Source organism: Pseudopipra pipra, chromosome 2 (genome assembly GCF_036250125.1).
Source record: "Pseudopipra pipra isolate bDixPip1 chromosome 2, bDixPip1.hap1, whole genome shotgun sequence".
Lineage (NCBI taxonomy): Eukaryota > Metazoa > Chordata > Aves > Passeriformes > Pipridae > Pseudopipra > Pseudopipra pipra.
Genome location: NC_087550.1, coordinates 24989158 through 25131484, shown reverse-complemented (window position 1 = coordinate 25131484; position 142327 = coordinate 24989158). Strand labels below are relative to the sequence as shown.

General features: G+C 45.0%; 1 protein-coding gene across 1 annotated transcript; it reads left to right on the top strand.

Annotated features, from left to right (window-relative positions):
* Positions 1–33100: 33100 nt before the first annotated feature.
* On the top strand, positions 33101–135237 carry IGSF11 (immunoglobulin superfamily member 11). Its single transcript, XM_064644409.1, has 7 exons — positions 33101–33336; positions 127642–127805; positions 128983–129190; positions 129971–130126; positions 131148–131270; positions 131502–131652; positions 132402–135237. The coding sequence occupies exons 1-7, from the start codon at positions 33264–33266 to the stop codon at positions 132850–132852; spliced, it is 1326 nt and encodes a 441-aa protein (XP_064500479.1). The 5' UTR covers positions 33101–33263; the 3' UTR covers positions 132853–135237.
* Positions 135238–142327: the final 7090 nt, after the last annotated feature.

Genomic DNA, 142327 nt, shown 5'->3' with positions numbered 1-142327 from the left:
CCCAAACAGGCTGCGAGGAAGAGGCCTGGGGTCCTTGGTGAGACATCTCTGTGCATCCATGTGCTGACTGGTGACTCTGCATGGGTCATGTGGTTGCCCTGCACATTGGTTCCTTACCCGTGTGGTGGGGTAGTTGCTCTGCCCTCTGTCCAGAGGGTTTTTGAGAAAGTAACCACATTGCAGCCTGGGAGGAAAGCAGGCGTAAGTGCAACAGAGTGGAGAAAACCAGCTCCCGCATGAGGTAGAGAGGGCTGGGATGCAAGGGGAAGAGAGGTGGCTGAGGCTGCTGGCTTACACCCGGACTGCTCCTGCATCAGCAGCCTTTGATGTGGGTCCGTTTTGGACAGCGACGTTGAGGAGGAGACTGCACCCAGGTGTTTGCATTTGTACGGGTGGCTCTGAGTGTTTGTGTGCAGACACCGTGCCAGAGCATATTGGCAAATCCAGCTCTTCCCTCATTACAGCCTCCTGCTCGGGCTCTGCCCGCATTTCCCAGCAGAGAGCAGCAGAGCCTCGTAGCTGCTCGCAGGGGCTCCGGGTGCCTCATCCTCCAAAGACCTTCTGGCAGCGCTTGCCTCCACAAAGCACAGCAGTAAACCTTCGCTGAGCTCGCAGGCACATGTCAAACTTGTCAAGAGAATTGGTGTGGGCAAACAGAAAACACATGCTCTCAGTCTCAAAGATTCAGCACTTTCCTGAAAACCAAGGTGTTCGTGAAGTCAGAGAAACCTTTCTTGGGGAGATGTTCTCCGGATTGTCTTCGTGCTCGGTGCCAGAAGGGAGTGCCTCAAGTATGGCTTCAGAAGGTGGGGAGATACCTGTAGCAGATTAAGCAAACCTCTTTCATAGATGACTGGCACAGATTAGGTAACCCCTTGAGGTCTTCTTCAGCTCAATCTTAGGCAGTGCAGGAAAGAAACATGTTGCTAGCTTCTATGTTTGTAAATATTTGCTTTGTGAACCTGCTAAGCCTACCTTAGTTTTAACCCTTTCTGTTAAAAATAAATTTGCAGCTGACTCTTTCTTGTTTCCTCACTTTATAGTGTTACCATGAATGTTAGTGGTGATAGGGATGAATGAAAAAAAATGTGAGATACTGTTTCTTTGCCAAGGTGGCAAAACTAATTAATCTGTGTCTAATTTAGACAACATTCTCAAGAAAAACAAGACTTCATTCCCAGTTTGGAAATTTACCTGCTGTTCCCATGGCATTTACATAAGCCAAATTTGGGATTATACTGGAAGCTCCTCAGCAGCATTAACCAGGTCAGGAATTCTGTCTTTCCTTAATTGTCCCATTCTAATTCCTGAAACTATTATGATTTTATACTTTTCTCTTGGGAAATAATCACAGACCTTCTTGGAGGCCCAGTCCTTGTAATGGAGAAGGTTTCAGTTAGATCCCACCTTCACGTGGCACCAGAGGGAGAGGATGCTGTGTTCTGACTGAAGTCCACAGTGAATGTTCATCCTTCATCCAATCCTCTCCCCATCAGCTTTGAAACCCCTGAAGGAAGGAAGAGTCCAGGTGTGATGTTCACCTGAGCAAGTGGTGCCTGTGAAGGATGCTGGGGATAAGGACAGTAGCTGAGTAGTGGGAAGACTCAAGTTTGCCATTTTGCTCCACCTTGTGAATGCTGCCTTATTACTGTGCTCCCCTCTGCTGTGAACCCATCTCTTCTATTGGAACAGGGAGGCAGGCATGGTGCGGAACAGGATTTTGGAAGGCAAATGTGTCATGCAGTGACAGGAAGACCCTGGATAACCCTGTCAGTAGGTCCCTCTTGAAGAAGCTGTAATCTGCAGATGGCTGTGGGTGGCTTTCTGCATTCCTCAAAGCCTTTTGTGGCCAGAGTATCCCCTCCATCCTCACTTACCCACACCTCCTCATTTGGCCCATATGCCAAGCTGATTTAAAATGTGATGCAGACCACCTAAGCCCTGGGGTTGCTCAGTTGGCCTCCACAGTCTCCTGCCACTCTCCCTAGGTAGGATCTGTCCTTCTTTGTTGATGCAAATGATGCTTTGTCTTCTGAATCATAGCTGTACATGGGAAAGGTGCAATTAGCTGCTGCAAGGAGCTGGGCCCGTCTGCCTTCCCTTGTTTAACAGAGGCTTTAATTAAAGACCCCCTGATGCTAGAAAGGCACATTAATTATTCATCTGAAAACATTTACATAGAGTCCCCCGTTTCCCTTCTTCAATAAATTATCAACTTCATGTCTCCATAATTCATCGAAATGACTAAAAATACATTGTCTCAGCCTCCATCACCTCCCTTTTCACTTTGGCTTTGTCTGTTCCAACTGTGATGGGTTCAGTATTTTAATGTGAAGGTCTCCTACTGCTCTTAAGTAAAAAGGGAGGATGGCAGAAAAGGAGAGAGGGAGAGTGAAAGATTTGTCCCTGGATAGGAGTCATGCATACGGCAGTAATTTTTATTTTTTTCTTTCCCACACAACTGGCATGATCCTGAGATTTGAAGAAGCTCTTTGACTATTTCTAATGAGGAAAAATCCACTGAGAGCAGGAGAAAAGATGTTTCCAGGGGCTGAGGAGGCCTGGGTTTAGATGATTTCTATGCTCAGATGTAGACAGCCTGTGTAATCCTTAGCCCAGCAGTTAATCTCCCTGGGTCGCCTCTGTACCTCACCTGTAGACCAGGCCAGCAGTTCCCTATCTGCCTGGTAGAGAAATGCTGCTTTACTAATTATAAGCTGATCCAGTACAGGTGTTTGAAAGAGGAAAAGAACAGAGAAGCTTAGGCAGAGAGAGAAGTTCTGCAGCAATTCCCGACAAAGATGTCACTGTGGGCACAACTGAGGGAAAATTCACTGCAAATAGTTTTTTCCATCACATTTCACTTAGTGACAAAGTGAACCATCACATAAGAGAGGAAAAAAATCAGTCCTCTGAGGGCTTTTTTACATGGAGAGTTAAGACAAATTAATGTGAGGTGTGAGTTAAAGCGCAGAAGTCTAAGTGCATTAAACCGCTGTGTGAGGGCTCTGATATAGAAGGAAAATGGCCTTGGTTCACTATGGTGACAATTAGACAAAAGCAAAGCAAGGTCACTTTATCCCAAAATATCTACACAGGGCTTAACATACTGTTAATTCATGTGTGCTCATTTCATATCTTTGGTAATTACCCTTAACTTTCATAGTGTCCTAATCTGCAGGGCTTGGACAAATGTACACTCCACCTGACTCTGAATAACTACTGCTCTCTGCAAAACCAGGAGCAGTCTTGATGCCTACAGAAGTCAGACCTGATGTGCTCTCCTGGGGGCAGAGGAAGCCAGATGCTACAAAGGTGTGGTCTTCTAAGATGGTGTGTGGAAGGGAGCAGTATGGATACCGGCAACCTTCTTGGGATGTGGTCAAAGAGGGCATTAGAGAACTAACCAGGAAAAGAGGGCGCTGACTCCAGAGAAGTTGGCCCACTTACCTTTAAAGATACGGGTTCAGTGTTTTTGGAAGGAAACATAAACGTTTCTATTTTTGGACCTATGCACACACAGGATATGTGTGTCTCCGAATCTGAGACTAAAAATGGGATGGAACTGATTACAAAGAGAGTGATACACTTGTCTGAAGATTAACTCTGTTGAGTTCTGTGTTTTTTTCCTTTCCTTTGCCCTTGTTGCTGTTTTAGATGGGCTGTCTTAGCTCAGCAGTGAATAGCATGGTGACAAAACCCCTGTCCAGGATGTGTCTAAACCTTGGGCGCTGAAGTCTTGGAGCCGAGAGACTAGAAAAAGCCCCTCTCACATCCAATACTTTGATTAAATTTACTAAGATATAAATATCATCTATTGCTTGTCAATTAAATTATAGTTCAGACTACATTACTAAGGGATCTGCATTAACACTCTTCTGGATATAAGAGAAACTCATCTTTGCAGGCATTAGTTAAAAGCTACCATCCTTCTCTTCCATCTAAGCAAATTGGATTAAAATTTTCTGTGTTGAAGTTTTTTAGCACTTACACTGTCTATGGAGACCTCTTAAATATTGTCCAGGCTATGGCTCCCCTCCAAATATTTGCAAGTATCAGGCTTTGGATACCTCACTCACAATCCAGCACTTGCTGTTAAATTTGAATCTGCCTTAACATGCTTTGAAGTAATAATCAGTGCTGTGTCTCCTGAGGGATAGGACAATATGTAATTGGCTTAAACAGAAGGAAGATCTCGTTAGACATTAAGAAGCCTTTACTAATGGTACAGTAATTAAGCACAGGAATAAATGGCTAGGGGCCTTCTGCCTGTAGAGAAGTTTGGATCTTGTCTTCTCCCACAAGGAAAGAAGAAATCATTCTTTGCAGTTCCTTTCAACTTTGTTTTCTATGATTCTGCATATGTCCGCAAAGTTTTCTTGTCAAAAGAGGCAATAGCAGCATTTTCATTGCCACTGCATTGTCATTGAAAATGCTACCCCATCAGTGCCCCAATGGAAGAACAGACTGAAATAACACAATGCCAAAGACAGCATCCTTTCTTTCCAAGCTGGCAGGAGCAAACCATTTTGGAAGGTGATGTACATCTCCCATAACCCATGCTCCAGCTTCCTTGGTTGAGCCAAATTGTCTTCCCAGCTTGTCAAATGGGAGAAGTGTTAACACTGTAATTAGAAACATTAAAGCAATCAAAATGAGCATACAGGCATAATTAAGGCACTATTGGTTTATGTCCCCTGCAGGCATTCTTTTAGAATAAATGACTTTTTGGTTTAATTTAAGCCTCTTCCAAAACATCACTAAAACAAAGGGGGAAAGGAATTTGTATCCATATATTCACCAGTAAAACTACTAAGTTTTCAATCTCATAACCTAGTTTGCACTGGTAAAATTTTCCTGCAATGACAAAATCTAGGGGATATTACTGAATAAAGAGCTTAGCTTTAAAAGAATAAGTTGGATCTGGACAACAAGAATCAAAGAGGAGAAGGAGAGACTTCCCTGGCTCTGGATCAAGCCCTTCATAAAAGAGGAATTAGCTCTGCTGTGGCAGTGTCTGACATGATGTTATGAAAGTGCCATTTTTCCATGTGAAGAAAAGGTACGCAGAATGAATAACAAGGCTGGAAGAGTGTTTTCCAACTTGGGTGAAAAAAGAAGAGATGAAGATCAGGAGCATCTAGTGAGTATGGAGGAGTTGCAACTCTTCTGCCCCTCTGTAAGACTTGGAGTAGTGTTGCACTATGAAAGAGGTTGAGCCCTACTCATAGTGCTCACTGGGTTAAGCCTTGCAGAAGTCGATGCTCAGCTCCGGCTTTCTGAGGCTGAACGGTCTGCCGAAATTAGCCACAGCGTGTCTGATGGAGAAATATGGGCTCAGCACCATGTGTGCATGTATACGTGGGGTGCTTTGAGTGGTGACAAAGAAGCACACTTGCCATCCATTAAAAAAGTGCTGCCTCTTGGTTCCTCATTCTGCCAGAGGAATGCTTTTCCTTGTGAGCTTGGTAGTTGTAACGGCCAATTAAGCCTAAGGAAAGGTGCTCAGGGTTACCCACGGGTCCAGGCAGAGTTGTCATACAGTGGCTTAGCAAAGAGTAAGTATATGCACATCCAGATGCGTGCATATCTTTTGATCTGACCGCCTTCAGATCAGGAAGGATGAAATGCTGGAGAACTGGCAGATGGACTTTATTTCAGGTTGACATTAACATTCCCACTGGTGGGAGGTCACAGTGTCTATTGAGTATTCCTGATGGTCTGGGAAGAATCTTTGAACTTGACCATCTCTACAGGGACTTGACCCTACAATATTTTCTCAGAAATGTCTTCCTCGTGTCCAGTCTTCCCTGCTTTACTGAACTTAGGGTCTTTGGTTTCTTATCTGATGAGGTCCCACACAAACCCTCAATCTGGCTGATATAGGTGATAAATGTAACAGAGCCAGCTAATGGGAGGACATGGCCAGTTCCTTTGAGGACCTGCCTTCCCAACAGGGTTAACAAGGCCTCTGTTAGCACCATAGAGTCACTGTCCCACTCATGGCTATTCCAGACTCCACAGACAGCTCCACAGTTGTCATCTCCAACCACTGGCACCTGGACTTAGCTGTTCTGAACTGCAGGCTGAACTCATCACGTATGTTCCTTCACTCAGGTAACATGACAAGCAACAGGTACTGTGGGATGCTGCTGCAGCTTCCTGATCCTAACACTGCCCTCACAGGTACAAAGTGCCTTCCATCAGGATCTGAGTATCCCTGTGCTGGACAGATGAGAAGGGATGAGCAGCATAAGCCACAGATGTAAATAAAAGATGCTGACTCCAAGTTTTCATTGTAGTTCTTCATACTAAAAATGAGTCATGGTAAGAGTCAATGGGTGTACCCTCCCTCCCCAAAACTGACTCAGAAAGAGGTTTGAGAATGCAAGGGTAATTTTTGGCTCATATTCGAGTGTGCCCATGAAGATGAGAACTGTGGAAAACACATCTGGTTTTGCTACCTTTAGCTCTGGCTAGGACCTGCAGCCATAGAGTGACTGGAGCGAGCAGCTATCTTATCCTAAATCCTTGTCCTGTTAGCGAGGCTGCTAACAGTTGCTTGGCTTAGGTTGACAGGCTTAGGACTGCTGCAGTTTCTAAACAGGTAAGGAAGCGCAGGAACTGGAGGATCTCCTGCAGCTCCTCTGCGGAGGGGCGCAAACACCACTCCTCTACCTCACTTTTTCCCCCCATCCCCACTGGGTGTTGCCACAGCTACGTGCCATCTGTACAGAACAGACTGACGGCCCTTTCCCTTGCCCTACCGCAGAGGCAAGGGGCTGGCAACTGGCTGTGACAGACGTGCAAAAGGACAAGGTGAACGTCACAGGCAGCACCAAGAAAATCCATCCGAAACCCTGCTCCATATGGAGAAGCACAGTTCCAGCTGTTCAGCCTTCAGCCAGAGTAAGCTGGCTCTGAAGCTGCTGCTACCCTGGCTGTAATGCTAGGCAAGCACAGCCCCATCAGAGCTGGTGAACAGGGGAAAAGCAGCGGGGGTATCAACATCACACTGGTACAAGGAATCTCGTGATGCTATTGCTCCCCATGATTATACTGTTAACAGCCATGCAGGGTGGAGTTTAATGAGCAAAGGTAGATGAGAAAAGGAAAACAACTGAGACAAATGATGTTTAAATGTGATGGCTCATTAAACAAAAGCTCTCTGCCATGTTTCTTTCCTTCGTAGCAACAAAAGGGACAATGGCCATAAGTAAGAGGCAACCCACTGACAACAGGAAGGATTTATAGAAAGTAACACACTTAATTTAGCAGCTCCAGCACAAATGAGCAGAGATATTTTGCATCAAGTAACTCAAGTGAAGGGTTTTGCAATGTCTTTGCTTGAGGCAGAGAGCTCTTTTCTGCACAAACCTTAGAGCATCTCACTCTTTGAATATCAAGGACCAGTCCTGCTTTTGTGCATATCTGGACTCCTGTTGTCTCCAGCAGATGTTTTAGAATGCAGAAGTTGGTGCAGTGTGGGCTGAGGGTCTCATACTAATGCATCCACCATCTTGTCTGGCCTGGCCTAATGATGCCTGCCTGTGGGGCTTTGATCCTGATGAGATACTATAGTTTTTCCTGAACTGTAGGCCTTAACAGATTTTGAGAAGTTATCCTAATCAATCCCCCTCCAAAAGGCAGGAACAGCTTCACAATGTCCTTCCTGCCAGCTGTATAACCTCTTCCCAAAGCATCTGAGTAGTAGAGGCTTTGCACCCCCCAAACTGAGCAACTATTCCAATGTTTAATTGTTGTTATCCCCCTTGTCAGTATATTGCCCTATTCAATCAGGATATGGAGGACAGATTATTTCCTCCCTCTTTGCCAAAGCCTTAGTGTGGATTTTGTAGTAGACTGCCTTTCAGTTTTCCAACAACACGCAAGAAAAGATCTCCGTAATGTTCAGCTGTCTTACAAGCCAAATGACTACTCTGCATTCATATAAATCATGGAATTTTGTGTGATTTTCTGTCTGAAAAAAGGATGCTATCTATCATACAGAAGTTTCTATTGTGTTATTTATGAGATTCATGAAGGCAATAGTCTTCAGACATGAAATACGTGATCTCCTATGAGCACCAACCAGTAAGCTCTTGAGCTGAGAAGTTGTCCCTGCAATTCAGCAAGACTGGAGGATGAGGCCTGGAACTTCTTTGCCAGTTCAGAATATGTCAGGAATGAGAAAGACTGAGTACACGGTTACTTCTGATGTTAGGACATCTCTGATATTAGGACATCTTGGGTAGCAAGAGAATGATATCTTTACTGCTCTTTTCTTATTCTCTGTATGGGCAATTTAGCCTTATCAGAGATTACATTGTCCAGTACTGGAAAATTTAATCATTTGGATGCTGTAGAAAGTATGCTGCTAGCTCTCTCCATAATTAAAAAAAAACTTAGAAGCAGATGCAGAGAGATGAAATTTAAACACCTTATACATTGGCCTTTTTGAAGGTCACGTGCCAAGGAACTAACACAGATTCTAGTATTCCTGTTGAGATGGTGGTGCACAACAGCAGTGGTTTTGTTGGATGTGTTCTGCACATGACTGCGCTGACATCGAAAACCACAGTAAAACAGATAACTTTGTTCTGACTGATCTAACAGAAGGTCTTTTGTCTCCCAAATATCATTTGATCCAAGAGGGATTGAACTGATTTGAAAGCAGCTTTCATCAACACCCTCACTGTTCCAAGTGAGAAGCTTGCACCGCTGGAACTGCCTATTCACAAATCTCACAGGAGGACAGCCAGCAAAATACAGTGTCCATACGGAAAGTGCTTATTGGTTAAGAGGTGGCACCTTTGTGGACAAGAGGAATGCTGCTGAGGCAATTTATCTACAGTGAGGAGTTTAAATACTCAGTTCTCACTTCTGTACCACTGCATCTCCTGTTTCATGGATGTCAAAATGTTGCAGATGAGCAACATCTCATTTTGTACATAGAAATCAATGGTCTGATTGATTGCCCTCAGACTGATTTTTGCTCAAAATTGCTGAAGCCCCATTACCTGGATGACATGAGTCAGAGAAATTAAAGTCTCACTGATTATGATGTTATAAAGCAACCTGAGTCTGCAAAAGAATAACCTACATTTTGACATCAGGGCATGTTGTGTTTGCAGTTGACACTTTGAAGGCAGATACTTAATGTTAGTCAGAGCAATCTACAAGAAAAACAGAACACAATGATAAGGCAAGGCCAATTGGGCATGCAGTGACTGTAGCATGTTTCGCCTTAGAATCTGGCAGTGAGTGAATTTCCAAAATTTATTACTGACAGCAAGATTTACATCCAACTGCATTGCTTATGTGTGGGTATGTGGAAAGGTATGATATTGCAGTCAGCAGAGATCCAGTCAATGCATGCAGTGTAGTTTGGAGAGTTGTGCTGCTCTTGCTGAAGCAGACACAGCTGATCAGCTGAATGGCTCTCCAGAGCCTGCAGCCTGCATTGACTTGTTTTCTGTTGACTGTGAGTAGATGTTTGGACCCAAGTTCACGTGTAGATACCCACACTGCAGACAACCACATCTCACACTGGCTGTAAGTACATACAGTTTGTCTCAGTCCTGAGCTGCAAATCTCGCCTTGGTGTGCACCATGTCAGTCAATAACAATATCAAGATGGTTGCCAAAACATAATCTTCAACTCCCTGGGAATATCAGCTTAGTATTTAAGACTGGTCCTTCCACTTAATTTCACACTATAGGGATGTAGAAAGTTTTTGGGAACTAAGACTTGAATGGGAATGTCTTCTTCACAACATATTCAGTCTCAGAAGTCAAGAATATATAAATGTGTATATATATATGTATATGTATATATACATAAATGTATTATGTATGTATATATATAAATGTCTTTCTCTTAAACCTTTCACCCATTGTGTCTATCTTATAAATGACTTCTTCTCATGACTTTGCTCTGATGGATTTCCTAGAGCTTTCTTTGTTCTTTCCAGGTGGCCTCTCTCCAGTTTCACATCTACTGATGTCCACATTTTCTTCCTATATCTATTGAAGGCAGTAACCACTATATCTGTTCCAAAACAACTCCCCATGGACAGACCCAGGGGACTTCTGATGACAAACAACAATTTGATGTTCATACACATTATGCTGACATGTAAACCCATTGAGGATGGCCAGAGCAAATGGGACCTGACTGTCTTCATAAATTTCCTTAAGTGCCTGGTGGGAGGCAGAACATGCTCTTGCCAATGACCTCTGAGACTGCAGGATAAAATTAACCTAAAGCATTTAAAAAGCAACAAGAGGGGAAGGATGTATTTTATGTCAATTCAGTCAAAAAGTCCTCAGAATTAGTTGCCTGAAGTGTTTGGGAAAGCTGGCGGAGTATAATAGCACAGAGACTATTTTCTTGCTTCTCAGCAAAGACAGCATTAATCGTCTGGGCTTAATATAGCCTTCCACATGCCAACTGGGTGCAAAATTATGGCTGGTATTAGAAAACCACTTACCATGTGGACAGGCTTAAAGTGCAATAAGCTGTGGGGCGTGGTGCAGATGGAGTATGCCTAAGGACAAACAGTGACCTTGAGAATTGTATGCCGTGTCTCTGGAGATATAGTGCCTCTTCATCATGAACCCTGACAGAGATGGAGCTCTTCATCAGCTGTGGGGCAAGGAAGGACTTAGATTTGAAGTCAGGCTTGAATTTCTCAATCCAGGTATATGTAGAGATGTCTGAACACAAGAGATTTACTGGAATTGGTTGTATACACTGTTATAATAACTATATTCATAATACATAGGCCACTATGCATCAGGAGTGTGTCAGAGAAAAAATTCGCAGCTCTGGATGTTTGCAAGAACACCATGTATAGAAAAAAACCACTGACCACCAAGCTTTCTCCATCCTCTTCTATACCTAGCCTGGCTTGACTGGAATATTTTCTGTCAAATAGCTATGCTTATTTTGACAAAAAGGGACCAGAAATATGGCTGAATATCTCATCTGAGAGTTTGTCTTAGCACTTGAAGAATGCAGATTATATCAAACAAGGTCAAACCCTTTAACACTCTGTATTGTAACATCTGTACAACACAGCTTAGAGATTGTTGTTCTGGTATTACTACCTAGTGATGTGGGCTCAATGGCATAGCGCTTATATAATACCCTCTTTTTTTTTTTTTCTGAATTGTGTCTCAATCCTGTTTTTATCCCAGTAGATTTTCTCAAAAGTTATTAATAAACAATTTTAACTAATAAATTACAAGTTTTGCTGTGCATTCTTTGTCATTCTGTCTGTAGTTGCCCTCCTTTGTTATGCAGCAATCTCTCTTGGTGGCCTGTGATGAGAGGATTAATTTTGAGAGCATAATAATAAATACACTATCGTCGAAGTCTTTTGGACAAATGTAAATCTTTGCTAAAATTAGAAGACATTCAGCCAAGCATTTCTGCGACTATCCAGACCCTGACATACAACAACATCACACAGAGTGAGTTGAGCAGAAAGCTGATTCATGGATCCGGATTTTTGGTAATCAACCAACACTAGTATTTAGGTAATTATGTCTGTACATGTTGTTATGACATCTGTCTTACATGTAGTGCTACTTACAGAGACAGTTTCTTTTTATACTAAAATATACCTTTCCTGACTTAAAAAATTATGATAATTGTGGGAATTTCTCTTATTACTGAGCCACCTGCTGCTTGGTGAAAGTGACAGAGTGTGTGAAGTAATGTGTGAAGTAATGCTGAACTGAAAACACAGACTATCTACTGCTCCTCATCCGACTGCTGGAAGTGTGAAGGGCATGGTGGCAGGGCTGGAATTTAAAGAGGAAACTAAAAAGAAGAAAGGGAGGTGAGAATATTCCAGTATTTCCAACTGTCATCTTCTGGTGTTAGTGACCATGATGACTGCCACTCAGATCCACTAAGCTGAGGGGCTGATCCATCTCTTGCTTTCCAGCTGGAAAAGGGACCCCTGGGGAATGGCTGGATACTGTGCCACTGCTTGGCTATTGCAGCCATCTGGAGGTGTGAGCATCCTTTACCACTGCACACACTGGTGCAAACCCCTCTCCTGGCCACAGTAAGGAATGGAGAGCTGACTTCACAGGAAGCAGCTACTGTGCCCTTGTGTTGTCATTATCAGGTGTGTTGGTTGCCAATTATATTGGGGATCCGCTTTCCTTCCCAGCCTGAAGGTGGGAAGCATAGCTGTGCTCCTCACTGGTGGGCCACCATTTGGGCTGTGAATGGAGGGTCAGCCTTGTCTCCAGACCACAGACACACATTGATCTCTGACCCTCTCATAAGCAGTCTTCCAATAAACTCTGTCCCGTGTTCAGATCTGGGGAGAAGTAGCCTTAATTGCCTACCAGACCTCCAATGTTCACCTTGCAAAATCTACTGGGGTCTGTCTGAAGGGCTAAATAACAAGGTGCAAAGTGCTTGCTCTGAGGCTGGAGTGCTGTAGCTGTGCTGGTGTTCCTCTGACAGTTCAAGGCTGCTCACTGTGCTCCTGCTGGAAGATGCCTCAGCATTCCTGCTTCCTTTTCCCTTTTCCCTTCCACCCCCATGGCAGAAAAGAGTCCTTGGCTTTTAGGTGGGGGCAGGTCACGGCAGATGTGTGTTCTCCTTTGAGACTTGCCCACTGCTTGGCTTAATTAATCCTGACACATTGCAGTTGCTGTTACAGAAGAAATGTCAAGAGAAATTAGACCAGCTGGTAGCATGAAAACTGGGGAAGTGCGGTGCCTCACTTTCCTGGACAAATTTGATTTGCTTTCTTGGCAGGGGCTGTGGGGGACTGGATGGCTGAGCAGAAGAGGCTGAGCTGCGTCACCCACTTTTTCCACAATCCCCTTGCACTGAGATCCACCAAGGGGACAGCAAGGAACTATTCCCCAAACAAGCCAAGCAGGAGCTCAAACCAGCAGCAACTGGCATGGCTGGGCTTTCGTGAGAGCTGGGACAGCCCTGGGATTTGGCTGTGAGGAGCTCTGGGGCTTTGTTGAGCTCTTCAGGGAGCAGAGAAGCACTACTGCTTCTTTATCTTCTTTTATTCTATCTATGAGCACCTTTAGCAGCTGTTTCTCACCATTTCCTTCACCTTTATATCTATTGACTTGAATGTTTTCATATACTGATCAATTTTGTGGGATTTATCAGCAGCTGTCATGCTTTTTTTTTCCTTCAAGCAAGCAACCTTCATATTTTGATGTTCCATTAGACCATCACATCTGAGCTCTTTCCTTTCTGCAGTGATCTGATTTAATAAAAAGAAAAGCTAGTCTAATAATACACAGTGCAGCTGCACAATGTGGCTGCATTGTAAATGTGTATTTCCCCCTATATGAACATCTTCTCTGTGCTCTCCTGTGGCACATCAGCTTGTAAATCTCCAGATACCACGGGCCTGGAATAGAATTGCACTTGCAGAGAACTGACTTTGACACTTAAATATCACCCAAAGTTCAGGAGCATTTTTTGTGTTGTCTTGGGATGCAAGCAACTACAATTTCATTTTTGCTTGATGATTGGTAAAAAGAATCTCTTTGTTCTACCAGACTGGCACTTACTTGCCGAAGGGATGTTACTCATCTTTAAATATTGAGAACAAGACCTTGCCATAGCATGGTGTCTCTAGCTTGAGAAACTCAGAATTAAGTTTGGCTTCTAGTAGTGTAAAAGGAATATATTTCTCCTGTTTTGGTCACACAGATTGCATATCCTGTTGCAGGTGTTGGAGCTCTCAATCCTAATTTCTGAGCTGGATTTCTACACTGATTTCAGTGTAGGAGTGCTTCTCCGGGATTCCTCCAGGGAGCAGATCATGAGCTACACTGCACCAAGAAGCAAAGAGACCAGGGATTCAGAGAGGAGAATGGAGAGGAGGAAAAAGAAGGATGGTTTTGTGAGGGCCATGCCACTCCACAAGGGACAAAGGCCCATCTGCAGCAGAGGTTTTCATAGCTGTGATGAAAGTAGTTGCTCTGCACTGCCAGGCTCTTTGCACTGCATCAGCAAGCTCCAGGATCGGGGTTGGTCTAAGCACAGGGCTACCAAAGGTTATAGGAGGCAGCAAGACAATCATGGTCTCTTGCCCACTATACCTATTTGTGCAAAAGAAAGATGGGCTGTTGTTGGCCAGTGGCAGCCCTTCTAATCTGCAGCAATTGCACACAAGTGCACACAGGGCCCCTTGGTGCTCCCATAGTGAGCTCCATCTTGTGTGTCAGAGTATTTACCATGCAAGCAGGTGAGATGCAGAAATCATGGGACTCAGAGCTGTCTCAGGGCTTCTCAGTCATGTCAGCAAGATTGCTTCAGGGTTAAAGGACTGAGACTAGACCAGGACTTTCAGGAAGACCTGCCATTGCTGTACTGTTGGAAGCATTCATCTTCTCTTGCCTTGAATGTGGACGAGTCCATATCCTTAAGGATGTGGACTTAAGCACAGCAGTAGCCAGCCTGGGTCAGTGACTTGGCTTAGGTGAAGCAGGCAGTGGGGTCACTGTCCTGTACTTTGCACTCCTTGGTCCAGCTTACTTGGCTCAGGAGCCAGGCACTGCACCTGATGGAAGCCCTCCTCCTTCCTGCCCCTGCTGTTAGGTTGGGCACAGCAGGTGGCAGGGCTGCAAGTGGTGTGGGCTGTCATGGCATCCAAACAGGTTTTGGTTGGAGTGTGATGACAGGTAAGGAAAGGCATCTGTACTGATGGAAAGAATGGCTGTCCCAGCTCACTGGCACTGCTGCCCTGTTGGGAGTTGCCAGCCCTGCACAATCTGCCTGGGAAGCTGAGCAATTTTCCCTCCTTCATCCGAGTTGTACAGAATCCTCAAGCTTAGGTCACATCAACCATTTTGATGGCTTCAACCAATCTGTTTTTTTGTTCCATGGCTCGGATTTGGAAGATTCCTGGGAACTGGTCTCCCAGCAGTGCTGTGTAGGTTCTATCCTTGCAGAGGGAGGGAGAGGAAGCTGAGGTACATCTGCTTTTCCACTGGCATGGCTGAACCTGAGGGAAGGCATCTCTCGATCGCCTGAGGCCTTTCTCACTCACAACCTTACCCTGGGTTAGTTAAAGCAGCACAATCCTCTCCTTGAGCTCTCTCATGTCAGTATAAAACTGTTTTACATCTGCTTTTTAATTCATAATTTCCTTGCAGATTTAACTTGGATCATCATAAGCTTTTCTCAATCCTATAGAGTGCGAGAGAAGGTGGGGAGAGGGGACACCTTCAACTAAATGCATGTTATACCAGCACAATTTTATGGGTGGGCAAGCTCTGAGCAACGTGACTAAGGCATGTGAATGTTCACAGCCATTAAAGTCAAAATGAATACAGTGGGTGTCCTAATAGTTTCAAACAGTGAACATAGTAGCAGGAACTGCTGTCAGTGTCCATGAAAAAAGAAAGACAAAGTTCATTCAAAGAAATAAAAAAGTATATTCACTCTGCATTATTCACCAACCACAGCTTCTCCTCAGGGAAACCAAACTGTTAATGGCTGGAACAGGGGAAAGCAAAGCAAAAAGTGGAAAAGAAATGGAAACCAAGCATTTTTTCATATTTTACATTTTGGGGCTAGACTATTAAATGCATTTGCTCAGGGTGGAAGGATATGATGTCTGTGAGATGTGGAACCCTTAGGCAGGAACAGTGATACAGAGAGATACCCCCGAGACTTTTCACTTTGAAAGGTGCTCTAAGGATGGCTTTTCACTGGACCTCCTCGAAGGAAGGAGAGAGCCCCCCACCCTTCACTGTAGGTCTGCAAGGTAGTATAGGAATGGAAGGACTAGTACCTGGCTGGGTCTGGAGGGAAGACCTGCTGTTGGTTCTCCTGTCCTTTTACTTATGCACTTGAATAAACCACTGGAAGTTAGCTATCATTAGTGTCTCAACAAATAAAAATGTTTGGGGACCAGCTCCTTTGGGCACTTTAGTAAACCTGGACCTTATTAGACATCTTCCAGAAAGTCAGCAAAGTCCATGCAGATTTGCTTCAATGTTATTAATTTACAAGGGCTACTCAATTAGACGAGTCCACTAACTTGTAAAACTTTACTTATTTACACTGTTTCTTGGAGACGGATTTTCTCAAAGCGTGATGATGATAAGCTTAGGCATTACAAATCCTCTTGCTGCTTTTGTCAACAGGCAGCCTGAGAGCATTAATCAGAGAGAAGCACGCTACCCAGCAGTGGCTTCGCTCCAGCTCCCCTCCGCTTCCCTGCTGCTGCGTACGGCCCTGTGAGGCACCAGCTTCACTCCAAGTGTGGAGGAGCTCTGCGCACTGGCATTATTTTTTAGCAGGGCTGGATACCCCATTTGAAAGGCAGCAGCAAATCAGGATGTTTCTTATGACCCCTTTTTGGGTAGCAGGCAGGACAAGGCTCTCTTTGCCTCAAAAGCGAAGCACTCTCCCTAAAGTGAGCATTTCAGCTCAAGGCAATTTTCTCACACCATACACATCTCCACTCCATGAAGCTTCATCAGAGCAAGATGCAGGGTACACTTGGGCTTCAAAGTGTGCTCTGAATCACTGTCCAGACAAGTGAAAATTGCAGTTCAACTTACTCCTGTAGAGAAGGGAAATGGGAGCGCAGGATGAGGAGGACTGGGAGTGTTATAACCTCCAAGCCCTCCAGATCACCTTTAGAGGTGTCCCAAATGCTCCTTGTTTGTCTAAGAACCTCCAAGTGATTTCAGTCCAAGCCAATTATGCAGCTCTGTGTTATTCACAGATGTGGTAGGTAAATGCTGCTACTCCTCCTGGGAGGTGCTGGTATATGTTATTGGTATGAGGCAATTGGCACAATTTCTGCCCTGCCCGAGCCTGGGGTGTTATTTTTCCATGTGTCACTGCTGCAAGTGAGATTTATCAAAGATGAGTTCCTCATAGTGAGATTTTGCTCTGGGCACTTGGTGAATCCTCATCTGCATGGTGTGCAGACATTAGTTGTGCATGAAGTGTGAAGTTTCCACTGACCTGGTGTCAGAGACTGAAACGGTTAATGATTTATGCATTCTAAGAGACCTCTACTTTCTGATGGGCAACTAGGCCCATCCCCTCTCCTCCAGTGCAGAAGATGTCAAGCCCGGAAAAGGCGGGAAGAGCCGAGTTCACCACGCCTTCCACATGAACTCCGCGCCAAAAAGGGGGACACCACCCTATGAAAACAACTCCTCGCCTTGGGGGAGGTGCAAAGGATATAGATATTGACTGGTGACTTTGGGGGTTTGGGGGATATCTTTTCTTCTTCTCCCCCCACCGCCTGCGGATCAAGACCATTGCTTTTTACATCGCTGGATCCAGTGGGAGGTGACTATATACGTTTTCACCACTCATCTTTTCTTTTTTCTTGCTCTCCCTTACTCTTACCCTGTCTTTCTCTCCCCTATGCATTTTTCTCCTCCCCTGAAAGGTTCGCCTTGTTGTATGACAGCACCCAAAATGCTAGCATACCTGTTGATACAAAATTGTTAAAATAAACCTTGTCAATATGTTTTCAGACACCGATTATTTAGTGTCGTTTCACTTTAATCCACCTCAAGGGAATTATTGATAAAACCTGGGCTACCTCCCCCCCTTTTTCCTGGGGTGGGTCATAACACCTGGGACAAGTCATTCCTCCTTGATAGATTCACTGAGATGGTGCTGGGGAAGGTGAACCAATGGACTAGCTGGTGTTGGCAAGAAAACCACTGTCTTGGGCAGTGAAGAAAAAAAAAGGGTAGCATCCATCTGCCCGAACAAGCAGATATTAGACACATAGGTAGTTTGACACAGGTTGTGTAGAAGAGAATTATTGCATGTGTTGACCCTTTGCCCAGTGTCTGCCTGTCTGGCTACTCGGACTTCTTTATGTGTTATTCAGAGAATTATGCTGTGTATTGACATTTGCCTTCTTTGAAAGCTGCAGGGAGAGGATAACCCGCTGCTTTCTTACATGGAAAATGCCAATAATGAAATTGGATACAGTGGATTCTTCCTTCACTAAGAGCTCCATGGTTTCACAAGCATGTCATAAGCATGTTGGTAGCCTTTGCTGCTGTGAATGGGTTTGCTTCTTGAAGTAAATTGATTTCCCCTCCAAGTCAACGTAAAAGCAAAGTTTTTCAGCTCTGACTATTCCTCAGGTGCTTGTGCAAAATCTAATATATGTGCTAATGTGCATGCAAGGATGTTGCTAGGAAACTTGTGAGAGCTAAATGAGGAAATGCTGTTAATAGAGACAAGCGACAGGGCCTCAAAAGTCTTCCCTTGCAGTCCTGCTGATGGTCATTATTTAAACAGTGTCAACTGTGACATTGGGTTGGGTCATACGCTGATGTCAGTGGGTCTGCTTAAACAGCAGGGGAAAAAAAATGGAAAAGAAAGACTTGACTCTTGTGATGGGGTTTTGATGTGCTTCCATCCTAGATAAGTTTTACTACACTATCTTCTTCTGGAAAGGGTGGGTAAGTGCTTTCTCCCTTGATATGCTGGTGAGGACTCTGCTCTGCCTTGTTTCAATGTGCCTATTTGACACTCACTGATGACCAATCTGAATCAGCCTGTTGCAGACCTGTCTAGGCCCCAGGTTTGGGCAGTGCTTTCTCAGTCAGCCTGAAAAGTTTTGTAGTATCTAAAACACTGAGGGGTGTGACTTTTTGCCACTACTTTTGTCTATCTCCAGTGACCTCTTTGAGTTTAATTTGGCTCAAAGGTGATCTTGAATGAGAGGTTCCCCCCCCGCCTTTGTGGTGTTAAGATGCCTATACAGCCCAAGGGATACAAAGTTAGCAGGAACTGCTAATATCTTACATTTGGAAGAGACCAAAGAACTTTCAGCTCAGGTTGCCTGTGGGTACACGTGTTGCATGATCTTCCCAAGTTAACTCCTCTTGCCGTCTCCTCCTAAAGGCATGTTATTTCTGTAACAGGTGTTGTTCTTTCTGCCATTAGTGACCTTAAGAAGCAACATATTTTTCTTCTTCCAAAGGTTAAGGGCTGCTGAGCTTGTTCTCTTTTGGAGAAACATTAAATTGTATATGTTATGTACTTTCCAACCGCAGAGGAAGTTAGGGCTGGCCAGCAATCCTGGCTTGCTCCAAGCTGAAGCTGTGACATTCTGCTACTTTAACTTCTCTCTCAGCTTCTTCAGTACATAATACTTCTCTTCATGTCATCAGTTGTTACATTAATTTTTTTGTTTGTTTTAAATGGCTAGAAAAAAAACCCCCAAAACAACTAAAGAAAACAACAAAACTCCATCAGCAAAGGTTTTCTTTGGATATAACCATTTGTCTCTCAGCTAAGAGTGACCTGAAGGTGCCTGCTGTCAGCTGGAAAGCCTTTGCTGTGGTGTGATGTGTGGATGAGAGCAAGTTGCATGCCAGGTAAGCTTTTTTCGGAATGAGTTGACAAGGGAGTTGTTCCTAATGTGTCCTGAAGTACAGCTTGTTTGTGTGGCTCATCCTGAAGAAGCCATGACAACTTTTTAGCCTACTGCATGCCAACTGCTGGGGAAAAAAACCACCACTGAAATAATGTAGTGAGCTTAAAATGTTTTTTGGAAGAATTCTCTCCTCCTTGGCTCCCTAGTGTTCAGATCCAGAGACTTATTTCTTTTTTAAATCTTAAAGGCTTTGAGCGCCTAAAAGATTGTCTGATATATTTTTTTCATCTCTTAGCTTATCTAATAAAAATTAATTCCTTTCCCTATAAACTTTGTCTAAGCTACAGCCTGAAGCATTCACAACTACAACAATACTACTACTGTGAGCAAAGTTGCCTCCATTTCAGTGAATCCAACTGCATAGAATTCAAAGGGAATTAACTGTGCAACCATTTAAAAATTACTCAAATGCATTTCTACGCAGAAAAAGTCATAGCATTAAAATCTCAAGTCTTTTCAGGACATGTGTCCCCTTTGTGCAGCTGGGAATTACCCTTCCCTAATTGCATGAAGCTCCTATTTCTATCCCTTCATGACCATCAGGCATTAAAGATGAGAGGGGTTTTGTTGTACAGGGATTTAATGCCTAGAAAAGCATCACTCACCCAAGGCTGAATCTGAATCTTGTCTGTCCTGAGTGGGGATAGTTTGGGGAGAAATACCTTTGAAACTGATGAGTTATTTGTAACACTGGAATACATCTCGGTGAAGAAGAATTAATGGGTAGAGTACAGCTCAGCTGGTGAAAGGTACATGATTAATTCAATTTTGACAGGACTGTTTAATTTATAGCCTGGATCACACCTTCAATTAGGCATATCACATTCTTTATTTCTACAGCTGTAGAGCCTAGGAATACCATAACTGAATGTCAGCCATAGCGTGCTTTGTGCTGTACGAACAGAAATAAAGGTACAATGTGAAAGAGGAAGAGCACACCTGAATATTGTTGAGACTATTTTGGACGGCGGTGCTGCTCACTAGTGAAATACTGGATGATTAAGCTTTCATGCTTAGTGACTTCCTCGCTATTTCCATAAATGTCCCAGTTTCTGTCTTTGCAGCCATTCCTTCATGAAGGCCAAGTTTGATTCCAAGGAGAAGTAAGTTGAGAGGGCAGGAGAAGCATTGCAAAGGTGGGTGCCCAGTGATGCTGTAGATGATAGGTTTTGGGTGCCAGGGTCACTGGAGTTTTGCTCATGAGGAATGTGTGGGTTCCTGCCTTCTGGTGAGCTGAAACTATAACACAGGGCTATAGAAGAGAAAGGACATTTGCCTGTAAAGGAAGAGGTCTTTCCCAGGCAGGAACAGGTTACTGTGCCTTGTCATAGGCATGACCAAGGTGATGAGGAAATCTATCTGGGTTGGAGCTTATGGTTCCTGTAAGCTGCCCTTGTGGTGGGCCAAACTCTCAACATCAAGTAGCCTAGGGAAAGCAGGCTTAAACTGGACTGATGCCCCTTTACACTGTGGGGAAGGACCCCCTGCCAAATGATTGAGAAGTGGATGTCAGTCAAAACTCCATGCTGCTGTTGTGGCACTGAAGACCGTGCTGTCATATGTCTACCTGTAGGATTTACAAGGCTGTTGTAGGAGCTCTGCTGTGCACCTCTGTGTCACACCTTGGGGCTACTGTTCACTGCACAGCCTATGCTCGCCTTGTTAGTGATTTAGGAAGTATCGCTGCATAAATCAATATGCAGGAAACTAACTTAGCATCTCTGCCAGGTGTCTGTTTTCCTGTAGCCTTCCCCAGTATTTCAGACTGGATTGGTAATGAGCAGAGAGCTATATTTGTGCAGAAGTGAGATGCCAGCTCCTTAAGAATTCATTTATTGGGCTGCAGGCCAAGGCATATTTTGGCCCTTGATTGCACGTTATTTACTGCATTTACTTAATCAAATGGGGAAGCTTTTAAACTTTCAATCCAACAACATGAATGCATTATTGCACAGTCCTCTGATTTTCTTACTAGCAATATGTTAGTAATGAGAATGGGGCCAATGAATAAGAATTAGCAATAGTTGATTCTATTGCTACTCAGTAGTTTGTCTGAGTAGGCTCTGGGCTCCAGGTATGGGTGAGATAAGGACTCTGTTCTTGTCTCTTTCATAACACCAAGATCCATTTTATGAGATGCCTCAGAAAAGAATGGTTTGGAGCTATTTGATTTCCTAGAGAAAGCCAGCTGCTTTTTACTCTTTAGTGAGAAGGATTCATCCTTGGAGATGACACCTCCTGGAAATCATTATAGAAAATAGTATCCGTGGTAACTGGAGCTGATATTTCTATACTCAGAAGAAATCTGTGCTGTCCTAAACTGGAAGTTGATTGGATGGGGGAGGATAACTTCAGAAAAAAAGCTGCTTTGAATGACTAGGGAGAGGATCAGGAGTCCATGTGAGGTGCCCAACACACAAGTGTAAACCCAGTCCAAATTCCGTAGTACCTGCGTCATCTTTCAAATGGTGGTGTGCCCAGAGAAATCCTTTGGACCTTTTGTGCCCTACATACTCTTTAAGTTGTTTAACTGTTTTAGTGCAGATACTACACTGAGAAAACTTGCTTTTGTTAGCATGCCCTGTTGTCAGAATGAGCTTGCTGTCATCCTCTACTGATTAAACTGGATCGAGGTCCAATAGTGTTGCAGTGATGTAGAGGCTTTGGCTCACTACCTCATATGAAAACAAGGAGAAGCTGAGGAAGTTTAGCTTCTTCAGCCTGGAGAAGAAAAGGGATAGGGGAAGAGACACCTGTTTTCCAATATGTCAGAGTCATCAGAGGAGGTAGACTCTTTTTACTGAGGATAATTAACAAGTGTAGAAGCTCAGAGAAGTTTTGGAGTTTGTGTTCTTGTAGGTTTTGGAGAATTGACTGGTCAAAGCTCCAAGCAACCTAGTCCAAATTGAATGTTGGCTCTCCTGAAATCGATAATTTGCTAATTATTTTTTGAAGTGAAGGGTGGTTTTTTTGGTTTTGGGTTTTTTTAATTACTTCTTTTGCTAAACTTAGTTGCCTCATAGGCAACATTTTTAATTCAAAACCTTAAGAAAAAACCCTTTCAAACTTTTTCTATATTTGAGAAGCTCAAATATAGAAGCTCAGCTGGAATCTCTTGACAAAAGATGCAATGTGAAGAAAAAACTGTCTTGGTAAAAATTCAGTTGAAAAACTTGGTTTTAGTCTATGCTCACTTTCTAATGTGTCTAGGCAAAGTGATTAACACTGGGGACAGTAACTAGAACTAGAATTATTTCATATTCATATTCCAGTTGCACCCAAGGGCCCACTGGTAATGAAGCCCCCCATAGGTTGGTCCACATGCCTTTGAAGAACATGCAGATGAAGAAAAAAGTGAATTTTTTATTAAGGGCTTAAATTAGCTAAATTGAGTTGAATTTGTGCTACCACACTGAAAACTCTGAATGCTTTCCTAAAAGTCTGATCCTCCGTAGTCCTCCAGCTGACTGGCTGACCAACACTCAACTGCTACTACTTTCTATCATTTTTGGGAGACCCTGTTTTCAAAAAGACAAACTCAGAGGAGGTCACCTAGTCCCTGCTCCTCATAATGACACAGGATAGGGAAATGCAGGCATGATGTGATAACAGAGGCTTTGAAAGGAGGAAAAGAGGATGCAGTGCAGAGAAGAGGCATGGGGTGATAAGAAAAGAGGTGCAGGATACCAGTGTAGACCCTAGCTGTATAAACAGATCACTAGTGATCAGATGAAGAAATTTGGACATGAGAGCTGGACAAAACAGATATTAAAAAAAAAAAAAGTATATGTAAGAATTCTCCATATGTAATAAACCTGAATACAGTTCAGACTTGCAGACCAAGGAAAGAGGAGTGAAATAAAAAATGTTGCTAAAAAAAGGTATAAATTCAACTGCATACAGATCTTAGATGGAGTAGGAAGAATATATCAGTATTATGTTCCTCCCTGCAAAGAGAAAGATGGAATGTTTGCCAAGAAGCGTGGAAACCAATTTCAACAGTATTATTACTCAGACTTTTCCCAGATAATAGTCTTTATTTTTTTACCGCTAATAATTAAGTCTAGGCAAATAATATTTCCTTATTCAACTGTTAGGATTCCAATTGCACTAACAGTAAAGTCCTGGGTTTGCATATAAGGCCTGTTTCTGTATTGTGTGTAAGCAACCATTTGAGTGCAACTCTGGCACTCAGCAGAATCACAGAATAATTTAGGTTGGAAAAGACCTCCAGGATCATCAAGTCCAACCTTTGACTGAACACCACCTTGTGAACTAAACCACAGCACAAAGTGCGATGTCCAGTCTTTTCTAGAACACCTCCGGGAATGGTGACTCCACCACTTCCCTGGGCAGCCCATTCCAATTCTTGACACCCCTTTCTGTAAAGAAATTCTTCCTGATGTTCAGCCTTCCCTGGCACAGCTTGAGGCTATGCCCTTTCATCCTGTCCCTGGTTGCCTGGGAGAAAAGACTGACCCCCACCTGGCTACAGCCTCCTTTCAGGTAGTTGTAGAGAGTGATAAGGTCCCCCTGAGCCTCCTTTTCTCCAGGCTGAACACCCCCTGCTCCCTCAGTTGCTCCTCATGTGATTTACTCTCTATCAGCTCCATTGCCCTTCTCTGGACACATTCCAGCACCTCAATGTCTTTCTTGTCATGAGGGGCCCAAAACTGAACACAGAACTCGAGGTGTGGCCTCACCAGTGCTGAGTACAGAGGGACAATCACTTCCCTGGTCCTGCTGGCCAACTATTTTTCATACAAGCCATTGGCTTTCTTGGCCACCTGGACACACTGCTGGCTCATAATCAGCTACTGTTGACTTGCACCCCCAAGTCCTTTTCTGCTGGCCAGCTTTCCAGCCACTTATCCCCCAGCCTGTAGTGCTGCATAGCGTTGTTGTGACCCAAGGGCAGGACCTGGCACTTGGCCTTGTGAGGAGGTGAGTCACAGCCATGAAAAAATAAGAAAGAAACAAGGAATGGAAGAAGTAATAACTCCTTAGGCCTCCAGCATGGGACATTCTCCTGCACTTAAAACTTGCTGTACTCCATGAGACAAAGCTCCTGTTGTGATGTTTTCTGGACAAACCAGCAAGTGAGAGATATCACAGACACAAGTCAATTGGCGCTAGAGGAAATTTTTCTCCAAGGGAGGAGTCAAGCAGACTTTTAAATTACTGCCTCTGCTAGTACAGTCCTGAACTCAGGGCTTTGCTTGCTGCATCTTTATTTCCTTTCTCTTAATGTGAAAGGGACCCTGTCACGATTCCTGGAGACCTGATTTCTGCATGCAGTGGCTATGCCCAGCCTTGGCTGTACTGCAGCAAGAGCTACAAAACCCAGAAATGCTTTTGTCGGTGTGACCTGTTCTGTCCCAGAGCATTTTGCTAAAATAAGCAAAAAGAAAGGCAACTGGTGTAGCAGGTTTTGTACTGCTGAGAGAGGCACCTTGCTGAGACCGCTGCTCTCATTTCTCATACTGTAGCTGTATTGTTGTTTAAAGCATTCATTGCCATTCACCTTTAGGAGTTTAATTTGCATAATCATTTTTTCTTGCAAGGCTTCAGAATTGGCTGATCTGGACTCTCCACTTCAAAATATCTTAACTCTGCTTTTCAATATGCACACAATGCTGTGAGCTAGAACAAAACGATCTTGTTGTGTTACCATAGAGACATCCAGGGTCTAAGAAGGGTTCCTGCTTGAAATTGGACTGTTAAAGGGACAAGAGCTGTTAAAATTTGACAGAGGGCTTAATCCTGGACCAGACACTGGTATAAATCAGTGCCATCAGGGTGAAATGAACTGGCAGTACCAATGTAGTGCTTTACAGACAGCACTCTTCAGTCCACCTGGCCCAAAGGGGCTGTTGTCTTGGTAGATTTAGGAAGGGGGGGGGGGGAAAGAAAAGAGGTGAGGGAAGCAGGGGAAAGGTCCATGAAATTAACTTGGAAGTGTTAAATCACTTTAAGCTTTTCCTTCATTTTCCCCCTTCTTTTGATTTGAATGCTAATTAAGAGGCTTTCCTTTGCACTTAGACAACTCAACTTTGCTTTTTAAGCATACATTTTTTAAGGACTGCTAAATGAAGGCAGGCATGAGGGAAGGTGCAGGGCTGACAACTCTGCTCTGGAGATTGAGGCCCTGCATTCACAATTAAGGACAAATAGTTGGACTACAGCTGCATTCCTGTATTGTCCTGGAGAAAACAAGATTTGGACTGAGAGGACACTACTTTCTATGACCTTGTTGAGTTTTAAGTCTTGGTGCTGTATTTGCAAGCTATAATGACCATACTTATAATGACTCAATTACCATGGAGGGAGAAGAAAATGTTTTGCTATGTACCTAAAGGGAAGCAGAAATTGGTTGGGAGTAGATTCAGCAACAAGACCTTCTGGTACTTGTCTTTACTTGGGACTATAGTGTCTGGACTACCTATGTGAGCATCAAAAGGGTGCTTAAAAGTCCTACTTACCAAATTATTTTAAAACTAGCACAGAATGGAAAGAGGGGCTGTACTTTGCCCCATTTTATAAAAGTGGTGTTGATCTGGGAAATATAATCCCTAAATGAGCACAAGAAAAGAACACTGATGAACACATCTTGAAAATACACTTTTTGTCATTGTCTAACAGTGCTGGGAGATGCAAATCTGCCTTATATTATACATGGAGCTATTCTCCTCTCCAGCTGTGACTGCTGATTCAGGCTCTTAGGACCTTCTGGCTTATGAGTCTGCTGAGGGCAGAGTTTAATCCTTCCTGCTGTCCTTAAGTCAGCTCCAATGACTTCTTCCTATTCCTCTTCTTCCTTAACTCCTGGCTCTGGTGGACTCACCTGATGATTGTTTAATTTTATAGAGAGCATGGTAGGGTCTCAAGGAGAAGACAGTTCTTCTCTCGGTCTTTTTGCTGTAAAATAAGTCCTTTACAGCCCAGGCTAATGTGAATTATGGACACCCTGCTTTGCATAGGCAGCCATGGCATATTGTACCAAAGCCATATGTTCAGCAGAGCTAAATTTTTGCATATCCAAGATACTATTAACTCTTCAGGTGCCATATACTCCGATAAATACTGTGTGGCCCATGGCTAGCACTGAGCAACACCAGGCAATACTGCCAATAATAGTTTGGAAACTTGCATTCCTGTCAACAGTGATTTAGAGAATGGTTTAGACTCCTTATGGAACAGATGAAAGGAAGATCAGCTGGTGTGAGCTCTGGGCAGATTCCCAGCCGCATAGTAAATGCTGCAACAAAGAGAGGCTTGAGTCTTAAATGGAATATGGACAATTAGAAATGTTAGCCAGCAGGTCACGTCAAAGTACAAACTTAGTTTTCTTCTTGTGTTACTTCATTCTTATGTTGCTTCTAAACAGAAGACTTCAAAATCCACATGGCTGTTGAGATTTTGGAGAATTCACCTTGGGATGCAGTTGGCTCCCTGTGTTGAAGGATCAAGTTAGAAAATGCTGAACACTTGTCCCATGAAAGCACTGACAGACAGGGTGAGGATCATCCTCTCCAAAATTTAACAGCTGCTTCAGTGAGGTGGTAATAAGTAGCATCATGCTTTACAGGTGGGAAACCTTACTCAAGCTGATCTATAGGGCAATAATATGTATCCCCCTGATTATTACCTGGGGCACCTGTCTCATCCATGGATACACTGCACTATAGAAACCAAAGATTTCCCTGCATCAGTCCAACAGAGATACTTTGCTGAGCTTCAGAGATACACAGACAATACTGTGGTCCCTGAGCCAAGGAACCATCCTGAACTGGGAGCAGCCATGAATGTGTTAGTACCTACATTGCTCTATGGGCTTGACAAAGTTAGTGTTTGCTGAATGTGGAAGTTTCTGTCCTTTCTCTCCTGCCTGTCATGTATATCCCCAGGGTTTTCACCGTTACCTGGAATATCTCTGGCCTTTGTAGGTAATTTATTGGATTAAAAGTTGTTTTTGAAAGTTATTGATACAGGAAACATTATTGATACTAAGATTAAGCAAAGTGGCTCTATATCCACTGGCATGAGGATTTTAGCCTGTTGTTTTCTTGGGATTCCTTATTCCTTTTTAGTCCTCATGAGAAAAAGCAAATAAGTAGCTGAAAAATATTAAATGTGGTTATTAGTTGCCAATGAATATCAAAGAGTTAAGAAATGCGGGAAACTGCAATATCTTTTATTAGACCAGCAGATGTAATAAGGAAAAAAAACTTAGGTTTTTTTTTAGATTAGAAAACTTAGATTAGTTTTCAAGCATGTAAGCTCTTCTTCAGGTCAATGTGCCCAAAAGCGTGTTGGTATTTTCAGCTACATCAGCTGGTCTAGTAAAAGTTATTGTTTCTCTGTAGAAGTTATTGCACCCCACATATCTTTAGACCATAACAGCCACAGCAGCGCTGCTACTAAACAAGATTCTCAAAACCCATTTTGTATCACAAATGGGGGAATGTGTCCACATGAGTCCTAACTTTACTGTATTTCTTCTCAATTTTGTCATCTATTTATTTTCTGTCAAAGCTGTGTGCAATAAATTTTTTCAGCACTTCTGGGGGAAAAAAAAAAGAAGACTGATTGATTTCCATTTTCTGAGCTTTATGGGGTGTGCTACTTAGAAGTGTTGTCTTTACCACCATTTGCTGCTGTTTAGTGAAAGATTTAATTCACCTACTGTAATGATTTGGGGAAATCTGTCGATGTACAATTTAGGAAGTTATTATGTAAATGGCAGCATTATGAAATGCTTTTATGTGGATGCAGCATCCACTATTTGCTAACAGGGGTGGCAGCGTGTCTCTGACAGGGTACAATGGACAGTTGTTAACCACAGAAAGAACACCATGCCCAAAGAAAAGATTTAGTAGAAGCCTTGGGGAGCAATTTGTTCCAAACATGTCTGCATGGACTGGATTTGGGGGAGTGAGTGGGAGAGATGAAGGATTTCAAAATGTTGAATAACAAGCTTCGGTTTTGTAGACATACATTAGAACAGAGGGGTACTCCGGGCAGGAGGAAGAGGGAGAGGAGAAGATTTTGTAGGTTTGCTGTGCTGTGGGAGCAGCCAAGGAAAACTCAGACGATGTAGAAACAGGCTGAAACTTGACAAGACTGTGGATTAGCTCAAAGTACATTGGGATGCTCCAGGATAGTCAGAAATTGCAGAGGTGGGGTGCATAGAAATGTATTTATTCCCCATACTTCTGAGGAAAGGAGCACCTTGCAGTGCACTAAGCAAAATCAGCATGTCACAGGTACTACAGGCACTGTGATGAAGAAACCAGACAAACCAGTATGCCTGTGAGGGTGGAAGTGTCTGAGGGAAGCAGTCTCTCAGCCTAGCTCCTGGGTGCTTGTGGAGCTTGCCTGTATGGCTCCCTTCCCATGAAGTGGGGACAGCAGAGAGAGATGACTCTGGAGGTATGGGTAGAAGTGGCCTTGGAAAAAGAAACAACGTGGTGGCCTATTTCAGTGCTGAGAAGTTTGAAAGTACGCCTAATCCACCCGGGTTTCCATGGACACATCCGCTTCTGCCATCTGGCATCGAAGGAGTGCGGAAATTTGCTTGTTGTTTCAGGGCTGGTTTCCCTTAGATATTCCCGAGGTATCACTATATGGGTGACATGCAAGCATAGGTCATTGCTGTGACAGGGATCAGATTATCCTGACCCACACATGGACAGTGCTTGCCTGAAAGCCTAAGTTTGCCACACTTTGGATTCATAGAACCTGCGTTGGACTGCACCTGAGACTGGGCAGTGAGGCAAATGAGAGTAAAGTAATAAATACCCACCCCTCCTAGTGCTGATGCTCCTGCTTGTTCCAGTGTGCAGGCTTTGAAAAACACAAACCTTTGCACTTGGGAGTATTCCCACATAACCAACCCTTTGGCCAGGAGAAAAAAGTCTGTGACAGATGAGTTGACAGAGCACTGTCTCTTCTTCTGGCTAGTGACCTCTGTTTTGTATACACAGGTGGTCAGCAAAATAAATCTAGGTGTTTGGTTTAATTTGTTTTATTGAAAAGGTACAGATATAGTTAATTGGGTGTATCTTTGAATGTGTGTCATATTTCTTCTCAGATAGGATTAAACCGGTTCAATCTGCAAACTCTATTTTCTCTGTCAAAAGGAGATAACCAATTCCACAGACTGAGGTTATTAATGATCAACTGAGTGAATTTTATCCATCTCTTTATATCTTGGAAGGACACCTCACTGAAGCTGATTTTGATCAATTTGTAAGCAATGTCACCTTCAATAAATTCCCATCTGACAATAGATAACCCTGTAGTAAGCTGGGAGACAGCAAAGGTGATGTAAGACTTGGCATCTCTTGTAGTTCTTGACCCCAACTGCATCCCCACTGGACTTTTTAGAGTCACATCAAGGGAAAAGGGGCAAAAAAAGTAGCATCATCCTGGAGAAAAGCTTTCTTTTCAAATTTGGTTCACAGAGATGTTTTTCCTTGAGACATGAGAATTGCATTACTTATCATAATTCTTTAAAAAGAAAAAGGTGGGAGTGGTTTCACTTTTCTTTTTCCTGTCCTTGCCCAGCCTAGCATGCACAGTCTTGGAAGTATCTTGGCCATTCAGTTTAAGGATCCTGTGTCTGTTCTTCTGAGCAATGTAACACAACTGAGTCTTGTAGTGGTCACCTGCCAGCATCTGATGCTTGGGATATTGGAAAGCACATCTTCTCTATCCATGATAGGTTCCACTGGGGCCCAGGAAGAGGTATAGACACTCACTGGGAGGAAAATAGACTGCAGAGCAGCAAATATCTCTGTTCATAGCTCTAGCATTCAACCAGCTGGAGTGTGCTGCACTCGCTGAATAAATGGTTGGCATAAGCCTAATTTTTTGGGGAAGGCTCAAGGGCAAGTGAAGCAGAAATTCAGAGTTCCACGAACAGTATCTCCTTGTCCACACCCTTTCTGTACAATCTGCAAGCTATTTTTGGAAGTGGTGATAAGGTGAAGAGGGAGCCAGAGTGAGAGGACTGACTGGTACATCTGAAGATTATTATTCCCTGTGGCTGCTCCATCCTTCTGGAGTGTGGCCACAGATTGTTCTTTCAATTGCTGCAAGAAGCAGCTAAAGTCACTTGCTGTGTCACTGTGGTTTGTATGATACAGTATCTGCTGTGGTGACCAGATCCAAAAGCTGATTAAAATACTCCCCGCTCTTAGCAGCTTGCATCAGAAGGGAGTGATTGGGTCCATTTTGGGCAGAAATGCTTTCTCTGATCACCGGGATCTAGATTCACATTGTGCTCACTGCACTTTTTAGGAAGCACATTAATTCAGCCACTATACAGGGTGAACTGATCTTTGCTGTTTACCTGCCAGCTGATGCACAGCAGGATGCAGGGAACAGTCCAAAGCGAGCTGGGATGGCATTTGCTAAATGCAGTGTGTCCTTATACTAAAAAACACACTCATTTCCATTAAGTCAAGACAGCTTTCAAGTCTTGGCAGATCAGGAAGCCACTGCAGCAGTCCTAAGGAGAATACACAATTTTTCTTATTTTCACTTGATTTGTCTTTGCATCTTTTCAGTCTTGGAAGTTATCTTAAGGAGTAAAGCCACTGCCAGGCCACTGTGCCTGATGTGCTCTGTGCTCTCTGCCCTTGACTTTGGTGAGGGAGATTTTATTTGCTAAGAAAGATTCGAGGGCTTTCCTTGTAGGTAGACATACCCACATGTGTGGACATACCCATTGTATTCCTGCAGGTGGTCGCTGTATGTACCCACAAGGACTGGAGTTTCCTGGAACTGCTTCTAATCAGTAATATCATCATGTTCCTCTGTCCTTTTGCTATAAGAAAAATACAGAAAGTCAACTGGAGGAAAGAGAAGTGATCTGAGAGGGTCTCAGAAGACTTCAATTCCCATATTGCCAGAGAATGAGGGAAATAGCTGGGCTATGACTCTCCCTTTGATGCTTTTCTGAAGTGTTATGCTTCAGCTGCTTGAGCTTTTGCCAAGAGCTGGCTCCTTAATGGAGCAAATCTCTTAGTCTGCCTGCCCATGGCAGGGCTGGAGTGGAGGGTGTTTTGCAAGAAGTGCTAGAACTGTCAGATATCCACATTGTCAGGTTTTATGTTTGAGGACATGCAGCAGGCACCTGACAAACCTTGTAGGAAATGGGGGGTACAGCCCCTGAATCACCATCTGGTACCTTCTCACCCCTCTGTGCCACCACTTGCTCAATGAAACCCCAGACCATGTTGTAGTCAGAAATTTTGCTTCCTGATAAGGACAGGTCAACCATTGCTCCTTATAAATAGAATTAGTAGTTTCTTTGGGTTTTTTTAGAACAAAGATAATTGGTAAACCTGGACTGCTGTGGTGACACTTTCACCTAGTCCTCTAGTAGAATTGTGCCAAAGCTTGATGGCAGAGCTAAACCTAGGCTGGTGGGATGGTAGTTAGTTTGCCACATACTGTTTTTGTGGGCACCAGCTTACTTTTTTCATGTTGCTTATAATGATTTCTGTTCTGCTACCCCTGATGCTTTTCATTTTCATCCTGACTCCCAGGTACAGCTTCCTCCCACCCCCTTCACAGTGGTAGTGCAGCCATGTAAAGGGTCAGTGCAACTTATAATGCAACTGAGGAGGCAGAAATCTGAGCAGTGCTGAGCAATAGGGTACGCTGGGCATGGGAATGCTCCCAGAGACTGTGACTGGGAAGGGAGGTAGCGAGAAGCTTCTGCCAGCAGGATGCAAAGGCTGCATGGCTGTACTTTGGTGGGTAGGAAACTTTGGGCAGGGAAATGAAGCAATTGGACATTTGACAGAATTGTTAGAAGATTTTCCTAGTGAAATTGCTTATTTTCACAAAGCAAAACTACCGTGGTCAGACTTGGACAGGGAGACAGACATGTGCGAGGAGTCAGTCTGTGCGAGTTTTCTGCTTTGATTCTTTCCAAAGATGACCACCCTAAATTCATAAAGGACCTCTTTGCTCCCCTCCCCACCCCCCCACATACTTGATGCGTGCTGATTTTCAACTGATTAATTTCTCCATGTTGCCTTGAGGACTGCAATTACTTAAGCTTGTGACACAACTTGTTGGTGACTCTTGCGTTACACAGCATTGTGGTTCCCCAGCTCCAAGAGCTGCCTTGCTCCCTTCAGAGGTACCTTGGTCGGATTCTTAGGAGTGCTGAATACCGGTGTTTCCCAGCCTCCTGAATGGCAGTTAGGGTGGCTCGTACCTTTGCAGTGTTTATACTGTGCGCTGCAGCAGTGACCGGTGCCATGCAGCCTATCCCAAATATTTTACCGTGTGCTGCTGCTGTCGTCTTCAATGCAGCTGTAGGCAGGCTCTGAAGAGAAGAAGCCCCCACGCTGCCGCGATGATCCGGAGAAGCAGTGGGGGTGCAATCTCCAGCCCTGTGTTGGACCGCACCTCCTCACCCTGGCCCGTGTAGCATCCCTACGGATGCAGCGGCACCGGGTTGGCGAGGAAGGGAAAGAGGGGGGGGAACCCCCAGTTTGTGCGGAGAGAGGAGGAGGGTGGTGGGACGTGCCGCTGCGCGCCGGGACGGTGCCGTGCGGGGGGTGACAGCCGCAGCCCGGCGGGTTGCGGGGGCGGCTCGGGGCCGCCAGGCTGCGCTCTCGGTCCGGCCGCCGCGCCTGCCGCCCTCCCCGGGCGACCGGGGCTTGGGGCACGGCGGAGCCTCGCCGCGAGCGGGCGGTCCCGGGACGGCGGCGGCGGCGGCACCACCGGCGGCGGCACCTGCGGCGGCGGGGACAGGCAGGGCTCGGCGGCCCGTCCGCGCCCCTCGCCCGGCCCGGCATGACGCGGCGGCGCCCCGGCGGCGGCGGGAGGTGGGTGCCGGTAGCCCTGGCCGCGCTCCTGGCCCTGAGAGGTGAGTGCTGCTAGGGTGGAGCGGGGCGCGGTGCCCACGGACGGCGCATCGCCGGGCGGCCCTGGGGTCGCCCGCGCCGGTCCCGCGGCGATGCCCCGTCCGTGGGTAAGTTTTGATTGCGGTCCCGCCGGTGATGCTCGGGAATGCGGCGGCGGGCGAGTGCTTTTGCAGGCAGACGTGGGGAAGGAGCGCTGCTCCACTCGGCTCCTTTTGCTGCCTCCGCTGCACCATCCTTCATACTATTATTATATGTATACATATTTCATTTTTTTTTTACAGTGCTGTAAAACTTGCTTTAATCTGGGCTTCACGTTAGGCTCAGTTGTCTGGGCCTAGCCCCTTGGTTAGCTCACCTGGGTGGAAAACTCTGGTCTATCCCTCAGGCCCTGAGGCAGCAGGGAACTTTCTGCAGAGGTGGTGACAGGCTGCCCGGAGCCCTCTGTGTCCCCCGAGGGTCCTCCCCTCTGCCTCCTCCTTCCAGGCGCACGGCACACTGCTTCAGCTCTAAGATACGTGCCTGCCCCTGGGAATGCGGAGACACACACATCACTTCATCACCTCCCGCCCCCAAAGCCCTTCCGAAATAAGGTGTGTACCCTGGTCCCTGTGTGGAGAGGAAACAAATTGCATGTGACAGATGCTACTCACATCACTTAGTGCATTGCCGAAGAGCACCAGGAGGTGCTGTGATAAGGGCAACAGAAGAAATTACAAAGTGCAAGACGTTCAGACTCATCTGTTGATCAGGTGGCAATGACTTATTTCAAGTAAAGCCAAACTTTAGAGCCAGCCTGCTCGGTTATGGTTTACTGAGGTCTATAGGGCAATTTTCTACCGATTTATCCAGAGCTCCACTAAGTAGTTTTGCAGAGGTCTGCTCCGCAGTCTGTCTCCGCACAGCTTTGAGACGACTGAGCACTGCTGCTGGCCACCTTCACTACTGGGACACTGTGAGACTTTCTGCAAGGGATTCCTGAGACTGGGAGGACAGTAAGAAATTACGAGATCTCTCATGAGAAGACCAGAGATGTCTCAGCAAGGTCTGGATGAAGTCTGGATCTGGGTGGAGTCTGCTGCTTGGGTAGCTGTGCCTAGCTGTTACTGCCCTGTGAGGCACAACAGGCTGTTCCCCTCTACCCAGGACCTGCTGAGAAACAAGTCTTGTGATGGATAAGATCAACTTTTCACAAATGCATCAGGTCCAAAACCACCCTGCGTCCTGTCCTCAGAAAATGTTTGGGAGTCTGAGTCAGATGTATTAACTGGGAATTGCACCTGCTGACTTCAAAGATATAAATTATAGGGGAAAAAAAATTATTAGCATTTAATTGTAAGAAATCATGTCAGCATTCATGCTACAAACTATTTGTTTGCTTTTTGTCCTTTTCCCATTTTGGAAAGAGAATTAAATTACTTTCAGGTTCTCAGTGCTACAGTTTTTTTCTGCAGTCATTGCAAACGTGTAAATGTCTAGAAAGTTTCTGTGCTTACTGGATTTAGAGGCTTGTAGGTGGTGAAGTGCTTCTATTGATGTGGTATTGCTGCAAAAACACACAACGGTGATCAGATTTAAGGTTAAAATTAAAGGAGAATTTTATTATCTTTTTAAGCTAGAAGATTGACTCAATATCTAGTTTTCTTTTTTGGTTGAGGGCATATGGGAGCAATGACATTGGAGACAACTGGGTACAGAAACACACTTTTCCATTAAATATTTCTCTGCAATAGCGTAGTGCTTTTTCTTGCACTTTCCTTCAAGACTTAAAGACTACCTGAAGGAAACACCTGTGTCTCAAGCTTGGCTTTTTTCTTTTTGTCTTAGGAAAAGTCTTTAGAAGTTGGTGGTAGATGAAAATAGCTGTGGTGCACAGTTATTTCTGTGTTACGCAGTGTGGTCATATTTTCAGTGGTTCTTGAATTTGAATAGAAAACCCTGCTAAGGGATAAGGAACAGACATACACTCATGAAAGGTGAAATTAAACTGGGAGAGTTTTTTTCTAAACAACATTTGCAGAAGATTAGTAAGTGTTTCTGCTCTGGGTTGCCAAGTCTGGTTAAGAACAGTGATTTCTGTTTTTTTTTTTTCTTTTTTGAGGTTTTAGAATATAGAGAAGAAAAATGAGGGGGTCATATGCAAAGCGATACATAAATGAAAGGCTTAAAAGTTAAAGGATCAGAAACTGGGAGAGTGTATAATCGGACAAAATACTTAATGCCACACAAATGAAAGGTGTTGGGGAAAAAAGGACCTTGAAGGCAATTTCATAATTCTCACACTTTACACCTATGATAAAATACGGTCAGACTTTGTAGCAAAATTTCAATCAAATATTATAGTCCCATTTTCTTATGTGGTTGTGCAATTTGTAGAATAGCAATGATTCTTTGTAACTGGCACTAGATGTCTGCTTTTTCTGGGCCTGTTATATCCATGGTTAATGGTCCTGGGGCAGGGGCAGCATCTATGTTTTCTCTCTAAAGCATTATGAGCTTAATAACTTTGCTGGAAATAATATTTTTTCAAGCTCCTTGGGGAAGTTCAGGGAAAGATAGGAGGGAATTCTGTTTAGAGCTTTGAAACCAAACCTATGAGTGCTAATTAATTGTGCTATGTAGCCAGAAATAGCATACTGCAAATTGTCAAATGTGGTAGAAATCACACATTGGGTACAGTTAGACTGCAGAACTGGCTTTTTTTTTTAACTGCATATGTTTGGATCCTGTGACATAGTATTGCAACAGGGGAGATTTCAGTGTGTTACAGTCCACCACAGCTGGATCTGGCAAGAGCAGGGTAGGGTGTGGGGACAAGGGTGCCTGGCAGCAGTGTATTAATGCAACAGCAAGTCCACAACTTTTCACATGACTTTTCTAGCCTTCACCTGAAGTCACTCTCCTGTCGGTCTGCGGTTCTCACAGCTGAAAGTGTTTTGGCCTTGCAGCACCCTTGTGCTAGCCCGCGTATCCTTCCCAGCCCTGCACCAGGTCCTCAGCCCTTAGCAAGAGAATACTGTGTCAGTCCTTCGCCCTTCCACGCTTATGCAGTTTTTTTGGAACAGATTGCCATTTGTGTCAAGCTGTGTGGTTTTGTGACGTGTAGATAAATCATTTTGCTCACGACCTGACCTTGGTCCCCAGCGGTAAACACAGATGCAGTAACTACTTCTTGCATCTCATTCCTTTATTCTGGAAACCAATTCTTTATCTCTGTTTCTTCAGTATTGCCTAAACCACAATTTTCTTTTATAAGATTCCATTCTCGAGGGATCTCAAAGTGCCTCAAGAGCAGCTATATTTAGTTTCTCGGTACTAATACGGATATACAAAGTATGGTATAAACAACTCTTTAAGAAACTTAGGAATCCTTTTTCCTGCCTTCATTGTGGAGTAGCGTTTTTATTCTTATATCAATAGTACAGATGGAGAAAGTGGGACCCAGAGAGACCTCGTGACCCACTGAAGGTCAGCGGATGCTGGTGGTAGTCTTGAGTGTCTTGGTGCAAACTATAACCACAGGAGAATGCTTAAATTTATGCAGCAGGTTAAGCAATAATGTAATGGTCCACTTTAGGGATGTTCACTACTAAATTGTGGTGAGTCATCTATATTTAGTAGGATGCTACTATCATCGTGCTTTTTAAGTAAAGTGCTTTTAACACAGTTATTTCAAGGAGAAGTGCATGCACTGAAAATCTGTTCTTTGTAGTTTTCTCCTTGTGGAGCACTAATGCTGCCTTCCCTTTTGTAAATGTTCAGAGGGAAATTTAGCTCTTGGTTGTTTAACAAATAGTGGTGTAACAAAGACTGTTCCCTGGTTAATACTACCTTGTGTTTGCACAGTCATTTATGAACATTAACTAATAGAGAGTCTCCAAACTTACTTTGTGAGGGCAGTCAGTTTGATTAATAGCATGGAAAACTGATGTGTGCAGGGATGAACTGATTTTCTTGCTGTCAGGTAGGGCATCTGCCTAGCCTCTCCTTTAGAGAAGTCACAATTACAGGGCTTCTAGTCATATGCCTCCCTACTTTTTTCTCGCAAGTGTTTCATGTCTTGTGCACCAGGGAGAAAGCACAGCATTTTTAACTGTGCACAGAGAACTCTTTTTTTTTTTCTTACAAGTTTTCATCTTTTTGGTTTTGGAGGTCACTTGTGTCTTTTCTGGCTTCTGCCTTTTTTTCACTGCTTGAACTGGACTGAGAAAAAATGCTTTGTTTCATCCGGATTGAGGAATTTGGCTTCATTCTAAACGGAAATAGAAGTCAAATGCTTTGATGATTTTAAAAGGAAATTTTTGAGAGAAATTCCAGCTTAGGACATTGATATTGTGTCTCTTTGTGGAATTGTATTATTACAATACAGGAAAGTACCTTAAGCAAAATGGTATTTTTATGTGAAAAGTCAAAACTTTTCATCCCAAAGATGCTTAAGTTGTACATTTCTGTATTTTTTACTTTTTTCACCCTGTTCTTTCTTTTGAAACACAGTCATGATTTTACAAAACATTCAATGTTTGATAAGTTTTGGTTTTGTGGAAGTAACTGCAGTAAAAGCCTTAATGGTTGCTACTTTTTGTTTCTATGGGGCATTTACAAAGAGCAGTGATAAAAACCAACTTGCAGCATTTGGTGGTTGTAGTGCACAGGCTCTGCCCATTATTTTAGCCATCTTGACACATGTATGCAAACATCATGTACATGTATGTGGCATTGCTGTTGTCCTTTCTGTATTCATTGTGCTGTGTACAATGTATTTGGTACATTGCCTGTACCAAAAGAGGCAATTTATGGTGTATGAAGTAAGGAAAGTTTCTATTTAAATAATACAGCCCATTTCTTAATCTTTACTTCCCCTTCTGGAACAGTCACTGGAGAAGTCAGAATAGTACTAGCAGGTCAATCTCAGTCTCTTATTACTACTGCATGTGCAGAGCCACAGGTCTCCTCCTGGCAGCATAGCATACTTGTACATTGCATCTCTGCATGAAGTTAATTTCAAATGTAATCTTGGCATTAGACTGATCAGACTGCTTCCTTAGGGACAAAAACTTGTGCATTTATTTTCTCATACCCTCGTGAGCCAACCTAGCTATGAGACCATAAGCTTGTGTTTCACAAGCATCACCGGGAGAAAGCCAGTGTTTGAAGTTCATTTAGTTACGTCTGGGGTTCGGTTTTGCTTGGAATGCTGAAGCCAGGAGTGTTGTTTGTGGGGAGGTGAAGACACACTGTTTGCAATATGTGGTGCATTTCTGCAGCAGCCTGTCTAGGGAGTGCTGGGTCAGGTCAGACCACTGGTCTGTGGTGGCATGGCCTAAGCTGGATGCTTCAGTGGGAGGTGCCAAAACCTCCAGAGAGAGCAATTGGTACCAAACATTTAGCAAAGAGGAGTCTGGTGTTGTGCCAGAGCCACAGGAGTAGGCTGGAATAGTATGTATTGCTCAGGACTTCAATGCCTACACAAGCCAATTTTCTCTTTATTTCATGGCATGTCCACACTCCACTTCCTTGCCATAAAATGAATTAGGTCATATGTGAATAAAATGTCCATCCCCTCCCCTTTCCTCAGAGAAGCCCCTTCTGCTTGCAAAGCCGCAGACATAAAACTTCCTGCCTTGCCAGGAGCCAGGTTGAGCTGGGCTAAACAAGCCCCTTCTTGCAACCTCTTCAGTTGGTGTTTGGAAGGGTTAGTGTACAATCCCACTGGGCACCAACACTTTAGCCTCCCAAATAGAGTGGACTGCAGGCAGGCTGTCCAGACTCGGCTCTTCCTCTGCCTGACATATTAACAGCACCTGCTGAGAGCGAGTGGGTTAGTACACCCTCTCTGCATGCCCACTGGGGAGCCTACTTCCTAATCCTCATTAATTAGAAGTTGGCTGATGCCTGGAAGCATAAGGGTATAGTCCTGCTATGCTCTTTTCTTTCTATTTTTTCATTTTCAAAAAAATTTTCATTCTACCTGACGTGTCTGTGGATATTCCCAGTGTCCTTATAAATGCGTAGGCCTCTATGATTTCTGCTGTTTAGAATAAGCAGAAAAAGTAAAAACAGAAAAGGAAAATAATAATATTTTCCTTATGTCCAGTCATGTTTCCTGCTCTTCAGTTATGCTGAACAACTTTTCATTTTTTCTCTTGAAAAAACAAACAAACAAACAAAACTATAGAGAAGCACGTTTCACTTCTTCATTTCCATTTGATAATTTCTTTCTATGTAACTTGTCTCCAAATTTAATTGTCCGAGTTTTAACTGGGCTTGACCACTAAGTGTTTTTGATGAGTGAATGACAAAATCTTTCTCTGCCTTCTGCATTTTCAAATTTGCCATCCAGAAGTAACCACAGCAGTTCCAGCTGAGGGTGCACTGTCAGTGTTCATGGTGGCATTTGAATACTTCCAGCATCCTTTTCAGTCTCAGCCTTTAGACATCCTAACAGCTTGCTTGCTTCTTTGACCACTGTTACATGTTGAACAGATGTTTTCATTTAGCTGTTCACAGTGATACCAAGATATTTTTCTCAAGTGATTACATTTGAATTAGAGCCCCATGGTATGTGAGTAGTTCAGATTATTCTCTCAAGTTCTTATTACTGTCCGTTTGGTAATGTTGAATTTCATCTTGCATTATGCTGCCCACTTGCTGAGCTTTGTCAGATCCCTTGGAAGTCTATCTCAATCTTCTTTTGTCTCAGCCAGCCCAAATCACTTTGCCAGCTTCCTGTCTCTCTTCCAGATATTAAGGAATAGATTAAACCACCCCAGAACTGGTATGAAACCTGGGGGTAATCCTTTGTAATCAGGGCCAGAGCAAGGACAGGGGGAGAGGGGCTCCCATGCCTCTGAGCCTGGGCACTGAGTGGTGGGGCAGCAGCTCTGGACTCAGTCTGACCCCAAGTGGCCTGAACCCCACTGAGTGTGAAGCAAGAGGGGGAGTTCCCACACCAGGAAAGCAGCGGACAGGTCTGTCACTGAACTGGCATCCTGCCCAGAACAATTTAGCAGGTGCACTTTGAAGTGGCAGAAAATTAATCACTTAGTCCTGTCCTTTTCCTTCCAAAATTCAAGTGGATTGAACGTCCACAAGTTCCCCTGAGCAGAGATCAAGCTGGTTTGTCTCCTGTTATGTACTTTTTGGGGCTTAGGGTATTGTTCTGGTTTAACCAAGCCCTGCTGCAATTTCCAAGCTACCCTATACCCTCTCTTAGGGAGAACATTGCTAACTTCAGGAACCACCTGACTCAGTAAGAGCTTGCTTGTCTTTGCTAGCAGTACAGCCACTTGAGAAATTTCATTCTCCTCCTGTTCAGCACTTCTGGACCTGTCCTTTGAATGTACTGAAATGATTGTTTGTTTTTTCACTTTTGCTCTCAGTCCTAGCTACCATTTTATGAAGCAACTGCTTAGACTGAATCACTTCTTGTTCCTTTTGTTTGGCCATACAATGTGCTCCCTTGCTTCTCAGCAGTTTTTTGTTTAGGGGCACCTACTACCTTGTCAGTGTCGATGCTGAGATTGCTTCAACACACCATTGTACAGAGTGTAACAACTTTAATTTTGCTGCTTTTGGAGTTAGGTTGTTTCGACTGTTTCTACTTGTAATTGTTTTATTCTAACATTCGAGAGGCACAGTGCAAAGTTCTGGTACCGTTTTTCTCACAGGGATGTTAAATTTGATTATGTAGCAGTCTCTGGTCCTTTGTGTCTTTGCCACAATTGCAGTTCCCGTTACTTAGTATCTTTGCATCAATTGCAGTGTTTTAGATTCTGAGTGCCCTGGGACAGGTTGTTCCAAGTTCTACCCACGCTCTTTAAGACGCTGCAGAACTGTAACCTGCTGTGACACTCAGCTAATTGCTGAACATGTTGCTGAAGTCACTATTTTTTTGTTTATTTTGACTTTGTTCCTTTGCTCTCACTTCACGTGGTGCAGTAGATATTCCTTACCTGATCAGCAGGCCATTGGTAAATCCAGGTTGCTTTAGTGAGATTTGGGTTTTAGTTACCTTTTCCCCCTCTTCAGCCTTGGCTATCTAGATGGGATTTGTGTATCACTCATCTTGCAGGTTGATGTCTCTGCCTTTTTACCCGCTCTGGATTTCCAGGTGGGTCATTAGTCTGTGATAAATTCTGCAGCTGTGGGCACACAGACTACAAGACATGCCGGACACTTTGTTGGTTGATATGGCTGTATAAAGTGGATGTTGCCTCATGTTGTAGGGTATGGCTCACTGCAGGCTTCAGCATCAAACCTGAAATGCTCCTTGGAGCATTTTGCTCCAGTTTCACAACTGCCTGTTCTGACTTGTGTTCACATGTGGTCTGTCAGCATTAGCTGCACTCTATGAAATGTTTGGTTTAGAAATGATATCTCAAAAAGTACAGCCCTGTTTCTTGGCTAAAAAGTCCCTGGGTGCTCCTGCAGGGAGTGCTCCGAGTCCCTTCAGTTCTTGTGCATCACTAGTTCTACTGCCTCTCACTGCCTGTGCCGGTGAGTGGGGCCTGAAGCTCACCATGACCCTTGGGGAAGGAGAGAGAGGTGCGCGGAAAACCCTGTTGTTTTAGTGAAGATGCTTAAGAAAAAGTGCTGGAGGGCTTCTGCAGGGCACTGCTTGGCTTGTGTGGCTTCTGGGCTGCTTCCATAGCTGAGTGTGTTTCACTGTTTGATGGGGTTTGATGTCTGGATGTCTCCATTGGTTGTGGAGCTGCTAGGCTGCAAGCCTGCTTGACTTTTGGGCTGGGTGCTGTGAGCTAGTGGCTCAGAGAGGTTGGAAGGACCTTGGCTACATGGCAGAGGGACAGAATAGCCTCTGTCTGTCTGCAAAATTATCATGTCCTTGGCTTGTCAAGGGCAGCTCTTCCTTTTGCCTCTGAAACAGCTGGTGTGCCCTGGGCCCTTATTACGGGACTCATCTGCAATCAGCGCCTCCCTCTTTTGCACTAAAAATGCCTTGGATACAGAGAGTAGGCTTGTGTTTCTAAGCTGCATGGAGTTGCAGCAAGGCTGTGTTTTGCTTGTTCTTTGGGGAATGCTGTTATATTAGTTAGCTCTACAGTAGCTTTTTTGCATAGTTTCACCTGTTCTTTCTGCTCTCATCCCTATTCCCAGTGGCTGCTTTGCTTTTTTTTTTTTTTCCTTTTGTGAGACTGCATTTCAGCTGCCACATTGACAGCAGTTGTCTGTTTATCCACAGAATAGGTACAATGCAGGCAGGCTTCCCCCATCCTCCAGCCCTCCTGGACTACATCCCCCGTCCCCCACTGCTTCACCTTCACTGGGAGCTCCAGCCCTGAGCCAGAGGGCTCAGCTGGAGGGGACTGCTGCGGGTGAAGGGGGGGAGATGAGGCATCCCACCACCACCGGCTTGTGTTGCATCCTAATTGCAAATAGCCCTTCCGGAGTCAGCAGTTTGTGGGAATAATTGACAGGAGGTGCCGGCGAGGTGCTGAGTCAGAGCGAGGTGTGCTTGCCAAGTCACTGCAGCAGAAGGAGTCCGCTCGCCTTGCGTGGAGGGAAGCCAATGGACGGTGGGTTTCCTAGCTGCCTTTTGGGCCTCTTTCTTTCTTTTCTCTGAGGCTGCAACTCAGCAGCGATGATGCTATGCATGTAAGGGAGAAACCGGGGGGGGCGGGGGAGCTCTTTATTTTTTGCTTTTTCCTTTTTGATTTTTTTTGGCTGTGAGTGCTGGGGATTAGGAAATGTGGGCTCCATTCCCACCTGCTGCCACTGGGTCTCTGTGCTGCCATTTCTATGCTTCAAACAAGTAGAAGGGGTAGAAAACACATATTGGGGTTAGAGTCGAGTGAGTGGCCTTAGTGAAAGATTGATCTCTCCTGAGAGGAAAAGCAGCATGTGACACCCTCAGCCAAGCAAGGGGGATAGCTATGCAAGCCAAAAAAACTGCAAAATAAAATGATTGAAAAGGTGGTTTGTCCTGTCCTTCCTGAGGGTTACTTCTGCTGCAGTGTCCTACCATTTGTTTAGGGGTTTGAAATTACTTGTTAGACATGCAGGAAGATGAGTGCTTGTCCTATATACATCTAGCACCTGATGGACCTCCAGGTCAGGCTTGTGAGAGCCCTGCCATTTATTCCTGACCTTCTTGAGTATGGCTAGCATCAAGGCTTATACTACAGCTGAATCTGTCCCAGAGATCTGGATCCTTTCCTTGTTTCAGGGTGACTTCAGATGTCTTTGTCTTTCTCTCCCTCTGTAGCACAGGCTACCATTTTCCTACCTTGGACAAAAGTTGGTATATGTTTGCACAGTGATCTAAATATATGTCTCTGCTCTGTGCTGCCTTTGTAGGGAGAGCATATTATTTTTGCTTTTAGCAACCACTCTGTAGAAAGAGATAAGCGTGAAGACAGAGGCCCATGTATTTTTCAGAACCTTTCATATCTATGCTTCATCCACCCACCCACGTTTTTAATGTTAATCTTTGTATAATCTTTCTCTTCACTGACTCAGGTAACAGCCATGTTATCTAGATCATCATGCAGCTGATGGGGAAAACTGAGGCCCAGAGATGGGAATTGCCTTTCCCACAGTCATGCAGGATTCCCATGGGCAACCTGGGCTTGAAGCCTGCATCTCCTGAGTGCCAGCCCATGCCTTCCCCATGGGACCATGATGCCTGTCCACTGATTTAGTTAGTGGCCTGTTGGATACTTTTCATCCTGAGTTTTTATGGCGGTGGCTCCTGGATGGTTATCAACTTTGAGCCTTTAAAGAAAATCTGCGGTGACTATATTGAACGCTGCTCTTCCCTCATCCTTGTCTCGACCACCTTCATGATGAATATCGTGCACAGCACCCCCAGAAGGGTGGCCCTGGGGTCACTGGGGATGACGTCTCTCTTCTTTGACTCTGGCTTGCTGCCTGTTCACATGCTGGGTGCAGTCTGTGACACTGGTGGCAATCTTAAACCATCTGTGCCTTGAGGACCCTTTGGAGGAAATCTTTCCCTGCTTGCTTTTTCTGTGAGATCAACCAGGGATAGCTTAGAAGGTTTGGGAGGCTTAGTATCCTTGCTACATTACTGGCCTGCCTTCAATTTGTGTTTCTGTGTGAGCTTTGCCATGGATGGTGGAGATGTGCTAGCCAGAGCACTGCTATAGAGGAGTGGATCTGGTCCTCATGTATTTTGAATTATTGTCTTCATTGCTCAAGGAAACCATAGTTTCCGTCTGGTTTAATGCAGCCCTCCCTCCTTATCCACTCTCTACCCATGGTGTGGCTTCACTCTGGAAATGGGAAAAAAAAAATAGAACACTGTCTGTTACAACTGGGATTTTATGAGGTACCTATGGGAATTAAGCACTCAATTCCCCCAGGTTCCTTTTGAACAGCCTAGCTGATGTGAATTTATGTTGAAAATAAGCAAGGAGTGGAAGCAGTCTTGTCAGCAGAACCACAGCTCTTCTTCCTGTGTTTGGTGTAGCAACTGCCATGGTAAAGCTTATTTAGCTTTTAAGGTCTCTAGGTCAGGACCTAGGACTGGAGTTTGCAACAGGTGTCTGATGTGAGTGGACCCTATACCCTTGCTTGCTCTGGCCATGAGCTGAGGGTCTTTTAAAACACTCATAAGTACTGTGGAAATACTAGTGTGTAATAACACTGTGTGTAGGGCCCCTGTGCTGTGCTCAGGCTTGACAAATGCACCTGACATCCACTGGGCCAAGGACTGAGTCTGCTAAGAGTCAGTCCAGAATGGTGAAATTCTGCAAAACCAACCCTTTTTTCATTTGCAAGGAGTAAAAATGTGTATGGATGGTGAGGTGTAGCCTTTAGTTGCAACTCACAGCCAGTAGCAGCAATAGAATTTGCTTTGCAGATAATTGAGATTCTTTCTACAACTGCAAGAATCTTTTTTTATTCTCTTCCTCCATAACCAAAGAATGACAGCCTGCATCAGTTTTCCACAAATGAAGAAATTCAGTGACAATTATCATACTTTTAATTAAAAGTAAACAGTTATGGTATTAAAAAAATAAACAACTGCTGGAGACCAAACAAGTAGTGGAGTATAGCTGTCACTTAGAATAAGGCAGGATGTGAACAAGACGAAAAAGCTGCCTTCATCCTTGCTTATGAGTAAGAACTCTTTATAGATTTTGTTTTCATGGCTAAAATGAATTTCATAGTGTATTTTAGGTTTTTTTCCTGGAATTTGTTGCACTGGCCATATAGCCAGGGCACAGCTGGCAACCTGTCTTGCAGCTTCAGAAGGGGAAAAGCGATTTGAGTGGGGATGCTGCCAACCCTGTGAGCCAGCGCAGAGCCGACAGGTCCCAGAAAGCCACTGTTTTCCACTGCCAGTGATCTTCTTCTAGATCTTCCTCTTCCCTTGGCTCTCTGATGCGTGTCTCCTGCATCTCTCACCTTTATGAAAGAGTTCAATATGTGGCTTGATGGACACAAAGAAATGTCCAGCCTTCACTGTGAATTTATATGAAATGGGCCCCAGTTGTGTAAATCTCATTAAATTAGCCAACTGTGTAAGACTTCCATTTGTTTTGGCTTTGCTTAGAGAACAGCTTGGATTGTTCTCTCAGATTTGAAGAGTTATTCAGCCTCGGAGCTCAAAATCAAATCACAGTCTAAAATCAGACCAGGTCTCCTTAGCTCAGGTTTTAAAAGAGAAACGTATTACACTCCAAGTCCATTAAAGTCAAAAGGCTGCCTTAATGCCTGTGTATATATATAATATATAATAATGCATACATAACTGGACAGCCAAAATAAAGCAGCACTGGGAAATGCAAAAGTTAATGATGCCTTGTTATGTATCCTCTATCATTTATGGCACGAATCCTGTATCTTTTATGGCATGAATTTTATATTCTAAGTGGTAGTAAGATTAGAGGTAGGTGAATAATTTATAGCAAATAATTTATTTAATGAATTCCTCTTCCATTTCTATTTGCAAATTGTTTGTGAACATCCTGTGGTTTCTTTGCATTTTACTTATTTGAAATTACTTACTGAATAGCTTCTACAAATAATATTTGACATACCACAAGCTTATGAGCAGGTTTGGTGGTTTTTTTTTATTGTTTTGTAGGAGGGGTAGCAGCATTTCAGCTCCAGGTTTTGTTGCTCACCAGAGATACAGAGCAAAAGTTCATGCCATAGTATTTCACTATCCTGACAACTAAAAGTAATTGTTAAAGTTCAGCAGTTTCTGAAAGGTATCGAGAATCAGCTATTACTTTTTAATGATTATTCAGACTGTTTGCATGGATAGGCAAGTTCAAAATTCACTTTTGTCAGCGAGTGCTAAAATTGCTCAAAATGTGTTACTTCCTTGTACATTCACGTCACTGAATTAGAATAGTTGCAGAAATGAACAGAACGCTGTAAAGTCCACAGTGTGCTGTGCATATGCCTGACTTCAGGCATATTCTTGAGTAGATGCATAAGTGGTAGAGTGGCAAATTATGAACTTCAGCATATGTTTAAGTGGTTTTCTGAATTAGGGACCAAAATAGAGAAAAAAGGAAATTTATCTTTCATGAAACTGAACATGCAAGAGAATTTTGTTTCCTCATCTGCAGTTATGGGGCATTGCATCTTTCAGATGGGGAGGGAGAGAGGGGGAAGCAATGATTTAAATATTGCATTAACTTGCAGTATTTTTGGTTTCATCAAACATGAGGCAGTTAATCTGAAATTTCCCACACATGTCATTCTCTGTATTTTCCCCCCTTAAATATTGGAGGAATTAACATGAATAATTGAAAAAAAAAAAAAACCAAACCCACCAAATAAAAAACCCTCCCCAAGAATCCTCAGCCATTAGTTTCAGTTACTATCTTACTTATATCTTCATTTTTAAAGATTTCTCAGATTTCAGAATATTTTTCATCCACTTATCATGACTAAAAAAAGTTCATTTGGAAATATTAAATACTGTTTTACAAAAGTGAAAGGAAGTTTCTCTGGGTCTGCAAGGAATAGGTATGAGTTACTCTAGCATCTTAAAGAGCTGTCATAACAATGTAAACCATTAAAGGTTTACATTCTTCTGTGCAACTTTTGAAAGCTACAGGTTGTGGAAAGCAGCTTCTGAAGTTTCGTGATACATCCTTCAGCTTTGTAACACAGATGATGTTTCTCTGGCCTGCCTAGAAGGCAGTTAAAGAGTCGATTTTGTGGGTTTGTGAACCAGTGAGGCCTCATGTTCTTCCCATTTGTGCCTTCGGGCTGAACTTTGTGGGCTCTCTTGTGTCTAGCAGAGGGTTGAGTGTGACAGTGAGTACCTTACCTGTACCTGCCCATCTAATTTCATGAACCCTATGGAGAGACAAGTAATATCTTTAAGGCCTTTTCTGTCAGAGCAGGGATGGGTGCAGGCGCCTTGTGTTCCAAGGAAACAATTGTTTCTGGGCCGCAATGCCATGGACATCGAGTCGAAGTAGCTAGCAGAAGACCACAGATGGCTCAGGCCAGTGTGGTCTGGAATCTGGGAAGAGAAAAAGCCATCTCTAGGTGATGAATGATGTGTGGGATGCAACTGCAGAAATAGGCAGTCAATTTTGGGTGAAGAACAGCAACTGTTCCTACTGACTTGCAAGGGCTAAAATGACCTCTTTGGAGCAGAGAGTCAGAGGAATAAGGTGTTATTTCTTATGCCAGTGATCAGAAATGCACTTGAGCCATGCTCTGCACCAAAGCCCCAGACCAGACATATCACGGTGGTAATCCTGCAAAATGTGGTCATCAATGTCTGCCAATGCTTGTATGCAAGCAACTTGCATAATGTACATGAGAAGAGGGATTTTTCCAGAAGGAGGGTTTCTGGACCTCTGTGCACGTCTTACCCTTTAGGAGATGATCTAGATCCCAATCTTGCACACACAGAAATCAATAGGAGAGTTTCAGCTTTGTGTAGTTGGGAAGGTGAGGAAACCTTTGTCAGACAGAAGAAAGGAGTGCTGGAGATGGACTAGCAGTGTGTGCTGCAGGGAGGACTGTGGAGTCCCTGGACTCTGTGTTCCCCAATCTGTATTACTATTTATTGATCCATGCTCCTCACCCACTGTCTTCCTCCATGTTCTGTCCTGTGATTCCAGCCCCAGGGCTGGAGAGGATCCTGTGAGGAAAAGCTGGCAGTGGAATTCCAAATTTTACACCAATAGTCTTCTTTCCTCTTTCTAAGGCTTTCTGAACATTAATCACAGAAAATTTATCCATGCTTATTGCTCTTCTCTGGCACCTTTTATGACCTCAGTGACGAACACTGTGAAATTAAAAAGCAATCACCTATACCAAACAAGATAAACAACAAATGGTCCCAACAGTCTGCCATGTGTCCTGTCGCACTACAGGGATGCCTTTAGCAGCAAAATAAGCAGCACTGCATTAGGTTTAAAGGGGTAATGATGCTGTATCCTGCAAGGGCTGTGGGCACTTGTATCTATGACAGGAAAAGCATCAAGAGACTGCTTGAGGTAATTGCATCCTCATTATTTTGAGACCACAGCCTGGTCAGCTCAGGAAGGTGGGAGATCAAAGACTGCTTCTGAATTTAGCTTGGGCTCACTTTCATAGAGCCTTGAGATGAAAATGGCAGAGGAGGTTAGTGTGCAAAGAAGTGTGGCTATGTCTCCATCCAGTGGCTAGTGCCACTGATGACGAGTCAGCATCCCACAGAAATCCAGCTTTATTTGGGGAAATGTCCCAAAAGAAGGATGTGGCAGAGGGAAGGCTGCCTTCCTAAAACTGGCTTTTATAGAGGTCTAAGATGCATTTTAACTTGTCTTGTGCCTTTCTTTCTTGTCCTGTGTCCAGTGTTATAAACATAGACTTATTGATTATATAAATAAAAATATAATATAATAATAATCATTATTATTAACTATTTTACACTACCTTGGGGAAGATCCTGGTTATGCCAACTGGTTCTGCTGTGATTCCAATGGGATGGTGCACAGTTTCATACCTAAATGGCTGTGGCCATACATCAGGCTCACCCTGTCTCTCACAGTCAGCCAGGACAAGTTGAAACAGGCAAAAGGAAAGAAAATAGACAAATTTCCGCATCCATAGCAGCTGGAGTGAACGCCAAACAGATGGGCTCTTCCACCCCGATTATCCTAACCTCCTAAATATAGAAATACAGGCTTTTTTTTTTTGCTTCTTCTCTTCTATTTTTTTTATAAATTTAAATTACCCGAGGGGGTGGTGTTAGCTCACGCTAGGGCAGTGGTAACGAGTGCAAATAGAAGTCATCTGCTGACAGAGTCAGATCACGGCTTCTGCTCATGACTATCCCCCCACCCTGCCCACACGCGTTTTTCCCATTGGTAATGTGGGGATGAGTAGGGGCTGAAGCCATTATCTTTGTGGGGTAGGAAAATTTGTATGTGTGCATGAACCAGCTTTCATTTCAAATCCTGTCTGTGATTATGCAGATACACAGAGTAAATGAGCACCAAAGAAAATGGTTAAGAACTACATATCCTCCTCACCTCCTCCTGCAGATGGTTTGGTAAGTAGATGGGGCAGCTGTACTCAAGTCACTGGAGGAGTTCACAGCTATTTTGGTTATCATTCCACAAGCATACTGATAGATATAGAGTAGAAAGGTGCAGGGTTTGCTTTTTATCACGTCCCAATTCATGGTTTTATGGAGCATGCAGAGAGATTGAAGGGATGTCTTCTGGCAGCAGGCTGGTTGTGCCTGAACAACCTCATCCTTTTTGTTCTGCAGTGGTTGACACCAGCAAAACAACGGCAGGGTAATTCTTTGTGTGATCTGTTTGGACTTCTTTTGCTGTACTGAGCACTTGGATAGGAAAACTCTAATGGTTTGTTTTTTCTCCAATGGGGAGACACAGCACTTCACCAGTGCTGTGTTTTCCATTCATCTTCCAGATAAATTCCGCTCTTTCTTGCCTGAGGGCTGAATTTCCTACCTGTTTTCAGGCTTTTGTTCCCTGACCAGCCTTGGGAAGCAGGTGGCAGGAGGAGGTGCTGCCTGCATAACATGGCAGAGGACTATAAGGCTGCGTGTCTTCCCCCTGCCCTCTTTTATACTTGCACAGTGGAGAGTTCATACACCTGGGTCTTGCTTTCCTCACCTCTAGGAAGGGAATGAATGACAGGGGTTTGTCTGGGAAAAACATGTGGGTGCTGTATTACTGTTACCACTGTAACCCTGAACTAAGACATAGAATGAGGACAAAGGTTAGGAGCAAAACTGCACTGACTTGGGGCCCAGCCAGGCAGAACTGCAATGTTTTTCCCTTGTCATTGTGTACAAGGGTGTGTTGTGCTCTGTGAATGTATCTACGCTACTATCAGTGCAGATATACAAACAGACCATGTATAAGACTTCAGAGACACTGTGAAGAGGTTCTTTATCTTATGGGCTGCTCTCCATGTAAGGATGTGTGTAGTTTATTAAAAGCTCTCAGGGCTCATTTTGCTTGTGTGCTCATGCTCTCCTGCAGAAACCCAAAGAGTTTTAACCTTAAACCCAAGTGCCAGAGTGCCATATGTTCTGTTGGCTTCTGTAGGATCTGCATCTTTTTTGGTGGTCTTTCACGTGCAGGAGAGGTCGCTAACTTTTGGAGGAGGCTGGCTGGGGGAGGTGTGGAGTTTGCACCATGGAAGAAGGCCTCTAGGAATAAGTTCATCCAGGAGCTGGCAGGGTGACAGAACTGTAGGAAATCCTGCCTTGGGGCAGGGAGATGAAGCTGGTGATTTCCTGAGGGTTGCTGCACAGGGAATTGTTACCCCTGGTATTTCCAGGGTAGAGTGCTTCTCTTGTTACGCTGAGGTCATGCAGAGTAAGGTTGTCTGGACTGTGAAGCACACAGATGCTATAGATACTGGGTAGTGAGGCGAAAGCAAATACATCTGGAAGCTTCCCCTGGAAACAGTCGGTGTTTGGCATGGCAGGGGTCATTCCACCGATAATAAGCCCTCCTGGGGCCATGCTTATATTTGCGTTGTGTTCCCCAGAGCCTGGGTCAGGAGAGGGCTTTGCAGCCTGGGTGCGGTGCCAGACCTGTGCTACCTTCCATGCTTTTGCTTAGGAGTCAGGATAAGCTCTCGCAGATACTGTATATAAGGTATCACAGTGGAGAGGCACCTAATTGGCTTTGCAGCAGAGGAGCTTTGGCATGGTTTATTCACTCTGATTCACGAGTGGCTGTATCAAACCTGGCTGGCACAGTGCAGGGTCACTCAAGCATCTCTGTGCTGTGCACTTGAGTACTCCTGACCAGCAGCAGCTCAAGGGTGCAGGCACACCCGTGCTGGCTCCTCTGCACGCTGCCTGCTTGGCAGAGCTGCCTCACTCAGGCTTTGAGCCACTGCGTGCCTGATCTGTCTCGCAGCGGCTTCACCTCATTCATGCTGCACAGAGCCAGGGCTCAGTCGGCCAGCCAGACCTGGATAACCCTGATGGGAGCCACCACTGTATTTCTGCACCAACATCATGGCTAATCAACAACCTGCTCAGATCCTCTCTGGGGACACTAGCAGTATTTTTAGGATTTAAAAGAATAACGATGCCTCAAGGAGAGACTGGTTGTGCTGCTCGTGTTTAAGGATGCCTGGTATTTTCAGTCATGCTTTTCACCTTTTCTTGCCTCAGTTTCACTCTTGGTAAATGAGGGTTAACAATTGCCCTGATTACAATTGTTGCCCCCCTGAGTAACTGTGGTGGTCATTATTGTTATCCTGGCTTTGCTTTGAGACACTTAATAATCTTGCCAGGTTTGAAAGACATGGCCCAGAATTTTCCTATCCCTGGATTCTAGCTCAGACTGACTTTGGATGGAAATTTTTACCCTCCTCTCTCCTATTTTTGAGAATAAGATTGAGGGGAAAAATGGGTTCCTGAATGTTTGAAAATGAAAATATTTTTTTCCTAATGCTGTCTTTCTGCCATGTTGTGAAGCCAGACCTTAAAATGCAACAGAAGGGTGGTCTGTGTGACATAGGTGTGCCTTCTGTTACCTTTGAGAAAATCTACCTGAATTAGGCTAGATAAAGAGCCTTTGAAAAATCAATTGTGATTGTCCATGTGCTCAGCAGAGGGAACAGAGAATTCAGCAAGGAAAAAGCCCTTGACTTTTCACCTGTTGCAGCTTTGTTGTGTGCTAGGGATGTGCATCATGCTACCCCCTGGCACGCAGACCATGCTGAAAAGGTACTGGGACAAAGCCAGAACTCCCCTGGAGATGCCATGAGCTGAGCTAGGGCTGATCTTTGTCAGTAGGAGCAGGGTATGAGTCTGTGTCTCCCTTACTTGCTGAGAGGCTTTCCTTTGTCATATTTCGAGATGATGGAGAAGCAAGCCACCTTTTTCATGTTCAAGGAAAGATGGAGCTGGTCAGGGAGGTGACCAAGGCAGGGGTGCCTGGGGACAAAGGAGCGTGATGAGAGTGGGAACACACCAAAGAACTGGGGGTGGGGAGAAGAGAGGAAGCAGAGCCATATGGGACTGGATGGAGATGGACTCACTTGAAGTGAGTTATATTAATGGGCTGTCCCCAAGCCTTCTCTTCTTCAGGCTACAACATCTCTCTCAGCCTCTCCTATGGGAAACAATGGTCACACAGAGGGATTAAGACTGGGAGTGGGGCTCTTTGTGAGGGACCCTTTGGCCTGGTGATGCTCAGAGGATAGGGATATGATGAGACTGGCTGGGCAAGGAGACCAGTGTCCCATCCCAGGGAAACTGAAAAACTAGAAGAACTGAGCACTCTAAAATCTTCCCCAGGGATTCAGTGATTCTATCTTCTGGCGGGAACTTGAAGATATACCACAAACATAACCTGCAGTCACATATTTAGTGCAAAGTCAGTAAGCCAGAGAATTAAATGTATGCTCAGTTTCTGTCTATCCTGGAGGTTGACAGAAACAGGAACAAAGTGATTTATTTATTTATTTGTTTGTTTGTTTTAGTACATGATCAGCAGTGCCAATGGATATGACATCTGTTGCTGTTGCTTTTCTGGCAGCATCTGGGCTGAATACCTGAACTGGGTTCATACTTGAGTGATTAGACAGTTTGCTTATAAACTACCTTGATGAAGGCTGGTACTTGCACAACAGGGGTTTAAAAGGAGATGAATTAACATAATAAGAAGGTTATAACTATTAATAATTGCTATATTAGTAACAATAAGCAGCAATTAATTTTTAAAATCTGGATAGTTTAATTTTCTGCTAAGTAGATTACCCCTTTCTCTGTTCCTTGCAGGTATGTTGTATTTCTGAAGTTTCTCCTGTCGCTTTTGTGTTGAAAACTCATTGGTGTGGTGGCCATTCACTGCCTGTTTTATGTTTCCTGCTGTTCCACTGATAAGGAGAAGCATTTTAGTGCAGGAAACATCCAGGAAAACATGGTGTAGGACTTCTGCAGTATAAGTATTTCATCATCATTGCTGGCAGTATGGGCATAATCTGTTTCTTCCTTTGGGAATAAAATTGGGAAGGAAAAGGAGAGAGATGATTCTACTGTAAAGTAAATGGCTTCAGTTTATGATTTAAAATGTAGAGAGGCTGCTAGACAAAAGGGATAGGCACGTAATTTCCCCAGGAACTGCACGTGCTGAGCAGCACACGTTTGTTACCCAAGTGGGGGAATCGTAGCTGGGGTCTGTGGCTGCAAGGATTACCAGGAGTGATGGGTGAGCTCACATATGCCATGTTACCTGCACATCTAGTCTCTCCCCCAGCATGGAACCATCAGGGGAAGAGGAGCCACTGAGTGAAATGGGGACACAGAAGTCAAAAGATGCTTTGGGGGCAATAGCGCTCTTCCCTGCTTTTGTTGTTATTCAAAAGAGTGGAATTTGAGGACAAAATGGTCTCTTGGCTGAATGGGATGTATATTTTGTACAGGCTGTCTAACTCAGCCTTTTGCATGGAAGTGGCTCACAGTAACTGAACTTGGGCCCCTGACATACACTAACTTAGCAGGTTTTTGCTCAGAAGCCATCATTCAGAAACAAGAGACATGGTGGTGTGTTTCAGGGCTTGGGCGGAGAGATATCTGTATAGCATGAGGGAGGAAACAGGATGGAGACCAAAGTTCCCAGAGCACCTCCCTCCTGCCTCTCGTGATAGCTGGCATTGCAGCAGGTTGACTGGAAGGACGAGAAAGCTAATCAAGCATGGTGCTAATAACAGTTGATGGTGTAGCGTTCTCCCTCCCTTCCCTCTCACATGTCTCCATTGTAATGAAAGGCAGTAAAGCCTGTGAAACATATGCCAAGATCACCATGTCTTATCAGCTCCAGTGAGCTGGGTCGTGCTGCAGAGCGGGGTTTGTAAATACTCTTTATTTGCAGGGAAGCTGCAGGGTTTGGCTGTCCTCATCTGCTTGCTCCTAAGTCTTTGTACAGGCAGGTTCAGTTGTGTGTTTGGGAGATGGCTGTTTGCTGCACGGGCATTCCTGGGAGCAAGTAGAAAAATTTTCTATATAGATTTTCTGGTTTCTTGCTCTCAGACTGTGACAATACACAACACTCTGTGGCCGAAGTCACTGGTCACATGAAGAGCTGGTGCAGGCAGACACTCTTTCTCTCAAATGGAAAGTGTTTCTCTCCTTAAATCATTCACCAAGTGATTGCGAATAGAGAGTAAATAATTTTCAAATGGATCATGAATTGAGAGTAAATAATTTTTTTAATCACGTGTTGCGAAGCAATCACAGATAGTAAGAGGGCTAAAATGGACACGAGGCACTGCCTGGAGAGTAACTGAACTGCTTTCTCCTACAAAAATCAACGGCAACAAGAGAGCCTCCTCCCCTTCCCTGCCCTCTGATCTCCAGATGTTTTACCTGTGCATAAGTATCTACTGAATATATGGATGGTGTTGTGCGAAACCCACAGGTAGTGGCTCTTAGTTCCTAGGGGTGATACACAACTGGAGAGAGGGTTCATTTCTCTGCAAAATATGTTAGTCTTCCCAAGTGTGGAAGCATAGCTTTTTAATTAAAGCAATCTCCCTCCCACCTCGGTGAGCCTTGAAAAGATGTATTTTGTTCTGTCTGTCCACAGCACTTTGTGCTTTATCTTAATGGTTTAGATACAGGCTTTCTTACCTACTGGGGCAGTTTGGAGACTGTCAGGTTTCTGGGCAAATGAAGCCTTCTCTGTGTTTCTCCATAGTTTTGTTTCCGAGTATGTTCCTATTGTCTATTAGATAGTTAAGAAACAGAGCAAATGAGAAATACTGTGAGCAATTACTTTCTAAAGTGAAGGGTGAAAGTGGACAGCACACACGTTTAATTTTTTCCTTTGTTCATTGCATTTCACACTTCCTTTTTGGATATCTTTCCTGTGGATAACTCAGGGGGCTCCTGGCAAGCCCAGTTAAAAACCAGAGTCCAGTGTATAATTTCTTTTTTCTTGTCACCTGTGGTCTTATCTTGTAATAATTGAACTTTAGAGTAAGTCCCAATCAATTACTCTGAAACTGCATCTTTGTTATCCCATTAGCAACAGCAAACCCCCAAAACAATTCCCAACTTTTTATTTTTGCTCCCACTCGAGAAAGGAATATGCCAACTAAAGGTTGTTTTTAGATTCTGTCTTTTTCCAGTGCCCTGCCTAGACAAATCATGCATGGGAAAAGGATGCTGTTAAGACTGGGAGAAGAGATGTTTCCCTGATCAAACCTGATCCAAGTTGAAGACTGGGATGAGGAGACAGATCTGGACCTCAGTTGCTGGGCTCTGTAGGGCAGCTACTGTCTCCCAGGCTCTTGTTGGAGTTGTTCAGCCTGGAGAAGAAAAGGTTCCAGGGAGACCTTATAGCACCTTCTGATACCTGAAGGGGACTACAAAAGAACTGGGGAGGGCTGTTTTACAAGGGCACATAGTGACAGGACAAGAGGCAATGGCTTCAAACTGAAAGAGGGTAGATTTAGATTAGATGTTAGGAAGCAATTCTTTACTGTGAGGGTGGTGAGGAACTGCAACAGGTTGCCCAGACAAGTTGTAGATGTTCCATACCTGAAGTGTTCAAGGCCAGGGTGGGTGGGGCTTTGAGCAACCTCGTCTAGTGGGAGGTGTCCCTGCCCATGACAGGGAGACTGGAAATAGATGATCTTTAGGCACCTTTCAACCCAAACCATTCTATGATTCTACCTAGAATTAATTTCAACTGAGCACCACAGGGTAGCACAAGCACAGCTGTGAAAATAAAACCGCAGGTTGGTTTGTAGAATTTCCTGTGATTGAAGTCATAATGTCTCCTCTTAATTAATTTAATTCAGGTTTAATTTATTTAGGGTTTGCCTTGGTTTATTTCATTGCTGAATTGCACTCTCAGACAGCTTTTGTGAAGAGCTGCTGCATTTTCTTGCAGACTGGAAAGGCATATTATCATGTAATGATCTAGCACAAGTTCTCGATGATACTACCCCCGTCCTCTTGCCTTGTCCACCCCTCCCTCCATCAGGGGAAAAAGAAATTGTAAAGGAAGGGATGGATTCACAGGTTCTGCTGTTTAAAGAAGAGTGAGAAATTTCTTAGGACTTGATAACCATTTTTGCATGGAGTTATCAGCATGTCTCTGCACCAGGCTTGCTACAAGTTCATGGGCACAAGTCCTTATTCCTTGGGGCTATTATTTCTCCTAGAACGCTTCCATCAACGCTGCCTCCGCACAATCCTAAACATCCACTGGTCAGACTATGTGACCAACACATCTGTTTTAGAGCAAGCAGCTATCACAAGTACTGAGGCCATGTTGATGAGAACACAGCTGTGCTGGGCAGGGCACGTCTCAAGGATGAAGGATCACCGCCTCCCTAAGATCTTGCTTTATGGTGAACTTGCCACCGGCTGCCGCATGAGAGGAGCCCCGAAGAAAAGATACAAGGACTCCCTGAAACAACATCTCAACCTTGGCCACATTGATCACCATAACTGGTCTACTCTGGCCTCAAATCGGGAGGCCTGGAGACACACCATCTATAACGCAGCTGTCTCCTTTGAGAACACACGCAGGATCACCCTCGAGGAAAAAAGGCAACGCAGAAAGAACCGTGTATTGCAGAATACACCATCTAAGGAGTCTTTCTGCTGTGCCTTTTGCAATCGGATATGTCTGTCACGTATTGGCCTCATAAGCCACCAGCGCGCCTGTAGCAAATGTGGATAGAGCCTTCCCAAATCTTTGTTCGCGAAGCCCAGCCATGATTATTTCTCCCTACATGGCTCATTTGCATTTGAGATGTGCTTTTGGGATCATGGGCATGTTAGATGCTCAGCCTTACCTAATTTGCTTTACACCGGGCAAGTTACACCGGGCGCCTCCCTCGCCTTCACTGGGAAGGCTGAATTCCCTTTATTCCCCCACCAAAGGGTTTTGTTCTCCCCCTTCCAGCATCCACTTGTGCCCTGTGTGTGCTGGAGAGCGTCTCCCCCTCCTCCATCCCCTTCTCACTGTATCTTTTTCCCTATCCAAAGTCTCCTAGCAATCTTCTTGTTTGTGAGGAGACAGCAATCCTCCTCCTCCTCCACCCTGGCTGGGTGCAAGGCCCTGATTTCCATTTGAATAGCAGGCTTTCTGCTGAGGCTTCCCCACTGCCCAGGCGAGTGAACAAGGAGCCCACTGTTCACGGATGGGATGTTCAGCCAGCCCTGACGTCCCCGCTGTCCTCAATGCAGCTTTTCAGCCCCTCCACTGGAGCCCGGGGCGCCGGGCTGGTGGGGGACAGGATCCCGGCCCCGGGCAACATGCCACTCATTTTAAGCAGCCCCAGCCTGTTCTCACTTTGGGCTTTATGTCTATCAGAGGCTTGTTTGAGTCACAGCTGGTTTTCGTGCGGCACTGGGGTAATAAAAAAGGGAGGGATAAGTCAAACTGGAGTGGTAGCGAGGGATGGTGAAGAGATAGAGTCCTTTGCCAAAGGTTGAGTGATGAGCGGGTGCCTTCATGGGAGTGACCATGCATTGTGGCCGGGGCTTCTGTCTCACTAGCTCATGCTGACACCTCAGATCAAAGCTGACCTGTGCCTTGTGCCTGAAATATCCTTCTAAAAAACATATCCTGCCATGCAGGTAGCTTTCTGTATTGGCACTTGTTTCCGGACATGCGGGTGCATCTTCCCACCTCCAACGTTTCAGGGTAAACACAGGACAGAGGAGCAACATCTAACCTCCTGCCCTGGGACTGTTGAGCCTGAGCAAATCAAACTCTCTTGCCCCATCCTACTACTCAGAGCATGTTGCCAGGGCTGACCCTGCAGTGAACTGGTTGGGTTTGAAGCACTGGAGTCTCATTAATACAGTCAGACATGGATGAGGGCTGACAGCCCTCCATGCTAATTTTTTTTGAGTTTTCCCTCCAGATGATGCTGGTGCAGGTGTTGTGACAGATTGGTCTCCACCATGGGGAAGCTCCTCTTTCCAGTGAGGTGTGAAATAACTTAACTACTTCTACTACCTTCAGCATCCAGGGGCTCTAGGTGGCATGAGAAACCCCAACTGGCAAGCCACGAAGGAGCTCCCAATGTTGTGATGTGCCAGGCTGACTGTGGGTGCTGCTTTTCTGAACCAGTTTCCTTTTTTATTTTTTTTTTTCTGTGGGCAGAGGTATGGGACTCCGGGTTTGTTTGTGTTTTTCCCCAAATAGTGTCACACTGATGACATTTAAATTCAGTGGAGCAGGCACAGAAGGGGCAGCAGCAGAGCAGGCTTCCCTCTCTGCTGCTGTAGGAGGAGCCAGCTGGAGCGTGGGGACAGTGATGAGGCCAGGCAGACCTCTGCCAGGGCTGGCAGCAAACAAAGCCCACTAAAACCAGTTACAATGTGTTAAATCGCTAGTTCACAGCAGACAAGGAGAAACCTTTCTCTTCTCTCAGTATGGGTAAATTGCTCATGAGAAAAGGTAACAATTTCTTTTGGTAACTTCTTAAAATTTTAGTTTGCCTGCACCTCTTTTTACTTTTCTTGGTTTTTCCACTGAGTGTTGTTCGTTTACCACTTGGATGCTGACCTCTTGCAGTCCTGATTTCTGTCTTTTGATGAGCACGTCAGTTCAAACAAGCTACGCCCCTCGCAGCACTCAGATAACAGAGCATGTACAGGGCCCTGGGTGTCTTGCCTTCACGCCCTCCATTTGTATCTCAGCTCTGGCAGCAAGGTAGGACTGGTGGTGTGAGGGTGGCACTGAATCCTGCAAGCAGTGTGGAGCTCATTCAGGTTGGTGGTGGAGGCTTGGAGCACATCAGAGACTGCTTCTTTACTGTCAGCAGAAATCCAGCGTTCCCTATTCCCCAGCCGTAGGTGCCCTGAGTGAAGGACAGGGTGTTGTGGCTTCCTGCCTGTGCCCATGGGTAAAAGGGCAGAAGGGAGAGTAAGACACAGATCTGCAGAGGTGTGGAGGCTCTTAGCTGCTGTCCTAGCCTCCACTGACTTTGTTGAGAATTAGGTACTGAAATATTCTTGACACTTGGACATAATAAGTGGAGACTTTGAGCAAATTGGTGTCAGTACCTAGAAGGATACTGACACCTTCCCAGCTTGGTGGTATAACCACAGGATGATTCCTCCTCCTGCAATCAGTCTCCTGGCTGCCCAGGAAATCTCATTGCACTCTCAGATTTCATGCATCTGTGACTAGTAAGAAGGGCTTTCTTTTTCCCAGCTCACTCTGCCTGCCATGCTGGAGTGGGGATTGGGAAGCTCTGGTGGACTGGCACTTCCAAGTATTCACCAGTGAAGTCAATTATTCCAGTAGAAGCTATTTCCTTCCCCACAGGAAGGAACAGCACCTTTCTGTCTGTTTTGCAGAGAGGATGCTGTGGCAGCAGTCATTGCTGCACCTCGGCAAGTCTGTGCAGATAACACATAGCGAGTCACAGAAAATGTATTCTTTCCACAGGGGTTTAATTAGACTGTGAATCACATTAGCAGAGAGGGCACACTTACGGTGCCATACGGTGGACATCACTCAAGCTGGGCACGAAAGGGCAGGCACTGCAGGGTGTGCAGCAGAGACTGAGCCATCCTGACTCTGCTCCCTGAGACTTGCAAAGGCTGAATAAAGCACAACATTGATAGCAGTGCATTTCAATTGAGCCCGGTTGTAGGAAGCACTACCAGAACTGTGCAGGACCTCCAGAGACGTGAGTGCTCTGGCAGAGAATCCTTGCAGAATGGGAGGGGGTTTGGGCAGTGTGCCTGTGTTGCTATGTGTACTTGTGTTGTGGCCAAGATGTGTTTTAAAGGTGTGTGAGGAAATGTGGTGTTGGAAATGTCGCTTTGATTCTGTGAGTGGGCTCCACGTTGCCCTCTGAGCCTGTGTTGGAAGGCTGCTGAATATTGTGTCATTTGTCCTTTAAATTGCCTCATGAGCAGGGTACTGGGGATATGGCTGGGTGGGAAAGGGGGACATTGGCTGAGCTGTGTCTCTTTTCCTGCTCTTTACTTTGTCATTCTTCACAAAGAGTTGAAATTGGATGACAAAATAGGAAATAGATCCTCCCCAAAACCAGTCATCCTCAAAACCAGTAGTGATTGGAAGGGAGTATGCATAAACTTAGAGTGTGCAGGAAAGGGCCTGGACTGGTTTAGTCTGTGCCTGAAGCCTGAGCAGCTGGTGAGTGAAATCATATAGGTGTGTGCACACAAACACACACAAACATAGAGCTGTACATTTGTCAATAACAGTTGAGTACCATGGCCTCTGCATGTGAAAGATCATGTCTTTCAAAGGTGCATCACCCAGGGATGGTCATGCTGTCAGGGACTGCAAAGGAGAAAATCATTGATATATACTGCTGGAAGACCTAAAAGGTTGCAGAAGCAGAACTAACTGTGCTGTTTAGGCTTCTTTTTTACATTTTTATTTATTAAAATGCTCTAGATGCAGAGTAGCTTTTCTCATTATTTATAAGTGTCGCTGCTGCCTTGAAATGGAACTGCAGGCACTTTGATGAATGTGGTGAAAGCCTGTCTGGTGTCCCTGCCACTTCTCTAAAGTGCCTCCTGCGTCCTCTGCTGAATTGCTGTTTCATCAGTTTGGACAGCAGTGTTCCTCAGCAAATTGCAGTAAAAGTCTGGTTGCATCATCCCATGCTAATGGAAATGGAGCAGGAGGGACTGAGCATCCTGTAAGTTCTAGGCAGAGCAGGTACAGGAGGAAGAAGACAGACCTGCTGAGCCCCACTCACTTCTCCATCCCAGGGAGTTTAGTGGGATAGAGGCTCCTGTTCAGTTTTGCTGTGAGCATGTTTTTCTTCTGCCTTGTGCTGACAGTTAGCAGTGGCATCCCTGTTTGAATTGCCCATGCCAAAAAGCAGAAATTAGGTTGCTCCAGCCTCAGCTCCTGCTTCTGCCCATGGTGTGGGGACAGTCAACTGCTGGACTGTATGTGGAGCTGTCCTAATAGCTGAGCACGGGGAGCTTTTAAAGGGCTTGAGGAACTTCTTTGGGATCACAGAAGGCCAAAATATTGACATGGAAAAATCTAGTGACCAAAATGAAGGGTTAAAGTTTGTTTACAACACACAAAAAACAACCAAACTGACCAAAAAAACCCCAATCAACAACAACAAAGAAGCAACCTCTCAAAAACCTTGACTTCTCGTTTGGGCAGAGGGAGTTGCTCTTAGCTCATCTTGCTAAGCAGAAGCTGCACTTGCACTGAAGCAAGTGCCTGTCAGGATGATGAGGCAACAGAAAGCTTGTCCTACAAGGGGAGATTAGAAGAGCTTGGGCGGTTTAGCCTGAGGAAAATGGTAGGGGGAGTATGAGAATGCTCTGTAAATATGTCAGCAGGTAAACAGTGTGAAGGGGGAAGACTTTTCTGAGGCTAAGGGAAGATGTTTGCATCAGTACAGGCTCCTATAAATCAGTTGTGGGAATCTAGCCTAGGAATTAAAACACATTTTCAAACTGTTAAGGCAAGGGAGTTTGGGAAGCAGCTTCCAAGTAGAGCAACGGGGTCAAAACTCCCAGCTAGGCTTTAAGATGAGTCTCGATCTGTCTGTGAAGGGGATTGTATTAAGAGGGCCAGGATCTGTGTATCAACGGATTCTATTCCTATGCTGCTTCCTATGTTTCTAGTCCCACATTAACCATTCTGGCTTTGTGCACGACATTTGCCTAAATAAAAATCATAGATGAAACAGAATGGTTTGCAACTTCAGACTCATCTGTTGGTTTGTGGGGGTTTTTGTTTGTTTTTTTTGTTTGTTTGTTTTTATGGCTCCTTTCAGGGTGTCCTTTTGACCTGAATATGCCGCAGCAGCATTTCACCCAGTGCCCAGGTTTCCCCTTCCTCGTCCTCAAGCCGTCTCACTTTTGTGCAAGCTGTTTCCACCAATGCATAGCACAACTCAGCACTTTTAGGGGCTGAAAGCTATTTACCAGCTAAGAGGGCAGGAGTACAAAACTATTTTCAGCACTGTGACCCACCTCGGCCAATTGGATTGTGTCTGGTAATCCTATTTGGTGGAGATGGGTTCACGTAACCTGAAATAGTTTCTACTCTTTGCCTTCACCTTCAGCTCCTGTGTCTACACAGCAACTGGTTTGTGGTGCCTGTGCTGTAATGCCTGACCTCCAGAGGGGAGAAGGGCAGTGTGAGGGGTTGGGCTGAAGCTGCTGCACCCTGCCAGGAGGTTGCCCCTTTCTTCCCACTGATGCCCCATAGAGCAGTGTCCTCACGACATGACGTGAGGTTGCTCTCTACCCCTCTGGAGTCAGGCACAGATGTGTCTAGCTCTGATCTTCTGATTACAGCCCAGGCACCAGCCTAAACATTGTCTTGTACCTAGGGTTTTGGTGGGGAGTAGTGCTTTGGGTTGCCACTGCAGCACTTTCTTTCTTGCCTGCACTCCCACCTCCTAACAGTCATGTGTATCAAGGGATGGGCAGGAAGGGTTCAGAAATCAATTCAGGTGAAGAAAAAAACATCAATAATCTCTTATACAGCTCACTTCAAATGTGTAAAGTATTTCAAAGTCATGAAAAATCTATTGCTCAAATGAAGCCAAGAATGGAAAAGGCTGTTTAGCCCAAACTTTCCTTTCCAAATGTGATTTGAGGCTCTAGGGTTTTTTTGGTGCAGTAACTAAACACTGAACTTGCAGGATCCATTTTTTAGCTCAGTTTTACTGTGAGGAAAGAATTGTGAAGTTATACTGTCTACTTCACCCTTATAGCTTTGTACCTTTACTTTTAGCCCTGTTTGACAAGAGTCTCCAAAAAGCTGCATTTGACAGAAGTCATCAAAACATACAGCCAGATTAAGAAAGGAAACCCGACTGAGGAAAAGGAGGTCTACAGTGTGAATTTAGGTAGATTGTTAGGCATAAGAAAACTCAAGCCAGCAGGGCACTGAATCTAGGCTTCAGTCCTGCTACTCAGGGACTCCTTAACTATTTGGGATGGGGGTGGGTGTGTACAGTTAATGTCTCTGAGCTTGTACAAAACTGCAGAGGAGGAATGTTGCTGAGTTTTGTAGTTACCAGTTATAGCTCAGCTCAGCTGAGGCACTTTCTGGCCTTGATTGCTTCAACTTTCAGTGCTTTGATTGACAGAGGGTATCGTGCACGCTGAGCTGGGCTCACATGCCTGCCTTCTCTCTCATCAAAAATGAACAACTGTGGGCTAATCCCCTGGACAGCCCCAATGGCAATGAGAGATCCTCTGTCGTCCCTTGAGGGGTAAGATGAGATGCTCCCTCTGGCCCCGGCACAGGACCTTATGGGTCATTGCTGCTTCTGGCTTGTGTCCTGTGTTCAACGAAGCCATCCCACTTATTTCAAGGCATGACACTTGGAATGGCAGAGGTATGTTCTCTGAAGGAGTGGAAGGAATAAGCAGGCTGTCTGAGGATGAGGTGCAGTCTGCTATGAGAGAATTGTGCATTTTCCTAGCCAAAGCATAAACTGGAGTTTGTGGTGTGTCATTAAACCCAGTATCATCTCAGGCATGGGACTTTAGTTGCCATGGGTGCTGGCCTGGGCTGAGCCTGACTCCCGATGCTGTGTGTGGTGAGCCTTTGTCTGCCCTGTGACGCAGTGAAACAGTTGACAAGTGTTAGAAACCAGCATATGATGCAGTGCTTTGCACTGCTTTAGACAGTGCTTTTCATCATGGACCATTGCAGATGCTGAGTTAAGCCTGGTAAGAAACACAGGAGGTGGGTCTAGTATGCTACAAGCTGGGGGAACATGTGGAGTCACACTTGTGGAGTCACAGGATGAGCAGAGTGGGGCAGATTCCTGGCAGTCCTCCTTTCTTTGCAGCAGTCGAACTATCAGCATTCATTGCATGTTGGCTTGATCATTCCAACCTGCAGCTCCTCCCTCACCTGCTCTTCTGGTCTGTGCAGCAGCAGCAGCTGCTGCATGGGAGTAAAGTGCTTTTCCTGCTACACAAACATCCAACACTGCAAAATTAGTCTGCATTTTCTCCGTTTCCCCCCTATCTCAATGTCCTAGTTCCTCTGTCTTTGCAGGGATGATATGAGCTCTCCCAGAGATATTCAGCAGTGGCACGTGATTTATTGTGGTTTCTTTTTCCTGCCTTGTCTCAAAGTAAAACCTTTTTCTTGTTTCAGTGTTGGCAACTGCAGAGCCATTGGATTTGGATCCAGCATGAAGATGAGCAGCCAGCATAAAACCTGGGCAGGATTTTTGAGTAAATAATACACCCAATTCATCTCACTATGTCATTTGCACTAGGTGTCTTGGAAACAGGATCCTCAGTTGGACAGGAAAGCCTGCACCAACTGGAGTTGAAAGGATCTTTCCAGCCTGCTGGCATCCCTGGAGGGATTTCCTTCTAGGCTTTCTCAGTTTACCTGGACAATACTCATAAGCTTAGCCTTTCTTGCACATGCTTTAATCTCATGTTTCAGACTGTCTGTTAGTCATCTGTAGGGTCAGGAGGGCATTTCTCCCTCTGATCAGCATGGCAGATCTGCTGTAATCTGGTTGGATTTTTTCCTCTTCTCTGTACTTTGGGGCACACTTCACTTTTTCAAATTAGTGGGCACTTTTGCCCAATAAATTCTTCCCGATGGTGAAGGCACACAACAGAGCCTTGCAGGGTGTTAGTGTCGTACTTCATCTGCCTTCCTGTCCCTGGGCACTGCCGTTACAGCTTTGAGTCTCCTACTGTCAGGGGCACAGGGCATTGGGAGGAGGGTGAAGTTACTCTTTGTGGGAACTTTCTGTGTGAAAATGCCCATTGCCAGACTGCCAGCAATTGCACAGTGTTTCCAGTCCTTCCTTTCTGGAATCATTCTGGAGTGTGATTCATGTAAGGATTGGCAGGACCCTAGCAGTCCGTGGTGGGGATCAGGCTTTCTCAGCGACTGCCACAAAGTTTTTCTGCATCCTAATCCAAGTGCAGCCTGTGTCCTCATGTTGCTCAGATCTGAGGGCTGCTGTGCTCCTCCTCCCTCCCTCTCTCCCCTTTGAATTTTGTTGTTCATTTAGCTCGGAATTGCAGTAGTCGAGGTATTAAAAAAAAAAAAATCTATCAATAATCTGCGTTTAGAAACAGGGCTCCGGGGTGTTTAATTAAACCCAGTGTGATGGGAGGCAGCCAAAAGGCATGTGTGGTGTGTGTGTGCACAGACAGCTGGCCGTGGGGGAGTGGCAAGTGTGTACGTGTGGGTGAGAGAGGGAATAAAAGATCTGGTTAAATAGATCCTTTCTATCCGTGCTCCAAATATAATGGTCTTAAATGTGTAACCCACAAGAAAATAGCAATCCCCTCATGAAATATATGGAGAGGCTTGTGCCAGGAAAAGGTCAGCAGCACAGCTTCACATGGCTAGCGCAGCCGTGGGCTGGGGCAGCTGAAGGTTTTCATGGGGAAGAGATGTCCCAGCCAATCCTCTCCTGGCACGGGGGCTGGATTTTCCTGCTAACATCAAGCTGTAAGGCTGATGACTCTCACCTAGTTTTAAAGAGATAAAAGACAGGCCCAGAAAGGGATGTGTGGGCTGTTGCTCTACAGCAAGGAGCAGGTGTGTTACTTTACCTAGGCATTGGATGCTGACAGAGAGGGTGTGAATAGTGAAATGGAAACAATGCTCTGAGTTTCAACTCCTCTTTTGTCCCTGGCATCCATAACCTCTATGCCTCTTTCCTTCATGAACTAATTACCACATGGATATCATAAGGAACTGATTTTATTTTCTTCCTCAGTTATTTTGGAAGAGAGGAACAGAGAAACCTGAGTGTGCTGGAGGAAATAAATCAGTGCTAGTAGACCTGCCTTTTCTTTTAAAGTCATCTATGTGCTTTGTCCGTTTTTTTCTGCTCGTGTTCTCTATTTGCCAAAAATACTTGGCTTCTGCTTCCCTTCCATTGCCCCGCAGAATCCCTCCTCATCTCCCTGCCCCAGAAATGGGAGGTGCAGCACCCTGGTGTGCCTGGTAGCTTTTCCCAGTGAGCAGGCAGGAGCCCTCAAGCACAGTTGCCCTTTTCTGGGCAGCTGAGCACGTAAATGGGGCATGTGCCTAAGTAGCTGAGTGCCTGCCACAGTGGGTCCCTCAGCAAGTGGTTTTCCTGCTGCCAGTGGTACAGGGCGCGGGTGCTACAGCTGTGTGCAAAGGCAGCATCATTCTTGCGTGCCTGGTGCTCATTTAAAAACAAGAGGACACAAAAAAAGGCTTTCTGTTTTCCAGCTGAAATAGCTTCAGCAAGTCACGGGCACCATCCCTGTAAATGCCACTGTTGTGTGTGGCCCCAGGATAACTGACACTGTTGTGCTGGTCCCCAGGCGGACGTCAGGCCCACGGGGGCTCCTTGGAGCTGGGGGTTGGTGAAAGCCACGAGATGTGGTGGTGGGAAAGAATCACCACAAGGGTGATCTGTCTCCCTTTGCAAATAACCTAGCAGCTGAGAGGTTTGCTGAGTGCAAGGTGTAGCTTCTGCTGCTGCTGAGCTTTTCAGCCATATGAGAGCAATGAGCCATGGTGCTGGCAATGCTACCTGAAATAAAAAGAATATTGCATCAAGGTGCTACCTAACAATGGTAGCTTTGCAGTCCGTGACGCCTGCAGTCCTGTGTCCTCCCTGAAATTCAGGACTGAAAAGAATTAAGGTGGAAGGGCCCATCTAGTCCACCTGCAGGCAGAGCAGTGCAACATGTAACTTTACATTAAGGACTTTCAGCTGCATTTTTGCTGTCAGGGTTGGTGACTGCACTACCTTCCTTTTGCTTTCCAGTGATCTCTAGATTGCCTCAATGCGTGTGGAGCCATTGTATATGTTGGGCCATCAGGGGAGAATGGGTTGTTCTGTCGAGCTCCTGGTTCAAGCTGCTCCTCCATGATGGCATTTTTGTGTCACAGCAGGTCATGCAGGTTCTCATTGGCTCTGATTAATGCTCCTGGCAGTGATGACAAGTGGCCCACATGAGTGTAAATCTAGTTTAAGAAGACTAAGAAGCCAAAAGAAAAAAAATAAGAAAAAGAAAGCCTTCTAACGTGATCATTATGCTCAGGCCAAAGGATCAGCAAAATGATCAAGCGAGGAAGAGAAACAACTTCTGGCTACTAGATTTTGCATCCCTATCCAGGCCAAGTGCTGAGGGTAACTATTAATGATTGTACTGCAGTGAACATCAATCTTGTAACAAGCTTGGATAATACCTTCTGGTGAATTAACAAGGACTGCTGATATCTAAGTGCTTTTCAGCTGTGTGTTGCCAGGAATAAGTCTCAATTCTGGGGGGCCTGAGTCTCTCCTCAATCTGAATTTAATTCCCTCCCATCTGCTGTCTGCATTTCTCGACGATCCTCACCCAAGTAGGGCACAGCGTGCATTTTGAGGGGAGCAGGGACATGCTGGGCTCTCTGTAGGCTGAAATTTTCCAGGCAGATGATTTCTGCTGTGTGGGGGTATCCAGGGTCTGTTGTGGTCTCTGTGCCCCCGCATGAGCAACAGGGTGCTGCCTCAGCCAAAACATCCCGGGAGCCTCCTCAAAGGTGGCTCTGCTGGTGGAACAAAACCGTCTGAGCTGGTGCAGTCTGGAGCAGGGGACAAAGGCGATCTCATTCCCACCGTTGCTGGGAATAATGGGGATAATTATCTCATTATTCTTGCAGCCTCCACAGCTCCCAAAGAAAGGGTAACTGGTGTGCAACAATGGCTCTGCTGTAAATAACGCCCTCTGCACATTCCACTGAAGCAGAAGACGGAGGTACAAAGTGCTGTCTGCCCTCAGAGCACACTCAGATTCACCACTTGGACTTTGGTCCACTGAGCTTTAAGTTTTGGGTTGTTGTTTGTTGGTTTTTTTTTTTTTTTTGAATGGGGGGCAGGAAGCACTGTGTGGGCTTTCTAGTGTTTCATTTATTAAATCAAGGGCATGGAGGCATGTTCAGTTTGCAACTGTTGGAGCTGTGTAAGAAGCCTGTGTCAGCCTTGTCCTGGACGTGACTGGCAACATCATGGAGTGGACAGGAAAGTGGGACTTGTGTCCTGTACAAAATTAGGGGGTGCCACTTGTTCCTCCTGGACCTATCAAAATAAATTTTCATCTCTAGGCCTCAAAAATGTCCCCAAGATCCTTGTTTGGCAGCAGGCAAGACTGGGCGGTAGGAAAGAGAGAGGTTTTATCAGGGTTTGTGCAGCCTGGAGAAAGCCAAGAGCAGAACCAGGTGCCATGGCTATGATTTATCCACTTTGCCTTGTTTAAAAGGTGTCCCATAAAAAGAAAAATATGCTGCCATTAGAAGCAGAGAAGTTTCTTTTGTCAGACTTCTGCATGTTTCACTGATCCATTGCTGGTTTGTAGAGGTTACTGCAGTGCTGCTGATGCCTGTGCCATTATCCATGGGTGTCTGAAATCTCCCAGAGCACGTTTTTTTTCCTCAGTTTGATATTCACATACAAAATATCAGGAAGCTGTCTCCCAGGTTTTCCTGGAGGGTTTATGAAGGGTTGGAAAGGTGTATCATGAAGTTTCTTCATCCTTCTCTGAAAATTGCATTAGCTTTCAGGAAAACAGTTTTTTCTCACACCATTTGTCAGGCAACTGGTTTAATTAAGTGTTAACATAAAGCAGAGGGTGAATTTTCGATAGTTCTTTCAGTTTCCTGGCTTAAGCTTCTGTTCTGTTTCTTGAGATGTGACTATTTCATTTGCTCACTGGAGACGCCTTTGGCAAAAAATAGGAAGCTAATATCTCTAATGTGTCTTAAAAAGAACTGAAAGAGCAGATGCAAAAAACCCATCCATACATAAATTTTCACCTAAGTATTAGTCTATTGCAAACCCATGAAAACAAAAATTTGAACACCGAAGCAGCCTTCTCTTGCAGCCTCACTGGGAATGAGGCTGGTGTTGGCTGGCACATGAGCTTTCTCTGCGCCACTGCTGTGCCCCAGCTGGGCTCAGGGCAGGGGCAGAGTGAGAGGGGTGCTTTTTGTCCCAGGTTCTGACTCTGACTTGCTGCAATATTTGAGTGTCTCCTTTTCCAGCAGGAAAACTGGGAAGGGACACAGTTGCTTGTAGTGAGGGGAGGCAGTGTTCAAATTAATGGGGATTGTGCTGGTGCCCCTGCAAAATGCTGGAGGGTTGTAGAATGTCTTTATTCCTGGTCTGGTCCCAACCCCAAAGCCCTGTGAGGCTGTGCAGAGGAAGGATCTCTCTTCCTTGCAGCCCATCCACAAATATTCCTGCCAGCAGCCTCTGCTGCTCCCACACTGAGCCAGCATCTCAATGGCATAGTGTGGCTGACAGGCCCTGAGCAAGTGGCGGCTTACACGGAGGGTGGAGCTTTCTGAAATCCTGGACGTAACCTTGAAAAGTACAGGCTGCAGCCAAGCAATAAGATTTCTCTGTCTTTGCAACGCCATCTGTCTCCTCGAACTTTCTGTAATCCTTCAACTGCTGGATTAGAAATTATCACTGTGCAGTGCTGGGCTGATTCTGAAGCAGGTTTCCTCCTTTGAGTGACTCAGGAGAGGAAATCCTCACTGAAAGGTGATGTCTTTCCCCTCCTTCTCAGCACCCTACAGGGTTGCCACCTGCCCAGCTTGGGCATCCTGGAGTGGCTGGATTTCTGCTTTGCATCTTTTCATCTTCTTCCCATGCCATGTTGAGGTGTACAGGGGATGGCACTTGCAATTTAGCAGGACCAGTGTTGGGAGAGGAGCACAAATGCTTGTTTCTCCTGTAGTCTTGTCTTCGCTAAACAACATGTTCAATACCAGTGTGTATGTGGGAGAAATTCTGGGTCCTGACTTGCTCTTTATCAGTCTGACTCCCTGGAGACAGAGGAGAAGTTGATCTCGCCTGTGCATTTTTGCAAGACCAAATGTTTTGAGGAGGGAAACAAAACACTTCCTTCCCATGCACTGTTTCTCACATCCATGTTATCGTTGTTGCATGCCTACAGTTGTCAGATGTTTCCTTGCTACTTAAAACGTTTCACCCCTTCTTCTGGCACTGATGGCATAATTTCCACAGGGGACACAAAATGAGATGGTAAGGCTCAGCGTGTGGTGCTTGGTGCATGACATTCCCGGTATCACCCAGCCACTGGAGCAGAATCAGTGCCTTTGTGCCACCAACACAGGCAGGGCTCTGAGACACAAGAAAGCATCTTTCCTGCTCTTGCCTCAGTGTTGGTAATGTCAGTTTTAGCAGGATGAGTGCTGCAAGCTTTTCCTTGATGCTTCCCAGTTGTATCTGGAAGAGGATTTAGGGACCTGTGGCTTAAGCATCTGTCAGTGACACTGAGGTTATGACGCTTGCCTACCCACAGAAGTGCTGCCATGCCAAGGGGCGCAGTATGTGCCCGGGGTCCCTCAGTCTGAAGCAGTCAGTGTGCTGGCTGGGATGGTGGGGAACGAGGCAGTGAGCCATCTTGCTTGGAGGACCTTCGGAGATGCCTGGTTCTTCATGCCAGGGCATGATCCAGCAGTATTGTATAAGGGCTGGCTGGTGCTGGTGTTTGTAGGCAGGTTGTTTTAGGACGTGTTTTATTAATGTTGAAATTTGAACCAGAAGAGGAACAGCTCAGTTGGTTATGCAGTACCAGAAGGAATAAGGAGCCATTAAAATGTATCTGGGTGAGCAAAGCTGGGCGCGTGGGTGCACACAGAGGCAGCAGGTCTCAGCAGTGAGAAAGGGGTCCTTCAGTAACAGCTATTTTTCTGACAGAAGCTGCACTTTTGTTGCCATTCCATGAGGTGCAGTGGAGAAAGGATGACTGCCTGGAGGGTGCTCCTGGGAGGTGAAGCTGTGTGCAGTTCCCTCAGGGAAGCAGCAGTTTCCTTTGTGAACCAGCCCTCTGTGTGTGCATGTTAGTGGTGATGAGTTGCCACTCAGTGTCATCTGTCCTTGCCTCCCAAAAGAACCTGCACTACAGAAAAGGAACAGAAAGGGGGAAAAGGAAAGATGAGGAGCAGGGGATTATAGCCTTGCAGGGGGGTGATGTGGGCAGTGCCTACACGATATATTGCAGTCAGAAGTAAGCTCACTTGACCTTCTATCCGAGCTGGTGGATGCAAGCCAGCGCTAGTTTGAAAGCCGTGAGATTGCTTCAGTGCAGCACTTGGTATGAGCTAATGCACCTTGCATCTCAGCACACTAACCACAGCTATGCAGCTTTATCCAGGCTTGCTTCTGCCTGCAAAACACCAGGTAAATGTACCTGTGGCCTTGCAGATGCCATTTTCTTCTAATAAACCCTGCATCTCCCAAAGTGCAGCCCGCCTCCAACTGCATGTTTTAAGAGAAGGCTGCTCAGTCTGTCCCCTAAATAAGTAAAATGGCTCTAATGTGCACCAGCTGGTCCCATCTCCTTCAGATGTAATTGTTTAATGTACAGCAACTCTACAGTCATGTTGTGGTTCACACAAGGATTCCAAATATCACAATGCAACGCTGCAACATCACCATGAGTCTTAAATTACACCTTTAAAAATAACAGTTAGTTTAAAGCTCCCAGTTTCTGTTTCTCTATATGGTTGAATATTCCCATGCTGTGGACACCTTTGGTGTCCTGGCAGATGGCCTTTAGAGTGCCAGCGTTTGGGAAGTCACTTGCTTCAGTGGTTGAAGGATTAAGTTGGGATGCAGTGGTTTTGCCCTGAGGAATGATTCTCAAAATTGCTGGTTTGGAGAGTCCCTTCTGTGGTTGTTTGCATACAAACCTATCATATGTTCTGCTCCTGGGATTTGCTGTTTCTATGGAGGAGAACAGATAAAGACTCTTCTGCAATTTCAATGGAAACCAGGGAACTTCTAGGCAGAGCAGCTACTGGCCTCCCTGTCTCCCTAGTGAAGAAATGGGGTGACTGCTAACAGAAATTTGAGGTGTCACTGGCCCTTTTCATCCAAGGGATGAAAAGCATTTTACAGGCATTTAAGCTTTACAAAATCCCCCTGCAAGGTGTAGGAGGAATTCTTTAGAGATGGAGAAACTGAGACTAAATGCCTTGCTGCTTCTTGATCCATTCTTGAATTACTGAAAGAGTTGGGGACAGAAATTTGGGCACCTATTCGGAGTACTGACCACAAGGTCCTCCCTCCCTGTCACCTTGGGAGGGACACAGCCCACACAGCAGCGCTCCTGGGAGGAGCGTCTGCTTTGGTCAGGAGACTATTTTGCAAATGCAACGACATTGTGTCTGACCTGTATTATTTATGGCCGTCTTGTTTAACCACCCTATTGCAGGTACGCCAGCCTACAAGACTCATCCGCTTGCCATTCCCTATCCTTCCTTGCTTTCAATCTATGCCAGTATGTTGCTTACTTGAATCACAAAAACTCTCACCTTGTGTGGGCTTTTTTTAATCTCCCGGTGGCTTCGTGCTCCCCTTTCCGTGTTGCCTTGCCAGCCATGGTGCAAACAAAACTTGTCTGTGGGGGAAGGGAGCAGGTTGGGAATGCCCGTCCTCTCGGGGACATGTCTGGTCCTGCATGTTGTGAATGAGAGATGCTACTCCATCCTCCCTTCCTCTTCCCTGCAGTGAGCTGACCATCTGCTTACCTTAATGGACTAGAGATTAGCCTGAGGGTTAAGTTATCAACGTAATTAACCTAGATTTCTCCTCTACGGCTGAGGCAATTTTTACTTATCTACTGCTCAGGTGATGTTGTGAAATTCAGACGGCTCTCGAGGAACAGCAAAAACTGGAGCAAGTGGAGGGGAAGACTTTCAAAGTTTGAGACTACCTTGAAGCCCCCAAGGCACAGAGATGAGAGATGATGAAACTTGTGCAGGGCCATGTACGTTCTCAGCTATGAGAATTGTGTTGCAGAGAAGTCTGATATATTATTAATACTACTTGTTCCTTATGTGGAGGGCTTTTCAGGTCTGCATCTCAAACCAGGCAAGACTCATTAGCTCTGTTTTATGGAAATTTGTTACTGGAATGCATGTAGAAAGTCAGCAAATTGAAAAGATGACATCCCTGTGTTTCTGTCCAGATGACTATGGTAGTCTACCCGCAGACATTTCCCAGCCTGTGCTCTGGGTACCAGTGGTTCAGTGACAGGCTATTGCTCATTACTGTGGTCATGTAGCACCAGATTCTCTTTTCATTCTGACTTACTATGCTAGAGCTAATGTGGCTTTGCAGCCACGTGTGGGTGGCTTTTATGCTGCCTTTTCTTTCACAGTAAAAGACTGTAGTTGCCACTTCAGAGCAGCCCTAGCTGCCTTTCCTGCCCTAGATTCAGGCTGGATTTGTGGATAGTGCTTAGATTGTACTTGTGCACAGGTAGTCTTCCTTGGCAGGGCCAGTGATGGTAAGGCAGTCCCCTAAGTTTCAGAGGGCACAAAGTTCCTCCATACCCCCACGAGACCCTTCTGTCAGTGGTCACAGCATTCAGGCCACGTGCCTTTGCACTTGTATTCAGCTTGCCGTGGGTGGACATCCCTTGCAGAGTTTGTGAGCGTGGGAGCACTGTCTGACCCATCCCTGCGGGCACTTCCCGTGCCAGAGGACATGCCATTCAAACGATCATTGTAATTACCGTCCCGAAAGCTTTTAATCCCTTGGTTAAATAAAACCAACAAATGATAACGAGAGTAGGAAACTGCAGCCGGCTGGAGGACAGCCGCGCCAGGAGCAATGAGATGTGCGAATGAACAAACACCCGTATCCTGCCAGAGACACCTAATCTTCCTAATGATGAAATTAGCATGCAGCTTTGGTCAGATCCCACCCACACCTCGGTGCTCGGCTCCAGACATCTCATTGTCACAGATCAGGCAAGTTAGAAGGAGTTCAAAGAATAACAACAATGATTAGGGTGCTGGAGGGGAGCCGAGGTATGAGGAAAGATTAAAGCAACTAAGTGTGTTTATCATGGGTAATTGGTAATTAAGAGAGGAAACCTAACAGTCTTCCTGTAATTCGAAGGGTGTGAACTTGAGGTGGAGAAGCTGCTCTGAAGGGTAGCAGGAGGTATATAAGTAGGAGTGATGTGATATATCTCAGGGAAAGAGATGTCAGTAGAATATCGAGAAAACTCTGAATAGACATTTTTTGGTCTGGCTTATGAATGATAATGGTAAGAACATAATTTTTGGGATGCATATATACAGACAGAAAAATGCTGGATGAGACCCCCATACGAGTAAATTGTTATGTACAGCTGGGGCTCGACTGCCTGAGACAACATATGTTTTGTCCCCTTTTCTGCATCTTTTTTTTTCCTTTACATATAGATATGTGAGGAAACAAACAGCACTAGCACTACTTGTGATTTTCAGTGGAGACGTTGCAAATGTTACATTTTCCAGTAACACTTTACCCCACATTGTCACTGTTAAATCTGTCTGCTGTCAAACTGTAGTGGGGTGTCAGTACTCATGTCTCTTTGATAAGGTCTGGGAAGGATTTAGTGGTCATTAGCAGCACCAGAACACCCCCAGACTCTTCTGAGAGCAGCTGTCCTCAGTGAAATGGGGGGAGCCCCCATGGTGCTGAGTTGCTTGGAGATAGAAAAGCCTCAGACTATGCCTGTGTTGGTGTGCACTGCCAAATCAGTGTGCCCATCGTGCTGTTGGGCTTGCACTCTGCTTTTCTGTAAGGCTTAAAAATTGCAGACCTGTCCTCTTGGGTGTCAGAGCCCCAGTCACAGTGTAGGGAGTTCTCCCTTATCTTGGGCAGGAAAGATCTGAGTTTCCTTAGGAGGGGTTTGCATACCCAGCCTGTGCTCTTGGAGGTATTCAGAGGACCTGTAACTGAGGCACAGTGACAATCATCTAATGTATTAGTCCTTTGTTGTCCCGTGATTGTGTCCGTGCAGAAAAGGCAGGTTCCGTCTTGTGACAGATGGGTGAAACATCTACTTGAGTGATTCTAGTGATGGCTGTCCTGCAGATTTCTTATTAGTTAATTATACCCCACCACCCCTCTCAGTATTAAACCTACCTGTGCGCTGGCTAGGATTGCTTCCTATATATAGTTGATCCATATGCTTACACATCCACCCCACCTATGCAGCTGTTTGCATGTTTTCCATAGAATTTGCAGAGTTTTTGCTGGCAGGAAACACTGCTTAGAATGGGTTCCAATTGCAAGCATCTCACCTCAATAATCTCCAAAACAGTGTGTTTACCAAGCTTTACATCTGCCCATGGAGGCCTATCTGTAATGGGCAAAAATTCTTCACCTTGTACCTCATCTGTTCTCCTGCTTCTTTCTGCCTATCTCTCCAAACCTGCAAGACATCCCCCTAAATGCGTTTCTGTTTTGCACACCAGCTGCCCAAGGGCTGTGACACCAGGTACTAGCGTGGCAAACACTGTGGCATAGTGCCCATACTCTGCCGCGGTTCTTACCTGGGGCGGCTGTTCCCCATCTTTATCATCTTAACACAGAGTGACTCGGCTCGAATGCCCCTGCAGTAACCTGCCTGGCCATAAATTAGAGGCTTTTACAGCTGAAGGTTTGCCTCTAAAATTTTTTTTTAGCTTACTCAGTATAATTCTCTACTCTATGCTTGCAGACACCATTGCAAATTTTATTTCCAAAGCAGAGTGGATTGTAATTAAGAGGCCCCAAAATGAACTCAGCCCATCAATAACAAAGCATAATAAAATGAGCTTCTAACAAGACTGATAGGAGAGCAGTCAAGCTGTTTCAGCATTCACACAGACATTTTACCTTACAGAATAATAGCAAGTTCCTTTCAACTGTTAAGTCCATCTTCTCTGTTAGGGTCTGCCAGCAGCTGTCACCTCAGAAACCACCAACAAAGGGGTGCACCTTTGTCTTTCCAGGGAGGTGACAGCACCAGCTAAGAGAAGCTTTCCTCCTGGAAGATTTCAAGACACTTCTAGAGAGGAAAATCCTGCCACTGGCAGACACTGACCATAAAACCAAATAATGCAACTGATGGCAACTGCAGGATTGATACATTGCCTCTTCCCTTCAGGCAGGCAATTCTGAATAGCTGCAGTCTGTGACAATATGCAGGAAATTGGGGTCTACAGATCCTGATTATGTTAGCACAGACATCCAAATTTGGTGTCTTGATAAACTAGAGGCATCTTTCTTTCAAGCAGAGTTGTATCAGCTATTTCATAGCCAATATATACTGGCTACGTACTATAATGATCGCTGACTTGCACCAGCCTGTTGGGCTGGGAGGCTCCTCCTCTCTGTGTTATGGCCCACTTCTGGTGCAGTCTGGTCTTAGCTTACTTCAAGACATGTGATTGAGCTGCTGGTCCTGGCTTCAGCAATGCTCAATGAACCTCTCAATCAACTGCCCTGGATAAAGTTTGGCTGGGTTTTGTTACTGGGTCTTGCCCTCCTAGTCAGACAAGGTCTAGTGAAAAGCTGCTTGCTTGTCACCATGTCATGGTCATCCCGTGTTTATGAGAGAAGGCAGATGACTGCTTAAAGAGCAAAGAATCCTGGAACCCTGCAAAAGTCTAAACTTCTCGCCCAGGCAAAAGTCGAGACTCTTTCTTGGAGGCATCCCAAACCCACAAGATGTTGTGGGACAATGTGAGACAACAGCTTGTTGGCTGACAGATGGTAAAGAACAAGAGTAGTCTTTCCTCTCTGTCCAATCCCTTGTCAGCTCAGGAACCATTTGCTGCCTTCTTTGGTGAGGCTGGTCAGGGTGGCAACACAGTGGAAAGGACAAGTGTGCCAGCAGAGAGCAACCCTGGACTGACTGCACCAGGGAACAGACATGTGCACAGAGGCAGTCCTACTCTGCTTTTCACCTGCTGCCAGGAGATGAGGCAAATCCTTGACTGGGGACTTCTTGCAGGCAACTTCAGACTCAGGGAGCAGGTTGGTGGCTGGTGTCATGCTGGAGGGAGGTGGCAGTGCTGGCAGGGATGTGGGGCCAGGAGGCAGAGTTGTATTGCAGGATAGTGCACTAGTGCACTTGTGCACTATCAGTCTCCTGACATCTCCAGAGTGCTTGACAGCTGGACAAAAAATGCAGGCACACTTATGCAAAAGGAAGTGACAGCGGGGAAATGGAAACGTCTGGAAGCACACCAGGGAGTGAAACCTCATCATAATATACCCCCAGGCCAGATCAGAATTACTTTAATGCAATGATACATTATTTTTTTTCCTCTGCTTTTCTCTCAATGAGAAGATGCTATTGCTGAGTATGTAAAATGTCATGTTGCACAGTTGAAGGAGATACTGGCCAAGTAAAATACGAGGCCTGTACAGTAGAGCTAGCTTCAATGTCAGTTTTCAGGATAGCAGAGCCTTGGCTTTTCGGAATCAGCTTGGTTTAGAGTTTTCTTAGTTTTGCAAAAGGGGCCCAGGTACTCTGGGGCTTTGCTTGGTCAACCACAAAGTCCAGGAAGAAGTTTTCCCTACCCTCTCCTCCCATGTAAATTTACATTTGATATTGGAGGAGTTTGTGTGTTGTACTTTCACCAGGATAAGACTGACTTTCCTATAACAAGGTAGGATGTTGCCCTCCTCTAATACAGCCTGGATGCCATGGAGATGTGGTAGACCATCTTTCTCTTCCTTTTCACCATAGTGACAGAAAAACAGCATCTGGTATTGATTTTCACTTTCCCCTGAGAGGGAAGAGAAGAGATGGGAGAAAAAAACCACACTGGACATGTATAGGACCACAACTTTCATTAGGAAACCTTTGAGGCCAGTGGCTATCTCTGGCTGGTGGGTCATATCATGACTGGGGACTGACATTTGCCCACAGTGGTGCTATGACAGCCAAACAGCTTTTTTTTTCCCTCTGCATCATGATCTAAATTAATCTCATAGAGCAGAAGGTGGTTATGATCATTTATCATTTGATGAGCTTCAGCTTTGTGTCTGGCAGATACTAATGGAGAAAACGTTGTCATCCAAACCCAAGAAGCCTTCAGCTGGATTTAAATTACAGCACTGTTAAAGAGCTCCAGAATTGAGACAGAAAATAATAACAGGTGGGTAGATTATTAAAATACAGAGGCAATACCTGGAGGGTAAATATAATCACCTTTGAGATGATGATGAAATCTGAGGAGCGTTTTGACAGCAGAAGAAGCACATGTGCCTTCACAGTGAGGACCCCTAGTTACACAGCTGGAGAGCTGATATCTTTATTTTAGCAACTTGTTTTCCATCACAGACAAGTGCTACTTGTACGTGATATCTCACAGGCAGCACGGATGCATTTTATTTCGCCATGTTTCGCAGTAGGCTTCCTGCAGCATCCCAGAAACCAGAAATATCTTGCTGCAAAAGTAAGTGCTGTGACAAGCATTGCAGAGCTGAAACCAGCCCTGGGTTGCACGGCTCACCACTGCGTAGCTATGAGCACAAGCAACATCAGTCTTGCCCACCCCTAATTCCGGAGGAGCAGTTTCGCTGCTTTGGATTCGGCCGGCTTCTCTCTCCTGCTCAGGTGTGCTTCCTTCTACACCTCACACATAGGCTCCCTATCACAGTCCCGGCCTCCTGCCCCATGTATCATGCAAGCTTTTCTCTCTGTCTGTCCTGCGTGTGTTTCAGTTGTTTGTTCTACCATACATTTACTTCAGTAAGCTGTCTGGGGAAGACATATTCACGCCAATAAAACTGATAAATTGCCAGAGAGAGTGAGATACAGTTTTAGTAACTGGCATAGCAGTGAATTTGCTGACCTGGCACAGGGAGGGGAAAGGGAAAGGCTTGTGAATTAATTACAGCACTGAAGCAGTACTGAGGAGAGCCTGGCTTATGTTGGAAGTGGTTCAGTTACTTGGCTTGAGATAGATGTCCAACTGTTGTACACCTGAGGAGGTAACAAATGCATGAAGCTGAGAGTCAGGGCTGCACAAGGTGTGGGTCTGTTTTGTGTAAGCTGTTTTGAGACCATGCTGCAACCCTCTGCCTGCCCATCCGTGACTTCCCACCAGCTCCTCTGGACTGGAACTTTAAATTGCACCCCAGAACTGACTCTTCAGATAGCTGCACAGTTGCTGAGGCTGATATGAAGGCAGTGGCAAGGTGTGGGCAAAGTTGGCACATCAGTAAAGTGTGATTTCAGTCTGCTTTGATTCCTGTTCCCAGCTCAAATCCTGGTTCTAGCTCTGCCGCTGACCTGAGTGAAGACAGGTCACCTCTCCATGCTGTGGCAGGGGGGACAAACTGCAGTTCTGGTCAGTATTGCTTGCTGCAGTCAGTATCCCCAGATGCTTTCCAGTTGTCTGCACAAATCTGGTCCCTGCCTTGTTTTGGAAAGCTGAAGCTGTCTCTGGAGTGCCCCAGCTATGCTGTGGTCCCCTGTCCCACTTGCAGGGCTGGAGGAAGAGGAGGAGCACTCAAGCACTCATCTCTCAGCACTGCTGCTTTCTCTCCTACCCTTCTACCCAGGCACCACCTTGGGGAAAACCAATAGGTTAGTGTCTGTGGTGGAGCATTGAACGAGGTGGCTCCAGTGCTTCCCAGTTTTCTGAGAAATTTCGGTGAAATGTACAGAGGGTGAGCAAACTTGCTACCCATAGGAGGCTTGGAGGCTCTGAGGCTCAGCAGTGGGTGAGATAGCCAACACGTTGAACAAAATCTCCAGAGATTTCAAGTTTCAGGAGTCTAGAAGGAAGAGTATCACTTTTGAAAGGTATTTTATCTCTAAAAGTAAAATCATTTATTACTATATTGGTGTGAATTACCCCTCATATTTACAAATCCTCGTTTCCAAAGGAAAAAGATTTCAATACATTTTGAATACAAGTTGTCTCCTTAGGTGCCATCTAATCTGTGATGTATGACTGATAACTTGTCCAAGCAAAGGTTATTGCAAGAAATAGACTTGACCTTTTAGGCATACAATTGAGATTTGCAGCAGTAGTGAGCACTGCACTTTCTAAATGAACGTGTTAGCAGGCACTGAAAGCAGAAGAGTGCATCTAATTAAAAATGTATGCCAAAGAAAATAGATGGAATAATAGAAGGTAAACAAATATTAGAGAAGATAAACATATTGTCACAACAGAAGTTAAAGCCAGCCAGCGGAGAGAGGGAAGAGTCCTATGTGGAACAAAAGCAGCCATTTTGAGAGCTATGCTTAGCATTAAATTGCAAAGAAATACAAAAATAAAATGCAATTATGACTATACAGCTGGAGGACAAAGCTATTATGATGATGGTGCAGAGCCATTGGTAACTGTACGATGAGAAAATGCAAAAAAATCTTTCTGCCATCTGGTCAAGGCTAGTACTTACGTAGTTCTCATTGTTAATGGTCCTCACATCAAGTATGTATTGTAAGGCTGCATCCTTAGCAATATTTTAAGGCTGGATCTATAGCAATAGGACATATGATCAAACATGCAATCAAATGAACACAAAACTCTAAATTTCTCATCAGCTTTTTAAGAGAGCATCCGGCCTGGTAGACAGCTTAAATACTTTTTTTGCTTATCTGCATTTGTCAAAGTCTCTTCACCTTCCAATACATCTGAGCATAGTCTTCCCTGAGCTTGGCTTGCTGCTTTTGCTGTGCCTCCTCTGTAAAATGAATGTAGGTTATTGATCAAGTATTGGCTTACTATTACTTCATCCAGTCAGACCTGTGGAGGGGTAAAGGGAGGATTAAACTAGGGAGCATGTAATCACCTGAGATTAGAATTTAGCCTTGACATTGGCTTATCACTTTTAATATTATTAAAAAATAGAAGCACAAGATCTCTGATGGCTAGAAGTGATCGGGTCCTCAGCTTTATCCCTGGCCTGAAAGCCCAGGTCTCCAGAAGCATGGCTTTTCTGTAGGAGAGGTTGCTCTCCCAGCCTGGGCTTGGCACAGAGAACAACCTGCTGACAACTCACCTTGGGCAGCATTTTTTTTTTTTTCCCATGAAGGTGTCCTTGCTTTGCTATAGGCTTTTGACTGTTCAGGCTCAATGAGTGTGAGAGCAGAGCCAGTGGGAGCCTGGTTCTGTCAAGGCTACTAAGGAAGGGTGGTTATAGGTTTCTTGTTTTGTTTTGGACATCTCTTTCAGTGCATCTCTGTTTGTGGAGGACTGTAGGGAGACATGACATCAGAGAAAAGGGGATTGAGCATGGGCTGGAGCAAGGCAGCTCTGTGAACTCGAAGGTGGTGTAACCCTGGTTGCTGTTGTTAAGAGCTTTGAGACAGAGCAGTGGTTGGTTTCAGTCACAGCATGTCTGTGTATCTCAGCGAGATGCCCATTCACAGACAAACTATTCCCTAGTATGGTCTGACCTCTGTGGACCCTGCTGAAGAGGGTGTGCAGTGGAGGGATGGATGTTCTAGTAAGCACTTTTGATTCAAAATGATGGTTGCCCAGTGGAAGTTAACACAAACTACCTGGCCTCACACTCCCTATGAAAAGTGCTCTCTGGCCACCTTTGGCTCAGCTGTTCCCAGGGGTGTTGTGAATGGAGGTGGATCGAAGCCATGCATTCGGTCCATGGGGACCTGCCCTCAGCCTCAGCAGGTGCCCCAGACCCCATGGTATGGCAGGGACACAGCTACTCCAAAAGGGTCACTACCTTCTCCTGGTATGGCAGCAGCTCTGCCGGCTGTGCACCGGGGTCACAGGAGGAAGATGAGCTAACAGTTTTCGTTGACAAGGCTGTCTTAATACCTGTGTAGATCTATAGGCAGAGTTGCCTGAGGAAAGATGAAAAATTAATGGGGACATTTTCACCCTGGCTGGCTCACATGCCATTTTAATCCTGCTGCCAACATGATGGGCGTTTCCGCCTGAGAAGAAGTGCTGAGTGAAATCCAAATCGTTTGACAAGGAGCAAAAACAACTACTGATGGGGCCCGGGGCAATAAATCAGTTTGTAAACATTCTGCAGTTTGAGGAAGGGCTATACACAGATCTCGTTTCTATGATGTCTTGGGCCAAGGTCTAAATACCTCTGAGGTGTGAACTGTCTTCAACAGAAGGCAGTGTCTGCTGCAAATGGGGAGAAATGGGGTGGTAGTGAGGAACAGGCATAGCATACTGGGGAATTCTGCTTTATTCCAGGTGATTAGGACTTGGTCTATGTGGAGAGTAGCTCCCGTGTAATGGAAGGTGTGATTTGTTAGAGTGTGCAAATCTTTCGTCAGTTCCTTTGGTTGAAACTTCATCTCAAGGTTTAGTTGGTAGTTAGCATGCACAGTGACAGCTAATGTCAAGGGAAGTATAAAAGCAAGGGCTGCTGTATTTCAGATAGAAATGCTGAACAATGTGGTGAGCTCAAAACCTGGGATGAAGTAGAGAATTAATTGCTTCTGGGTAGCAGGGACAGTGGGATGTGTAGGTGCAAGAAAGTCAGAGCAAGAATTATTAATTTATTCAAAGTTTGTCCAGGCCATGCAATTCAGGTTCCAATACCATCTCCCAGGGATCTCTATGTGGGAGCTATGGGGTGAGCAGTGAGTGCACCCCAGGGCTCAGGATGAGAAGGGACACATTGCTCTCCGTGTAGTCCTCCAGCAGCCACTGTGTTATCACAGCTCGTTCTTTGTAAGCCAGGCAAAAGGACTCATCCTCTTTCCAGAGAGATCAAGCCTGAAATGTAAAAATAGTCCGATTTGGACAGGAGCTTAAACCTAAAGTGATTACATGACTTCTATTAAAGCAAAAAGCAAACAAACAAACCCTATTTTCCACTGGTGATTACATAACTCACAAATCAGATGAATGGACAGTCTTCAAAGCCATTGCCAGAGGAAAACACCTGTACAACTCAAACCCAGTGGCTGTGTGCTGTGAGGACTGGCACTCCAGTGGAGGCTAAGCCTTGGAAGCACCATTCTTGCCCTGCACATACCTTGCAGCTTGCTGCCCCTTCTTTGCAAGGGGATGTGTGCCTTTTCCCAGCTATGTTTTGTGGCCTCATAACCTGTCCTTCAGCGTGGCACTTCCTATAGCACCGCTGCCTCTGTGCTGCAGGGTGTAGAGCAGCTCTGTCAGGCACTTGGGACTTGGAGGACCACTAGCCAGCTGTTTTTGCCAGTGTCTGTCAGCAGCATGGGCAGCAAGGAAGCTGTGCATTGTTCTGGGAGAGGTATGAACAGCAAAAGAGATTACACTTATAGATTCTGTCTACACATAGTGCAGACACTGTACACATACTGCAAGGTACATACTTCTGAGGAGCCTCGTAGACAGTTGATCTGAATGGCAGACCAGGATTTCACTGCAAAAAATGTCAGTGAAAACTTGCGTAAATCACTACCTGCTGGGCCCCTGCTGTGGAGATTTCCCGTAGTACAGGGAAGTTTACTTAAGTAAAGCTTACATTCCCCAAATGATGGTTTTCTTGGATCAGCAGCCATTGAGAGATAGCTGCATGCTGTGGCTTGCGCTCTGGGTGATTTCTCAGGTGCCTTTGTCGTCATTGCAGGTCGTCAGTCAGTCTCTCAGCTGGAAGTTGCTGCTGAGCGTGCTATGAGTTTTTGTAAATGCTGAGGCTGAAGGATATGGTCTTTCATCTTTTTGATACATAGCTTGAGAGCTTTGAATTTTTCCTGTCCTGGAATCCTGATGGAAACCTTGCATAAGGCTATCATACAGAGGCAGATCTGAGTGCAAATCTCTGAATTCAAGATCCTCCAGGCCACAGGCTGAGTGTCCAGCAGGTCCCTGGCCCCTTCACATGGTAAGGTGGTGGAAGAGGAAGAGAATGATTTCCCATCAGCTTCCTTTGCCTGCTGCTCTGGAAGTGAAGTGTTAATGTGGGGAATAGCATTGCAAAATGTGGTCTTGCAGGACAGGAAGGCAGACTTGTAGGGGATAATGGATATGTTGGGAGTGTATAGGTAAGGCAGGAGGTTGTCGTGTCAGTAGTTATGGGCAGAATCAGAAGGATCCCTTGCTCACACTGCTGAATATGTCTGCAGGAGTGGAACCAGCACGTGGGCTTTAACCTGTCCCTCCAGCAAGGACCAGGCTCACATACTAGGTCCAAAATATGTGTGTGTGGGTTGGAGCAACAGCCACGGAAAAGCTTCACCTTGCAGGGAAGATATTTGTCTAGGGAGGAAGGAAGGAGCTCTGGTCTCTCCTAAGCAGCTGGATTACTGAGTCTGAGGCACCGAAATAGAAAGCTGAAGCAGTCCAACATGCAGCCCTGCATGTTGGTGATTGTAAGAGCCTTTTGCCCTGTGCTGCTGTCCTTTTATAGGGTTTCTTTCTCACACTTCAGCCTCTTGGATTCGTATCCTCAGGCTCTTTGCTTTGCACAAAGGTTATCGGTATTCACTCCTAAGAAAGGGGTATGATTGTCTCCTGTCCAGGGAGAGTTCGGAGTCAGAACTAGGTAGAAACAGGGGCTTGTGCTCCTTTATGTGAGGGCACTGGGCATCCTGCTTTGAGCAAAATGGCCAGTGCCTCATACTTTGTAGGAAGGCCCCACTTCCAACTCACTTGCCTGCACGTCACAGCATAGACAGAGGAGGGAATAGCACACCTCAGAGACAGAGCTGGATGTTTGAGGATGTGGTGGGAGGCTCCAAGTTTGCAGCAGATTTTCTGCAAGAGTTGCAAAAGGTGTTTGTAATGGTCCATGCCAGAAGGGAAAGAGGACTTGCTAGTCCAGACAGGGGTGACCTAAACCCCAAAATGTAACTGCTGGTGGAGTTAACTCCTTAATCACTCCTAAATAATATCCAGCAAATATGTAAATACCCCAAGTCTTAACAGCCTCTAACATATTCCAGAAGTGTGAAGAGCCCTCTTGTCTCATGCTCTGCTGCTACAGCATCCTGACAGCTCCTCTGCTTCAGAGACTTCTTGTAAAGTCATTGATAGTTACAGTGTGTGAGGGAGGAATACAGGAAGGAGCCAAAGTCAAGCTCATTTTATATAAAAGCAGTTTACATAGATACCGCATCCCTGAGTGTGTGATTCACACTGCATTCTATTTGCTTAAAACTTGCATTTAGGTGGCATGGCTGCTGCCCATGTCAGCATGCTCTCATGGCTCTCAGTTGCTGCAGAATACATTGTGTCTGCCCCATCCAGTTTGGCACCTCTAAGCCATGAGACTGGTGAAGCTTTGAAGCTGCCTGTGTAGAGCGTCTGGTGAAATTTAGACATAATCCTGTTTCCTGTAAACCTATATATGAAAAGGATTGTGTTTCTCTAAAGTAAGGCAGTGCCAACAAACCAAATTGCTCAGTCTAGGCACTAAAATTTCTTGTTCTTGAGGTATCTAAAGAATCCTGCATTATTGATCATGATGTCCGCAGGTCTAGTTTTGCTGGACAACTTGATTGCTCTAGCAATCTGTATTGATTGCACTTATTGCCACATTAGCAAAGGTTGGTTGTTTTAATCCTGAATAGCTCTACCTAAGTCTATACCACCTTCTACCAAATGTTGCCTGTCTCATTTTCTGTGTCTGAGATGCATTGCACAAGTGACACCTTGATTGTGTTCTTCCAGGTTATTGGCAGGCTTCTCCTTCTCCTGCTCCTCCATATTTCTGGATTGCTCTGTTATATAAATAAAAGTGCATTCTGTTACGTTAGACCTACACCAGCCACTGGGTAGTGGAGCAGATCCATTTCTCTGCTGAGTCTGGTACATCACGCACAAATTATATCTAGAGTCACCTCCTTAGAGTCTTACAGCTGTTTTGTTTGTTTGCTTTTTCCTGTTGATGGTCTCATTAGGTTTTTATGCATCAGTGGTCTGTCCCAAGGTAATGCAGAGCAGCTGCATCCAAAGGGCTGCAACCACAGGTGAGCTCTGTCTCTCACAGAGCAGATGTAATACAGGATTCTGGTCTGAACTGTGATGGAGTCTCATGCCATAATCAGAATTCCCCATGAAAGGTGAAGCATCAAAGCCCAGACCTGAGGCTGAATGCCCTAAGGTCCTTGACTGAGGACTCCAGACCACCAAACTGGGCCTTTCACCAGCCCTCCCCAGTGTGCTGAGTCTGATAGGTCTCTGTAGTCCCACTGCCTTTCATACTGTTCTACCATCCTGCCTGTGCTGTGTGCCTTGCTCACCATGGTGCTGTGCCATGCTGGAAGAGCTGCTAAGGTAGGGTAGCCTCTGACCTGTTCTGTTGTGCTCTGCTCTAGAAATGCCTCATCTGCTCAGGCAGAGGGAGGGTTTCTTTTTTTTTTTTTCCTAGTACATCATTGGTCTCATAAAATACTAAGTGACTCAGTCCAGTGGTGCAGAAAAATGGACTCTCTGTTTTCTGCCTAGTGGCTGTTGCTTGTTTTTAGTTTTCTCTGAGACTCATTCTTTCTCTGTGTCCACCCTTGCCTCCTAATTCCTCCCACTCCAAGTCTTGCACAGAGACTCTTACACTTGTTCCTGCATCCTCCCACCACTTCCCTCCGTGCTCCTCCTGTTCTTTTGGTCATGTGTCTTCATCCAGTGTCTGGGGCAGGATGCTTGAGGACAGTGGCTACTTTTTCAGCCATGCCTGTCCAAGAAGCCTGGCTATCTCCCAGGCTTTGTCATGTTCATCTGCCAGCCCTGGACAGCCCTCGACTCCTGACCCTTTGTGAGCTCTGAGCAGCTCTTCCCTCCCAGCAGTGGCTCCTTGGGTGCCATGCACATACCGAGCCACTGAATCTGTGCAGACATGGCAGAGCTTGTACACTGAGTTTCACTTTACCTGTGATGTGGCACTAGTCTTAATCTTTGTGAGCTGTATTCCAGAAGTAATGCTGACTTTGCTGGCCTGGAGCCCCTATGGCAGACTCAGGCTGCCCACCCCACAAGCACACAACAGGCAACACGTGAGCAGTGCCTGCCAATGCTGCTAAAGGGCTCCTGGCATGCTTGGCCTGCTTTGCATGTAGTAGTTGAGTCTGTATTTGCTGTGTTTTTTGAAATCTTTTGGGAAGGGCAGAATGAAATCTGTTGGGTTTGGCAACAAGCTTTCTTGGCCCTTTCTTCTGCTCAGAGCAGGGGTGAAGTCCATGTATTTTTATCTCCACTTCAATGCTGAATTCCGTGTCTTAATTTGGCTTGCCGTCTCTGTCCCTCTGCCAGGATGCCTCTGGCTGTACCTGGTTATATCCAGCCCTTAGGCATCCATCTGGGGATTCTTGTGAGGGTGGTGGCCACCCCCTCCTTCTTCACCTGTTACAAAGATTTGGGGATAGGGTAGGGATAAGGACTTGGGCAGCAGTTGTGTCTGGTGGATGGATTTAATCTCTGGTGTCTTGAGCATCTCCTGTTTTGCTGGCCCCCCTGGTTCCCTGCCCTGTTGGGGTAGGGTTACTGAAGATGCAGGAGGGTGGGAGCAATGGGGTTAGTGTGTCTATTCTGAGGAGCCGTGTTTGGTTACCACTACAAACTCTTGGCATGCCAGAGACACTTGGGTATTGCTAGCAAGGAGCCGTGTGGTACTGGGGCAGGGGGGCAGTAGCTGCAAGATGGGAGTAGGAGAGGATGGCCAAGGACCTGCAAGACTTCATGACTAATTTTTTTTTAACCCAGATAATTAGAGAGATAAAATGCGTCAGAGACCAGGAAATAGTGGCACTGAAAGAGCATAGAGAAGTTAATCTAGTAACCCTAAATTATTCCTCCTCTTGAACTCCCCACTACTGTGCCTCCTTGGCAGTGGGGAAGAAGATACAGGTCTGGTTTTTGAATGAATGGCCATGGTGAAGTGACTTGTATGAGGTGGGGGACAGGTTGTGGTGCAGGGATGACCAAAGCCTGGGTCACAGATGGCTTGGTAGATCCGTAGCTTATCTGCTAGATGGTAATGCATGTTGCAGAGATTACTTGTAGATACACAGTTTTTCTGAATATCTACAGATAGTGATCAGGCATCATTCACATGTAAAGTGCTGTTCTACCTATTATTTAAGCCCCTGAGGTACAAAAGCTCAGTTTGGAAATAGAGACAAAAGACTTCATGACCTTAGGAGCAGGGCAGGAGGCAAGGATGTGGTGAGTAAGTGTACTCAGCCTGACTTGCTTTGATTTCTCTGTGCTCGCTGGCAACATATGGGTGAATGAGGACAGTGCTGCACAAAAACATGTAGCTACTGTCACTGTGCAGTGTGTAGGCATGCCTAGAAGGAGCTGGCTTACACTGATTTGCATCTGTACCTACCTGGCACCTGGTACTTGCCCCTGTTTTATAGATCTTTAAAGAAAATGGTATTTTCAACTGCTGACACAGAAAGAAAAGCTCATTTGGGAAATTTGGCTGCCTGCAGGTTCCGTCCTACATCCCCACACTCCTGCAATGCTATCTTCTGCTGACATTCCCAGGATCAAGCACCACAGCATTTGCAGAGAGTCCACACATCTTCAGGCACCTCATTCTCTGCCAAAGCTTTCCACACCACCACCCCCTGCCCCTGCCCAAACCGGTAACACTGGACATCTTCCTACATCTCTTTTGACCTTTGTAAATATCCTTTACTTTCTCCTGTCCTTCCTATTTACTTGACCAGGTATTGGTCTGGCAAGTACTTGGCTTTGTGATCTATGTGTGGTGATTGACTGCCTGTCAGGAGAAACCAGGCATCTGTCTGTTGAATTGTTACAAGAGTTTGTCACAACACAAATTTACCCATCTCCTCAATGTCACAAAACTTACAGGAACTTATATCTTGGTGATGTCTACTGCTTTGTTAAATTTTCTGACCAGCAGGTTTGAAAACTGCGTGGGTGACAAAATACTGATGTACACCCACACAAACTCACAGTGTGATCTCAAGAAGTGACATAAGTGTTGTATATATAGACAGTAATCATATCATTTTGGCCTAAAACCAAGTCCACATCTCTAATTTCATTACCAATCAAATTTTTGTCATTTTTCCTTCTGAATTATCTGTGCAAACTCCCTCAGCCTTTTCTGACCTTCCCTGTGGACAGTTATGCCTGGACCAGAGTCCATGTCTCAGTGCTGCTGTGATCCTCTGGCTTGAAGACTCCAGACATCATATCTTTTCACAGCTAGAGTCCTAATGGGCCAGCCCCCTACCCATTTTCCAGGCACATACCCTGTGTGTGGATGCTCAAAAGCTCATGGCAAAATGTCTGTGCTTGGTTGTTGTTGTTCCCTGCTTGGCACTGCAGGTGAAATTCCTATTTGAGAGGGGTGTAGTAGACCCTTATGGGAAAGCATAGCACTGTTTCATGAATAAAAGGGTATTTACAAAACAACGGGGCTTGTTATGGCTACATGCAGACTTTATATCAGACAGTGATGCCAGCATTCCTAAGAATCAGTGAGCAGAAAGACTATTCACAGGCATAGTAGGCTGATTAATTTATTCACTAACAATGATTTTTATGGACAAGCATTTTGAAAAATAGTATTTAGGAAATAAAATCAATAGTCCTTTTTAAGAATTGCAGAGCTATTAGTGAAGGGAAGGGAAGTAAAGTTGCTTCATACTTTTCATTATGTGATGCTTGATAAAGCACAGAGGAATCATATTCTTTCAGTCTGAGCATTTTTTGTATATATTGCCACAGTAACCAGAACCAGTGCCTGCTGTCTTGCAGCTATTACTTATTGTGCTGTTTCAACTGATAGGTTCAGCTCTTACTGCTTCTTTGCCTGCAGTCTATCAAAGTTTCATATGATTTCCTCCAGATTTTCACCTATAACTTTATACGTGTGCCCTCACTGTGAGCCCTTTTTTTCCCCCTGCAGTACGCTACTCTGCTGTCCTCTGTTCTCTCAAACTTCTGTTCTTGGTTTTAAAGCTTTCCTACTTCAGCCCCTCATTCGTGCTTTTACATTTTTGTGTTCTTTCCCCCAAGTACCTCACCAGCTCTCCATCCAAACATATTTTATTACACCCTCAGGCACCAGTTCTGCCTGCAGATATCTCCCTTTACAGTTTCTTCTGTTTGCAGTGAGTTTTCTTTTCAGTCTTGATAGAGCTGCTTCCTTGTCCTCCTTTTTCTTCCAGGTCTGTGCTCCAGTGTCTTACATTAACTTGTTTAGCCCTGTTTTAGCTAAAAACCTTCTTGGAATCATATTTTACTCTTTATGCTGCCAAAGACAATGGTTCCATGGGGTCCTTAAGTGCTACTGTAGTACCAATACACATGTAAAATTCATCATCTTGCTAGGGCACATTTCTGATGTCCTAACCTAGCAATTTTCTTGCTCTTAGTGCGTGGGTTTTTCAAATAATGTGATGGAGAAGTATACTGTAGTCACTTAGCAACCAGAACTGGCTTTTTGAAAGAAAAAACCTTTTGTTTTGTTTTGTAATTTTGCTTTCTGGAACCTTAACATTAACAATTGCATGCTCAGGAAATCAACAAAGTGTTTTCAGGGTTGCAGAATGAAGACACCCCGTTGGTTTCTATGCTTGCTTGCACGCCTGTGTGTGTGCATGCTTACTTGCTTGCTCTCCTTGGTTATAGATGGGATGGTGTTTTTGCTTGTTCTCTTCTTTTGCACCTGATTTTTGGGGGCATTGTTGAACTCCACTTAACGGTCAGTAGGAACTTTGGTGTTCAAAAATCTGGAAAAATCCATTCCTCTTCTGCAGGCACAGGCTGCCTCCAATGCATCTCCAGCTGTGAAAAGTTCCAACTGCCCTTTATTCAACAGCCAGCGCTTCCAGCTTTGTCCCTGGCAAACTCTGCAATGCAGCTCCGAGTGATCAATGCAAAAGACTTTGGCAAAAGAAAACTAAAAGTGTGGGGACAGCACAAAGTAAATTGAATTGCAAAATAAAAGAGCACAGGCAATTCTCTTGATTGTATTATTCAGCTTCACATTTATTTAATTAAACCTAGGCATTTTCTAATTAAAACCCAGCCACTGCAGAATTTCCCGCTTGCCGCCTGCGGGGGGAGATGCGGCCGGCAAGGCTCGGGGGAACCTGTCCCGGGGATTAGGGGTGGCCTCCTCCTTCGGCGAAGATGCTGACGGACAGCCGGGGAGACACCCTGCCCGAGGGGGTGCCCGTGGTCCTGGCCCGGGAGTGGGGGACACACAAGCATCCCGCTTCCAAGGCAGCGCACTGCCCTCTAATGTTGCTCCCAGGTAGTGGAGGAGGGAATCCCTCCGGAGGGTGCCAGCTGAAGGAAGCCCCGTGGGTGCCCTGTCGAGGCTCAGGGGAGAAAAGGGTTTTTTTCTGTCCCCCTGAGGAGGGTGAGAAGCAGGGCATGGTTTGGGGAGAAGCCACGAGCCCAGCACAGATGTCAGACCCGTAGTTTTGCTTCTCCATCCCTTGGTGTGCCTGGTGCTGCAGCCTTACAGGTGCTCCAGCCTTACAGAGGAGCTGCTGTGGTGCCCTCTGTACTCAATTGGCTTGGGCTTTTCTTTTTGGGAGTAAACTTCTCCAAAAATTCGCTGTAAATGAGCTTCAGGTCAGAAATGTTGCCCTAGGGCTTTATTTTTAGCTGTGACCTGTCTTAGGTGAGGCTGTGGCTTGAGCTGCTGCGGAGACAACTCTACCCTTTGTCAGCGCTGCCCTTTTTCCTTTCCCTGTGCTTCAGAGAGGCATGTCCAAGCTGCGCATTGCAGTTATATCAGAGATGTCCAAAATTACCATACCTTGCAGATCTTGTAGGGGGAGTTTCCATCCCTTGAGCTGGTGTCTTAACAGAGGAGCAAGATTTGCTCCTTCTGCTTCCTAGAAGTGAATGCTTGGAGGTGTGTTAGCCTTTACTTTCTTTGCCAGGATGCCATTGGGAAGGGGCTCTGGTGGCCCTGACAGTGGGTTCACCTTTCTTAATCACGGTTCCCCATAAGGAAGTCAATGCAGCAGAAAATGCTGGTGTTTTAGATGCTGGCCTGTGGAAACCAGGCTGTAGCATAGTAGAGGCTCAATGCAGCCATGCTATTCGTAAGGAAGGGCTGGAGAAAGGCTGCAGAGGTGGGTGGCTGCTGCGCCTCATGCGTGGGGTGACCTCTTTGTGGCCCAGTAAGGAGACTGGTGTGGGGTGGAAAGCATCTGCCAATAATGGAGTTCACTGTTTTCCTGACCTGAGGGCAATTGGGTACGAAGCTTGGCTGGGAATGGCTCATCATAAGACTGTCATCAGTTGGTTTAAGTCGATACCAATTACAAGGTTATTAATTAAAAAAATGTGACTGCTGTGAATAATGATTGTAACCCTTTATTTTCCAGACAGTCACATTGCATATATCTAGTACGAATTGGAGCTCTCTACATACACTGACTGGTAAAGGCTGTGCTCCATTAAACATGTCCTTTAAATGTCATAATAACATCATTTTAAGTGTTAGCACTGATGCTTTTTTCTTCAGGATTGTCTTTCTCCAGCCTTCAGGAATCTTCTGTGGGTTGAGACTCTATTCATGCATCTCCTGCTATCTGAGAAAACATAAAAGTTCTCTTAAACACAACTGATCATGAAAGGGTAAATGTTCAATCAGGCGTGGAAACCCGCCTGATGTCATCTCTTGTTCCCAAGAAAGTTTTCTGGCATTCCGCTAAGTGTTCCCATGCTTTGATCTGTGGGAGATACTAGGGTAGTCACCATTCTTTGCTGGCACTGAGATAAGAGCTCTGCTGCTCATATTATTGCATGTAAGTTGTCTTCTGGGGTCAGCCTCCTGGCTGACTGGTTGCCATGTCCTGGAGGACTGAGCTCAGAGCTGGCTGGTTCGCATGAGAACTGGAATGTTTGCTCAAGCAATTACTGTGTTAGACCTGCACCTCCGATAGTTTTCAGAGTGGCCTGTTGGACCCCTTTGTGTGTTCGCAGGAGGGCACAGCTTCCAGGGGAAGAGAGGAGTAGAGGGAGGCAGTGAGAGAGCTACCTGTACACTGTAGTTCACCTTGTGAAGCATGGCTTTAATCTGGCACTGCCTTATTTCTGTTCTGCACCTGAGGCACAAGAGCAAAGAGCTTCCTGGCTTTGGTTTATGGTTCACCAGCCAAATTTAGAGACAGTGCCAAAATGAGTATACCCCTGCCTCCAAACCTCCCCTCTCCATATGGGTTGAAAGCAAACTCTAAGCCTTACAGTGCCATTCAGCTGTGCCCAGAAAAAAGTGCAGTCCCCACCCTTGCTGACACAGAACTTAATGGATTTGGGGGCATGAATCCTTCTCGGGGACGCACGTAGCCCTGGCTCCATCACCGCTGGGCAGGACAGATGTGAATCCACGTGCATTGGTGACGCAGGCAAACTGGATTTGGCCAGCTGCCGGGGCTTTGAATGTTCATTTTGGGGGAGGGAGGGAGGGAAGGAGGACAGAGGAAGGGAAAACCTGCCCTCTGCCTGCTCCTGGTGCTGAGGTGACTGGGGAGGGAGTGGAGGCTGTAGCAGAGGAGGAGCCAGGGCAGGGCTGCTTCTTTGCCAGGAGGTCCTTTCCCCTTTTGATGGCAGACAAATAATATTGCAGGGCCAGTGCACAGAAACCTGGCTGGAGCTGTTTGTCCTTTTCCTGCATCCAATGGATTTGCGTGCGCCTGTGTGTGTTGCTTTGTTTTTCCATCCTGTGTTTTTTAGTAATAATCCCCTCCAAGGTTACAGAGATATCATTTGTCAGGCAAGCCGACAGAGCTCTTTCTTACTATGGGATTACATAAGAGAACACAGGCTTTATTACCATTTTAGGACGTATTAGCATTGTGGATTATTTCCATAGAGACTGAGCACAGCGACAGCTTTCACTCTGGGTTCCCTCATGTTTCCTCCCCCAACATCTTAGTTTTTAAAAATTATATCCATTGGCAAACAAACAAGCAAGAAGCATCCTGTGAAGCCTGGTCCATGATCAATGTTGCATGTGGAGGGCTGACACAAGTGCCGAGAGTGCATTGCAAGACTGCAGTCAGAAGGAGGGATTTCAAAAAGATGATGCAGAGAAGTAAGAAAGCAGATGTGCCTTCTTCATTCCTGCTTGTCCATGTGCCTTCTTGGGAGGCTAGGGAGGGCTGCTGCCCCTGTTTTGGTTGTTCATGGCCTGTGGGATCATGGCAGGTCAAGCCAATACATTGTGCCTCAGTTTAACAATCTATAAAATGGGGGGGTTAATTATACTGGGGTATACTATTGGCCAGAGTAATGTACATGAGACTATGATTTATTCACAGCATCTTTTCTGTGACAAAGGCCAATCCCAGAACAGCTGTCTCATGCTGGCTGTGCATCTTTTGAGCTGCTGGGAGAGTAGGAAAAGTGTGTGGAGCATTGCTGTAAATAAATTAAACTGCACATTCCTTCCTTGGAAAAGCATCTTGCCATACATTTAAGCCCTGCATTTCTGATGTATGCTGTAACCAGGCTGTGGTGGGATCTCCTCCACAGATGGACTAGCAGGGGATGTTTTAGGTCTTTCCTCTTTTCCATCAAAACTTGCAGAGAGCAGAAATGTTCTGCCTCAGCAGGTCTAAGGGATCACTGAACTGTAAAATTTGGAAACTGATTTCTCCTCTTGACTGTGCCTCTGTTACAGCACAAAGTGTTGGCATTTCTCATGGCCTGGCAGACTTGGTAATGGGCAATTTTTGGCCTTCATGTGTGCTGGAAGTGTCTGTTACATGAAGTGTCTGTTCATTGTGAATCTTAAGCTGTGTCGTGCAAAGCTGATAGACACAACTGCCAAGGCAGATGCCAGTTCACTTGTCAGTGACTAGTCTTCGTGGCTGGAAAGGATTCCTTTGTTTTGCTTTTTCCTGGTCTTTTCAGGGATCATAAGTCATCTAATTAGTGTTTCTTCTCCTGATGCTGCTCATGTATTACCAGTAACATGAAAGTTGTACTAGATCCTGAGTAACTAACTCCCAGCTTAGGGAACACCTGCAATGTTTGTACTGCAGTCATATGTCACAACTGTCCCCCAGGGCCAGTTTTACAAGACAGCAATCAGAGAGCTAACTGTGTCCAAGAAAGAGCCTGCTGCTCTGTTTCTTGAATGCTTACGGCTGCTTGTGGTGTCAACATTGAAGGGATTCACATGTGTCATGACATGAAGCCGTCACTCGTGGTGGCTGGAAACCTTACCCTGAGATCTGACTTGGCCTCAACTGAAAACAAGACAGCGAGGAAGAGATTTCTTAAGTTAAATGTGGTACAGTAAAAAAAAAAAAAGTTCTAGATTGTTCTTATGAGCTTGCAGAAATCACTAGGGAATCCGTGAAGCATTAGACCCTTGACAGACTGTTCTGTGGGACTTAGGGCACAGACTTTTCTTCATGACAGCTACACCAGCATCCATACACTGCAACACAACATGCAATCTTCCAGGACCCTCAGGGAAGGGCACACATCTGAATCGTGGACCATCTGTGGAAACAATTGGTATCTAGTTATCATAGCTACTGTGAAAGCAGGGTAGCAGATAAATAAAATGGAGAAGGCCCTTCTTTCTACCACATCAGTTCCAGGAGTGCTTTCACCTCACACTTGCTCATTGATGTGGCACAAATCAATTTTCCTTGATGCTTAGCTGGACTGCATCTGCAAAATTACAGGGAGATGAGCAGGCATCATTTTTGTCTCTTGTGGTCCCCAAATGCTCCTTGATTCTCTAGTGTCCGCAGCTGCTGAAGATACAGGAAGACATTCATCTCAAACCTTGTGTTTTGCCTAAGGCATCTGCTAACTTTGGTGCAGGGGGAACCCTGAAAAAATGTCTGTCAGTGTCCCATTAGCCTCTGCCAGAGCCTATCCTGCCCAAGGAGCCCTGTACACACAGGCTACTGCCTTGGGAGCCAAAGGTGTAACTTAATTCTTGCTTCTCCTTGTTTCTGTTTGAGAAATCCCTCACCAAAGTAAAAGTGCATGAGGGCGTGGGGTGTATCAGATGGGCTGCACTGATGGCTGTTTCCTACATAGAAGTAGCACAGTAAAACTGATGTGTCCTAGCTGCAAGCAGCCTTGCATGGGCTTTGGACAATATTGTTCTTTTTTGTAAGTCATCCGACTGTGCCTGCACAGGGCTGATGAAGCTCTAAAAAGACTATGGTAATAGCCAAATTTGTCTATTTTTGCTCTTCCAGTTTACCTAGATTAAAAAAAAAAAAGAATTTTTTGAGAGGCACCTGGTCATGCAGCAGTCCTGTGGTAGTGTGTTGGTGTGACCCATGTGTGGCTCATGAGATATTCTGCAAATTCAGAGAAGCCTTGTCCAATATGCAATTCCTTATCTACTGACTCTGTGTGGTCCTGCCTTCATCTCCACAGTAGGAGACCTCTTAGGGACTTTAGCAGCTACTGTGGAACTGTTTTGCATATCTGTTCCAACAACTGTAGTTGTGATATCAAACTCCTCATGCCTGCATTGTACTGAGACCCTAATGTTCTTAAAAATTGCCTTTGTTCTTATTTAGTGTAGTATTTGAGCATTATATCTATGGTGCATTTATACTCACTGCACCCCTAAGAGTTGCTTTATTGTCCAAACTGTTTGTGCTTCAGTCTGTGAAATGAAGATAATTATTCACCTCAAGGCAAATTATATGGTATTTGGTTGTCTGAATTTCACTCTGCATGGGCTTGCCTCTGTCTTCTGAACTGTGCCTGAATTTGCGGCCTTGAGTAGGTGGTGTGACTGCTCTTCCAAGTGACTCCCAGGGTCACAATATATTACTTGTAGCATAGAAAGTAGGAAACAGAAGATCAACCTTTAATCTCAAAAAACACCATCTTTTCAGAGTTATCCTCCATTGCCAGGTAGACTGACACCAGTATTTCCATTTGTGGAACCCAGTTAGTCTTGCACCAAGAAGAAAAACACCCTTTGACTTATAAATTGAGCACATTTAATGGGGAGCAACACAGGAACAGTCATTATTAATAATTATTTGCATAACAATAGCTTTTCTTCCATAGATCTCACTAAGCTGGGCAAACATGAATTAATTCAACCTGAAACTACCCACATGGGAGGACGAAAAGTATCATTATCCACATGAACAGTTTCTCTGCATGATTTTGCTAATTATAGTATAGCACTTAGGTGTTGTTATATGTGCTATATAAGAAGGTAAATAGCATTTTACAGAGAGGACCAAAAGGTGTTTCTCACCCCATCAGACTCTCTTTCCAGCACTCTCGCTATATTATCTTCAGCAAAGGGCACAATTATTCCGGCAGAAGGTGAAGGAAATGGGTCATCAACGGGCAGCATGGGCAGAGCTATAAATAGGTGAAATGCCTTGTTTACACCCTGCAGGAGTGGGCCTTTCAAAGAGGTGGATCTAGATAGTAACCCAAGTTGCACACCTTCCACCAGAACGGCTTTCACCTGTCTTTGTTGCTTGGATGAATCTCCTTCCTGATCCAAGCAAGTGTAATGCAACCTTCCCAAAAAGACTGAGCTGTTCCAGTAGCACTCCCTTAAGAAGTTACTGGGCTGGTCCAATGAGATGTGAGAGCACTTTCTACTTTATCATGCTTTGAGCATTAGGGAAGCAACTACTGGCTCAAAGCCCTGGGGAAGGGCCGCTGAAATACTTCCACCTACCTGGAAAGCTGTGGGTATTCCTCCTTGCTGGCATCTGAGACTTCTAGCAGGGCCTTTGCTGTGTTTTCCCCCTGCTAAGCTTGTGGAAAATAGCTGGCTCTAGGTTTTCCTGAGGACAGCCCAGCAACTGGGCATGGCGGTGTCTGAAATAAATATAGTTTTGGAGTAGAGTTCATTTCCCCTGAATTAATGCAGCCTGACACAGAGCGCGGGAGCATGTGCCATCTGGTCAGATCTGCCTTGATTTTCTGAACAAGGGGGAGGGTAACCGATACTTTTATGAACTGCAGTCGCTGCACAGGCGAAAACAGTAATCCCCTAGGTACTGAAAATGAGAGATGCTAATCTGAAATTAAAATGGGTAAACGCGCACAGGCCCAGTAAGGTCGTGAAGATCAAAACCTTGTTCTCTCAGGAAATGAGCATTTTTATCTTGAGAAGCCCTAGGCATAGCCATGTAGTCCATCAATTTAATAGGAAGTGGTGGGGTAGCATGTTGCTCTTTTCTTTCAAAGCCAAGCTTGTTCCCTGCACATATAAGCTATAATGTAATTTTCTGCCTTCATTCTATGATGTATGTATGTTCTCTGCAGAGATTTTACTCCTCTATTACCTATCCATGCGCCTTGCCCCACCTTGGGCCTGTTTTGCCTTTGCCTTTTAATGCTGCTGTATAAATTGGGTTGGACTATGTCCCTCTCATTCCTACTCAGCTGGAGAGCAGATATCTAATTCTACTCTTGCCTGTAATCCTGCCAAGCATGTAATGAAATGGCCATATTCCGTGGATCCTCCCTGGGAGGGAGTCAGAAACAGTTCAGTGGTATGTCCTGATGCAAGCTGTGATGGCCAGGAACCTGGAGGAGATCCTCATCTCTTTGCTTGCACTACCTGTGAGAGCAGGGCTTGCACGTTCACGAGTGATGGGCGAGGATTCTGCACAGGCTGCCTGAGAGTTCAAGACAGCCACGAGCGCCCCACAGTGATGGCTAGGAAGTCACAGTTGGCCGTGACTTTGGTACAGGACAGGCTCTTAAGGCCCGCCATGCTGGCCTTAATTTAGCAGATAATGGCTGAGTAACCCAGAGGCATGTGTAAGGCAGGAACAGAAAGTGTTTGCCTTGTTTTCCTAACAAAATTGCGCTCTGGCTGTGTGCCTTTCAGTTTTTCAGCCATCATCTGCAGTACAAAATAGCAGTGAGGGCTTTGAAGTTTCTCTGCAGGTCAGGTAAGGCAGGCCTGCAGTGCCACCAAGAGCAAAGGGGATAGCAGGGAGGTGGTAAAAAGCTGCTTTCATATGCAGCAAAACAGTGAGAGAATCTGTCATGGTGCAGGGTGAGATGCAGGTAATAAGTAATAACCTTCTCTTACCTCCCTGAAGTTTGTAGTGCCTGCTGCTCAGGGATAAAACCTGCCAATCTTTCATGTCTGCTTGTGATGAAACAAAGTCATGAGCTGACAGAGAGCAACAAAATTGGGGTGCGGGAAAAGCAGTTGTGGTCATTGCATTTCTTCTGGGTGTGTTTGCACACATTCATGCCCAAAGCCTCTGTCATCCTGGAATTTGTTTCACCAAAACACAGCCCTGCACCTTGCACCTAAGGGGGTAATTTGCTGCAATTAGGTCTTCCCTTGCTGCTGTGGGTTCAATCCCTCCGTGGGCGGTGGGCAAGCGCACAGAGCCAGCGTGCAACACCTGGTGTTGGGGCCAGCAGCGATTTGCACAGAGGTGAGCACTGCAGGAAGGACAAAAATCGGGAGGCATGTTTTCTGTGTGGTTAGTTCAGGAGAATATTGCAGCTCTTTTATCCAGGAAAGACGCATGGGGAGAGGATGTTTTCCTGTGGTAGCTTGGTTATCCTTTTTTCCCAGTGAAAAGCAGAAGCAGCACCTTTATGCATTCTTCGTGTTCTCAGATGTAGTAAAACATGCCTGGCTTTTCGGGGGGAGGCACATTGCAATGTTTGGGTAAAAGATGCTACAAAACAAGGTGAAGTTTTATCTGGCCTGCAAAGCCCAGATAAATGGTCAAGATTTAGGTTTAATTCATGACAGAGAGATTCTGGCTCAGAAATTTCCATCAGTTTCAGAAGTGATGTACTCTGATCATCTATGCAAGGGGCACATTTCTATAAAGAATCTGTATTGGTTTTTCTCCCACCCTCTCTCCACTATCTTTTCTCTTTTATCTCCAAAATCAGGCAACTTTAAATATCTCTTCTCTTTCACCTTTTTTTCTTTTGTTCCCAACCTTGGTTTTGTTTCTGGACTAGAATGCCCGATACAATCATGCAAAGGTCTTTTATTTATGTTTGGCTGAGAGCTGACCAGATGCCCCAGCCTGTGAAATAATCACCATCTGTTGATCGTAATTGCAAGGCAAAAGCCAAAAGCCTGGAAGGTTTTTTCAATGATGTATTCAAAGAACTACAGCCTGACTTTTCTGAATAAAAACAAAAGCTTCTGCTCTGGGTCAGACCTTTTTTTCCTTTTTTTAATACCTCCCCACATGCTGAATGCCTATGAATAGCTCTGCTACTCATTCCCTCCTTATCAGAAGCGATTTGGCTTCGCAGTTTCTGGATTTTTTCATTCCTGTCAGAGAAGGTGGCACCATCGCTGGGTCCTGGTGCATTGCGTCCATCCTGCAGCTCGACACTTCAGTGGGGAACACGCTTGTCTGAGGTCCCCCACAAACTGAGTTTCTTCTCTTCTTCTTTTTGTCTCTCTGACATCTTGCCATTCTCACATCAGTCAAAGATGTCTCTGGGGAAGAAGGACAATGCCCAATACTGCAGGTGCAGTGAGAATCAATAATTCATTTAATCATAAATTAATAAATGATGATGCTGCTTGGGGAGAAGGGGAGGAAAAGAAAGAACATTAATAAAGTGGTTTCCAGATCAATTCCACAACTCTGAGAGACTGAAGGCAGGCTCCAGAGGGCCTGAACTTGATAATTGTCAAGATCCGTAGGAGTCCCTCGCTACCATCATTGCTGCTGCTTGGGTTTAATTCAGTGATACCTGCCCCCTCTGCTCTGGAACTTGGAGGCTGCAGAACATTGGTATTTGCAGGATGCTGAGTAAAATGCCTCTGGGTGGGGCAAGTGAGCTGTATTGAAGTTTTTCTGCTTGCTGGATAAAAGCATTGCAGTTCAAGTGCTTCTGCCAGGCATTAAGAGAAAAGCAGGTCTCTAGTGTTAGCCCCCCACCAGCTGAGTTTGTTTCTCTGGGAACATGGGATACAACTGAATATTGTTGCCACTGGGTGATCTGGAAACACTTGGTGTTATGCTGGCCCTACCCAAAATACATAGGGCAAATGCACATGTGCATCTCATCTGCTTGACCCTACAGCATACGAAGGCAGGGCAAGCCAGGATTTAACTATCAGAAAATGAGGAATAAATTTAATAAGGATGTTGAGTGTATTAACCTCCAGAAAATGGCTCTCAGGCAGGCAATGCCTTTTTATTCTAGTAAGTGGATGGATTCCCAAAGTCCCTATCACAGCACTCCATCCTGCAGTAGTGGGCGTAATGGGTAGCCAAATTTGTCACAAGATGCCACCAAGCAGAATGTTTCTCTCCAGTGTGCTCTGTCCTTCCCTGTGCCTGCAGTAGTGCAGAGCTTTCACAGTAGCTTAGATGAAGGTCCTTGGAGCTGCTGAGTACTATTACTCTATTTTTCACCTTCACTGGCTCTTAAGTAACAGACAGGGACATCCAGTGACATGGAGGTTGGATTTGTCTTTTTGAAAATATGTATGACCCAAGTTTGTTTCTCCCTGGATTTATTGTGCTGTGGGTGTACCTGCAGTTTGAGCTGGCTTAAATTTCTATGAGAGATAAAAATGTTAATTTTTGAATGCGCTTGTAGTACCTGTTTTCTGTGTCCCTTCTTTCCTGTTTGTTGAGTTGCTTCTGATTTTCACTGATGCAGAAGCAGAACCAGGCCAACCTATTTCATAAAATCATATATGCTGAGTTAGAAGGGACTCAACTGGATTGTCAAGTCCAGCTCCTGGCCCTGCACAGGACACCCCAAGAGTCACACCATGTGCTTGAGAGCATTGTCCAAATGCTTCTTGAACTCAGACAGGCTTGGTGCTGAGACCATTTCCTTGAGGATCCTGTTCCAGTGCCCAACCACTCTCTGGGTAAAGAACTTTTTCCTGATATCCAACTTAAACCTCCCCCAACTCAGCTTCATATAATTTCCTTCAGTTCTGAGCCTAGTCACTAGGGTAAAGAGATTGATACTTTCCCCTCCACTTTGCCTCATTTCCTGGTATAAGGACTATTTTTTTTTCTTTTCCTTTAACTTTAATCTCATAACTCCTAGTTATTACCTCCTTTCAGTCTGCGGTGTTCACATGCATCAAGTATATTTTACAGTTTACTTCCTTAGGTTTGTTCCTTAATAAACTGTACACATTTAACCCTTCTTGGTCTTCTTTATATATTCTTCTATGTCTGTTTATCAACCACCTCTGATTTTTTCTAGTTTGCTGCTCATCTATTGCGTATAAGGAAATACTGATGGAACTAATTAATTTGAATCATTGGACTGATTGCATTGAAATGGTGCTGAAACTCTTCCCTCTCTCCTTCCTTTTGTCATGATGAGATGCCCCTCTGTTTACAACCCAAAATTGCAAAAGCCTGTTTTGCTAATATAGCACATCAAGATTTTTTATGTGCTTCTTTTCTACAACCTCAAGTCTCAAAGAACAAAACAGTTTCCATGCTATCTCCCTCTTGCTGAGTATCCATCTTTTGGCTTGTTGCTCTCAAGCAACATTACCTGTTTTTTTCCCATGTTGTTGAGTTCAGCTTGTGTCTTTGATGAGTCTAGATTTAATCATCCTCTCTGCCACTCCTTCTACTCTGTGCTTTAACTTTCAGACCATTGGCCTCGCATGCTTACTTTTAAGGAGCTCTGTATTTGTCAAGGGCCTCTGTCTTCCATTATTGTTGCAATTTCTCTGCAGGGTGACAGCTGCAAATTTCATGGACAGTTAGTTTGTTTTCCTGTGACACCAGTTCATTAAGGCCAACATGGATGCAAACCCTTTGGCACGTCATTTGTCATTTCCCAGTCCAGCAAAGCATATTTTCTTTTGGTACCTCTGGACAGTTTTTGATCCACGGGCTGTTGGTTGTAGTGAAACTGATGCAGTGGGGCAGTGTCAAATCCTTCAATTCCTAAAGCTCCAAATTCTCTTTACTACCTTTCCTCTGTGTGTTAATTGTGCACGTGTATTAAAAAGCAAAAGACTTTCACTTGTGTATTTCATGTGATTTTATTCTTTAGATTCTTAGTGACCCTTCATATTTGTTTCATTATTTCACTAGGCATAGATATCGACTTAGAATTAAATATTGCCAGCTCTATTCCTTATTGAAAATCTTTATTATGTTTGCTTTTTAGTTGGTTGTGTGGAGCCTCCCTAGCTCAATGTAAATTGTCAGATTATTTGTCACTGGGATAACACGTTTGTCAATGCCTCGCCGTAACAAATTAGGCTCCTGATCCTGCATACATTTATGCAGGTGCTTATATGTATAGATTGCTTAACATTCAGTCCTGTATTAGTTCTGTTGAAGTGAAAAATACTTTTAAAAAATGTCTCTGTCTTTTCTGGATTAACTTGTAGGATGCTGCTTGCTTTATTTCATTTGTGGACATATAATTCTTCAAGTTCTTTTTGCTTTTCCTTTTTTTAAACTTGCTTTTTTTCCCATCCTTTCTAGTCCAAACTTCCTCTCGTTATTCTTCTGGCTAGAGACAGATTTAAAAAAGCTGCTCATCCATTTCTGAACTATTAATTTCATCCTCATCCTCATTTATTAATGAACCCACCTTCTTTCTGGTGCTGCTTCTCCCCCTGATGAATTTGTAAATCCCTTCTTATTCTCTTCAATGCCTTAGGCAACATAAATTCATTTGCTTTTTTCCCTTGCCCTTATTTTTTCCCTACATCCTTAACTGACTCTATACTCTTGTTTAGTCACAATCTCTACTTTCATTTGCAGCATAGGGCTTTTCTTGTGGATTTTCTTAATGAAGAGGCATCAGTAGGAAAACACCAGGCTGTACATTACTACACACTATACTATAAACTGAAATGTTTCATTTAAAAATTGTGTGTTGTGGAGCATTCTCATAGTCGGTTTATGTTAGGAGCAGTCACTGCATGGTAAAACCAGTGGTTTAGTTTTAGAATATCTTTTGCTTAATTCTTTAAAACTCTCACCATGGCTTGAGCAGGGCAAGACAGGCAGCTAAGGAAATGGGAATTCCTTTGCTTTTTGAGTGGTTTCATCCACTGAGCTGTGTTGACTTCATTTAAGGGCTGCTCTCCTTTCCTAGTAGGAGATATAAAAAAAGCTCCCTTTTTAAGGGGAGTTTTTCTAACCCAACCGGGGCGGTGGGGATCTGTGAGTGTTTCAGCCCCTTGTTGCTCAGGAGAAGGCAGACAGCCAAGAGGAAACTTAGACTGAAACACTGAGTGACAGTAAAAGGGAAGAAGAGGCAGGAGGTCTTTCCATCCTTCCAAGCTCTGCTTTAGCACAGGTTGGCAACAGTGCCATGCTTTAAGGCAGGCATGGTCTCTGAGCTCCATCAGCATGTTAGGCAGGGAGAAATGTCCCATGACCACTGTGGCTGTTGCTACTAGAGATGGTAATCCCATTCTTGGGGAGCAAGACTGGAGAATGTCTGGTGGACGAGTTGCTTCACAAGGTCTGGAAAAAAAATAAATCTGGAGGCTAAATTTAGAGACTCATTGGAGAAAACCCATTCAGCCAAGGCTGATCATGTGGCCTGGAAAAATGCCTGTGACTCAGCTCATGTGAATGGGGCTGTGCCACTGACTTGCCTTCTAACCTTGGAGAAGCCTCTCCTGTGCTCAGTTTCCCCATCTGTAAAACAGGGACAGTGACACAGGATTGCGGGGGTTTGGCCCACTCCTGACTGTGAAATGCTCCAAGAAACTGAATTAAAATGTAAATGTTTCTTTTTTGCAGAGAGTCAGAGTGAAGGTTTTGGTGGGGTGGGGCAGGAAGAAGTAGGTTATATTTAGTGGTTCTCGCCACCTCTTTTGGAGGTGCTCTTACCTTTCTCCCTCCCTTCTTCCCTATGTGGGTGCCAGGGAGCGCAGCTATGGATAAGCAAAACGTAATGAGATCATGAGTTCTCATGTGACTCTGGGACCAGAAGCCATTGTCCCTTCATCTTCCCATATCACTCTAGGCATCTTTCACGAACTTCCTGAAGATGGACAAGTCGGGAGTCAAGCAGAGTCCTCAGGAGGTGAAAAAAAATGCACAAAATAGGCTTAAAAATAGAGATTACCTTCACAGACCTATACTTTCTCCCTTTGTCTGTGCCCCATAGTGTTGGGCTAAACGAGGGCAGGGAGTCTTCTGGGGTTCTGGTCACTATGTTGGTTGTTTGTTCAGAGGAAATGTCTTTTTGTTTACACGGGGGAGAGAGAAGCTTAGAGAAGAAACCTGGCACAGAGCAGTTGGGATTTGGTTAATCTGCTTAGAAATACATTAATCGGAGGATCAGATGCTGTCAACAATACTCTTTCCCCTCACTCTCTTCCCCCTTTTAGTACCTTCCTCATCACTGCTCCCACTACTCTGCACCCTCCTCCCACTGTGTCTTCTCTCCCCTGCTGTGAAAGCCAGGAAGTAATGAAGGACAAGGAGATTAAAACAAAATTAACAAATAAAATATAAATCCTAGATCTAAATGAAAATTAAAAATGGATCTGCATCTGTTTATTTGTTTCTCTAAAAATAGCCTTGTAGCCCAACCAAAATAAATGTAGCCAGGATTTCCCTGGAAAGTTCTGGGGAGAATAGTCAGGTCCCAAAAGATGAGCAACTAGTGGAAATAGTGTCTCTCTGCTTTCCCCTCTGACTCCATCCATCTACCCCCACTTCCACTGGAGCCTGCAGGAGAAGCTGTGGGGCCACACTGAGACATGACATTATCATGGCATTATGACAGTGACTGGAGAAAGGACTACTTCAAACTGCCAACCCTCATTACCTTCAGCAGGAACAGCAGGTACTCAGCTTCTGGCTGTCATCTCTTGTCTAAAGATGGGCATCCATCATTGTCAGCAGTCACAATTTAGTGGGTGCTGTGATTAGAAATGGAGCCAGGCAATTCAGTTTCTCTTTTGGGCAGTTGGGATAATAACACACACAAGGATATTACCTGTGTGGGGAGAGAAGCTCTGAAAGAAGGTGTCACTGTTAATGGCACATTCATCAACATCTTGTTGCTTTCCTGCCTGGCCTCTGATGAGTTGGAAAGGAGGCTCAAAGGTGGTATCCCGTGGCTACATGGAGCCAAGGTTGAGTTTGAGTTTGCTTCTCTAGTCTGAGTTTGCTTCTCTCTGAGCTGTGTTGTTGTAGAATAACTGTTGTCAGAGGAGCTTTTCTTCTACATGCACTGTCTTCTAACATTTTTGTTTTATGAATTTTTCAAGAAAAGCACAAGAACAAAAAGCATTGCAGTGAACAAGCTATCAGTACCAACTGGGGGATAAAGAAAGACGTAGATAGCTACTGCTATCTACTCTTAATATTTGCTTTGCACACATGGTCTTTCATATTCCTGGGTTTTGTTCTCAGATGTGGAGCACTCTGTTTCATTCTCTGTTGGAAGGTATAATCATAGGCAATGCAGGATGTGTGGTGCGGCTTACCTAATTTCAGGGATCTCCTGGCCTTTGAGCCATTGTTTTAACAGCATTACAGTTGCATTAATTTTGGAGATTTTGCAATCTCATGTTAATCCAAATTCCATTGAAGTCAGTACACAGACACCTATTGTCTTAAGCTGGGGTTGGTTCAGGTCATTGCTCTTCAAATTGTGCTGAGGGAAAGGATGAGAATAAAGGGAAGGATGCAGTGGTATATCAGAGCTCATCTTTTTGTGCTTTCATGAGTGAAGTAAGGGCTGTCTAAGAAGGAAATTGAGGTGGTAAATGTTTTTACAGGAGAATTAGGGTTTTTTTTGAGAGAGCAGGAGGCCTGAGGAGAACACAAGGCTGCTGCCTGAGGGGACAGCAGTACTTTACCAAAAAGGGAACAGCAGAGTGCTTTGTCCATCATCCCTTCTATGGGAAGACGGGTCCTTGTGCCAGTTTCCCTGCTTGTGCCAGGTTCCCTCATGCTAGAACACTGCACTGAAAAGAAAGGAGAACCTCTGGTGCTCCTCAATCTGCTTTAGAGGAAGATCCAGAGGAAACAGTGCCGTTCCCCTGCGCATACATATGAGCAGATGCACGCAGCTGTCTGAGGACATGTGGACCCCCTTAAAGTTGGTGCACCCCATCTCTTCTTGGCCTGCCTCCTGTATTCCCCCAGCCACTGAGGTGCACTGTGACCCAGCTGCCTGCTAAGTGTGGCTGTCAGGGTGAGTGGTGGTGTCTGCTGGCTGTGCCCTGTGGGTGCTTCACAGGCCTCTTTTTCCTAAGGAATTATTTGTAGTGTTGATCTCATGATCGGTACTATAGTGTGAACAAACCATTTATCCTCTGGAGCAACAGCTTCAAAAGATGGGGGTTTGAGTGTAGGACTTACAACCAACAAGTGGTCATAAGACTTTCCTGAAGGTTGTGTCCAGACCTTGTGCCAGTAAGGCAGAAATGCTGAGTTAGCACACTCACAAATTCCCGTGTCTTGGCTTTCTCCCAGCAAGTGGGAGATAGGGAGCCAATAAACCTCTCAGAGACATGTCTTTGACAGCAGCCCCATACACATGAACTGCTCTATTGCTCCTGGTTGGGAGCTGAGGCTTTGATACCTGCTGGATGAGATTATAGCACTGAATCAGTGCATTTAGGGATTTTGTCTGTCTGAGCAAAGGAGGGTGTGATAGAATTACTGATCCATTCTGTTCAGCGTAAGAGTCAGAGGTACGATGTGGTAGCACAGGTCTTACTGTGACCTGCTATCAGGAAAGTATACAATGTTCTTTCCAGCATGGCATTACTGCTGTTTTTACCCTGCTAGCTGGATTAAACCTAGTATAGACACATGCTGTGTCTGGATTTTGCTGAGGACAGAGACTTGTGGGTTTGGGGCTAGCCTATATCTCCAAAACGTTGTGTGGAGTTGGTCCGTGTTTTTACTTGGCAGGTGCTTTATTAGCCATGATTTTCCTCTGTCTGAGATCAGCCACTGCTTTTTCCATCCTCTTAATAGCAGTGGCTTTGCTGGGTCTTGCCTCAGGCCCCATAACTAGGCTAGTGGTTGGAATCTGGATTGCAGCAGATATTCAGATACAGAAGACCTTCAAGGAGGCATCTTTTCCTATATACTTTATCCCTGGAATGTCATGAAGGAGGTATGAAAGAAGAGTTGCTCCCTATCAGCCTCTTCCCCTGCCCAGGGTGTTGTCATTGGCTTCCTTGCTCATAGCCAAGACCTGAAACAACATCAGTTCACAGCCTGATGTGCTCCCCCTCAGGCTCAATGTTGTATGTTGGTGTGGATGGTGGACAGTTTGTTGGTGGACTGAGAAGGGAGTTTGGAAACACTGGGGAGATTGTCCATTCCAGTGTGGCTACATACAACACATGCACTAAAGCTGAGCAAGCTATAGGTCCCTATGGGCAAATGGGCTTCCTACACATCTTTTTTATTTCTGTGACCTCCTTCACATCTCCTGGAGTCTGTCCCCACAGCTGAAGCATGTATTGCTGCAGAAGCTTAAGATCTTGGGACGTCTTTTAGGCCAGTGACATGTGGACTGTCACTGGGAGACTGAGGTGAGCACTATGTAAGCAAACAGTATTATTAAATAGGAACTTTGAGAAATTCAGTGATTTCATGCAGCTACTCTCCAAAAATCAAAGTAGATTGTGGGTCAAAAAGTTCAGGCACTACCAATCTGGTCTATGTGCTGCTCAAGCAGAGTACCTGAGTTAAGTCTCAGGTACCTGGTAAGTATCTGGTTAAGCCTCAGTCAACTCTATGCCCTGCATTTAAAAGCTGCTTGAGGTGGAGTTTTCACAGTCTCCATGGAGCAGTTTGTTTCAGAGCTTTGCTGTTGTCACAGCTAGATAGCTAGTCTGAGACCTCGCTGCAAATTTTGTTGCTAATAAAGATGATTGGTGGGGAAAAGAGAACTATTTTTCTCATGCAAATTAAAAGTATACTACATTTATCTTTTAGCTTTTTTCTATCTATTTTTCTTCTGTTTCTTTTCTGTCCCTTTGATGTATCTCCCTATCTCTATCTCATTTACTGCATCCCTTCTTCCACGATGATCGCTTTCTCCTTTCACAGGGAGCAGAAAGAAGCTCTGCTGTGCTTTCTGGGTTCCTACTTAATCCTGCCTGATCTCCCACGTTAGAAGGCTCCTTTCCCTCTGCTACTTTTGCATGTGGTACAGATGAGTATGGCAGAACCCTGCAGAGGGTCTTGTGCTTTCGAGATGCCTCCCAGGCAGCGCCTGCGGCCCCATCTCCTTCCTCTCTTAACCCAAATAGGTTGTGCTCAGATGCTCATGAGTTATCACTCATTTCTTCTAGCATGGTGATGCCTGGAGCTTTCAAATATGTTCATTAATTAGGCCTCCTGGGGTGTATTCCCTGCTGCCCACTATGTGTACGTATGTGGAGCTGGCAGAGGGGAGGAGAGGGCATGCCTGGCTCTGGAGCATACGCTGTGCATCCTGCCGGTTTGCAGGCTCGCTTTAGCAGTTGGTCATTCCTTAAAGCCTCATCCCCCTGCAGAACTGGAGAGAGTCTGAGATGCCTTAGAGGGGCAAAGAGATGCAATCGGGTTTGACAGGATTTGCACCACAAATTAAGTGCTGAGTGTTCACGTTTGACACTCCAGCTCCATGGAGCTTTTGGGTAGCCCTTCGCGGAGAAATCTGTCAGAAACCCAGGGATCCAGAAAGCAGGTGAAAAACCACTCTGTCACCTCCTGTTTTTCACTTCTCAGAGGATGCAAACCACCAAAATTGGTGCTGCATGGTCTTGTCAGCTCCAGCAAGCACCCTGACTCCATTGCACTGGGTAGGAAGGTACTCTCATGGCCGGGAGCTTGCATGCTGCCACCTGTCATCCCACACCTCCATGTTTGGTGTCTAATTTTAGATGTAGTGGGGATGTGGAAAGAGCACCACCATTCCTCTTGATTAATTAAAAGAAAAAGCATGAACCAAACCCATTTAATTATGTAGAGCCAGGGATGTTCTTGCCAAAAGACTAACACAAGCTTGGTTTCATCTGATAAATTTCTACTTCCTGAAGGTAGATGTGTTTTCTTCATCTGTCCTCTATGGTTGTGTATTCTTGCTGCATGTGCTATCTGAAGCAATGCTGTCTTTCAGCCTAGCAGAAGTGCTTTAGTCCATTGTTGTATTGCTTCCTAGAGCCTGGAAAAGACTTTAACATTTTGTGACATGAGCACAGAAATACATATCTGTAGCTCCTACTATAATGAAAGCTCAGCAAGCCATTCTAAAAAGCTGTTCCTTTGATGAAAGCCATCCCTGGATGGGCAGGAGCCTTGTGCCAGTCTCAGTACAGCACAGCCTCCCACAATACCACCTTGTCATTTGAGCTGAATTCCTTCCCTATGGACTGTGTTTACTGTGAGCATACCTAGCATCCCTGCGGCAGCATTAAAAGACAACTCCTGAGCTTCTGTGGTTCTAGGAATTACCCAGTGTAGTGCTAGTCTTTCTCCAACTCTTCGTTCCTCCTGCTCACAGACTACTCTTGTCCTGCTATATTGTTCTTTAGCCATTCCACATCTTGTTTAGAGATAACCAAATTAGCTGTGAAGATATGGGGCTCTTGCAGAGGCATACAGTGGGCAGCCTTTCCACCTATCTCTGTGGGGTATGTGTTTTAAGCCATGCTGATTTAACTCCACAATCTCTCTCTGAGTAGCCATCAAGTGTACACTGTTGCATTTATTACTCTCTCTTTTCAAGAAATGTTTTCCCCCGGGGTCATATTCTAGTTTGCGATCTATTGCTTTGAGTATTTATTGCTTTCAAACGGTATCTAGGCCTCAGGGTATGGTTTCTATTCCTTCCATTGATCTCTCTGCTTGTTCATCTGCTTTCCTTTGATACCACATGCCCAAGCAGCACAAAGAACTTGTGGGGTGAGGGGACACTGCCCCAGTTCCCAGCCAGGCAAATGGAGGCAGGGAGCGAGGTGGCAGTCAGATGTACTGCCTGGACTGCTGCTGAGGTGGATGGAGAGGTCAGAGGTTGTCCCTGCTCCCCTTTCCCTGCCAGAGGTTACCATCAGTTCACATCGTCAGCACGGCTGCCTGCCTTCTTGCTCTTGAGCCTGATTCTCTCAGTGTGACCTACGGTAGAAAAAAATTCGCTCTTACCCACTAATGAGGATCTTTTTGCCAGAGCTGTGTGGGAGAGCTATTACACTAGCAGTTATGTTGGCAGGTCTGAGGGAGATACAGTGGTATGAGGAGTGGGAGGGATGCTCACTCTTACCTTGGCAGTAGCCAGATGCAGAAGCATGTATGACCTCAGCACAAGCTACTACCCCTTTTCTCCCAGCAGATCCAAACTGCAGAGCCCAAGATTCAAAGCCACATACAGATTTTTTGATGGTAGGCCAGACTTTGAGGAAGTAAGTTTTAGCTTTCTGACTTTAGGTTGGTTTATGTTAGCTGATTTTTATGGAGTCCAAGAAGCAGCCTGCAACTCTTGAAAGATTGCACCAAGGGCTGGAAACCCCTCCTCTACCAGGCAAAATTACCTTCATGTTTATCTGAGCGTGTGCAGCAGCTTCTCCCTCATGTTGTCATTTTTGAACTGAGGAGAGCTGGTGTGAGCACTTGCAGAAGGCAAGGAAACCAGGTCGGATGAATCCTGTTAAAGCAAATTCAGGCTTATTATTCAAACAGATGTTCATGAATATATTTTGCCATACTTGCAGAGTCTTAATTGTAATCTGACTTGATGGGCACATGAGTTTAAAAGTAGAAGACTAAATTTATGGAAGGAGAGATGATTTGGGAGATGAACTATCAAGCTCGGCTCTGGGTTCATGTCTGGCTCTGCACAAGCATCAGCAAGTCACTAGGGTTTATTGCTCCTTACCTCCCCTGGATTCCAGGGGTGCTCAGATCCTGCTGGCAGAACACATCTGCCTCCTGAGCAGGACTCTTTGTGTGCTGAATTCCGTGTTCATTCATAATTGTTTTCTCTGCTTTCCATTCTTGAAAATATAGTGGACATTTGCCACCTTTTTATCCTTCTGCCTGTCCCTCCCCTTCCGCAAGTGGAGGCCTCTCCTCCATTCCTCTTCTGTTTTCCCAGCTTCCGTGGGAAGCTGTTAAAACCTTTCTTGGTGGTGCTTCTCCTGCAAAACCAGGTCTCTGTGAAGTTTTGATGATACAATGACTTCACTGCCTGGTGAACAAGAAGAGAATCTGGGAAAGAAGTCAAAGTGTGATTCTACTACAATGACTATTATTATTTTCATTTGCAGATATGGCAGGAAAAGTTATGATAAACAAGGGAAAGATAAGTGTGATTTGTATGTGTTTAAACTCTTCTGTGCATTTTTTTCCTTTTATTTCTTTTTCTTTCTGTATACAACTACTGATTTAAAACTAGGGACAGATTGCTTCTTTTTTCACCCAGAGTCTGGTGATACCAGGGTTGCCCACTGTGTGAGGCAACACAGCATATTCATTCTCACACAGTACCTACCACACAGCACCTACCACACAGCAGGTAACAGTCTCGACTGCAGATGAGATGTCCTCTCCTCTGACGGTATCTAGAGGGTCAGAGAGGCATCAGCACTTCCCTGAGGGGGACACCCCCCTCCAAGAGCTGTACTGGCTGTCCAAGCATCTTCCTCACCCAGTAGGTACGTGAGCAGTGCTCACCTCGGCTGGCACGGTGGTTCATCTGGCGTGGACCCAGCTGGCTGCAGGTGAAGGCAACCTCCTGAGGATGGTCTCAGGTGGAGGATTTGGAAGGAAATGAGCCTGAGAGTGCAAAAAAAGGGGGTAGGAGAAAGGCTGCTTCGTGATGGTAACTGCTAGCATAACTGTGCTGAGGCAGCTGTTAAAAACAATGATGCTCAAAAAGAAGGTTTTAACCCTTACGGTAAACAACGTGGTACCACAGACTCCAGAGATGGAAACCTCCTGCTCAGCCTACAGCAGAGCTGTAAGACAGCAGCTGGTAAGAGAGCAAATGGCTCCAAAAATACTTGTAAAAACACCTCTGCATATGCTGCCTGGTTCCTTGGTTCCCCCTCCAGGCAAACAAAAAGGGAGCACTGAAAACTAAGTAAAATTGAGGGCTCAGCCTCGTGCTCTGTGTTCCGAAATGAGAACCTTTGTATCAGGGTGGCACAGGGCAGTTTGGGAACAGTTCTTCCTTCCATGATGCAAAATGTTTTGGTGAATCCTCTGGAACAGTTGCTCTGCCACAGTGAGTTGTGGCAGCCCAGACCATGTCAAGCACAGACTGTTCTTTCCTCAGGGCTGTGCCTCCCACATCACTGTTAAAACTGGGGGCGTTTGCAGGCACAAACAAGCTCGACACTGGGGCTCACCTGCAGATTTGGTGAGAGTCCCTGCCAGCATTTCCAAGGCACTTGGATGAAGGTTGAAGCCAGTGATATTTTTGATGCCTGTGAATAAGATTTGGTTTCAAAAAGGTACAACTGGGCAAATTGAGCCAAGCTGTGACCTTGCCTCACTAGCTAAGCCCTGCTAAACAGGGAAGTGCTGTTTGCAAGTCTCCCACTTGTTCCCGCTTGCTCTGGTTTTGCTTCCCAGGACCACAGAGAGAGTGGCAGTACTCTGAAATGGGACCCAGAGACTCTCATCATGAGCCTTTCCCAGCTGTTGGGAACCACAACAAGGTTTCTCTGAGCTTTAAGAATACATGGGGAGAGCAGTGAGTACCTGCTCTTGGCTTCAAGAGAAAAGAAAGAGTTTGGGGAGACTTCTTTATGCAGAGTAGCACTGATCTGAGCTTTTAATAATGCAGTGAACTTGTAACTGTTCCAAACTGTGAGATTTTCAAATTAATTTTTAATCCATGGTTTAACATTAAAGATTAACATGTGTGTTTCAAATTTCAGAAAGGGAATTTACCCCCGAAAGGTTAAAACTTCCTTCAGTAGCTTCCTACGTTTTTTTCTGTTTTACATTTTCTTTTTTTTTTTCTCTTAATCTCCCCCTGGGTGCATAAAACAAACAAACAAAACAACAACAACAACAAAAAACCATACACACACCCCCCAAGAAAACCAAACAATGTAAAGGGAAAACTCAGCACACAGGCTGTGCTTGGGGAATTTTCACTTGTTGTTAAACCAGTGTCCAAGTGGGCTCTTTCATATTAATGCTGCTCTGTGTGCTCTTAGACTTGGCAGGAGAAACAACATCTGTGTGAAAAACTGAGCCAGCTGTGTCAAAAAAAAAAAGTTAGTTCAGAGCAGTTGTGTACTTTGCTACTTGGGCATAAGCAACTTCTTGCATCTGTTACAGAGTGAAAATTTGCAAAGTGTTTTCCTGAGACTTTAACTCTAAAAGACAAGGGAAGCTTGTAGGAGTTTTACGTTTGCAAAAGTTAGCAGCTGTTGGAAAAGGGAATTTAGGACATCATGGGAGGGGAAGAAGAGAGGGCAAGCATAAAATCAGACAGCACTATGAGGCTTGGTCACCTGCCGTTAACTCTCAGATCTTGGGATGAGAAAATAAGGTGCTAAGGAGAGAGGCACGTCTTCATGCACAGCAACAGCAGTAGCTGCATTTGCAAAGTCTCTTTTCTGCATCTCAAGCAGGTTGTGATGGTACTCTATGTTATTTGAACAGCTACTTAAGAGGTTTGGAGCATTTGACATGTCCTTGAGGGAGCCTGCTTTGTGCCTCCCAGCCTGGAGAGCTCTGGGGCAGGGCCGCTAGCAGAAAATGTTTGCTCTTGGAATCATGTTGGCCTCCAATAGAGCTAAACATAGTGAAACTTCTTGGTTATTTTTTTTCTCCTCGATAAGATTTGTGTGTGTTAATTTGAAATCAATACTAATACTTGGTACAGTGGTGGAGAGAGTGATTAATAGGCAGAGCATGGGCCATGAATCAGGTGCTGAAGTCCTGTTCCTGTCTCACCATTGACCTGCTGCTTGGTGTTTAGGTGAGTTATACCCTCTCTCCATCTTGGTTTTCCTCACTGCAAAATGGAGACTGCATTGCCCAGGAGCCTTACCTCCTGTCATGTTTTAGAGCTACCAGTGCAACTTTCTGCACTTGAGTTTTTTCAGCACCATGCTGGGTACCCAACTAGGGTGCCTGAGGTCTGGCACTGGCTGGAGGTGAAAACGCACAGCATTTGTGAACAGTCAGGCTCAGTGATCTTAGCTTGGATGCTTAGAGCTGCAGATGCTTCAAGCCTGCATACCCCATGAGCAGGGAGGGCCTCCCAGCTTTGGGACTTCTTTCCCTTTGAGCCCTGTGCTGGTACTTACCCACATGCCAAAAGGACACACTGCAGATGGACAGCAGATTTGTATTAATCTGACTGTGTACATTTCATCTATTTGTCCTGCTTCCACCATACGATGTGAGAATGAATAGCCCAAGTGGCTGGACAGTCAGCAGCACTTGCACCAAAGCTTTGGGTTTTGGTGTAGGGAGGTGGGGAAGATGGTACTTTCAGAGGACAGGGAGCATGGACTGACTCATTCTGAGAAAGGACTGCAAAGTGCTTAAAGAGATGTGTTCCTGTGGCTTATGTGTGGAAGTCTTTGTGCTTGACACTGGCCATTTGAGCAACATGAGGACCAAACTTCACATGGAAACATCTATATCTCCAGAACTCTGTGTGTTTCTGTGAGAAGATCGTGAGGGAGTTGTTTGTACCTAAAGCTGGTAACAAACTGGATGTCTGTTCCAGGCAACTCCTAATGTACCCTCTCTGTTTCATTTCCCATCACAGTGAGAGTCCAGATCTTTTAATAGAAGGACCAAAAATCAAGGGAGATTTCCACTGGGAAAAGATATGATTCATATAATGTTGAAAGGCCCTAGCATATTAAGTATGCACGTTTGTATACACTGTACTGTTACTGCATAAAATTATGCAAAGTCAGAATTTATGTAGTATCTACATATATGGCAAAAGTTTAAATGGACTGAAATAAAGTGTTTTTACCTTATTGAACTCAAGTGTGCCAATATTACCATAATTAAATGGGGAAGTCAAAGTAATTCATTTTGTCTTCACTCACTGAAAATGTCATCAAAGTTGATATTCTTACAACCTATTTTGATTTTAATGAAAACTCTTCTTTTCCCAGTGGAAAATTGTCCTTTTACAACCTCTTTCAGACAGCTCAACTCATAATCTGAAACATTCAATTACTGACCTGACATTTGCCAGAGCAAAAGACAAATTTGGGTTTTCGTTTCTTTCCAATTTAAATGAAAAAGAGCCTGCCTTTTTTTTCCTTTCTGTTTGCTTGTTTTTAATAATTTTAATAATTTTAAATTCAAAGTAGTTTGGGATTAATAGAGTTTAAGATATGGAAGTCTAAAGTCTTTGAATATGCCCATGAAAACTAGTTTCAATCTGACTGCTTTTGGACACTTCGACTGCTTTTGTCAGTCTTGTTTGGAGCAACACATGTAAGACAGGGAAGTTCCATTGTGATTTTGCACACTGTCACTTAAAGGCTCTCTCTCCTACCAGTGGGCCGCAGGAATTTTTTTATTAAAATGGATGCAAATGTGATTAGACCTTTAAGCCTCAATTTGGCAAGATACTTACACATGTGCTTAGTTTTTAAACATTAAATATATTTCCACTAACTTAACTGCCTTTAGTGGAATTTCTAGGACATATCAAATCCTCTTGGGCATTAGTGTCTGGCCGAGCAGCCCCAGCTCCATGCGGGCAGTCTGCTGGCTGTGCAGGTGGCAGCCTTGGTGAAGCAGGGTGCACAGTCAACTCACAGAGCAGGAAAACTTTTAGGGAGCTCAAAGGCATGGTGAAAAACAAAGACCACTGGCCAAGTATCTTTGCACTTGCAAAGCTTGTGAACTGCATAGGATGAGAGCATTTCATGCACAAGACACAAAACAGATAGCCAACATGTTGGCATTGCCTCAGCCAAAACTTGGGGATTGCTCGACCAGATCCTTTAAGAATCTAACACTCGTTCTGGTGACAGTCCTTCCTGACTTCAAGGAGAATAACATCAGTCTATAAATGAACACTTTTCTTCTCAGAAAGGGCTGCTTTCTGTCTCCTTGGGGATTGTTTTCATTTTCAGTTATTTAATTTTATTTTGTCGTGTCTTAGGCAGCCCTTTGTTAAGGAACCAGCTCATCATAACACCCCTTAGGCTATCATCATAAGCAGTCATGGGGTGATGATGATTCTGGAATATCCTGGTAACAGGGCAAGACAGGTAAGGTGGGTACCACAGGAATTATTTGGAGGAGCTCCCCTGCATTTGTCTTGGAGAAGTGAGGCCATTTCTTGGGAATTATTTCATATTCCCAAACCCCACTGTCCATGGTCCCCTAAACTTCCTTAACCACCATCCCAGCTCCCATACTGCTACTGCAGCTTCACAGTCCTCACCCTGAGCCCTTCCTTCCAGGAGGTGCCCCCAGCTCCTCTCCAACCCGACCTAGGTTTGGCCCAGCCTTCACTCTCCCCCTTGCAGAGCAGTTTGCCTACAAAGGAAGCCCCACCTTCTTGGAGTCCTCGTCCAAGCCCTGCTGTGGCCTCAGTGGCTTTGCGTCATACAGCACCTCTGTGTGTGTGGGTGCACTCCTGTTTGTTGTGGAGCCCATCAACATCTGGGTGGGTGGATGCATTGTCTTCCCATTGTCTTGCTGCCTTTGCTATTTCTGGAAGATGCAGCAGCACCAGTAAACCCTGGGTTTCATGTGACCACCTAAGGTTCCTGAAGGACTCCCAGATGATGTCAGTGGTGCCATCAGAGAGGGAAACACAACACAGCATGTCCCTGGATCTTAACCCAGCCTGTGCCTAATAGGGAAAGCTCTGTCTCTTTTTTGTCAATCACCCTCTGCTCTTCCTCCTTCTGGAGGAGGATGAACATAGCTCTTGGTGCTTTGGGTAAAAGTAGTTGGTTGAAACATTGGTTGAGACTATTTGCACTGGAATTTGACCTAACAATGGTTGTCTCAGGCAGCTGCACTCCATGCTCCTGCTTTTCCCCACCACACAAAAGTTGTATATTCCAGCCTGCGCACCCATTCATCCTGCCTTCCCCTGTGCCAGCTCCCCTTATTGGACTTTAATCTCATTCCTTATGGGCTCTGTCCTTCCCATTCAATATACCATTGAACATATTTAAACCTTGAGTTGTTTTCCCTTATTAAGCAGTTTATCACTGTTGCAACCTTTTTTTTTTTTTTTTTTTTTTGCCAGCAGAGAAGGAAGAAATTTATTCTTTTAACCATAAATCATTTACAAAGCTGCTGGGCTGTTAATGTATTTTTTATGTCTCGGCAAATAGAAAATAGAAGTGAGTGTCTTAGTAGAGCTTTGCCGACCTGTTTTAATTTCAGCTTCCTAACCCTGACTCTCTGTTCCCCAGTCTTGGGAGCAGATACATTTCTCTTGCAGAGGCACCAGTGGATACCTTCTCCTGAAGGAGACAACTTTGCTGTGTCAGCAATGTCACGTGTTGTTGCCAGCACTTGGCACTGATCCGCAGCGTGACACATCTCTGCTGACTGGGCTGTGCTGGGAGAATGCTAGCAAAGAAATGGGATCAGGGAGGGGGGAACTTGAGCCTATTTTTGCTTTTAGATCCTGGGAAGAGCTCTAATTAGACTCACGCTCTGGGGTAAGCAAATTAGATGCAGCTCTCAATTTATCCCATGCATCCTCATCCTGTACTTTTCATGTTTGGGCTCATCTGGCCTCAGGTGTGGTTACAGATACCCATGGGGATGCTTGAGGATGCTTTCAGAGACAATAACTGGCCATGGTGATGCTTTCCAAATGTTAAGAGCTGGCTCTTGTGAGGTTTTGCAACCTGCTTCAGGAAAATGAAGCCAATGTATGCCTTTGCTGCTCTCAGTCAATTCTGTGCCTTTTTCCTCTTTAAGGAAATGTAGGTAAAAATCTTTGTGTAAAAGGTGCATTTTCCTTTCTGGTGTGCTGTGACAAGCAGTAAGATAATTAAGAGGAGGGATGTGGGAGGTTTAAGTTGGCATTTGAGCTAGATGAATGGGAAAGTCTGCAGCTCTGAGCTGTTGCTGCAGGCTTTTTGCAAACTCAAGCTGAGCTTCTCACCTTAAATGTGCTTATATGAACATTTGATAAGCTTTCATCTCCAAGTCACTTCAGCTAAAGTAACTGGCTGTGGTCCTTCAAAATGCTTCCATCCCTTGGCATTCATTACTGTTGGATAATGCCTCTACTACAGCAGTGAGCAGAACAGGACAGTGTGTCTGCAATGCAGCTTTCCCCTCTCACAGCAAAGCAAGTTAACCTATCCCCACACCTTCCTCAGCAGGTTATGCTGCTTCATGCCTGGCTGTGAGAGGGAGGCACAGCTTCCTTTCTGCCTTTGCTGGCTTTAGGCCAAAATAACCTTGTACTGGGCAACAAGGCAAATAGCAGAGGATGACAACATCTTAAGTTCCTGCAAAAGGATTCCTTAGAGCTGATCTGTGACAGGAATAGGAGCAAAGGAGAAAGAACTGTGTTTGCCAGTCTCAACTTTGTAGAAGACAAAGAATAGGAAGATACCTTTCTGTGCCCAGCTAACCTTTTGCTTTCCCCCTTGTCTGTGCCTGCAATTTGGAAAATGATGCTTCAGGCATCTCTGGAGGACCTGAGCAGGGAAGGAAATGACTGGCAGCCTGTTGCAAGGACACACCACTCTGATTGTACCTTGTGTATGCTGTCTCTTTGTGGCCTTAAGCCACCTTCTGTAGACAGATTGCATGCTCCTGATTTACCCACCTTAGTCCTGGAGGTGTGAGTCACTGATGACTCCAATTCTGGGCACAGTCAGGAATGGACAAAATCAACACCAAATGGTCCCACAGAATGGGCTGAATCAGGTTTACATACCCCTCCACTCTCAATTCAGGGAAACTATGAGCGAGCACTTGAGTTTCTGTTCCCCCTTGGGTCCTCTCTGGCCTTACTCATCTACTAAAGCAAAAAATTCCCCGACCTCAGTAGTGCAGCTGCTCCTTGAGTCCTCTGTGAATGCTGTAAATTCAAGGACTGCCAGCTCAGATCGCAGCAGTTTCTGTTTCCAGCCAGTGCTGCATGCGTCGGAAGGAAGTGTTAAACTTTCCATAATGTACTTAATTGTGCAACACTAAACCATGGAAGGGGATTAATGCATGCCCAGAGCACAGCGATTGATTAGTTTTATCCTAGCTAATGTCATTGTAGATGCTATTTTTGTTTCTATTGTTGTCCCTTTGTATTTTTATAATCTTGCTATAATACAATGCAGTTGTTTTTCTGCCTCTAACTTGCATGCATACTGCATTCAGGGCAGCAAAGATGCAAGGCATCCATCCCAGCTAGCAGGAGCTGTGAAGAAGGCAGCTCCCCTGGCAGCTTCAGCAAGGCTTGATAGAAACACATAAGAGAAGCCTGTACTGGGAGCACAGCAGGAGCCTAGAATTGGAAAGGACCATTTGGGTCATTGGCCCCCTGACACTGCATCTGTAAACCAGATTTGGGTTCTTGTTCCCACTCAGCACATATTAGCAAGCTGCTCAAACATTATGTTCTCACACTTCAGAAAACTCTTTTGCAGTTCAAGACTGTGACTAATTAAACAAAAGCATTAAGATCTGTTGGAAAAGCACTGTTCAGATGCTCAGAGACCTTAACATCATGTGATCTCTGCTACCTGGAGAGCACAGCCCCTCTTGATTCCCCTAGCAGATTTGAGGGCTCAGCAATTCAGCAAATCAAACTCTTGAGGTCTAAACCTGAGCACACGAGGATCTCACACTAATGGGGACCCGCTGAGAATACCTGAGGCTGACTGGCTTGGTCAGCAGGACCCAGGGAGTCTGTCCCAGAAATAGGAAAGGAATCAAATTCCTCAGTGTGTCATGAGAGCCCCTTTTCTACCCCTGCAAGAGCTAGTCCAGCTCCTCTGACAAGGACATGGAAGAGAACTGACACCATTCCTGAAGTATGTACAGCTAAAAGCTTTCCTGCCTTTTTTTGGTCTGAAAGTCCAATTTTCATTCTGCCTATGGCTGCAGGTTGGGGAGGTCAGCACAGGGAGATATGCTTTATGTCACCTCAATCAGCCAGTTGTTTGAAATCATCCTCCCAACCGGCCTACAGAGAAAGACCTATTTCTAAAAGGAAAGATGGCAGGGGTGGTAGTGACCGCTGCTCACCAGGTCAACAGCTGAGGTCACAGGGGGGTGGTCAACAGGATGTTTCCCTGCTAGTTTTCTGTGTATTTCAGATGAGGTTATAAATGCCAAGGAAGAAGGGTCAGTGTTACCAGTTTTATGGGTAGCCAGCGTCCCTGATCACTCAGTCTAGTTCTTGGCAAGAAACACTGCAGGGCTCAAGTTCAAGATCTGTGCTCCATTGGAGTGTTTGGTGATGCAGGTTCTACAAGCAGGATGGAGTCTGCTGCAAGCTGCCTCCAGATACTAGACCAGATAAACACTGCATTTGGTTAGACAGATTCTGAACTAGCAACTATAGCACATCTGGAATGAAGTAGGATGTTCATTCCCTGGTGAGAATGGGCAAGACCAGTACTCAAGCAGCTTGATGAGCAGCCAGTTTGAATGCTGTCATATCAGTCTGGATAACTTCAGTGTCATCCGTGCTTGCAACTGCAAGCCAGGCTCCTTCCAGTTGCTGCACAAGCAGGTCCTGTGACAGAAGTATTGCTGGCATCTGTCATTGTCTTCTCCAGCTGTGAGTCTCTCCTTTCTGGACTGTAGATTTTGCTGCTGCTCAGTGTGTTGAGTCTGCAATGTACCTCAGCTCATTTAGGGTGGGAGATATTCCTCTTCTTTGGCACAGGAGGTATCTTTGCTCCCAGACTCAAAGTTGTGAGGCAGGCCAAAGGCACAGCTCCTTGTTTTCTTTTCATCTCAGGAATGAGACTGCTCTGCAGTTTCTCCCTCCATAGCCTACAGTTGCCAGATGGAACATTGTGTTTCTACCCTTTTCTTGGAACTTTTGTGTGACCTCATCTTTGCCTCTCTAATGAGGGACCTAAAATGTCATACTGCCAAAGGTATCTTCCCCAGCATGTGGCAACAGGATTGCTAATTGCTCTGGGATGAGGGGGTGGGGGGTGGGGGAGCCATTTCAGCCATTCCCTGGGTTTCAGATGCAAACTGATACAGCTTGAAGTTTTATTCTCATTTTCCCCCCAGCCACACACATTTCTGCATGTTTTCCCTTGAGGTCTGGAGATGCAGAATGGAGACAGCTGAAGCTTTTTCCATGCCTTTCACATCTTCTTCCCTCCTTCCTCCCTTGCCCATTTGCTTCCCTGGCTTGCCAGCACCGCAGAGTGAACCTGTACCCCTGCCTCTGCCTTTGAGTATCAGGAGTTTGCTGCTATCAGGTGCCAAAAGCTGTTGACTTACCAACAATTCTAGGGGGTACTTGCAAAGTAGAGAGTGTCCGTCAGAAGGTGAGGCAAGGCAGGAACTTGACTTTCATGATATGAATGATCCTCCAAAAAACCTTCTATTTTTCTGAGGTCCTGGGAGATGAACACTCTGAAGATAAATATAGTGGGGGAAGACCCTCTCTATTGCGCTATACTGCAACCCAGCCAGTGGTGAGCACGTTTCCCTCTGAAAACCAGGTGCTGGGTGTGATCCAACAGAGGAGGACTTGCCCTTAGCACAGCTTCAACAGAGTGAAATAGCCACAGTGATTCCTGAAGGCACAGTCTCAGCCTTGTGGGCCTTGTGGTCTCTGAGCATCTGCCGTCATGGTGATATGGACTGGTGATTGTACGCTGGCTGTTCAAGTTACAACCTGGCCTAGTGATGTGATCACGGTGGAAGTCCTTATTTCACTCATAGGGCTGTCAGCCAAGGTAATCTGCTGGTCTTGCTGGTGATCTCTGGCAGAGATGTGGCAGTGAGTGAGAGCTGGGAACATTTTCAGCCAAACTAGAAGGAGTCAAGTGCTAAGATATGCCCATGTCTTTCAGCTTCACTGTATCTGGTATGTTCTTAGGGTTCTGAGGCTTGCAACCCTTGTAAGACAGCTAGCAAACATGTAGCATCTGACTCCTTATACACAACAGGGAGGCAAATGGTCATTGTGGGACTGTGTCCTACATGCTTGTGTCATGTTGTATGAAGTATCTACATGGACTCCTTCATGAATGCAGGGGAGGGAGCTGAGTGTGCCACTTGAAAAAACAGAAGTGAACCATCAAAAATGAAATCACAGCAATCTGTTGCCAGAATGATACTTGATCTTGGAAATATGAAGAAATTCTGAAAGTGCCTCTGTAGCCAAAACATTGTTCTGCTGACTGGTTCCCTGAGAGGGGACAGAAAAATGGAACATCTGTTGTAATTAGTGATGGGAGCTTGCTGCCTCGGGATCAAAGGAGAACATCGTTTGCTGAATCAAGCTAAGATCAAAGTGTCCTACGTACAGGAAGGGCCCATTCCTCTTTCTGCTGACAGTGGTGTACCCTGCTCTTCCTCCAGGCATGCTGCTTACAGGGATGCTTAATTACTAAGTAAGAAAGAGACTGCATATACGAGAGAGTGTAATGGCCATTGTAATCCAATTCTGAGAGACGGTTTGGTGGTGATCGATTCCTTGTCTCTCAAAAGTCATTAAACTTCTGAATGCTTAGAAAATATCTGGATTGTGTAACTATGCAAAAGGAGAGCCTTTACAACATCCTTTGCTTGATTTTTCTGACCTCTTATGTGTAATTTGACTCAGTAGACTGGGCTGTATGTGTGTGCATATATCTATATTTGCATTTATATCTACTCAAGGGAATTCAACTTCTCATTCCTTAGGCTGAATTGAAAAATTCTTATCCCAATAGATATGCTAAATTTGAAATACCTTCCTCCCTCTCTCCCCTACCTCTCTCCTCTTGCATTAATGCAAAGCCACATTTTTGCAACTCCTAATTTTGAAATGTTTAAACGTGTATAATTTGGCTGAGTTTTTCTACTATGTATCTTCCCAGGCATACAGGTTTATAAGTGTATGTGACTTCGTGTGCATCCATCTGTGTTTTGGGCCATGAGTATTGGTGTAGAAGGATGCAATCACACAGACACTTGCATAGATGGACAAGTGCGTGTGTAAATGTGTTACGTTTCCTAGTAGTCTTGAGATGCTGTAGCTTTCGAAGAGGATTTGATCTTTGCTCTTTCAGCTGTCTCCCTGGGAGAGGAGTTCTGTTGCAGTACTGCCCCCCCAGAGCTGTGTTAGCACACCAGCCACCTTCCTGTTTATGCTGGTGGAAGAGGACTTTGCCTACATTTGGTCTCCTGACTCTCCTGTCGCCTTGTCTAAGCTTACTTGTCAGAAGAGGTTGTGTGTGTTTTCCCCAGCCGTAGCCCTGCAGATGCCATTTAGCTTAACAAAAAGAGTTCTTGTCTTTGAGTGCTGCCTGCCTTGTATACATCCCAGGCCAAAGAGCAACTCTGGGATGTATGAGGCAAAGGTAAATCTGAGGAGCTGGCTTGCCCGGTGCTTTGGCAAGACAGAGACAGGACAGTATAGTGTGTGTGTGGGTGTCCATCTTGCAAGCCAGGTTCGAAGCAGCTCCTCTTGGCAAAAGAAATTGATGGAGACCTCAGCAATTCCTTAGTGCTCCCTTGCTCCATGCCATTAAAATTAAAAGGGATGCTGTGGTGCCTTAAAAGGGGGAGGAGATTACTGGGTGTTGCAGGATGATGAGTGGGGTACCGGGAGCAAAAGGAATATATGTCTTCTTTCCTTTTCTTTTTTTTTAAATTGTTCATAAGTAGATTGGGAAATCCTCAAATGTATTGAAAATTATTTTTACAGTGATTAAATTATGTATGTTGTATTTTAGTGTTTTCGTTATTCTGCAGGATGTTTACAATCAACTAATAATAAATATTAGGAGTAGCAAGAGGATGATTAGGCATGAAGATCTCATCGTCTTGATGATTGAGTGATTGATGTAACTAACCCTGCAAAGGCAACTATGAAGTGTAACTTTTCCAGTAAATTTATTCCTAGTGAATACTCACATTTAAGTATTACTTTCTCTGAATGACAATAATTTGAATGTGTGGGGTTTTCTTAGAGGGTAAAAAAGGAAGGGATAAGGGATGGGACTGAAGAACACATATTGCTGTTCCAAGGAAGATGAGAAATTTGTTTTCCTCTTGTGGAGAGCTGCTCATTAAATCTATGCCAAATATGACAGAAGAGCTTTCTGCACCATGTTGATGAGAGAGGTTAATCCAATAAACGTTCAAAACATTGTGAATCCCTGCACACTGTTTAGCACATGGGTGATGCCAGGCTGGACGAGTAGTCATGGCAATACCTCCTTCAAATTTAGGCCTGCAGAAAACAATTCCTTGTCAGGGTCATATTCAGTAGGAGGCATCTCCAAAGTTGACATGGATCAATTCTGGGCTTTGGGCTACTGCCACTGCCTGGCCATAAGAAAGTGAGAAGTCCAAATCCATTCCCAGAATGTTGCCCACAGACACAACTGGAAGGCAGGCGCCTTGTAATAAGGGTGATGGTTACTGCTGGCTTTTCAAGTTATTTACTTGTTGCTGAGAGCCTTGCATAGGAGATTGGTGGATTAAGGTTTCACCAGCTGTTCCTCATCCAGCCACCTAATTCTCTGTGATGTTATCAGTGGTGATGAAATGTTTCCCTACGAATTTCCAAAATTTTCCATATTTTTAAATATGTCCCAAAACTGTGAAGAAATTTGGAATTTTTTGTTTGTTTGTTTGTTTTTTGTTTGTTTTTTTTTGTTGTTTCTTTGTGGTGGGTTTTTTTGGTTTTTTGTTTTTGTTTTTCCCCAAAGTAAGAAACTTTCCCTTGAATTTCACTTGGAGAGATTGAAGTGGAATTTTGTCTAGCTCTATTCTGAAGCATTTTTGAGCCTCCCTGAACTACCTGGGGCTTTGGAGATGGGAGATATGGAGGAAGGAATAGAAATTCAGAGGAGGTGCTTGAGTATTCACAATGTCCTGGGGTATTGCAGCTCCAGAACAGTCAGTGCAAACCCTGGAACACATCATAGGCTGTTCAAGTGCTAGAAAATTTGTATTTGTATCATCTGAAGGTCAGCACTTCCAGCCTCTGAGCACACCATCTCTTTAAGGTAGTGTGGGAAGGATCGCAGCAGACAGGCATGTGGGAGACCACTCAGCTTTTTCTCAGACATTAGCCTGTTCAATTTCTTTGTAGTTCAGATAGAAAACTATTCTCATGAAACATTGCACCTTCAGCAAAACAGTGTGTCTTGGCAGAAAATAGAAACTTTGCTGGCAGCCCTTCCTTGAGTCAGCAAGAGAATAGGGTGGCCCACAGACTGCACCTGAGTGTTAACAGTATTCTGATATTATCTTGGAGCTTGAAAACTCCTTGCTTTCTCCTCCAGGAGCCTCTCACATGGTTTGAACAAGAAGATGGTGAGCTGTCATATAGAGACATAGTTTTTGTAGTCACTATTTTGATTTTGTGGGGAAAAATGTTTTAAAGATCTAGTGCTACTCAAAATAGTGGTGGAAACTCCTTGGTTCATTTGATAAGATTTTGGTGTTAAGAACGGAGAGATTTCCCTGTGTGACTTGCAATCTTAAAACTGCAGCCTTGAGCTGCTGTACTGGGTAGCTGGGGCTATCAGGCTTTGAGCTCTATCTAGATTGTGTGGAAAGCAAAGAAGTGAATGGTGGAAATGCTGGAAAATTAGTGAAACTTTGTGAGATCCTCCATTATCAGTAGTCATTTTTCACCAGCTAAATAGAAATGCCTAGACTGGAAAATATTTTGGCTTTTAACCCTTTAAAATAAAAATATCACTAAAATACTTCTGGTCATGCTGGACTTTATGAGGCCTAGAAGTCAGGGGAGAACAGTGTTTCTCTTTTCTTACCCCTTGGTGAAGACTGCAGTTTCCTTTTCTGTTTCACTGATGTTGGGTATTGATGGGTTTGAAAACATATTTCATTATCTCTCAGACACAACTTGGCTGCTCTTCTACTTCTTTCCCTGCCACCAAAGCCAACCCAGTTGTTTTCATAGACTCTAAAACCAGAGTGCTCTCACTTTAAAGGACCACCTATCTGCATTTGTCTGTGAAAATGATCTGCATGAGAGCAGTCTGATCTGTGAGGAAGGAGTATAATTATTTTTAGCCCTAAGTAGCTGGTAAGGTACAGCTGTGTAAGAATAGGATGCTGATGTCATGACCTGTAAGTGTATGGGGCCACCTGCAGTGCTTTGAACTGTGTGTCCTTCTCTTTCCAGGTCTGGTGTGTCCTCTGGAGGTTTCTGTCAGTTCAGGAAGTATCCAGGTTGCCCGAGGCCAGACAGCAGTATTGCCCTGCACCTTCACCACTAACGCTGCTCTCACTAACCTTAATGTCATCTGGATGGTCATTCCTCTTTCTAATGCCAACCAACCTCAACAGGTAGGTCCTTTCTCACTGGAGTATGTATTTCTTTGAGGCTTTCCCGTTCCCCACCTTTTTTGGGATGTATACCCTTTACAATGCTGAGTCTCTGGTTGTCCCAGAATTTCACTATCCCTTCATTGCTGAACATGCCCTCTGGATCTTACATTAATCTGATTTCTTCAATGCTCAGTTAGCAGATGCACATTGTGTTCTTGGCTGCCTTGGCTGGATGTGCAACTGGGGCAGGTGTATGTGATACTGTATTGCTGCCCTGGACCTCTAGTGGTTTGTGTGTTCAAAAGAGCACAGGGGATGTAATCCAGGTTTCTGGAGGGCCTGGGAGTAGCTGCAGCCTTAAACCTGTGAAATCTGTGTAAAATGTCCCGTAACACATAACCTCTCATAGACTTATCACCCCTTTAACTTCCCTTCTTATTTTCTCACTGTCTGTTGCTTATGCAAGTCCATTCTTACGAACATTAGCAAATGAGAGTGTATCATGGTGGGCACAAGAATCATAACCTGAGATCTGCTGGCCTGTTTTTTGCCCACGTACTCTGACAACAGAAGAATGCCATTTCGCTGAAATACATCTGTCTTGGCTCACACTGCCCTCATTGCATTTTGTATTCAGTGTGAGAACCCACAGTGGAGAGTACTTGCTCCTCAGGGATTTGGTCTGAGTACAGTCTGACTGGTAGACACTGTGCAGGTTCAAAGGTTGCAATGCCTGTCATTCAGTTCATCCCAAAGATCTTCAGTGAGCAGTGTCAAATCATGGCAGGATCTTACTGACTGAGACTCAAAATGATACTGTCCACTGCGCAGATACTTTTCAGCAAAGTACTCACTGACTTGCAGAGAGTCTCTGTTTCTGTACATCAATCCTGACCAGATGGGTAGTGACTATTATATGAAGTAGGCTGGTATTACCTATCCACCTATGTCAGAAGATTTGGGTATCTTTCTTGTCTGTTACCTTTGTGAACATTTTTATTGACATAAAATGTGCTACAGAGTCTGTTCCTCTTTTGGAGAAAACACCTCTGCTAGGATATAAATTTAGGTCTGTTTATTCAGAGATCCTTTAGTAACTTGTCCTTTTGGCTTTGGAAGCCCATGTTTTGCTTGCTGTGCTTCCTTCTTGCTCAGCTCCTGCAGAGTGTTGTTTGAGCCTTCCTTTCTTTTCTAGGTTATTCTCTACCAAGGGGGTCAGATCTTTGGTGGTGCACCTCAGTTCTATGGGAGAGTGGGGTTTGCTGTGACAATGCCAACCACCAGTGCCTCCATCTTCATCAACAACACTCAGCTATCGGATACTGGCACATACCAGTGTTTGGTCAACAATCTTCCCGACCGAGGCGTCAGGAATATTGGAGTCATTGGACTTACTGTCTTGGGTGTGTTTATTGGTATTATGGGGGAGAGGGGAGGAACAGGGACAAGGGGATCCTCTGTGCATGGCAGTGCATCATAACAGAGCAATATGGTAGTGTATGCATTGGAGCCCACACCCTGTGGTGAGGGATAGGCTGCCTTGTGGCTACTGTGTGAGTTTGTAGGGCAGACAGACTCCATATGCAGGTAGCATATAATGAAGTTTAAAATAAGATGGAGAGAGTTTTTGTGGTGGGATTGTGATACGGAGTTGCAAAGAAGCATGAAAAAAGTACAAGGGCATCCTGGACAGCTGAAGGAACTGTAAGAGTTTTGTGCATAGCAACAAGAAAAGATGATTACTTTAGATCTTTTCTTCCTTTTCACGAAAGCAGTTGGTTCTGGATGCTCCCTTTGATTTTAAATACTCTAGAGTGAGTGCCATTTTAGGGATATGAATGCAAAACCCACTCAAAGTAAATTTTGTCTGCAGCTCTGTTAGCTCTCACCATCCTTGTTATCTCAAAGACAGAAATGTTCACCTTTTTCTCAAGGGAAAGATCTAAGGGAGCTGGGTCCTGTGAAAGTCTGTAACCTTGATGGGCTGGTGGGTCAGGAATCTTTGTGTGAATTGTCACCCCCCAAACCTTAATGGGTTCTTGTTTGCTGCCTCACTCTTGTCCCCTTGTCAGCTTGTGCCGGTGTCCTTGCTTTCCCCAGCAGCACGTGTCCAGAGTGAGCCTGCACTCCGCTGTTTGGTTATATTTCCTGATATGCTATCACCTTCCCCTCTTCTCTCGTAGTTCCTCCTTCTGCCCCGCTTTGCAGAATCCAGGGGTCCCTGGACGTGGGCAGCGATATCACACTGACCTGCAGCTCAGAAGAAGGCATTCCCCGACCAACATACCTCTGGGAGAAACTGGACAATGTTCCCAAGTTGCCCCCAACTGCCACACAAGGTGCTCATTCTGTTGATTATCCTCTTATTTCCCAGGTGACAGCCTGGGTTTTCCTTTGTCTTTGTTGCCAGAGGTGGCGTGGCTCATTGAGTGTCTGCCATCATTTGCATGGTCATTTTGTTGGAACGAAGATTCCTAAAGCCCATGGTGGACTAGGTACCCTCCAGAGGTCACTTAAATGATCATGGTGTTTTTCTGTACAGAAACATGTTCCCACTGAAAAACAAGGATTGAGTTGGATGGGAGAGAGAGAAAGTGGTTGCTAGATGATGGGATGTGACTGGAAATCTCAGCTGTCAACTCACCTGCATTTTAAACCAAATGAAATGCTCATAGAACGGAAAGGGGAAGAAGAGAGGCAGAATCATCCCAGGAAAACAGTGACAGCTTCTTACACTGAGGCCACCATTCTCCAATAAATTACTGCCAGAGCTGCTTTTCAGATGTGTGTAAAAGCAAGGCTCTGATCAAACTGGTATTTCCCAGCCTCAAGTCCCACCCATAAAATTTCTGCCTAGGTGTCCTGATCAAGTGATAGCTGTGCTTTTGCCCTTTATCTTGCTGTATTTTAAGAATATGCAAGCTTTCAGTTTTAGGTAATTCAGGAATGAGGAAAATTAGCAGAGCAGGGGGAGGGGAGCCCAGGGATGGGAGAGCAGGGGTTCTACAGAGCAAGATTGAATTTAGCAAGTAGATATGGATATATGCATATATATCTATGTATATATATTTTTTCACATCTCTTTCTTCCCTGTTATCACACAATACTGAGAATGCCAAGCTTTCATTTGCAGAAATTCATCTATCAGAAGAAAAAGAAACATCTAGTGTAAGCTCCTTAAGACCTAATCTTGTCTCTGTGTGTATCTGTGCACGCAAAATGCTTCCATCTCAAAGTTATTTCCTAATTTATTTCTCTCTTAAGAGTCTCACACCAAAATTCTCTATTTGCTGGCTTTGCCTTTTCATGGTTTTCCTTAAGGGGGGGAGGGATTTAAATCCTTCTTTTCTCTCTGACTAGACCAAGTCCAGGGCACTGTCACTCTCCGAAATATCAGCACTGTGTCCTCAGGTCTTTACCAATGTGTGGCTTCAAATGCCATTGGAACCAGCACTTGCCTTCTGGACCTGCAAGTCATTGCACGTAAGTATTTTGCCAGGGGAGACTTGGCCACCAGCTTCTGTCCTGTGACAGTAAAGTGTGTAACCATGTTTGCTGTGAGCCACCATGTGCCTCTCTGTCAGAAGATAATTTTGCCCTGGAATGGGAACATTGCCTTTCCCCCCTCTCAAGCCACAGTAGCTTCAAATACTCATGGATGGCCACAGCCAATCCCTGATTTCTCCTCTATGCTCTGTTCAATCATTTCCACAGCCCACCCACGGAGTATTGGCCTGATTGCAGGAGCGGTGGCCACGGGCGCCGTTGTGCTCGTTGTTTGCATCGTGTTGGTGGCCGTGGCACTATTCTACTGGAAAAATAAACACAAAGAAGAAGAAGAGGAGGAAATTCCAAATGAGATAAGGTAAGGGTGAGGGAAAGCTGATGGCAGGGGACCTCTGATCACGCAGCAAAAGCTGTTGCTGGCAGGAAGGGAATTGGAAATCTCATTCTTGCTAATCCTGGGCATGTTCCCCTGGGTCAGGGGAAGATGTCCATATATGTCTAGAAAGTGGAGAGAGAAAATGAAGAATGTAACAACACATCTTTTTTTTCAGTATTGCCTTTAATGAGAGCTTTGGCTTCATAGAATCACATGGGTTGGAAGGAACCTTAAAAGTCATCTGATTCAACCCCTCTGCCAGCAACAGGGAGAGGACTTGATGTTGTTAGCTCCATAGGAGAGTGGCATGGTTGGAATCCTCACCCACAACACCAGACAGTGATAGCTGAAAAGCTCTGGAGATACAGCTGTGATATTCTCTCATGTTACAATCACAGGGTTTCCCTCTGGTAGCATCCTGCAGCTCCCTTGAGGATCAGCTTCATTGATTGTACAGTCATACTGACTGCCTGCCAAGTATCAGTGGCTGTGACAACCACTGGTTTTGTCCCTCTAGACACAAGACCGTGGGTCATTTCCCTCAGTGATAGTCACATGGAGCAATTAATGTGCACAGAGGTGGGTCCTGCACAGAGGGGGGAGCAAACAGGTCAAGGAGCAACACTGATTCACGTTGGTGCTTTCCTTCACCCCAGCATTGTGGTGGTGGGGGCGGTGTTGGGCAAGTGAGGCAGCATCCTCTATGTGCTCTCACACCTTCTCCTTCCCAGGGAGGATGACCTGCCACCCAAATGCTCCTCTGCCGCAAAGACGTTCCATGCTGACGCGTCCTCATCAGAGAACGACACCCTCACCTCCTCCAACACCTACAACAGCCGCTACTGGAATGACCCCAAAGCCAACCACGCCACAGACTCCTTCACCCGCTTCAGCAACAGCAACGACGCTCACCAGCCCCCCTTCTCGCGCTCAGGGAGCACGAGTGCCCGCCCTGTCTATGCCAATGGCGGCCACCCATCCCCGGCTCCTCCTAAGACACTGGTGGTGACGGCCAGCACGGCGCCGTCCCCTCAGGAGGTGATCCGGAGCAATGGTTCAGTCAGCAGGAAGCCACGGCTGCCACACACCCGTTCCTATGCAGTCAGTCAGGCCACGCTGGAGCGGATCGGGGCTGTTCCCGTCATGGTGCCCGCCCAGAGCCGGGCTGGCTCCCTTGTGTAGGACCGTGTCAGCTGCTGAGAGCTGAGCAAGGAGCCTCTCATACCTGGTGGGGCGAAGAGACCCTACTCCTTCCTGAAAGGCAGTGAGGCAGAAGGGGGGCACACACTTAACCTCTCCACCCTGTCCTCCCTGCTTGAGGCCACTGCCAGCTGGTGGGACAGCCCTGTCCAAGCCGCTTTCCCCACAGCTGTTGGAGCTCCTCCTGCTGATGGACACCACAGATGTGCCAAAGCCAGAGGAGCAGAGAGGTCGGGAAGTGTTCCCCGGCTGCTGGGCCCCAGCTGGGATATGTACCTGGACCTGACCTTGGAGGGAACTTTTGCTTTTATTTCCTGTTGGTTTTGTTGGGGACTGATTCCATCCATTTGGGTCTTTCAGGGAGGTTCAGGGAGATATATATATATTAATTTTTTTCTGTTGTTATTGCTATTTTTTTTCCAAGAGGACGACAGCCTGCGTTTGGGCAGGGAAGGCTGAGCAGCCCCAGCTCCCACTCCATGGCCCTGCCTCTGCCTGTCAGATTAGGGAGAATAGTGCACTGGGGCCCGATTTCAGGGGGCATGGGAGACAGGCTGGAGGAGCAAGATGAAGGCACAACCACCAGCCTGGCCAAGGGGATGGTTGGGTGAGGGCGTGGACTGGGGAAAATTTGTCTTTATTTTTTGCGGTTCTTCTCCCACCTCAATATACACGCAGACAAACACACACACACACACACAGATACATGCAGGTCCTTCTCAGGCTGGGTGTTTTTCCTGCATTAGGTTGGGATGCCACCAGAACCCTATTTATAGCTGTGGAGGATGAAGCCATGTGAGTATCTTTCCTTGAGACACTCCACGTGTCACTGCTGCTGCTGCTATAGGGCTTGCATCTCTTTTTTTTTTCTTTTCTTGGGGTGTTGCTGGGGTTATTCAGGAGGCAGAGAGGAGCCGGGTGGTGTGGTAAGCACCAAGCAGGTTCATGAGGCATCCACTCCCCTGGGCTGCTCTGGTTTAGGACAAGTGACTTCAAACCCCAGCTTTGATGTTTGCCTGGTGGGTTTTGCTCATCAGGATATCCAGGGCTGGCCAGCATGGAGGGCACATGGCAGTCTTGGGGCCTTCAGAGGCATCAGAGATTTCATTTCTGCTCTCCCATGTGCACAGACAGGCTGGCAGGATTTGTATGCAAATACCTTTCTTTAGAAAGCTGAGGCTTAATGGAGGCCCACATGCTATATCTCTGTCTCTCCTTCCCTCAGTGTCCCGGGACTTGGTACTGGTGGCATCTGCCAGTGGCTCTGCCATCTCCTTGCAGTCAGGCAGGTGGTTGTAGCTGGCATCTCTACTTTTTTCTATTGCAACTAAATAGCCTTAATCAAAGCCAAGAGTTGAAACCTCTGAAGGAATCTGATGCCATTTGGAGGGCTGGACTCAGGGTTGGGATTTTGCCTCCTAGAGAGCACTGACTCGAAGAGGCTATGTCTGTATGGATGTCTTGGCCCTCCCATGTAACACCAACCTTTGCACAGGAAAAAGCAATGATCACCTCCAAAAGCACCAGAGCCCTCACAGGTCTGCTCTTGGAAAAGCAATGTGGGGAATCACAGGTGACTTTCAATAGTGCTCACATTGGAAAAAGGGTCTGTTTAAGCCAACAGATTCTTCCTCATCCCCACTTTCCTTGTCCTGGCACGGCTTTACTTTCCCTAGCAGTGCACAAACCTTGGGCAGGGCCTTCTACCTGAGCAGTACCTTTCAAATGAAAGCACAGACTCTGAGGAAGAGGAGGAAGAGGTGAGGGCTGGGTTCCCATATGGACACACTGGCTTTTTGGGAGGCTGGGAGCTCCCAAGCAGCACTAGGTTTGAAACTTGGCTGAGATTTTGTGCCTTCTTTGCTTAAAAAAAAAAAAAAAAAAAAAAAAAAAAAAAAAAAAAAAGAGAGAGAGAGAGAGAGAGAGAGAGGGAGAAATCCAACTTCCTTTCCTTCCCCCTCTACACAACTCCATCCAGAATGGGTGGAATGGGTGCAAACCCCTGCAGTGGTGCAGGCTGGCAGTAGTTGCTCTGTGTGTGCACACACATTTCACTGGAGCAGTCCTCTCTCCTGCCTATCTGCTCACTTTGCTGCTGGGTGGTAAGATTGACAGGGGAAGAAGAGAGGCTTTAGAAACCCTAATGTGGGAGGGGAGAAAAAACAACAAAGAAAAGCTCAGACACATTCTCTCTGCTTTTGTAACAACCCCTGTGTGACATTTACAGGAACACTGCCCTCAGCAGGCGCCCTCCTCTACTGGGAAAGCTCTTCTTGTTCCTACCCTCCATAAGACTGTTTGCTCCTCTTTCTTTGTTCTTTCTAATTGTATAAAATTCAATAAAACTTTATTCATATAAAAAAAGGACTTCTGACTGCCTGCTGCTGCTTTTTTCCTCCCCCTATCTAATTCTGTAACTACAACGAATTTGGCTATTAATACTCATCCTTGATTTGACTGGCAGTAAGCAGTGACCATGCAACTAAGAGCTTCATGCTATTGGACCAGCCAGTTTGGTAGTGAGCCCAGGTACTACAGACTTGTTTTACTCACTCATAATAGTCTGACACATTGCCCTTGAAGGGACGATTTCCCAGGCATGGAAGATTTCTACTTCACTAGACAAAGGTAGGTTTTATTTTCTGTCATTTGACAGAGGAGACCCTTTGCTGATTTGAGTGATGTCAGAAATTAATTTTTTTTTTAAAATGGCTAACTTTTGCTCACATATTGATTTTCCAATCTAAAAAATGGCATGTCCATACTAGATTCAAAATCTAAGGCAATTACTGACTTTCTTGGGCTTTTGGATAAGTTTGATGGGGGGAACCGTCAGGAATTTAACAGAAGTGCTGATCCCTATAGACAGAGCACAGGAGATTTCAGTGTCTGGGCATTCACACTTTCAGGGCATAAGGGGACTGGGAAGCACACGCTTCTTAGTCTGTATCAACAGCTGCTACCAGAAGGTTATTATTAGTTAGGGCAACCTGATGTTTTGCCAAATATTTAGCATTTTCTTTCTTCTCATTTTCCCTACTTCTTTTCTAAAATCCCCCAGGTAATCAGAGAGTGATTATTAAAACAAGAAACTTACAGATCCAACAGCAATGGTAATTCAGCCCTGCTGCACATGCACCATGTTCTCATTTTTCAACATCTACTTTAAAATACTCTTGTAAATGTGTTTTCAGCTATGGACCTTACTGTAAATAAGAAGACTGCATTGCCATTTTCAGAAAGTTGTCATAGGAATCTTAGTGTTACCATTGTTCATCTTTTGATTGTGCAATCTTGATATGACATTAATAGCATCTTTATATTTTATTCCCATGATAGCACTGTCAGTATTCTGCTATACCATCCACTCCTTGCCACTGGTTTGCCCTTTACATCATTCTTCTGCACGTCTCTATTGATCTATAGCAGAATTTCCTAAGATGCAGGATAGTTTACTAGGTTTGTGCAGCACCTGATATGCTGGAGTTTTAATCTGTAAATTGTACCTAGTGAGGCATTGCTGCAATACAAATATCTAGCAAAAAAAAAAAATACCAGTTAGATAACTTAGTATTGCTCCAGAGTTTTAATTTATCATTAAAAATCAAACAAAGGTTCAAGCTATTACAGCTGTAAGTGGAAGTCACTACTGAAATGCTTGAGCTTGTTGACAGACTTCAACCCCATCTGTGTAGTAGAAATTGTCCACATCAGTGGGTGCCATGGATGTTACTTTAAATGTTGGTACCTGTCAGTTATACCAATTTCTACCAAAGAATATGAGAGGGGAACTTGTTTTAACACAAGGGTTAACTGTACATTTGAGTGCTGAGACAGAAATAACTATGAGAGGATGCTTCACACTTTAGAAGTGGACATCTTTTTAGAGGTCGTTGTAGAGGAGAGATCAATTTAAAATATTTGGGAAATGTAGTCTGTAAACTGCTAGAAGGTTTTTTAACTTACACAGCTTTTGGACTTGTATCTGCTGATTCATCTGAACTAAAAAAAAAAAAATAAAATTAGTCAGATGCATGCACTTCAACACAGTCTTGCTGGAACACAGATGAGTTTCCAGCAGAAGCCAGTCTAACAGATGGTGCCCTGTCCAAGACTGCCTGGTTTCCCCATAAGGACAGGGAATGCTCAGGAGATCAATCCTCCTCACATTGTGGTTTAGGCACTCATGAAGAGTACCTCAAATCAGGGTACCTCAGATGACACCGAGGTCCAAGGTAACTGGGTGATCAATTTGGAACTGGGCAGAGGAAATCAAATAAATGTTTTTTATACTGGAGGAATGTTCAGGATAATCAGAGTTTCGTCAAGTACATTGGTAAGTTTTTGCAGGTTACTGGATTTTTCTTAGAAGCAACATTTTGCATCCCAGTCTCATCTACTTAAGGCATGCAAGTGCCTTTCTGTGTCTTCACTCCAACCAGGATCTTCCCAGCCATGGCACCACTGCTTTGTAGGCAAGTGGATGAGCCTGTGTGTGTGTCTGCCAACACCAAGTGAACCCAAAACGGTTTAGCAGATTTTCTTATGAGGGTCTTGAACATTTCCACGATAGGAAAAACTGAGGAAGCACATGCCTTTCACAAGTTCACTTCTGAGCAAACCCAGCAGGCCCTCACATTAACTCATAACTAATATATGGCCTCTGTTAAAGGGAGGCCTGGAGCAGAGCTGTTGTCAGCTATCTTGATCTTCTCCCTGTGCTTTTTCCAAGTGCTGCTGGCCATGCTGCCTGCAACTTGTTCTCCTGATGCCAGCAAAGCTGGGGTTCCCTCACTGTGTCCTTTTTACAGTTCTGCTCTTGCCACAAGAAAGGCAAGATGTGCTGAAGAGGATCAGGAATTGATGTCATTGAACTCACTGAGCTGTCTCTCCTTGGCTGGTGAGCAGGTGAACATCAGGGACAAAGCAAGCCTCGAAAGCAAGGAAAGTGAAAGGCTGTGGCTCTTTTTTTCCACACTGCATTCTTCCATGTCTGCCTCTGTGCAATGCAAGTGCCTGCAGGGAGTTACTGAGAATCACCAGGTCTATGAGCTCCTAAGCAAGGGAGTGCACATGCAAGGCGTTTCCTGAGGTTTAGTACTAGCTCAGAGCTCTTGTCAGCTGGTGGGCAGTGCAGAGAAAGGTTTCCTTAGATCACCTGTGCAGCCATGGAGGGGAGTGGGAGATAATACGTGGCAAGAGCTTCGGGCATGGATTGGTGAATGCAGTGTTTTTAGGAGGAGAAACTTGGTAGCCTTGGGACTTCCCGACTCCGGGGCCCTGGCATATTTTCTTTGATGTGTTTCCATAGACAAGGACAGATAAAAAAGCACTTTTCCTTTCCCTGTGGTAGAGAGCATTGCTGATGTGCAGGAATGAGATTAAGATGCAGCTTGCATGGCTGGCTGGCAAGTGATTCTTTAGAACTGGATGCAGTCTGGGTCAGGTCCTGGATTTGGCCTTATTAAATCATACTTGGGAAGGGATGATGACTTTAGTGACACATTTAACTGTAATGATGCACTTAATGATGACTTAATTGATACACTTTAATGGGAAAACTGATGTGGTGCATGCACAAAGAGAAACATTGGCCTAATACCGTAAAGCCCAGAGGCTCTGTAGTTTACCTTGCTTGTATCTAAACTAGTGTGTTTGGTACAAGGACTGATCTACACAGTCTGTCTTCCTGGATACTACCAATATCTGCAGAGTTTCTCTCAGGTAGCTATTTTTCTTGAAACATTTCAAGATCCTTTGGCAAGCAATCACCAGGTTGTTGTCCGTGTGGACACCTGAGATGGGGAAAAGGTGTGTGATTTGGGTTGCAGCAGCAGTTTCTTTAAGTTGTGGCAGTTTCTAAGGTTGTATGGTAGCCTAGAGACTCTTCTTTAGTGCTCAGCATCACTGGTGCAGCCTTTCCATTTGGGATTCTCTCCTCTCTTCTTGGACTGAGCCTTGTGGCAAAGGCGTGTATGCCCCTGTGACCCACATGAAGGACCAAAAGTGGCAGTGGGTAGAATTAGCAGAAAAGCCAGTGTGAGTTTAGACTCTCAAAGTTAAGATGTCTCATTAGGGATAGAAACTATTACAGAAATGTGCCATGAATGTCATCAGTCCTTCTTTCTTTTGGCTGTGGTTTGCTGTAGGGAAAAATGTACAAAATCAAAGACTACCTTTTTGTGACACAAACAACAGGAATGGGTGAACAGGATGATGAAGCACGTAGATCTCCCACCAGTGCTTTCCTGGGTGCCCTTGCTCAAGGCTGCAGAATGCAGTCTGTTCCTGCTATCTGTAAACATAATCTCCATGTCCATAGTCCATAGTTTTGTTTCCTCACCTTCTTTGTGTGTGAATGCATGCTCCATATGCCCATCCATGCTCAGGGACACTGAAACAGGTTGAAAGCAGGATTGTAAATCACGTGAAAGCCCCATGCCTTTGCTCAGTGAAGTCACATAGACCACACATTCCATTTGTTTTCCAGGCTAGCCTGTTGCGTATCTCCCAAATTACGGTGGGTTTCGCCGCTCCTCTATCCTTCCACCAGTTCCACAGAGAAAATTTCTCCACAGAGAAAATTGGTTACTTCTGGGAAAGTAAGCAGAGAGGTTTGGGGCTATTGTTCGAAGAGCGGCTGCACATCAGTCATTTAACTCACTCTCCTGCCAGATTTGGGTCACAAAGATCGCCCTTTTTGGTGGCTCTATGATGACATCCTCTGGAGGGATGAAGAACTACATCGACTCCCGTTCACTTGTTCAGTTAGTCTGCACCAGGCTGCACCTCCTTACTAGCTCGTAGGTTGTTTTTTTTCCCTTGTGGTCCTGCAAGAACAAAGTTCTCTGCCTCTTGAATATAAACACCTCTTCCTTTTTATCTCCTGTGATTGTTACTTAGGATCTGCCCTCAGTACTGTTGTATCTGCTACGACGTGGTGAAGAGGCTTGAGTACTTTGTCTGTGTCCCAGAAGCAAATGGTTTTAACCACAGCTTGCCCTTAGCTTCCCTGTTCCTCCTCTTGTGATTGTCTGTGGTTCAAAGGCAGGGGGAATGGGGAATGGGCTGGGACATGGGCAATGCTGGGGAAAAGATAGGACAAAAATTGTGTAAAGAGCTGCTGCCTCCTTATTTAACTGTATCCATCAGTTCAACTGACTTCTTATGGGCTCACAACTGGCTTAAATTTGTTCTACTGCCCTGCGAGGCTGACAGGAGCTGCCTGGCTGAGTTTTCTAGCTCCTCCACGTCAAGGCAGCGTTTCATAGCTTAGAAGAGCACCCAGTGGAAGAGCCACTGCAAACTATGTGCCTGCCAGCCAGCTCTGAGGATTCAAGGCTGCACTGACCTTGTGAAACCAGCAACCATGTCCACGCTCATTAATGGGCCCAGATTAGTTGCAACATCAAGGTCATGCAGAATTTGGGGTCAGATACGAGAGCAAAGTACTTGCTCATGCAAGTCTGGCAAAGCTTTGGTTCAAAAAGCAAGGTGATTAAATGCAAACCTCCCAAGTTTGATTTTCTTTTCAGCTACATGTTGATGGGAAATAGGAAACATGACCCTAATAGATTTTGGATGTGACTAAGATTCCAAAGATTTTCACTTTTCAAAGAACCATCTCCAGCCCCAGGAAGTGGACTCCTGGGATATCACAAAACAGAGCTTGGTTCCAGATTTGTATTTACTAAAGATGGTGTACGAAATGGTCCAAATCACAGTTCAAAGTTCAGCTACTCAACAAATACTGTTTACTTTTGAATTGCAACTCATACTCAGGATTTCCATGTCATGCCCTCATTTCTATTCTTGTCAGTCAAATCAAGAACATACAGCCCATGGGGCTTTTCTGGTAGCCTTTCAGCTGAGTTTTGATATAAATTTTGTGGCTCCATCTCTCCCCAGCACACACCAGATACACAGTATGTCTAACCTTTCTTTCAAGTGACATGAAGTTCCTTGTCCTCTGGCTGGAAAGGAGCTGCAGTGCCTGATGTCTGTGTCATATTTCTGAGCAGGGAGTTTCAGGTCTGCATTAAAATTGATCAAATCAGTCTCTGTAAGTTTTAAATTACTTTTGTTGGCCACAAAGGATTCTTAGACTTTAGATTTATGTTTTCTTTTCCTTTCCAAAGGATTTTGGAAGTTATCAGTGACTGTCTCTTGCACATGTAATGGCCATGCACCTTTGCATCGTATTTCAATTCTCATAAATGGAAATCTCAGCATTAGACTTGTGTTATTCAGAGCAAATCCATTGTTTGTTAGAGTGAAGCACAAATGCAACTGCTGCACAAGGTAGTAGTGTGAGAGAATAGTTGCTAAGTTGTTTAGAACATGGTCACTATGATTCTTCCCAATGTATTAATTTGTTTCATGTCCTTTTCATTATTCCTTTAAAACTTATGGTGGTATTTCTGCTGCTAAGCTGTACTTAATAAGCAGGAAGAGTATTCCTTTTCCCACTAACAGATTACCTTTAACACTTGCTATTGTCAATACTATTGAAGTCAATGCTATTCCATTGGGAATGGCTCCACTCCTGCATTTCCTCCCCCAGTCTTTGTCAGCAATAAGATCAGGGACAAAATGAAATTGTGGTGTGACTTAGAGAAGTAAAAAGAAACCTCTGTTACCTTGTCTCCACCTGAGAGTGGCACACAATGAAATGGAGCTGTTAAACTGATTGAGTTAAGTTGGGGCAAAGCCTGACTTGTGCATTTGGGGCTGAGAGCAGCATAGTTTGATTTAGGGGAAATGAATGAAGGCAGTGTTAAGTTAACTTGCAGCAAGGGTATTCACCCACAGTAGCACCCCAGTGTATGGAACACTGGTTTGCAGGCCAGCTGGTATTGAAGCCATAAAACATCTTCATGTAATGAAGCCAAGTTATATTCAACAACCAGTCACATCTCAGCCACTAGGGAGTTAAATTCAAACTCCGTTTTGAGCTTAAATATAAATGTTCTTTAAATAATTCTTTACTTTGTAGGGATGTGATTTATATCCTTTAAGAGAAGGAAATTACTCAAGAGGATAGAAAAAATAGCACATTAAATGAAGGCAAATACACTGGGTGCTCGTGATGCAGCAAACGTGCTGCTGGGGTCCTAGTCAGACCTGGGTTTCACTCTCATCTTGTCATTGACTTGCTGCATTACCTGAGGTAAGTAGACACCTATCCTGGGGGGCCACAGCTGGATGCTTGGAGTGCATGTCAGAGACAGACCTAATGGTTAATCTGAACGTAGGAGCCTGAGAGTGAAAATTTTAGCTTTAGTTTCACTGAGACTTTTGCTCCCCACCTGGAAAATTGATATAATCATAAAGAGCAGGCTTGAGGATGACTTAGAAAAACCCCATCTAATCTACACACCCATACACATGTGTATGTGCACACACAACCCCCACCGGGTCTGATCTAAGAAGTCCAACTATTTTTAATCCCTTGCTG

Coding starts and splice junctions, on each gene's coding strand:
- IGSF11 (XM_064644409.1), top strand. CDS start 33,264: ATGACGCGGCGGCGCCCCGGCGGCGGCGGGAGGTGGGTGCCGGTAGCC. Junction 127,806..128,982: donor ATGCCAACCAACCTCAACAG/GTAGGTCCTTTC, acceptor TTTCTTTTCTAG/GTTATTCTCTACCAAGGGGG. Junction 129,191..129,970: donor CATTGGACTTACTGTCTTGG/GTGTGTTTATTG, acceptor CTTCTCTCGTAG/TTCCTCCTTCTGCCCCGCTT.